The 144,179-nt window shown below is 43.8% G+C and overlaps 3 protein-coding genes across 4 annotated transcripts; 1 reads left to right on the top strand and 2 right to left on the bottom strand.

The window, feature by feature from the left end:
- Positions 1-9,452: 9,452 nt before the first annotated feature.
- On the bottom strand, positions 9,453-12,528 carry LOC120916820 (early endosome antigen 1-like). The gene is made up of 2 exons (XM_040327762.1): positions 11,296-12,528; positions 9,453-10,539 (listed from the first exon to the last, which is right to left on the bottom strand). The coding sequence occupies exons 1-2, from the start codon at positions 11,493-11,495 to the stop codon at positions 9,453-9,455; spliced, it is 1,287 nt and encodes a 428-aa protein (XP_040183696.1). The 5' UTR covers positions 11,496-12,528.
- A 48,946-nt stretch (positions 12,529-61,474) lies between these two features.
- C11H11orf68 (chromosome 11 C11orf68 homolog) lies at positions 61,475-80,253 on the bottom strand. 2 transcript variants are annotated; one of them, XM_040328865.1, is made up of 2 exons: positions 80,165-80,253; positions 61,475-62,384 (listed from the first exon to the last, which is right to left on the bottom strand). In XM_040328865.1, the coding sequence occupies exons 1-2, from the start codon at positions 80,185-80,187 to the stop codon at positions 61,649-61,651; spliced, it is 759 nt and encodes a 252-aa protein (XP_040184799.1). In that variant the 5' UTR covers positions 80,188-80,253; the 3' UTR covers positions 61,475-61,648. The 2 variants fall into 2 exon arrangements, with proteins under 2 accessions (XP_040184799.1, XP_040184800.1); XM_040328866.1 differs by having other exon boundaries at positions 80,124-80,249.
- Positions 80,254-80,554: 301 nt separating this feature from the next.
- On the top strand, positions 80,555-120,054 carry DRAP1 (DR1 associated protein 1). Its single transcript, XM_040328864.1, has 7 exons — positions 80,555-80,724; positions 100,325-100,397; positions 106,905-106,998; positions 111,220-111,339; positions 111,490-111,580; positions 111,676-111,767; positions 119,763-120,054. Exons 1-7 carry the CDS (start codon positions 80,683-80,685, stop codon positions 119,896-119,898), a joined length of 648 nt encoding a protein of 215 aa, XP_040184798.1. The 5' UTR covers positions 80,555-80,682; the 3' UTR covers positions 119,899-120,054.
- The last annotated feature ends 24,125 nt before the right edge of the window (positions 120,055-144,179 follow it).

The raw sequence follows: 144,179 nt of genomic DNA, 5'->3' as shown, positions 1-144,179 counted from the left end.
GAGCACTGACACCAACACCCAGAAAGAGAACATTGACACCAGCACCCAGATACAGAGCACTGACACCAACACCCAGATAGAGGGACTGACACCAGCACCCAGATACAGAACACTGACACCAGCACCCAGATAGAGGGACTGACACCAGCACCCAGATAGAGGGACTGACACCAGCACCCAGATAGAGGGACTGACACCAGCACCCAGATAGAGGGACTGACACCAGCACCCAGATAGAGGAACTGACACCAGCACCCAGATAGAGGGACTGACACCAGCACCCAGATAGAGAACACTGACACCAGCACCCAGATAGAGAACACTGACACCAGCACCCAGATAGAGAACACTGACACCAGCACCCAGATAGAGAACACTGACACCAGCACCCAGATAGAGAACACTGACACCAGCACCCAGATAGAGAACACTGACACCAGCAACCAGATAGAGGGACTGCCACCAGCACCCAGATAGAGGGACTGACACCAGCACCCAGATAGAGAACACTGACACCAGCACAGAGCTAGAGGGACTGACACCAGCACCGAGATAGAGAGACTGACACCAGCACAGAGCTAGAGGGACTGACACCAGCACAGAGCTAGAGAACACTGACACCAGCACCCAGAAAGAGGGACTGACACCAGCACCCAGAAAGAGGGACTGACACCAGCACCCAGAAAGAGGGACTGACACCAGCACCCAGAAAGAGGGACTGACACCAGCACCCAGAAAGAGGGACTGACACCAGCACCCAGAAAGAGGGACTGACACCAGCACCCAGAAAGAGGGACTGACACCAGCACCCAGATAGAGGGACTTACACCAGCACCCAGATAGAGGGACTTACACCAGCACCCAGATAGAGGGACTGACACCAACACCCAGATAGAGGGACTGACACCAGCACCCAGATAGAGAACACTGACACCAGCACAGAGCTAGAGGGACTGACACCAGCACAGAGCTAGAGAACACTGACACCAGCACCCAGATAGAGGGACCGACACCATCACCCAGATAGAGGGACTGACACCAGCACCCAGATAGAGAACACTGACACCGGCACCCAGATAGAGGGACTGACTCCAGCACCCAGATAGAGGGACTGACACCAGCACCCAGATAGAGAACACTGACACCAGCACCCAGATAGAGGGACTGACACCAGCACCCAGATAGAGAACACTGACACCAGCACCGAGATACAGAGCACTATCTGGGTGCTGGTGACAGTGTTCTATCGCGGTGCTGGTGCCAGTGAGGGAGGTAGCCAATCAGCAGGCAGTGCCAGCATAGGATGCAGAGCGCCCCTGGCCCACCACAACCGAGCATCAGCACTGGACTGGGTTGGGACCTCCCGACCCCCAGTGGTGCCCTGCATAGGTGGGGGTAAGGGCAGGGTGGAGGGGTCAGGGGCTGTCAAGCACAGGTTGGCACACTGGCACATAACTGAGCTGCCCTGAGTGTGGCACTGATGATCAGGAGGAAGGGGGATGGGGCAGAGGTGGATATAAAGACCAATGGCTGAGGGATGCTGGAGGAGCAGGGGTGGGGGCTGGCTCTCTCTGATGATGGTGGTAGCTGGCTGCAGGAGGTTGTGGCATGACACCTCTTTTCTCCTACCTCCCATCGGCTTCATACAGCCCTGGTGAGGCTTCCTCCCCGGCGGGGCCCTCCTCCCCTCTGCTTACCAGATGCTGTGCGCCTCCTCCGGGTGTGCGGGGATTGCGTCCCCAGAGTAGCGGGAATCACTCACTGTATTAACATTTTGCTGCTGAAATGAGTCTCCTCACCTTCTTCTCCCCCGGACAACACAGCACTGGCCCCGCCTCCTCCCCAGGACACATACAGAGCCACGGCCCTGTCCTCTCTCCAGTCTCCACTGCCTGGCAATAGAGCTCACAGGCAGCAGCAACAATAACCCTCTGATCGTTGGTGCGCAGCGCTGCCGCAGCGGCATTGTTTCCAGCAGAGTCGGCTTTTCAATTAGACGAGGCCCCTGTCATCGCGGGGCCTTAGGCAATCGCCTAACATGCCTAATTAGAGAGCCGCCTCTGTCCTTTGGACTTGTATCTGGCTTTGGGTATCTGGAGTAGGTTTTGATTGGTGGTTCGCAGAATGCGATTGGGGTTATGGGCTTTTATTTTTTCGCATAGATATTGGGGGGCGTTGCCGTGAATACACTTATGTATTAGGCAGAGTGCCTTGAAAGTGATTCTGTCTTTTACTGGCAACCAATGAAGGGATCTCAGCGAAGGTGAGATTGATTCCCATGTTTTTCTCCAGTCACAAGTCAAGCGGCCGTATTTTGAACGACTTGCAGACGAATGATTTGTTATTTGGGGAGTCCTAGATAGAGGGCATTTGCGTAGTCAAGTCTGGAATTGATGATTGTTCCCACCACGACTGCAATGTCCTCTTTCGGGATAAAGGGGGTGAGTCTGCGTAGTAGGCGCAGCAGATGGTACGATCCGCTGACTACTGACCCTATTTGTGCATCCATTGTCATGTAGGAGTCGAAAATGACTCAGAGAGTTTTGACTTTGGTGCTAGGGGTGAGGATTTTACCCAGAATGGGCGGGGGAGTCCATGTTGACGCGGGGTGATTTTTCCGGTTAGCGCGAAACAGGAGAAGTTCTGTCTTCGAACCGTTGAGTTTAAGATACCTGTTTGTCATCCAGTTATCTATTAGAGTAAGGCATTTCTCTAGTCCAAGAGAATGATCCTTTTTGTTGCAGATGCGGAAATACAGTTGTGTGTCGTCTGCATAGGAGTGGTAAAGTAACTTCTGGTTACTGATGATTTCAAAGAGAGGGCGGAGATAGATATTAAACAATACGGGCGACAAGGGAGATCCCTGAGGAACTCCGCATGATACCGTACTTTTTCAGAAGTGAAAGATCCCAGTTTCACTATTTGTGATCGGTTTTCCAAGAAGGAGGAGAACCAGGGTAAAACACCTTCAGCGACTCCGGCTACTTCAGCTAGCCTAGCCAGTAGTAGTCCGTGGCCTACAGTGTCAAAAGCCGTGCTTAGGTCCAGCAGTATCAGGAGACTAGATTCTCCTTCGTCTGCGGCCTCTAGAACGTCATCCCATATTTTGAGCAGCGCCGTTTCTGTTCCTTGACCCGGACGAAAGCCTGATTGAAACGGGTCGAGTAATTTATGGGTGTCTAAATGCAGTTGCAGCTGTTGTACAACTACTTTCTCCATTACCTTGGAGAAAACATTTAGACCTGTTATGGGCCTCCGGTTGTTTGGGTCTTTGGGGCCAAGGGTGTTTTTTTTTTTAGAATTGGTTTTATTGTACCTTGTTTCAGCAAGGTGGGCACCATGCCCTCCTTGAATGATTGGTTTATGAGCTGCGTGATAGCTGGTGCCAGTATATCGGCACTTTCTTTCAGCAGTTTAGTGGGGATGATATCATTGGGTGCTGTGCTATTACGCAGAGTCCCGATGATATTTTTAGTGGCATCGATGGAAATGGGTTTTAGAGTGAATTTTGGTGATTGCGGCGGATTTAAGTGGGTATTTGATTTGTGATTTGGGGGGGAGTTGATGACGGTTCCATTTTGCTGAATACTTTCACGGATTTTTTTAATTTTATTAATGAAATAATCCGATAATTCATTGCAAAATTCTTGTGAATCAGAATTGGGGGCCTCTAAACAAGCAGGATTCATAGTCTGAGTAACCAGCTTGAAGAGTTCTCGGGGGCGGTTTAGGGCATTTGCGATCATGTTGGAGAAGTGATTTTTTTTGGCCGTGAAGATTTCTTTGTGATATTTCTTTGTTATTATCTTGTAAATGGTGAGGTTTTTATCTGAAGAGCATCTTTTCCACGCAGCTTCTACTCTTCTCCGCTCTTGCTTTAGCAACGTCAGCTGGTCATTAAACCAGCTGGAGTTGTTTTTCCGGATGCAAGTTTTGCGTTTTGGTGCTACTAAGTCAGCTGACTGTAGTAGCGCCTTGTTGATGGCGTCAAGTGTTTCTGTGGCTGTTTGTTTTTTGTTGGGTTGTTTTTATTTTGTTCCCTGGTGTTTTGAAGAGTTCCGAGTGGAGCTTCTTCTAAGATCTAGTCCAGTAAGTTGTCACCAGTTTTCTAGTTTTTTTTTGGGCTGGCGTTTTTGGTGATTGTGAATTTAATGGCATGGTGATCGGTCCATGGTTGCGGCTCATTTTTCAGGACGTCAATTTCCAAATCTTGTTTGAAAATGAGATTGAGCGTATGACCTGAGGCATGAGTGGGGCCTTGTATTAGTTGCTGCAGACCTAATCCTTCCAGATGGTCGATGCAGGCGTCGGCGACGGGGTCCAGCAAGGAGTTGGCCCAGAGGTTGACAAATAATTTCTGTCAACGATGTGAGAAGGTGCATTTTTGAACTTGGTGGTCTATAGCAAAGTAGCATATGGACCGTATCTTGGGGATTTGTTTGCAGCTGCAGAGTGAGGGTTTCCATGAATGGAAGAGAGTTTTGAAGGACTGGGTTGGTGATCGAGAGGTGAGTCTTGTGGATCACCGCCAGGCCCCCCCCTTTGCCCCACTTTGTTTTGCATAGTTTGCTGGCACCAATTCTGTTAGAATGGTGTTGCAGTCAGCTGTGAGCCAGCTTTCTGTGATGAAGAGGCAGTCTAGATCGTGTTGAAGGATGAAATCATAGACAAGAAGTCAGTGTTTTACTGCCGATCTTGTGTTGACCAAAGCGCATATTATACGTACCCCTGTGTTAAACTATGGGAGTCCTGGTTGTTTGTGCTGTGTCTGCAGCAGCCGAGAGCTGGGAGGACCCTGCCTGGCTGCTTTATCCTTGGGGAGAGCCGGCTCGTTTGAGAGCGTCCTGCTCGCACTGTCCCTGGGGTGAGCAGACTAAGGTGAGAGCGTCTGCTGCACCGCTGAATCTATATATCAAGAGTTCTGACTTTACTAGCTGCAAGCTTGTTATGGGTCAGTGATTGATAAAAATAATGAAAACTCCTGTCTTAACTCCTGTTTAAAACTCCTGTTTTTTAACTCAACCACTTTTGTTCAAAGAATCCACTTCTGTTCAGAAAATCCACAAGTGAGCCACCATCAGCTGGGAGCCACCCTTTCCATCTCCATTTACTTCTATCACTACTAACTGTCCTGTCACCTCACCATCATGCACATTCTCTCCTGTCCACTGCCCCTCCTCCAGTCTCACTGCCCCTCCTCCAGTCTCATTACCTCCCTCCTGTCCCACCGCCATACACTCCTCTCCTGCAAATACTACCCACCGCCATACACTTCTCTCCTGTACATACTACCCACTGCCATACACTCTGCACACCTCTCCTGTACATACTACTCACCACCATACACTCCGCACTTCTCTCCTGTACATACTACCCACCACAATACACGCCACACCCCTGGCGTAGTACTCACCACCATACACTCCGCACTCCTTTCCTGCAAATACTACCCACCAGCATACACTCCACACCCCTCTCCTGCACATACTACTCACCACCATACACTCCACACCCCTCTCCTGTACATACTACTCACCACCATACACTCTGCACTTCTCTCCTGCAAATACTACCCACTGCCATATACTCTGCAGTCCTCTCCTGCATATACCACCCACTGCCATACACTCCTCTCCTGTACATACTACCCACCGCTGTACATTGGGACACTCTGATGTAAGGGGGCTGCTGATGGGGCACTCTGATGTAAGGGGGCTGCTGATGGGGGCACTCTGATGTAAGGGGGCTGCTGATGGGGGCACTCTGATGTAAGGGGGCTGCTGATGGGGGCACTCTGATGTAAGGGGGCTGCTGATGGGGGCACTCTGATGTAAGGGGGCTGCTGATGGGGGCACTCTGATGTAAGGGGGCTGCTGATGGGGGCACTCTGATGTAAGGGGGCTGCTGATGGGGGCACTCTGATGTAAGGGGGCTGCTGATGGGGGCACTCTGATGTAAGGGGGCTGCTGATGGGGGCACTCTGATGTAAGGGGGCTGCTGATTGGACACTCTGATGTAAGGGGGCTGCTGATGGGGACACTCTGATGTAAGGGGGCTGCTGATGGGGACAATCATACAAAAAGGTATCAATTAAGTTGTTTGATGTCAATCAATCACTAAGACAATGACATATAGTCATGAAATCATAATAAATGGAATACATTGTCATTTCATTTGTGTCAATAATATATTGGCTCAGGTTGGCGGCAGCGCAGGCGCACATATATTTTATTCAGTAAGTGAATGCAATTATAATAATAATATATTTCATTCTATAAAATTAATTTTACATTACAATACCTTTTTTTTTAGTTTTTAATGGTTTATGTCTTGTCTTATGCCTCGTACACACGACCAGTTTTCCCGTCGGGAAAACTTCCATGACAGCTTTTGGCCATGAAAACTGCCCGTGTGTATGCTCCATGGCAGTTTTCCTGACGGGAAAACCGCTGGGAATCGCGGCAGGAAAAAAAGAGAGCCGGTTCTCTTTTTTTCCCCACCGGGATTCAAGGCGGTTTTTAACCCGGCAGTTTTCTTATGGCAAACACTGCGATGGAGCATACACACGGCCGTGATTCCCGGCCAGAGCTCTCACCGCAGTTTTCCAGACGGAAAAACCTCTGGTGTGTACAGGGGGAAAGTTACTGAGCAGGTTCTCGTTTTTTTTCCCCCTTTTTACCTCTGGGAATCCCGGTTGTGTGTACAGGGCTTTAGTGATCTTTTCACAAATACGGTGTAATTTTTTTTAAATAGCAGATAAAAATAAACATCTTTCTTCATTTTCTGACTGCTTGAATACATTTTTTGATGAAAAGTTGAAAACCACGGGCACTTGGGTACTAATCGTGATGCATCGCGGAATGGAATCGAATTGTGGACAGGATAATCGTAATCGAATTGAATCGTGAGACCAGTGAAGATGCGCACCCCTAATAGAAGAAGCCATAGAGCCCCTTCCAGCCTTGCAAATGTGGCCTGTGCATCCAAGTGGTAATGACCTCCGGTCATGAAAGGATTAAATAAAAGAGGAAGCAATTCAAATGTAAATATACCAAATTTTTATTGGGTGTTCTATGAAAGTATAATTATGGACCTAAACACATTTTTTTCCTTTTCCAACTATATATACTCTGATTAAACCAAGAGTCCTTTAGTAAAATCAATTGGCCAGAAGTGAAGATCTAGTGATCGTCTCGCCCATTCACTGACACACTTTTGACCAAGAGATTCCAAGCCTGCCCACCACGGCAAGGTAGACTCTTCTAGGGCAGGACCTACACTAAGCTACCCTACTGGATGCTAGTCATCCTTTTTCTAATGTTGGGTGTATGTTTGTAGTACGGCCTCATCCTATAATCTCTCCTTATTTGGTTGTGTGCGTGTGCATCTGTCTAAAGCATGGAGCGGTCAGTTTATGTACATCTGGACGTCCTCTGTTTGTGTAGGTCAGTGCATGCCAGTCATTGTATGTTGTCCAGTGTGTGTCAGTAAATAAATGTTTGTCCTGTTTTTATCTGGGCATGTGAGTGAGTGAGTAAGTTACTAACTTGTATAGCCCTGACAAATGCGAACCGAATCGCCTCAAGGCGCTTGTATCCAGAGTCGTGCTGATTCTTAAGAAGAGATGGGTCTTTAGTTTTTTTCCTAAAAGCCTGATGGTTTTCTTCCATGCGAATGGTCGTGGGTAGAGCATTCCAAAGCCGAGGTCCTTGGACTGAAAATCTACGTTCTCCCTTAGATTTGTAGCGGGCTGTGGGGATTTCAAGAAGGTTTTGGTTAGTTGATCGGAGCACCCGATTGGTGACGTAGGATTTAATTCTCTCGTTTAAGTATTGCAGAGCGCTTCCTTGTGCGCATTTGGGAGTGAGGCAGAGTGTCTTGAATGTGATCCGATCCTTTACGGCTAGCCAGTGGAGGGACCTCAAGACCGGGGCGATAGATTTCCACGTTTTTTTACCTGTTACCAGTCTGGCTGCCGTGTTCTGGATGACTTGTAGACGCGAAATCTGGTATTTGGGTAGTCCTAAGTAGAGGGAGTTTGCATAGTCGAGTCGGGAATTGATGATTGTACCAACCACTACTGCTTTATCCTCTTCCGGGATGAAGGGGATGAGTCTACGTAGCATGCGGAGAAGGTGGCCAAACTCATCTTGCCTTCTGGTAAAAAAAAAACGATTTGAGGATGAAGGAATCGCATGCTCTGTCCCATACCTCCCAACTTTTCAAAATGCAACCGCGGGACATTCATTCAATTTATTTTTCCATGCCATTAAAGTTGTTGAGGGGGGATGGGTTTTCGGTTCAACCGTCCCCACACCCCCCCCCCCTATTTTTACCGGGGCACGTAGCCAAACTCATCTTGCCTTCGGTCAAAAATTTCGGTCCTCCCGATTTGAGGATGAAGGAATTGCATGCTCTGTCCATTTGTGCCCTCCTACCCCCTTACTGTGCTCTCCTAACCCCCTGTTCTGTGACCTCCTAAAAAATGGTATTGGTGCATCCCTAACTGAATGTAAACAAAAGAATTGCCAGCAATAAAATTTGAAGATATATCAGCATGGGGTTCCCCCCAATCCATACTATGCCCATCAGGTCTGGTATGGATTCGAAGGAGAACCTCACGCCAAAATGTAAAAAATAATTATGTGGGTTCCACCAAAATGAATACCAGAGATTTATCAAAGCATGCAACCTGGCAGGCTAGGAAAGGGAGGGGCGAGCGAGCGCCCAGTCCCCCACCCCCAACCATACCAGGCCACATGTCCTCAACATGGAGGGTGCTTTGGGGTAGAGGGGCTCCCCTCCCCCTCCCCCAAAGCACCTTGTCCCCATGTTGATGCGGACAAGGCACTCTGGGGGAGGGGAGCCCCCTACTCCAAAGCACCCCCCCATGTTGAGGGCATGTGGCCTGGTATGGTTCAGGAGGTAGGCGGGAAAGGACGCTCACTCGTCCCCCTCCCCCCCTTTCCTGGACTACCAGGCTGCATACTCGGATAAAGGTCGGATTTTGGACCCCCAAACCATTATTTTAATTTTTATTTTGGCGTGTGGTTCCCCTTAAAATCCATACCAGACCTGATGGACATAGTATGGATTGGGGGGAACCCCATGCTGATTTATCTTAAAATTGTATTGCTGGCAATTCTTTGGTTTTCATTCAGATGTCAGCGGGAAACCTGCCGACAGCTGATGAGTCATTAGTTGTTAGGACACACAGGTCCCAGAAGACAGCAGGGACCAGTGACATCGCTCAGCACGAGTCGCGCATGCACAGCAGGGAACCAGCAAATGAAGCCGCTTCCCTTTCCGAAGATGGCGGCGGCATCCGACATTGCGGGCGCCCTGGACAGGTAAGTGTCCTTATTTTTAAAAAGTCAGCAGCTGCAGTATTTGTGGCTGCTGACTTTAAAAAAAATTTGGCGGGCATCCGCTTTAGTCTTGGTCTTCTTCCCTCACTTATTTTTTAGTTCTTTCATCTCTGCAAATTCCTCTTGCAAGTTCTTCTTGCTCACTGCGAGTTCTTTTTTCACTGGCAGTTCTTTTTTTTTTGTCTGTGCAGATTTCTCTTGCATCTTTGAACTGCGAGTTCTTGTTCCCTTACCACACCTTTTTTTAGTCGCTGATAGTTGTTCTTTCGTCACTGCGAGTTCTCCTTCCATGGCTGTGACTTTTTCTTCCATCTCCATGAGTGTTTCTAGATGATTTTTTTGTAGGCCTGACAATCTTTCTTTTGTCTCTGTAAGTTTTTTTTCCTTCACTGCCAGTTCATTTTTAGTTTCTGACAGTTCTCCTTGCGTCTCTGCAAGTTTTTCCCTCACTGACAGTTCTCCTTGTGTCTCTGCAAGTTTTTCTTGCATCTTTGCAAGTTGTTCTTCCCTCACTGGTTCCAGGTGGGTTTGGTCCTCCCTGACCGCCTCGGTATCAGCGGTCTCAGTGGAAGTGACTGGAGGGGTCTCCCATTGTGGTTGTTCGTCAACAGGGCCGCTGAAAAGCCAGGACAGCCAGCCCTGTTCTTCCCTAACTGTGAGTTGTTCTTTCCTCACTGCAAGTTCTTGAATCTCTGCAAATTTTTCTTGCATCTTTGAAAGTCGTTCTTCCCACACTGCGAGTTGTTCTTCCCTAATTGCAAGTTGTTTTTCCCTAACCGCGAGTTGTTCTTCTTTCCTCACTGTCAGTTCTTGCGTCTCTGCAAATTTTTCTTGCGTCTTTGCAAGTTGTTGTTCCCTAACTGCGAGTTCTTCTTTGCTCGCTGCGAGTCTTTGCGTCTCTGCAAGTTTTTCTTGCATCTTTGCAAGTTGTTCTTCCCTCGCTGCGAGTTGTTCTTTTTTCCTCACTGCGAGTTCTTGCACCTCTGCAAGTTTTTGTTTAGTAACTGAGAGTTCTTCTTCCATCGCTGAAACTTCTTCCGTCAATGTGTGTCTTTTTTCCTTTATTATGCACACTTCAGTCAGCTGTGTTTGCGTTTTGTTCTCAGTGATTCCTTTTTCCACATCTCTGCTTTGCTCCATCATGATGCGTCTTTTCTTGCAGTAACAAATTCTGTGGAGATAAAGAAAGAAATGTTATAAAAATGTTTCCATAAACCAGCAGAAATTTTCAGAATTAATAGCTGATGCCACTTAAATCTGTGTTTGATCGAAAACAAATAGTCACACGCCATCACCCCATTTGTTACTGTTACCAGCAGCCTCCGTTCATTCACCCCTCCCCCATAGAACAAAATGTTATGCCCCGTACACACAATCAAATTTTCCGACGGAATTCCCCTCAAGCTTGGCTTGAATACACACGGTCACACAAGTTTTGACTGTCAAGAACATGGCGACGTACAACACTACGATGAGCCGATAAAAGTAAGTTCAATGCTTCCGAGCATGCGTCAAATTGTTTCCGAGCATGCGTCAGAATTTTGCACGTCGGAATTGCCACAGACGATCTGAATTTTTCCGTCGAAAAGATAGAGAACCTGCTCTCAATCTTTTGCTGGCGGAAATTCCACCAGCAAAAGTCCGAAAGAACATACACGTGGTCGGAATTTCCGACCAAAAGCTCACATCGGACTTTTGCTGGCGGAAAATCCGATCATGTGTATGGGGCATAAGAGGTGCATTATGACCAGTGAGGGGCTTGTGCTGCTAAACCCCGGAAAATAAGTACAGAAAACACACCGCTTCGGTCTGATCAACTGCTCGCCTATAGGAAAAGTGGTAAATATTGGGAGGGGGAGGGCTCATACAGTGGGTGATAGCATGAAGTGTAATGGAGAAAACCTATGAAGAATTTGCAATAACTTACATAACTATCGAAATGATGACGATGACTACTAGAAGACCGACTCCAGCTAAGATGAATGCTAATGGAAGGTAGCCATTTCTCTTCAGTTGATAGAAGGTCTTGGTGATAAGTTCAACACCTAAATCGATGAATACTAATCCTGTATCATAAGTACTGGTCTCTGTTGTTGTTGTTGTCATTGTCATTGTTGGAGACATCATGGGGACCTCCTCAGTGGAAGTGACTGAAGGGGTCTCTCTCTGTATCTCCACATTGCTTTGGTCCTCGCTGACCGTCTCGGTATAGGCGGTTTCAGTGGAAATTACTGGAGGGGTCTCCGTCTGTATTTGCAGGTTGCTTTGGTCCTCCCTGACCGTCTCGGTATCAGCGGTCTCAGGGGAAGTGACTGGAGGGGTCTCCCATTGTGGTTCTTGGTGTCTTTGGTCCTCCCTGACCGTCTCTGTATCAGCGGTCTCAGGGGAAGTGACTGGAGGGGTCTCCCATTGTGGTTCTTGGTGGCTTTGGTCCTCCCTGACCGTCTCGGTATCAGCGGTCTCAGGGGAAGTGACTGGAGGGGTCTCCCATTGTGTTTCCTGGTTGCTTTGGTCCTCCCTGACCGGCTCAGTATCAGCGGTCTCAGAGGAAGCGTATGAAGGGGTCCCCCTTTGTGTTTCCAGGTTTCTTTGTTGCTTCCTGACCGTCTTGGTATTAGCGGTCTCAGTGGAAGCGACTGAAGGAATCTTCCATTGTGTTTTCAGGTTTGTTTGGTGCTTCTTGAATGTCTCGGTATCAGCGGTCTCTGTGGACGTGGGATCTGATGAAATAAAAACAAAGGAAATTAATTTAATTGTCCAAATAATGAGCTATAATGTTCAACAAACCAGTTTACATTCATGACTATAAATCCATTCCAAATGTCCCTCTGCCCCCATCAAAACTGTCCCCAGCAAACTGCTCCTATCAAATTTGCCCCTATTAAACTGCCCAATCAAAATGTTCCCAATCATATTCCTCTACTGTAAATAAGTGTGTGTGTCCCCTCCCCCGGGCTCTGTATGTAATCAGAGCTGAGATTCTCCAGCCCCCCATCGCCCATCACTGTGAATAAGAAGTTTTGTGTAACAATGGCAACAAAAGCCTGGCTGCCCTTTTCAAACATGGTGCCGGATGTGCATCGCGTCATTTCTGGTTCACAGAAAAAAAACGCGGCGCCCCATTGATGACACACATGATCTCCCAGGAGGCATTGCAAACCGGAAATGATGGCGAGAGGAGGAGGAGGAGGAAGGGAAAAAACAAAAATACTCAATTTACACAGAAAGTGCTGGAAAAAAAAGTATCCAATTTGTTTCCAGTGCACAGATTAGTGAGGGGTGAGGAGGAGGAGGAGTTATAAAAGTGGGTGGAGCTCTGCTTTAAATGTAATATCATTGTATAGTGTGAGAAGTGATGATGAGATACAATACATCACATTGTAATCACCAGATGTCTCCTGTGTGGGGGGATTTCTGGGTATAAGATTTCGTATTGTGTGGGGAAAAAACTGGCAGGGAAAGGGTTAAACAAATTACCCAGAAGCCCACAAGTCCCTCTGAGCTGGACCTGCCCAGCCTGGTCCTGGTCCCACCCCCACAGTAGACCCCCCCATGGTAGATCCCCACCACAGTAGACCCCCCCGTAGAATGAACAATAAACCAAAAGCTGTAACACTCACCAGTCACATGAATGATGACCACCTTGAATGGCTGATACGGGACGTTGTCCATGATGAATCTGCCCTCGTAGGTTCCGCTGTCTCTATACCGGATCGTGTCGATGATAATAGAACAATCCACATAATCCTTCTGCAGGTTTTTCACATCTTCGTACATTAGAGGGGTGTAGAGACCTCCTGCGTCCGGAGTCATTCCCCACTCCAACTTAACACTGCTTGCACCAGATAGAAGATCGGTGCGGACCTTACACGGGATCGCTACATTAGAGCCAACTGTAGCATCCATACGGGTGTACGCTGGCCGGGCGTGAGAATATTCTACACCCAGAGCCAGAAGAAGGCAGAAAACGGCAAGCGTTTTCCAAAGGCTCATTTTTCCAAAATTTGTCACGAAAAGATATATAGAAATGTGACAAGGAAATGAATATATTATTATTATTATTCGCTTATCTAATCAGATAGAGCTGAATAAATCGCTTCTAAATCGAATGAGAATTCTCAGAGCAGTCAGAACACTTCTGATCTTCTCAGAGTCTTGATCTCAAATGACAGATCCTCTCTGCGAGTTCTTTATAAAGGCTCAGATGATGATGTCACAAAGTCACAGACAGTGGCAGATATGTCACCATGGCAACAACAGCCGTTACACAACACAGCTCAGATAGGTCGCCATGGCAACAGAACATTCCAGCTCACTTGACCTAACTGTCACTTTGTTTATTAACCCCTTAGTGACTGAATCAGTGTATGTGTGTGTATATATATATATTCTCCAGGAGGTAAAAAAATATATATATAATTTACAAATATATATATATATATATATATATATATATATATATATATATATATATATATATATATATATATATACACATTATATATTATTTACATTTTTTTTACCTCCTGGAGATAGAGATATATATCTACAGGAGGTAAAAAAAAAAAAAAAAAAAATATATATATATATATATATATATATATATATATATATATATATATATAATATGATATTTTTTTTTACCTCCTGAAGATAGATAGCTATCGATCTATCTTCAGGAGGTAAATAAATATATTATTATTATTTTTTTTACCTTCTGGAGATATAGATAGATAGATAGATAGATAGGTGTATTATATGGATATATGGGGGGTGTATCATATGTATATATGGGGGGGGGGTGTATTATATGTATATATGGGGGGTGTATTATATGTATATATGGGGGGGGGGTGTATTATATGTGTATATATATATATATATATATATATATATGGGGGGGGTGTATTATATGGATATATGGGGGGTGTATTATATGTATATATGGGGGGGGAGGGGTGTATTATATGTATATATGGGGGGGGGGGTGTATTATATGTATATATGGGGGGTGTATTATATGTATATATATGGGGGGGGGTGTATTATATGTATATATGGGGGGTGTATTATATGTATATATGGGGGGGGAGGGGTGTATTATATGTATATATGGGGGGGGGTATTATATGTATATATGGGGGGGGTGTATTATATGTATATATGGGGGGTGTATTATATGTATATATATATAGGGGGGTGTATTATATGTATATATATATATAGGGGGGTGTATTATATGTATATATGGGGGGGGGAGGGGTGTATTATATGTATATATGGGGGGTGTATTATATGTATATATGAGGGGGTGTATTATATGTATATATATGGGGGGTGTATTATATGGATATATGGGGGGTGTATTATATGTATATATGGGGGGGGGAGGGGTGTATTATATGTATATATATGGGGGGGGAGTATTATATGTATATATTTGGGGGGGAGTACTATATGTATATTTGGGGGGGGTGTATTATATGTATATATATATGGGGGGGGGGAGTATTATATGTATATATATATGGGGGGTGTATTATATGTATATATATGGGGGGTGTATTATATGTATATATATGGGGGGTGTATTATATGGATATATGGGGGGGTGTATTATATGGATATATGGGGGGGGGTGTATTATATGTATATATATGGGGGGGTGTATTATATGTATATATGGGGGGTGTTTTATATGTATATATGGGGGGGTTGTATTATATGTATATATGGGGGGGGTGTATTATATGTATATATGGGGGGTGTATTATATGTATATATGGGGGGGGGGTGTATTATATGTATGTAGCACCCTCTTCTATAGGTAGAGTTGATACCTTTTCTTCAAGTTAATCCCGAAAACTTTAGCGGCGCACAACAATTATTATTATAGAATAAGCTATACATAGATTTTGCAATTAAATAACATTTCTAATCATATGAAGTTAATAACAAGAGTTCCTCTTTACATCTAAATCCCCGGAGTTCCCTTACACTGTAAGGGGGGACTCTACAGACTCTGATAAGGGAGAACTCTGGGGACTCTGACATAAGGGATGCTCTGAGAACCCTGATTTACCTTAGTGTACTCACTCAGAGACAGAAGAGGTAAGTGGGAGTCTTCAGTCACAGACAGGGATGGATGGTGAGCTCACTCACCCCTTGGCAGTCAGTACCTCTCATCCAGATGTATCTGAAGCTGCTGGACTTCAAATTTCCGGCCCCCACTTTACTTTTCTGAGGCACAGCACTGGGGATTGGAAGGTGGGCAGACACAGAGGGGTAGGGGCAGGAGGAAGAGGAACAGATCGAGCCCTCTCTCCTCTCCTGTCTGTATGTGGGGGGGTTGTTAGTGTTGGCTTTAGGCAGTGTGAAAGAGAGTGTTACAGACACTCTCAGGTTAGACAACTGCAGCCATCAACCCTGCTGGGAAGCCATAGTCTAGTCTGAATAATGTGTCCGGGTTTCAGGCAGTTTGAAACCCGGACACATGATTCCAAAACCGAACTGTCCGGGTGAATCCTGGACAGGTGGCAACCCTAACCATAGGTAGGTGCTAGATGTGTAGTGTTTGAGGCTCTGTCGTGCAGGTAAATTTAGGCAGGCCTGTGCTGAAAGCTATGCCTGTTTGTTTTTGATCTGTTGGCAGGGAGTGGTTAGTGTATGTAGCAGTGGGTGTGACTTATATGTATAATTAGGGGGTATGAGGGGTGTATTATATGTATATATATATATATATAGGGCAGGGGTTGACAAATTTGCTTGGAATCTAGGAGCCAGCTAAAAAAGTTAGGAGCCAGAAAACGCGCCCCGTCGCGACGAGCTTGCGCGCAGAAGCGAACACATATATGAGCAGCGACCGCATATGTAAACGGTGTTCAAACCACACATGTAAGGTATCGCCGCGATTGGTGGAGCGAGAGCAATAATTCTAGCCCTAGACCTCCTCTAACTCAAAACATGCAACCTGTAGATTTTTTTAAACGTCGCCTATGGAGATTTTAAAGGGTAAAAGTTTGACGCCATTCCACGAGCGGACGTAATTTTGAAGCGTGACATGTTCGGTATCAATTTACTCTACGTAACAATATCTTTCATAATATAAAAAAAAATGGGGATAATTTTACTGTTGTCTTATTTTTTAATTAAAAAAAGTGTAATTTTTTCCCCAAAAAAGTGCGCTTGCAAGACCGCTGCGCAAATACGGCATGACAGAAAGTATTGCAACAATCGCCATTTTATTCTCTAGGGTGTTAGGATAAAAAATATATATAATGTTTGGGGGTTCTAGCTAGAGGGAAGAAGATGGCAGTGAAAATATTGAAAAATTACATTAGAATTGCTGTTTAACTTGTAATGCTTAACTTGTAATACCAACGGCCACCACCAGATGGCGCCAGCTTACACATCTGGTGGTAATAACTTGTAATACCAACGGCTCACCACCAGATGGTGCCAGCTCACCAAAAAAAAAAAAAAAAATTTTTTTTTTTTTTGCCCCCCCTTCCAAGCCAAGTCGCCAGGACCCTATTTCTAGTCGCCATGGCGACCTGGCGCCCGGGATTTGTCGACCCCTGAATTAAGCAGGTAATGGAGTCAATTCTAAGTGTGGTATTTGCATTTGGAATGCATTGCTGTGAACCTAGATCATGTGTTCCAAGGAGCTGTCCATGCAAGTGAAACAGGTCCTTGTAAGGCTTCAAAAACTAAGCAAATCCATCAGAGATGGCAGCAACATCAGGAGTGGCCAAAGCAACAGGTTTGTACATTCTTCGGAAAGAACGCACTGGTGAGCTCCGCAACATAAAAAGGCCTGGATGTCCACGGAAGACAACAGTGGTGGATGATCGCAGGATCCTCTCTATGGTAAAGAAAACCCATTTACAACATCCAGACAAGTGAAGGACACTCTCTCCAGGAGGTGGGCGTATCATTGCCAAAGTCTACAATCAAGAGAAGACTTTACAAGAGAAAATACAGAGGCCCAGATTCAAGAAGCACTTGCGCGGGAGCAAGTGTGATTTGCACCGCGCAAGTACTGATTTGCTCCCAGGCAAATTTGCGGCTGATTCTGTAAACCAGTTAAGCCTGAAATTCTGACTTTTTCCCACGCACGCAGCCTCGCTGCTCCGGCGCAATTATTGCGCAATTTTGCGCGGGGTGTAACTTGCGCCTTCATGGAATTCCCTCAGCGAATATGCAAATTAGGTACTGCCGATGATTCAGAAACATGCGCGTGTGATGCGCATCTTGCGCTGGAAGCACGCAAGCTTTTTTCCCCGGGCAAACTTGCTCCTGCTAAAAGCAGGGGCAAGTTAGCAAAAGATGGCCAAATGTCATCTGCAGGAGCGCGCAACTTCAGCAGCACCTAGTCAGACGAGCTGAACAAGCAGAGCACCCACATTTTCGGGACCTCACATCTGTGCAACAACATGCCAGGGGCAGCTATGGTTCTTGATATTTTATTGACTGAGCCGACTCGTAGGAGGGCACGGGAGAGGATTTACAGAGGGCGCTACAACCTTTTTGAGATGAGTGATAATGAGGTGTATCGCATGTTTTGCTTCAGCCCTGAAGTCATCCTTGAGTTGGTAACAATCCTGCAGGATGACATCAGCAGCCCGACCCATCGGGGACAGGCAGTGCAGCCACTGGTGAAGGTTGTGGCAACCCTTCATTTTTTGGCAAGTGGCTCATTTCAGCGCACAGGTGGAGTGGTGGCGGGGATGTCCCAATCCAGCATGAGCAGGTGTGTGCACCAAGTGATCCCTGCAATACTCAGACGCATGGGCACACAATTTATCAAACCAACCATGGCTGACCTGCGGCAGAAGGCAATCAGTGATTTTTATGAAATAGCCAGATTCCCACGCACTGTGGGTGCACTAGATTGTACCCATGTGGCACTACGCCCCCCCTGGCTCCTCGAGCATATCTACTGCAACAGGAAGCATTGGCATTCGATAAATGTGCAGGTGATTGTGGATGCACATGGCCTCATATGGCATGTCCGTGCCAAACACCCAGGGTCAAGCCATGACAGTTTTATTTCCTGACACAGCCCCATCCCAACCGAGTTTGACCAGAACATGTATGGAGACAGCTGGCTGATTGGTGAGTGACATGGGTGTCAGGTATGACTGCCCCCCCCCCATGATGCAGACATCACAAGGGGCACATGCACGACTAACATCCTCCTGTCTTTTCCCTTCCAGGTGACTCTGCATATGCCCTGGGACCTCACATGATGACCCCATTTCGTAACCCTCAAACACCAGGAGAGGAAAGATTTAACGAAGCCCATGCACGTACACGTGCGGTGGTGGAGCGCACATTTGGCATCCTTAAATCTCGATTCAGATGTCTGGATAAATCAGGGGGGACCCTGTTGTATTCACCCAACTTTGTGTGCCAAATCGTCGGGGCATGTTGTATTCTCCACAATTTTGCTGAGAGAAGGGGCATGCACATTGAGCTACGCAATGACCTTACCCCCGAACCATGCACCCCCCCCCCCAATAAACACTACCGGAGGGAAGAGCAATCCAGAATGGTCTTGTGGAACGTCTCTTTGCACATTAAACACACCCTGATCTTGTCACAAGTATAATGCATGTATGCACACCACTGTAGTCCCTAGCACACACACGACACATGCACCCCAAATTGGATTAGACCCAACAATACCCCATGGTATTAGGGAGCAGCAACGCCGCGTCAAGGCTCCAATTATGTTGCTGTCCATTCATACACCTTTCACATGGCAGAGGGTGACACCCCTTTTCCAGCAGGAGTGCCACCCCCCCCCCCATTCACACACCAGTCACACTGTAGTATACACTCCTCACCGTGTGTAGGGACTACAAATAAATATAAAAGCTCATATTCTGAGCATATATAAAAAAAAAAAAAAACTCATATTCTGAGCATATAATAATTGTACAAATTATATCATTTTTTTGATTTCTTCTTTGGGCCAAGGGTGCCCCGGCTCTGGCTCCTCAATCTCCGTGGTGCGGAGGAGGCATGGGGTGGGGATGGAGGGAGGGGAGGAGCATCAACCCCTACTTCCAGACTCCTCGCAGGTGGTGGCTGCATGCCCTCCATGGCGTTGGCCAGGCGGGCGAGGATGGTGTTGGTCTGGGCCAATATCCGCATTTGGCGGGTGGTGGTGTTCCGATGATGACGGCGGGTAACTCTCCCCTCCTCCCGCACTGCAGCGGTGTTGGCCTGCACAGCAGCGGTGTTGGCCTCCACCGCAGCTGCCATCCTGCTTAATAAAGCGGGGGCGTTCTCCTGAGCCACCAAGCAGGTGACTATGGCCTTGGAGTTGCCACTTATTTCCGCCAGGCTCTGTGAGACATGTTTGTCCCGGTCTGCATGCAGGGTGAGGGCATGCTGCAGAGGTGGAGGTGGATGCCATGCTGTCCGCCAGACGTCGAACATCTCCCACCATGGCCCCTATATGGCGGGTCTGCAGGGCCTGCTCCTCCAGCAGACCGTCACGGAGGCTGGAGGATATGGACAGAGGGAGAAGGGGAGGGCACGGACAGAGGGAGAAGGGGAGGGGTCCACAATGGAGGGGCTTGCCCTGGAGGGGCTTGCCCTGGAGGGGGATGACGTGCTGGGCGGGGGGGTGGTGGGTTGATCAGGGATGGTGGTATCCTCCTGGAGGGAGCCAGAGTCCTCCTGGATGAGGAAAAAGGAATCCTCCTCCAAAACCACTTCCTCAACCATACTTGGCCCCGGTAGGATCTCCTCCTGGACCAGCATTGCCATAATGTCCATGGGGCCTGACTGGACCCCTGGCTCAGGTATGGATGGCGTGGGTCGCCCCGCAGCCGAAGACGGCCCCTCATCACCACCTGTGGATGACACCAAAACTAAAGATTTTGCTGGTGCAACACACTTCTCACATGTTCACTTCTACCCCCTCCCATGATGCACAGCAGATATGAAACAAAAATAATAGTTCCATCTTCACTTCTACCCACAAATATGTTCACTTCTACCCCCTCCCATGATGCACAGCAGATATGAAACAAAAATAACTTACCAGTCCCCAAGTTCCCAACAGTGGAGTCGTACCCTGCAAGTCCCTCCACCTGCTCCTGCACAAAAGTTTGGGCAATAAGCTCCTCCTCATGATTTAGGCGGATCTTACATCGTGGTCCACCTCCTGTGCCACCGGTATGTTTTCGGATAAGAGCCAGTTTATCCCGGACCCTGCGCCTCATGTCATTAAGTTTTTTCTGGATGTCATCCCAGGTACGCTCTTCATTACCCAGGGCATTGATGTCCAGGGCTATGGCTTCATATATAGCCCTCCTTTGGGCAACGGTGGTGTTTGCCCGCTGGGCACCATATAGAAGCTCTTTATGTTGCTGGAGTGCAGCAAGATGGCCAAATGTCATCTGCAGGAGCGCGCAACTTCAGCAGCACCTAGTCAGACGAGCTGAACAAGCAGAGCACCCACATTTTCGGGACCTCACATCTGTGCAACAACATGCCAGGGGCAGCTATGGTTCTTGATATTTTATTGACTGAGCCGACTCGTAGGAGGGCACGGGAGAGGATTTACAGAGGGCGCTACAACCTTTTTGAGATGAGTGATAATGAGGTGTATCGCATGTTTTGCTTCAGCCCTGAAGTCATCCTTGAGTTGGTAACAATCCTGCAGGATGACATCAGCAGCCCGACCCATCGGGGACAGGCAGTGCAGCCACTGGTGAAGGTTGTGGCAACCCTTCATTTTTTGGCAAGTGGCTCATTTCAGCGCACAGGTGGAGTGGTGGCGGGGATGTCCCAATCCAGCATGAGCAGGTGTGTGCACCAAGTGATCCCTGCAATACTCAGACGCATGGGCACACAATTTATCAAACCAACCATGGCTGACCTGCGGCAGAAGGCAATCAGTGATTTTTATGAAATAGCCAGATTCCCACGCACTGTGGGTGCACTAGATTGTACCCATGTGGCACTACGCCCCCCCTGGCTCCTCGAGCATATCTACTGCAACAGGAAGCATTGGCATTCGATAAATGTGCAGGTGATTGTGGATGCACATGGCCTCATATGGCATGTCCGTGCCAAACACCCAGGGTCAAGCCATGACAGTTTTATTTCCTGACACAGCCCCATCCCAACCGAGTTTGACCAGAACATGTATGGAGACAGCTGGCTGATTGGTGAGTGACATGGGTGTCAGGTATGACTGCCCCCCCCCCATGATGCAGACATCACAAGGGGCACATGCACGACTAACATCCTCCTGTCTTTTCCCTTCCAGGTGACTCTGCATATGCCCTGGGACCTCACATGATGACCCCATTTCGTAACCCTCAAACACCAGGAGAGGAAAGATTTAACGAAGCCCATGCACGTACACGTGCGGTGGTGGAGCGCACATTTGGCATCCTTAAATCTCGATTCAGATGTCTGGATAAATCAGGGGGGACCCTGTTGTATTCACCCAACTTTGTGTGCCAAATCGTCGGGGCATGTTGTATTCTCCACAATTTTGCTGAGAGAAGGGGCATGCACATTGAGCTACGCAATGACCTTACCCCCGAACCATGCAACCCCCCCCCCAATAAACACTACCGGAGGGAAGAGCAATCCAGAATGGTCTTGTGGAACGTCTCTTTGCACATTAAACACACCCTGATCTTGTCACAAGTATAATGCATGTATGCACACCACTGTAGTCCCTAGCACACACACGACACATGCACCCCAAATTGGATTAGACCCAACAATACCCCATGGTATTAGGGAGCAGCAACGCCGCGTCAAGGCTCCAATTATGTTGCTGTCCATTCATACACCTTTCACATGGCAGAGGGTGACACCCCTTTTCCAGCAGGAGTGCCACCCCCCCCCCCATTCACACACCAGTCACACTGTAGTATACACTCCTCACCGTGTGTAGGGACTACAAATAAATATAAAAGCTCATATTCTGAGCATATATAAAAAAAAAAAAAACTCATATTCTGAGCATATAATAATTGTACAAATTATATCATTTTTTTGATTTCTTCTTTGGGCCAAGGGTGCCCCGGCTCTGGCTCCTCAATCTCCGTGGTGCGGAGGAGGCATGGGGTGGGGATGGAGGGAGGGGAGGAGCATCAACCCCTACTTCCAGACTCCTCGCAGGTGGTGGCTGCATGCCCTCCATGGCGTTGGCCAGGCGGGCGAGGATGGTGTTGGTCTGGGCCAATATCCGCATTTGGCGGGTGGTGGTGTTCCGATGATGACGGCGGGTAACTCTCCCCTCCTCCCGCACTGCAGCGGTGTTGGCCTGCACAGCAGCGGTGTTGGCCTCCACCGCAGCTGCCATCCTGCTTAATAAAGCGGGGGCGTTCTCCTGAGCCACCAAGCAGGTGACTATGGCCTTGGAGTTGCCACTTATTTCCGCCAGGCTCTGTGAGACATGTTTGTCCCGGTCTGCATGCAGGGTGAGGGCATGCTGCAGAGGTGGAGGTGGATGCCATGCTGTCCGCCAGACGTCGAACATCTCCCACCATGGCCCCTATATGGCGGGTCTGCAGGGCCTGCTCCTCCAGCAGACCGTCACGGAGGCTGGAGGATATGGACAGAGGGAGAAGGGGAGGGCACGGACAGAGGGAGAAGGGGAGGGGTCCACAATGGAGGGGCTTGCCCTGGAGGGGCTTGCCCTGGAGGGGGATGACGTGCTGGGCGGGGGGGTGGTGGGTTGATCAGGGATGGTGGTATCCTCCTGGAGGGAGCCAGAGTCCTCCTGGATGAGGAAAAAGGAATCCTCCTCCAAAACCACTTCCTCAACCATACTTGGCCCCGGTAGGATCTCCTCCTGGACCAGCATTGCCATAATGTCCATGGGGCCTGACTGGACCCCTGGCTCAGGTATGGATGGCGTGGGTCGCCCCGCAGCCGAAGACGGCCCCTCATCACCACCTGTGGATGACACCAAAACTAAAGATTTTGCTGGTGCAACACACTTCTCACATGTTCACTTCTACCCCCTCCCATGATGCACAGCAGATATGAAACAAAAATAATAGTTCCATCTTCACTTCTACCCACAAATATGTTCACTTCTACCCCCTCCCATGATGCACAGCAGATATGAAACAAAAATAACTTACCAGTCCCCAAGTTCCCAACAGTGGAGTCGTACCCTGCAAGTCCCTCCACCTGCTCCTGCACAAAAGTTTGGGCAATAAGCTCCTCCTCATGATTTAGGCGGATCTTACATCGTGGTCCACCTCCTGTGCCACCGGTATGTTTTCGGATAAGAGCCAGTTTATCCCGGACCCTGCGCCTCATGTCATTAAGTTTTTTCTGGATGTCATCCCAGGTACGCTCTTCATTACCCAGGGCATTGATGTCCAGGGCTATGGCTTCATATATAGCCCTCCTTTGGGCAACGGTGGTGTTTGCCCGCTGGGCACCATATAGAAGCTCTTTATGTTGCTGGAGTGCAGCAATTAAGATGTCCATCTCCGCAGCCACAAAGTTTGCCTTCCTTTTTTTAGTTCCTTTGGGAGGTGCCATCTCTTCAAAATGGGCTGAATTTCCTTGCTCAGGGGGGGTTGGAAAAAGCAGGATGAGATTCAGCAAAGAACCTGCGCAAGTCTGCTCCTATTTATTTTCTCAGTGCAAGCAGCTGAGCAGGATTTGCCCTGAAAGTATGCTAGGCGCAGTTTGACGCATGCGCAGACGGCAGCGCTCTAACTGCGCATGCGTGCGCCCGGCGCAAACCTCTGCTGAGCCGAAAAATGCTCATTTACATAGGGGCACACCCACTTTCACTTGCGCGGCCTTGCGCCCTCAGCTTTGCCTTAAACAGGAGCAAATTAAATGAACAAACGATTCCTGAATCAGGTGGCAATTTGGCTAAATTGCCCCAGCGCAGAGAAATTCAGCTGAGCAGCTCATGTGTAAGTAATGGGCAAATCTACCTGAATCTGAGCCAGAGTGTTCACCACAAGGTGCAAAACATTCAGAAGCCTGAAGAATAAAAGGCAGATTAGACTTTGCCAAAAAAAACATCTAAAAAAAGCCAGACCAGTTCTGATAAAGCATTCTTTGGATGGATGAAACTAAGATTAATCTGTACTAGAATGATGTGGAAAAAGTGTGGAGAAGGCTTGGAACAGCTCATAATCCAAAGCACATGACGTCATGTGTAAAACATGGTGGAGGCAGTGTGGATGGTAGGGGCATGCGTGGCTTCCAGTGGCACGGGGTCATTGGTGTTTATTGATGTGACAGAAGCAGCCAGATTAATTCTGCAATGTTTAGAGATATACTGTCAGCCCAGAATCAGCCAAATGCAGCAAAGTTGATTGGACGGCGCTTCACAGTACAGATGGACAATGATCCAAAATACACTGCAAAAGCAAACCAGGAGCTTTTGAAGGAAAATAAGTGGCCGAGTCAATCAACTGATCTCAACCCAATTGATCATGCATTTTAATTTGCTGAGGGCAAAACTAAAGGCAGAAAGACCCACAAAGAACATCTGAATACAGCTGCAGTTAGTGCCTGGCAAAGCATCAGAAAGGAGGAAACCCAGTCTTTGGTAATGTCCATGGGTTCCAGACTCCAGGCAGTTATTGCCAGTAAAGGATTCTGGAAAAAATATTTAAAAAATTACATTTTATTTATTCAATTACATTTGAGCCCATGAAAATGGGGGGGGGGGGGGGGGGCTGTGTATAAAAATGGCTGCATTTCCAAAGTCTGTACTTGATATTTATGTTCAATCCCTTGAATTATAAATGAAAGTCTGCACTTCACATTTACTTGGATTGTTTCCTTTTATTGTATTCTGGTGGCATACAGACCCAAAAGTATGAAAATGGCGCCCGTTTCCAAATATATATGGACCTAACTGTAAGTTGCCCTTTTATGAGGTGTAATATCCCAGACATGTTAGTGTATTTAAACACTTTTTATATATATTGCAGCTTACCATTTCTTGAATGTGGTGGCTGCATTCATTTTCTTTTTTCAGGTATTTTTCCTTAAAGGGAATGTTTTTTTTTTTTTTTTATCTTAATAGCTTCCTTTACCTTAATGCAGTGCTGTTTTCATGTCCTTATTGTTCGTTTTTGCTCTCAAGTTGCTGTAATTCGCTGATCTCCACACTTCCTGGTTGTCTGTTTCCTGATAACCACAGTGCTGGGAGCTTTTTCTCTGTGGTCACTAACTTCAAGGAGGTGTGATTACTGTGTGTCTAAAACCCTAGTTTCGTTTTCCAAACCATCACTGCCCTGTATGGCTCTGTGGCCCTGTATGCTCTATACAGCAGAGAGGCAGGAAACAACATGCAAAAACGAAACTAGAAACTACAGGTACATTATATAATAGATTTTTATCTATTTTTAATCGTTTTTAACAGGAATCCGTTAACTATTATGTCTCTATACTCTGTAAACAGTCATTTCAGCATACATTTTTTTTTTTATTTACAACTCCTTTCATTTTCCACCTGTTGATTTAACAAGTAACACATTTTCTGTCCTAGAAAAATACCTCAGCCCTGTACACACGATCGGTTTGTCCGATGAAAACAGACCGATGGACTTTTTTCATTGTACAAACCGATCGTGTGTGGGCCCCATCGGTTTGTTTTCCATCAGTGAAAAAAATAGAACATGTTTTAAATTTTTCCTATGGATAAAAAAACTCCCCCAAAAAAATAATCGTCAGTGTGGAAGTCCATCGGTCAAAAATCCACGCATGCTCTGAATCAAGTCGACGCATGCACGGAAGCATTGAACTTTGTTTTTCTCAGCACGTCGTAGTGTTTTACGTCACTGCGTTTGGACACGGTCAAATTTTTGACCGAGGGTGTGTAGGCAAGACTGATGAAAGTCGGCTTCATCGGATATCCGACGAAAAAACCCATCGGATTAGATTCCATCAGATATCCGATCGTCTGTACAGGTCTTAACCCTCACTATATCGGGACAGCCGACACCAACGCTCTCTCCTCTACTCCATAACATAGATAGTGGGGTTCTGTAGTCCTGAGAGAGCACTAAGAACAATAGTAACTGATTACCTTCTGTGCTTTCTGCCTCTGGGAACTGTTCTCTGCTGACTGGATTTCTGGCAAGATCAACATATATTTATTTTTGCACTTTTATGTATATATAAAAAAAAATGTATCTTAATGGTAGATTTTAACAGACCAAAATGGACCAAATAAGAGAAGTTAAGTTGTTGCTGAATACATACAGTAATACCTTGGATTGCGGTTAACTAGAGTTTTGCAATACGAGCTATTATTCTTTTTCAATTCTGAGTTGGTTTGCGAGTGCTGTCTCGAAAACTAGCAGGATTCAAGCCTCTGCGGTGAGCAGTACTGTATTAGGGCCAGAGATGCGGGGGCACCGGTGACATTAGGAGCCTCTCCGAGTGTCTCCGGTGCCCCCCCCCCCCCCGACCTGTGGCCACATGCGGTAGTGTATACCATAGAAGTCACTGTGGAACGAATTATCTGAGTTTTCATTGACTTCTATGGGGAAATTCTCTTTGATATACAAGCATTCTTCTGGAACGAATTACACTCATAATACAAGGTTCCACTGTACTTTTTAATATATCTTTTACATCCTTGTGGGTGCTGACTTTTTTCAGATGGTGGGATGTAGTCCATGAAGTGGCGACCAGTTGGGCGTTCCGGGTTGACAACGCCAGCAGCATAACGTTTAGCTCTATTCAGCCGTTGGTGGTTCAGAAAGATCAGTTTGGCAACCCTTTCTGTCTCAAAGGGGAGATGTCAGGGGTCTGTTAAGACCCCTAATATCTCACCAAAGACCCCCCAACAGGGCTGATAAAAAAGAAAAAAAATTGCAATAAAAAAAAAAAATGAATTTAAAAAAATAATAAAAATGTAAATAAAAAAACACGCTGAAAATCCACCCTGCTAAAAAAATAGAAGAAAGCACTGTAAAAAAAATTGTAAAAAAAAAAAATACTGTCACATGACAAAAGAAAAAGTATCGGTAATATGTATCGGCGAGTACTTTGGGGGGGGGGGGGGGGTGGAGGAGAGTATCGGTACTTACACTTTCCCAGTGTTTAGGACAGAATTCCAAATGTAACCAGTTATCAAATCACTTGGCATGAAGGATTTTATGCCAAATTGCGCACTCTTTGATGCCACGTATTGTAGGCCATTAGACTTTCATCTATGCTGATGTCTCAATCTGGCACATGGCTCCTTTGGAAATTCTTCTGAATCATTTGATATAACTCCCAAATCTTTTTGAGTTTTGGTGCTGGATGAGTAGTTTCATCAAATTCATTGTTTTCATAATGCATATACTTCATTATAAGGAAAAATTTGTACTCTTACATGACCGTGCTAAAAAAAGAGTGGATAGTAATTTATTGGTTGTCCAATACCACTCCCTGAAAAATTATTAGGCCCAGAAATTTCCAAATGTCCTCTTTGGTCACTGGTTCCCACTTTCTGCTCCTTGAAAACTTCCAATGCGTAGCAGCTTGTTGCTCCTGGTACCAATTTTTGTCTCCGTAACTATTTTTTCAATAACCTCATCAGTCAAAAATAGTTGGCGGTATGCCAAGGGGTTGTCATCTTCAACATCCACTTTGATACCAGGTGCTCCAGTAAATGGGAATCTTGGGGCCGCTGCGTGATCCGTACCGCAGTCAATAGAGCACCAAGTCCGCACATCACTGAGCTCTGTGGCAGGATCATCGCTGAAATCACTCTGTGTCTGATGACAAGTTTCCCACAAATCATCATCACTCAATTCTGCAGGTGATACTGTATCGCTGTCACTGTTTTCTGGCAGGTCATAAACTGCTTTTGAGGCATGCTTTTTGGATGCCATGGTTGTTCTCCAGTTTCCAGGCAGAAAGTACAGTAAAAATGCAGGCAAGGTCACTGGATATAGCACTGGGGGGGGGCAAACTGAGGTCAAATTATTTGATACAGTAATGTAATCCAATAAGATTACAATGTATTGAGTGTGTTGTGTTTTACACCTTTTGAACTTGCCGCCGAGAATACCGCCAAGGAGGTTACAGCAGTCGTTTTTCCTAAATCATAACAGTCTTGCTAGAATGAATAAATAGTAATATAGGTATTTGATCAAAACTCCACACATTTGGTCACATTTGTCTCCAATAAAGGAGAAAATGTAAGTTCAGGGTTGTGGCACTTCCCCTTCCTGTGACTTTTTCCTAAGAGAAATTTAGGGGATGCCATTCCAGACTACCTTCAGTGCTTTGAATTAATTACTTAGGAACTTCTCTGACACGCATACATGTTCTAGTTTCATACTTGGGTATAGCAATAGATGACAACCCCCAGGTTTGTGACAAGAACAAAAGGGAGTCTGGAGCAGTGCTTTCTCCTTATTAAATTGGTATTTTAGATATCCTTTAACACTTTAACTGTTGCAGCCAGACTGTTAAAGCGGGGGTTCACCCTATTAAAAAAAAAATTTTTTTTTTTTTTTTATTATACCATTACATTCGGCATCGTAGCGCGAGCTACAGTATGCCGGTCTTACATTTTTTATCCCCGTACTCACCGTGCTATGGATCATTGAAGATTCCGGGGAATGGGCGTTCCTATGGTGAGAGAAGGTGATTGACGGCCGGCCCTGGCACGTCACGCTCCTCCGGAAATAGCCGAAATAGGCTTGGCTATTCACGGCGCCTGCGCATAGCCTGTGCGCAGGCGCCGTGAAGAGCCGAGACCTACTCCGGCTGTCTTCGGGGAGCGTGACGTGCCAGAGCCGGCCGTCAATCATCCTCCCTCTCCATAGGCACGCCCATTCCCCGCGGGAGTCGGAAACTTCAATGATCGATAGCACAGTGAGTACGGGGATTAAAAATTTAAGACCGGCATACCGTAGCTCGCGCTACGATGCCGAATGTAATGGTATAATGATGTCAAGGAGGGTGAACCACCGCTTTAAGTTTAACATGGCTTTATGTTCACAATTGGCATAAAGAATTTGTTTCAAATATTACTATTTATACTCGCCTAAGTGGATGCAGCATCGATCCGATGCTGCCTCTGTCCCCCACAGCTTTTAAGACTGAGAACCACTCACCTGCTACTCCTCCACATCCCTCGCCTTGTTGTGTCACTGCCGCATCACCAGCTGTCCCATTAAAGTGAATGGGACTGTTGATGAGCCAACAGCAGGTCAGAGGAGGATCCACTGCTTGACAGAGATGACAGTTGGTCTTTAACCACTTGGTCCCCATTCACATCTAGGCGTTTTGTCGCCTGTAGTGCGACGCCGCTGCCGCCAGAGGGATGAAAAGACATTGCCCTCTATGGAGATGGTTCACATCTCCACGCCGAACGCCTGCCGCCTGAAAAAAAAGGTCCCGGACCTTTTTTTCAGGCGGCTTTCGGCGTTCGTGAACCATCTCCATAGAGGGGCACATCTAGGCGGACAATCGCTGCGTTTTGTCGCCGCAAATCGCGGTACAAAACGCCGCTATTTGCCGCCGCAATTCGCGGGACAAAACGCCGCAAATTTGTCTGCCTAGATGTGAATGGAGCCTTAAAGTGGTAGTAAACTCTTTACTACCACTTTTACCTACAGGTAAGCCTATAATAAGGCTTACCTGTAGGTATAAAGAATATCTCCTAAACCTGTACGGTTTAGGAGATATTACCCTCGCAATGCGCCGCTGATTGCAGCGGCGCATGCGCAGCGGGGGATCCTCGGCTAAAGGGCCGGCAGCCGCCGGACCTTGCCAGAATGAAGTCTCCCACGCGCATGCGCGGGAGTGATGACATTGCTGCTCCAGCCAATCACAGCGCTGGAGCGGCGATACCCAGAAGACACGCCGAGGCAAGATGACATCTCGCTTAGCATGGACCAGGTAAGTTCTCTACACCTCGCTCCAAGGTATGTATTTCATAATGAGCTAGTATATGCGGTGCATACTAGCTCATTATGCCTTTTGCCTTGCAGGTGTAAAAAAAAAAAAATTATTGCGGGTATACAACCACTTTAAGACCCGGATCCAAAATGCAGGTAAAGGACCTGGCCAGTTTCTGCGATTCGGCACTGCGTAGATTTAACTGACAATTGCGCGGTCGTGCGAAGTGGCTCCCAAACAAAATTGGCGTCCTTTTTTTCCCCACAAATAGAGTGTTCTTTTGGTGGTATTTGATCACCTCTGCGGTTTTTATTTTTTGCGCAGAAAGTCATCAGAGACTCTGAATAGTAGAATGGTGAATGTAATTACAAAATGTGCTGATAAAACTAAAACCAGTGAGAATGTTATTCTGGTACATAACTGTAAAGGGTATTTAACCACTTAAGACCCGGACCAATATGCAGCTAAAGGACCAAAGGTGTTTTTACAATTTGGCACTGCGCTGCTTTAACTGGTAATTGCGCGGTCATGCAGTGTTGTACCGAAACGAAATTTGCGTCCTTTTCTTCCGACAAATAGAGCTTTCTTTTGATGGTATTTGATTGCCTCTGCGATTTATTTATTTTTTTGCGATATAAATGGAAAATATCAAAAATTTTGAAAAAATATATTTTCTACTTTTTTGTTATAAGAAAAATCAAATAAACTAAATTTTAGTCAAACATTTAGGCCAAAATGTATTCAGCCACATGTCTTTAGTAAAAAAAAATCACAATAAGCGTATATTTATTGGTTTTCGCAAAAGTTATAGCGTCAAAAAACTAGGGTACATTTTCTGGAATTTACACAGCTTTTAACCACTTCCCGACCGCCACATGTATATGTAAGTCCACAGAATGGCACGTACAGGCAAATGGGCGTACAGGTACGTCCTTGCCTTTCTGCGGGTCGGGGGTCCGATTGGGACCCCCCCGCTACATGCGGCGGTCGGATTCCCACAGGGAGCGATCAGGGGCGACGGTGCGTCTATTCGTTTATAGCCGCTCTGTCGCGATCGCTCCCCGGAGCTGAAGAACGGGTAGAGCTGTATGTAAACACGGCTTCCCTGTGCTTCACTGTGGCGGCGCATCGATCGAGTGATCCCTTTTATAGGGAGACTCGATCGATGACGTCAGTCCTACAGCCACACACCCCTACAGTTGTAAACACACACTAGGTGAACCCCAACTCCTACAGCGCCCCCTGTGGTTAACTCCACAATTTAAATGCATTTTTTGCTGTGAAAATTACAATGGTCCCAAAAATGTGTCAAAATTGTCCGAAGTGTCCGCCATAATGTCGCAGTCACGAAAAAAATCGCTGATCACCGCCAATAGTAGTAAAAAAAAAAAAATAATAAAAATGCAATAAAACTATCCCCTATTTTGTAAACGCTATAAATTTTGCTCAAACCAACCGATAAACGCTTATTGCGATTTTTTTTTTTTACCAAAAATAGGTAGAAGAATACGTATCGGCCTAAACTGAGGAAAAAAAATGTTATATATGTTTTTGGGGGATATTTATTACAGCAAAAAGTAAAAAATATTGCATTTTTTTCAAAATTGTCGCTTTATTTTTGTTTATAGCGCAAAAAATAAAAACCGCAGAGGTGATCAAATACCACCAAAAGAAAGCTCTATTTGTGGGGAAAAAAGGACGCCAATTTTGTTTGGGAGCCACGTCGCACGAACGCGCAATTGTCTGTTAAAGCGACGCAGTGCGGAATTGTAAAAACGCCTTTGGGCATTTAGCAGCATATTGGTCCGGGGCTTAAGTGGTTAATTTATGACTGCCTATCTCAATATCTCAATTCTTGAGGTGCTAAAATGGCAGGGCAGTACAAACCCCCCCCCCCCCCAAATGACCCCAATTTTGGAAAGTAGACACCCCAAGGAAACTGCTGAGAGGCATGTTGAGTCCATTGAATATTTTTTTTTTTTTTTGTCCCAATTGATTGAATAATGACAAAAAAATAAATAAAAATTTTACAAAAAGTTGTCACTAAATGATATATTGCTCACATATGCCATGGTTATATGTGGAATTACACCCCAAAATACATTCTGCTGCTTCTCCTGAGTACGGGGATACCACATGTGTGGGACTTTTTGGGAGCCTTTGCCGCATACGGAAACCAAGCACTGCCTTCAAGATTTCTAAGGGCATACATTTTTGATTTCACTCCTCACTACTTATCACAGTTTCGAAGGCCATAAAATGCCAAAATAGCATAAACCCCCCCAAATGACCCCATTTTGGAAAGTAGACACCCCAAGCTATTTGCTGAGAGGCATAGTGAGTATTTTACAGCTCTCATTTGTTTTTAAAAATTAAGAAAGAAAATAAAAATGTGTGTTTTTTTTTCCTTTTTAAAATTTTCAAAACTTTGTGAAGCGAGATCTGCAAAATACCCACCATACCTCTCAGCAAATAGCTTGGCGTGTCTACTTTCTAAAATGGGGTCATTTGGGGGGGGGGGGGGTTTTGTGCCATCTGCGCATTCCATGGCCTCCGAAACAGTCCTCTCAGCATTAGCCGCTAGGACTGTTTTTACATGAAAGCCGACCGCTGGCTGAAAAGAATGATACCAAGATGATGCCTAAACCCGCAGGCATCATTCTGGTATAACCATTCAAAGTCCAGCAACATACCAGTACGTTGATGGTTCTTGTTGGACATGTATTGTAATCTTTTTTTTCATGCAGCCTGTTGGCTGAACGAAAAACAGATTGATCGGTGGGTATGACCACCATTAGAATACCTCCCTTCATCCACCCACTTCTAATGATGGGCATACATGCACCATTTATATATGCCGAAGCATTGGGGCATCCTCCCGCAAAAAAAGTGCCGCGTACACACGGTCGGACTTTTCCATGGGCAAGCCTCCGTAGGAATGTCAACCGTATGTACGCGGCATTAGGAGCAAAATCTCTCCTCCGCCCCTAATGCTCCCAAGCTGTTAGCGATCGCAGGGATCAGGCCTGTCTCTGCGAACGCTGCAGTTATGTGTGTTGTGTTTTGTAAGTGACAGTGATCGATCGATACTGCACTTGGGTGGGGTGGGCTGGGCAGAGGGGCAAAACGCAGGTGCTAGCGGGTATCTGGGCTGATTCCGCTAACAATGTGTTTTTGGGTACCCTAAACTGCTGGGTACGCTAATATAGATCTGATCAGATCAGGTATCGATCCATTCAGATACTATACCACTAAGGGGGGTGTATGCTTTGCGCGTGGGTGTAAGCGGTACTGGCACTAACCTAACGCTGCCTGGGGCGACGCAGACCCTGACTGACGCTAAAATTTAATTGATATCACCCGCCGGGCGATCAGGGGGTTATTGGGTTATATACGGCGGGGGCCCTAATGCTATAAACCGAAAACTAACCAGCGTCAACCGTAACACTTATACGGTGATCACTGGTGAAAGGGTTAACTAGGGGGCAATCAGGGGGTTAAAACCTTTATTTAGTAAATTTATGGGGGCACCTAACGCTATAAAAACCTGGTGGCGAACCTCAAAAAATAACTAGCTACCTAGCGGCAACAGCGACACTAAAATAGCGAGCAGAAAAATGATTGCTTAGTGACACTGGCAATAGGGGGTAAAAGGGTTAACTAGGGGGTTAAAACCGTTGTTAGGTAATATACGGGGGTACCTGACGCTTTATAAAAACCTGGCGGCGAACCTAAATAACTAACTGGCTAACCAGTGGCACTTATACAGTGATCACTGGTGAAAGGGTTAACTCTAGGGGCAATAAGGGGTTAAAACCTTTATTTTGAAAATGTATGGGGGTACCCAACGCTATAAAAACCTGACGGCGAACCTCAAAAAATAACTAGCTACCTAGCGGCACCAGCGACACTAATACAGCGATCAGAAAACCGATCACTTAGTGACGCTGGCAATAGGGGGTGATCGAGGGGTTAAACCTTTATTAGGGGGGTAGGGGGCTACCCTGAACCTAAAGGGACCTAAGACTAACTGCCCTGCAACTTTTAACTGTCACAACTGACACTAAATGCAGTGATCAGTAAATAAATGATCACTGCAATCGGTGACAGGGGGCTGGGGGGGTTAAGTGTGCCTATGTGTCACTGGTCTGTTGGTGCAACTTACTTGTGATGTCTTCCCTCCTCTCGCCGGACGAAAAGACCGACAGGAGGAGGGATGACATCACTTCCTCTGCCTGTGTTTACATTACACAGGCAGAGGAAGCCCATCGGTGGAAGGGGATTGGCTGGGAGCGATCACTAGGGTGACCACATTTCCAAACTGCCATTCAGGGACACCCCCCCCCCCATTTTTTTACAGATTTTTGGGGCAGGGGCGTATGAAATCAGCGGGCCCATGTGCGAGATCAAAAGTGGGCCCTAGGCATCAAGAAAAACAACTGAGTGGTCGGGGCACAGAGTAGTCAGAGGGGCAGTGGGATGGATAGAGGCATACCTCCCAACTTTCTGAGATGGGAATGAAGGACACCTATTAGCAAAAATATGTAGGAGAATTATAAACAAAGAAAAACTGGTTAAACCCACAGGTGCTTTTTTACCACTACTATTCTTTTATATTGGCTCCTTGAGGGACAAACAAGGAGGAAAGAGGAACAGAGGGGCAGAGGGACAATGCTCTAAATGAGGGACAGTTCCTCCAAATCAGGAACAGCACAGGAGGGGGGGGGGAATGAAGAACAGCACAGGTGGGGGACTGGAGAACAGCACAGGTGGGGGACTGGAGAACAGCACAGGTGGGGGACTGGAGAACAGCACAGGTGGGGGACTGGAGAACAGCACAGGTGGGGGACTGGAGAACAGCACAGGTGGGGGACTGGAGAACAGCACAGGTGTGGGACTGGAGAACAGCACAGGTGGGGGACTGGAGAACAGCACAGGTGGGGGACTGGAGAACAGCACAGGTGGGGGACTGGAGAACAGCACAGGTGGGACCAGAGGACAGCACAGGAGGGGGGGGGGGACTGGAGAACAGCACAGGTGAGGGACTGGAGAACAGCACAGGTGGGGGACTGGAGAACAGCACAGGTGGGGGACTGGAGAACAGCACAGGTGGGACCAGAGGACAGCACAGGAGGGGGGGGGGACTGGAGAACAGCACAGGTGAGGGACTGGAGAACAGCACAGGTGGGGGACTGGAGAACAGCACAGGTGGGGGACTGGAGAACAGCACAGGTGGGACCAGAGGACAGCACAGGAGGGGGGGGGGACTGGAGAACAGCACAGGTGGGGGACTGGAGAACAGCACAGGTGGGGGACTGAAGAACAGCACAGGTGGGGGACTGAAGAACAGCACAGGTGGGGGACTGAAGAACAGCACAGGTGGGGGACTGAAGAACAGCACAGGTGGGGGACTGGAGAACAGCACAGGTGGGGGATTGGAGAGCAGCACAGGTGGGGGACTGGAGAACAGCACAGGTGGGACCAGAGGACAGCACAGGAGGGGGGGGGGGACTGGAGAACAGCACAGGTGGGGGACTGGAGAACAGCACAGGTGGGGGACTGAAGAACAGCACAGGTGGGGGACTGAAGAACAGCACAGGTGGGGGACTGGAGAACAGCACAGGTGGGGGACTGGAGAACAGCACAGGTGGGGGACTGGAGAACAGCACAGGTGGGGGACTGGAGAACAGCACAGGTGGGGGACTGGAGAACAGCACAGGTGGGGGATTGGAGAGCAGCACAGGTGGGGGACTGGAGAACAGCACAGGTGGGACCAGAGGACAGCACAGGAGGGGGGGGGGGGACTGGAGAACAGCACAGGTGGGGGACTGGAGAACAGCACAGGTGGGGGACTGGAGAACAGCACAGGTGGGGGACTGGAGAACAGCACAGGTGGGGGACTGGAGAACAGCACAGGTGGGGGACTGGAGAACAGCACAGGTGGGGGACTGGAGAACAGCACAGGTGTGGGACTGGAGAACAGCACAGGTGGGACCAGAGGACAGCACAGGAGGGGGGGGGGGCTGAAGAACAGCACAGGAGGGGGGGGGGACTGAAGAACAGCACAGGAGGGGGGGGGGCTGAAGAACAGCACAGGTGGGACCAGAGGACAGCAGGGGGTTGGAGAATGGGGGGTGAGGTGGGAGAGAGCAGAGAAGTTACTGGGGAAGATCACAGAGGGGCCAGGAGAGTGTTGAGGGACCTGTGGGCATCAGAAGGAAACTGGATAAGAGGGGTGGCATATAGAGGAACTGATGCCCCCCATGTTCTTCTTGCAGCCACTGAATGCCCGCTTTTCCTCCTTTACCTCCTGCAGGCATTCAGTGGCTGCAAGAAGAACATGGGGGGCATCAGTTCCTCTATATGCCGCCCCTCTTATCCAGGTTTAGAGGGAAGCTGCATGGACCCCCTGGAGTATGAGGCTGGGTTGCAATGGCGCCCCCTGTAGTTACACCGCCGCAGTGGAGTAACTAAAACATTTCTGTCAGTTTGAAGGAGCAATGAATGGAATGCTGGCAGGATTCTGAGGTTGTGATTGTCGCTGATGAGCCACTACTGAGAGGATTGCTTGATATACAGAGGGGGTAACAAGACTAGAAGGTGAAAAGGTGGCAGAACATGAAAGGCTGAGGGGGGAGGAGGGGGAAGGGGGGGGGGCAGTGAGAGGCAAACAAGTAGTGGGAGAGAAGAGACATGGAGCAGATGGACAGGACAGGGTGTGAGGAGTTATCATGTGTGCAGGAAACATCTTCAGCTCTGAGGGGTTCATGCTGGGCCCTGTAGTTCTTCACTTTTGGGGGGGGGAGTCACATCACCAAAAGTGAAGGATTACAAGTCCCAGCATGAACCCTGCCCTGATGTCTAAGGATGTTTCCTCCTTCCATCCAGGGTGTAATGTGTCAGTGTCCCCTCCTGCCGACCCTTATCTGCTTATACTCAGCCTGGAGCAAGCCTCTGAGTGCACTGTGCAGACACACACTCCAGCTTCTTACTGAACTCTGACTGCGGGGGAGAGCCGACAGGATTATAACACCGATGGATCTTCAATGCTGGTCAGTGCTTTGCAATGTTACTTGCCTTAGTTGTACACTGCAGTCTGTCTCAGAGTCTGATGTTTCTTCTGGCTGCCGGCTGGACTCCAGAGCATAAACGAGGAGGTGGGTGGAGCTGAACAGAAGGCGCGGAGGAGGAAGTTAAACTCTCCTCCGCTGTCATAGGTCTCTGCCTCTCTCCTGCTCTGACGTCACTGGTTGCTACACGCCAAGCGGGAGGCAGCCAGGTAGCAACCAGTTTGGGCACTGAGCCAGCGGTGGTGTATAGGGGTCTCACTCTCTGTCAGCTAGGGGTCCACCACAGGCTGAGACAGAGAGGATGTATGCAAAGACTATTTTAGGGGGCATTAGGTCTGCCCAGGCCAATTCCGGGACTCTGTATTGTCCCGTAATGAGTGTGGCCGGGACACGGGACGCAAGCATTAATTAAGGGACAATCCCGGGCAATCCGGGACACGTGGTCACCCTAGCGATCACGAGGGGGTGGCCAAAAACGAACAGCCACCCCCTCATCCCGGATCGCTGCCACAGCAAACCGGACCGCCGCAAGTACCGGTGGGGGGGGGTCCCGATTGGACTGCGACCCACGTCTAGGCAGGCACGTACAGGTACGTTGATGTGCCTGTCCGTGCCATTCTGCCGACGTATATCTACTTGCGGCGGTCGTTAAGTGGTTAAAGAAATTTGCTAATTTTTGTAGCTGTATATTTTACCTGCTTTTTTAGGCATTTAGGTAAAGTCCCCATTTAGGAGGTTTCAATGTATGTCCTATTGTGATCAGAGAATTGAAGTGAAGGAAAGTCTGTCCAGTGGGAGACACAGGCAGCAGGAAAATTTGACAGAGGCTCTTAAATTTTTCCCATTTCACTTCTATGATTTATCATATCCTCCATCCACCAAAGAGAGGGCCCAGGTCCTTTTTTAGTAACCCTACCTCGCACTACCATCCACCCTCCCATGAAAGGATGGTGCGTTTATAGGTTGTGGTTTCAGGTTTTTTTTTATTTTTTTTATCCTGGACTCAAATTGTTTTATACGATCATCTCCTGTGGACATGTAATACGTACACTGTTTTTTTTTGGGGGGGGGGGGGCTGGATCTGTGGAAAAAGCTACAGCCACAGCTTCTGGTGCACTGTCTGGCCCTGGGCAAGCTCAGCAGTATGATGTATGAATATCGTAAGACTTTCTCATGACCGGTGAACTTAACCGCTTGAGGCCCATGCTATAGCCAAATGATGGCTTCAGCACGGACCTGAAAATCCAAGAGGACGTCATTTGACGTCCTCCCCTTTGCTCGTTCTCCGCGCGCAGCGGGGAAATTCTGTGCTGCCCGTGTCCCTTGGACACAGCCAATTACAGATCGCAGTGAACAGCCAATCAGAGTGGCCGTTTGCTATGCGATCTGTGCGGCCAATGAGAAATGATCTCAAATGTAAACATATGAGATCATCTCTCATTGGCGCCTCTCCCTCCTCACACAGAGACAGCGTGTGAGGAGGGAGAAGATCTATGAGTGTTACACAAGACTACAGTTCCATCTCAGTGCCCATAGGGATCTGTGACCACTTGTGCTAATCTGCGCAGTGCCCACCTGTGCCACCTCATCAGTGCCCACCTGTGCCGCCAATCAGTGCCCACCTGTGCCGCCTCATCTGTGCCAATTAGTGCCCACCTGTGCCGCCAATTAGTGCCCACCTGTGCTGCAAATTAGTGCCCACCTGTGCTGCAAATTAGTGCCCATAGGGATCTGTGTCCACCTGTGCTAATCTGCACAGTGCCCACCTGTGCCACCTCATCTGTGCCAATTAGTGCCCACCTGTGCTGCCAATTAGTGCCCACCTGTGCCACCTCATCAGTGCCGCCAATCAGTGCCCACCTGTTCCCCCATATCTGTGCCACCTCAGTGCCCATCTCTGCTGCCTCATCAGTGCACAGCTGTGCAATTAGTTGGATGTGCAATTTATGCTCCTAAAACCCCTGATGGCGCTCCCTGCATGTTGGGCCTCTGTATGTGGCCAGGCAGTGAAAAAGTCTCACACATGGGGTATTGTTCTACTCAGGAGGAGTAGCAGAATGTATTTTGGGGTGTCATTTGTGGTATGCACATGCCATGTGAGAGAAATAAGCTATTACAATGACAATTTTGAGAACATTTTTAAATAAAAAATAAAAATCTTAATTTTGCAGAGTATTGTGGAAAAAAATTACAACTTCAAATAACTCACCATGCCTCTTACTAAATACCTTGGAATGTCTACTTTCCAAAAAGGGTTATTTGGGGGGCATTTGTACTTTCCTGGCTTTTTAGGGTCTCAAGAAATGAGATAGGCCTGTGTGATCAGATGTGATAATTTGTTATGATTTGCACTATAGCTTGTAGACTCAAACTTTCACACAGACCAAATAATTTCCAAAAATTTGGGGTTATTTTTTTCAAAGACATGTAGCAGTATAAAGTGTGGCCAAAATTTATGAAGAAAAATTAATAATTTGCAAAATGTTATCACAAACTAAGAAAACTTTTTTTTTTTTCAAAATTTTCGGTCTTTTTTCATTAATAGCGCAAAAAATAAAAAACCCAGAGGTGATCAAATACCACCAAAAGAAAAATCTATTTGTATGAAAAAAAAAAACAAAAAAAATCATTTGGGTACAGTGTTGCATGACTGAGTAATTGTCATTCAAAGTGTGAGAGTGCTGAAAGCTGAAAATTGCTCTGGGCAGGAGGGGTGTTTAAGTGCCCAGTAAGCAAGTGGTTAAAGTCCATAAAAGAACAAAACGCGGCACCCTCTAAGCGTAGTATGAGATTTATTAAAAACACAAATAAGACAACAATTCTTATGAGGGATGTACTCACAAGACTGTAGGGGAAACAGGCAAAAGGAAATAGGATGTCATCTGTGGCTGGCTTCCGGGGTACATGAACTCCGCTGGTGAAGATGACGCTGGGTGAACATATGCTCAGGACTCACTGTTTGAAGGAGACACGGTGAGCGATTCCAGGGCTGGTACAGGTACGGCGTCTTTGGTGATCCAGCGCTGGTGGAGCAGGGAGATGTGGAGACGCCATGGAGCAGGGAGATGTGGAGACGCCATGGAGCAGGGAGATGTGGAGACGTGTCTAAAATGTGCCAGGATCCAAATCTCTTTCCCTAATATTGACTTATTCATACTACATTCCAATTTAACCCAGCTTTTCTCTTTATTTTTTTTTACCCAATCAACCACCCGTGCCATATGAATAGCCCTGTAATATGTGTTAATGTCCGGTACCCCTAGACCTCCGTGTGCCTTATCTCTTGTTAATATTGCCATACTTATGCACGTTTTTTTATTCTGCCATATAAACCTACCTAATCGCTTTTTTAATGTTTTGAAGTATGCTTCCGGGAAGTGAGATCGGTAGCAGTTGTGTTTTATATAAAATCTTGAGGAGGGTTAGCATTTTAAAACGGTTTATTCTCCCTAACATAGATCTCTGTCTAGATGCGATTTTATTTCAATCCGTTTTAATCTCATTCAATAGTGGGATGTAATTATGTTGGTAAATTGACTCAGGTGATGATGTTATATTGACTACTAAATATTTTAACTCTGTGTCTCTATAGATAAATGGGAAGTCTTGTTTGTAGCTACATTCCTCCTGTGCTTTGACGCTTATGTTAAGTATTTCCGATTTTAAGGGATTCATTTTGAAATTTGATACCTCCCCATATGTTTTGAGAGTTTTTAATAAATTAGGGAGAGTTATCGTTGGGTTCATTATGTAAAGCAGAATATCCTCGGCGTTCGCCGCAAGTTTGTGTTCCTCCTTCTATTTGTATCCCCATGATGTCAGGATTATTTCTAATCCCCACCAGCAATGGTTCTAGAGATAGGATAAACAGTAAGGGGGACAGGGGACACCCCTGTCCGGTCCCATTAAACATCTCAAATGGCCCTGATATTGTACCCTTTTTTTTTTTACTCTAGCGGTTGGGTGTTTGTAAAGAGCATTTATCCACCCCAACATCTTAGGTCCCACCCCATAAGCCTCTAATGTGTTCTGAAGAAATCCCCAGTCTACTCTGTCAAATGCTTTTTTAGCGTCTATTGACAGAAGTAGACCTGGGGATTTACTTTCTTTTATTTTCTGTATCAGTAGGAGCGTTCTAATGCTATTATCCCTACTTTCCCTGCCTGGGATAAAACCCACTTGATCGGTATGCACCAGATCCTTCATAATTGACTTCATTCTGCTGGCTAATATTTTAGCGAACAGCTTCACGTCGGCGTTCAGTAGGGAAATGGGTCTGTAACTGGAACACAGAAAGGGATCCTTGCCTTCCTTAGGGATTATCGTTATCGCGGCCTCCAATGCCTCGCGGCGAATCTCCCGATTAGTGCCGATACCATTCATATAGGAACACATCTTGGGGACCAAAATATCGCTAAACTTCTTTTAGTATGCGGTCGTCAGCCCATCCGGGCCTGGACTTTTCCCTGTGGGGGGACTCCTTTAAATTTTTCCGTATTTCCGCTTCCGTAATGGGGTCTTCTAGGGAACTAAACTTATCCACAGGTATTTTTTTTTTACCTATTTCTGTTAGTAGTTTTTTAGTATTATCTGACCGCCTTTTTACTTTATCTGGAGGGTCACTTTGGGTTATCGAGTACAGCTTCCCATAATATTCTTGGAATACTCTCACGATTTCAGGGGATGTGAACCCCATTGGTACCTCTTTCTTAAGTCTATAGAAGGCCGTTCTGTTTTCTTGTTCAATGAGATCTCTTAATGCCTCTCTTTTTAGAATGACAGTATGTTCAACTTGATGATCACCTGTTTGTTTATGACGCTGTTCGAGATCAAAGATTATTTTATGTAACTCATCACATTTCCTCCTGTTTTATTTTTTTTCGCTGTTCCTATTGCAATCAGTATTCCCCTAATACAGGGAGTGCAGAATTATTAGGCAAATTAGTATTTTGACCACATCATCCTCTTTATGCATGTTGTCTTACTCCAAGCTGTATAGGCTCAAAAGCCTACTACCAATTAAGCATATTAGGTGATGTGCATCTCTGTAATGAGAAGGGGTGTGGTCTAATGACATCAACACCCTATATCAGGTGTGCATAATTATTAGGCAACTTCCTTTCCTTTGGCAAAATGGGTCAAAAGAAGGACTTGACGGGCTCAGAAAAGTCAAAAATAGTGAGATATCTTGCAGAGGGATGCAGCACTCTTAAAATTGCAAAGCTTCTGAAGCGTGATCATCGAACAATCAAGCGTTTCATTCAAAATAGTCAACAGGGTCGCAAGAAGCGTGTGGAAAAACCAAGGCGCAAAATAACTGCCCATGAACTGAGAAAAGTCAAGCGTGCAGCTGCCAAGATGCCACTTGCCACCAGTTTGGCCATATTTCAGAGCTGCAACATCACTGGAGTGCCCAAAAACACAAGGTGTGCAATACTCAGAGACATGGCCAAGGTAAGAAAGGCTGAAAGACGACCACCACTGAACAAGACACACAAGCTGAAACGTCAAGACTGGGCCAAGAAATATCTCAAGACTGATTTTTCTAAGGTTTTATGGACTGATGAAATGAGAGTGAGTCTTGATGGGCCAGATGGATGGGCCCGTGGCTGGATTGGTAAAGGGCAGAGAGCTCCAGTCCGACTCAGACACCAGCAAGGTGGAGGTGGAGTATTGGTTTGGGCTGGTATCATCAAAGATGAGCTTGTGGGGCCTTTTCGGGTTGAGGATGGAGTCAAGCTCAACTCCCAGTCCTACTGCCAGTTTCTGGAAGACACCTTCTTCAAGCAGTGGTACAGGAAGAAGTCTGCATCCTTCAAGAAAAACATGATTTTCATGCAGGACAATGCTCCATCACACGCGTCCAAGTACTCCACAGCGTGGCTGGCAAGAAAGGGTATAAAAGAAGAAAAACTAATGACATGGCCTCCTTGTTCACCTGATCTGAACCCCATTGAGAACCTGTGGTCCATCATCAAATGTGAGATTTACAAGGATGGAAAACAGTACACCTCTATGAACAGTGTCTGGGAGGCTGTGGTTGCTGCTGCACGCAATGTTGATGGTGAACAGATCAAAACACTGACAGAATCCATGGATTGCAGGCTTTTGAGTGTCCATGCAAAGAAAGGTGGCTATATTGGTCACTGATTTGTTTTTGTTTTGTTTTTGAATGTCAGAAATGTATATTTGTGAATGTTGAGATGTTATATTGGTTTCACTGGTAAAAATAAATAATTGAAATGGGTATATATTTGTTTTTTGTTAAGTTGCCTAATAATTATGCACAGTAATAGTCACCTGCACACACAGATATCCCCCTAAAATAGCTAAAACTAAATACAAACTAAAAACTACTTCCAAAAATATTCAGCTTTGATATTAATGAGTTTTTTGGGTTCATTGAGAACATGGTTGTTGTTCAATAATAAAATTAATCCTCAAAAATACAACTTGCCTAATAATTCTGCACTCCCTGTATAGGCATTGTGAGCCTCCCATACTAATGATTCTGACATATGTTCTGAGCTGTTTGTTTTAAAATACAGCTCTATCTCCTCTTTAATCCTGTCTGTGACCTCTACATCTTGTGTTAGATCTTCATTAAGTCTCCAGATATTATTTCTTTTTTGAACTCCCTCTATTTTTAAGTTAATTGATACAGGGGCATGATCCGACAAGGTAACTATTCCTATATCAGAACTTGTCACTGCATCCAGTGATCTATGATCCACCAAAAATATGTTGATTCTTGAGTACGTCCCGTGTACAGCGGAGTGGAATGTATAGTCACGTATTTTCGGGTGTTGTATTCTCCAAACTTTCATCAATTAATGTTGGTGTAGTTTCTTTTTAAGTGATTTCCATTGTGCATTCCCAATCCGCTGCACACGTGACGTACAATCAACTTCTGGGTCCAAACAGAGATTTAAATCCCCGGCCATAATTACCCTGCCTTTCTTAAAATCCATAAACTTCTCGATTACTCCCTTAAGGAATTTTATTGAGTTTTTGTTTGGTCCATAGATATTCGCTATGGAATAGTCAACTTCGTTTATTTTGCCCCTGAGCAAAAGATAGAGCCCTTCTGGGTCTACTATTCTCTCCCCAGGGACAAATCTTACTTCCCTGGCGAAACCTATGGTGACTCCCTTCGCACATTTGGTCAGAGAGTCCCCATAGTACCATAGCGGGTAGTCGTGTGAGCAGATCTTAAGATTTGAATCCTGCGAGATATGCGTCTCTTGTAGTAATACTACATCCGCTTTGAGATATTTTAGTTCTCTCAGAATATTACCCCTTTTTATGGGGGGTGTTCAGCCCCCTTACATTATACAAAACTATTTTTAAAGTACCCATTTTGTCTACCGGGTAATCGCCCTCTCCCACCATTTTACTGTTTAATCCTAATTGGTTCATGTAATACTTTTCAGTGTAACGGCAGGTTTTCAATAGGCATTGGTACATTGCCACATCCAGTATCCTATTTCTTTTAAGTAGGAGAGAACCCCAAGCTGTACCTGCCCTCCCTCCCTTACCAATCCCTCCCCTACCAATCCCTCCCCCCATCCAGCCACCCAACTCACTTTCTGCCCCCCCCCCCCCCCCCCCCCCCCTCCCACTAACCATCCCTTTCCCCCACCCCCCTTCCAACTCAAAATGGGGGATTTCAGCTTTCCCAAGGCCCAATGATCCGTGGCCTTCCTTCTCCATCTGGCTCTACGGTTCACCCCCCCCGAGGTTGAGCTCTGAAAGTGGGTCTCCACCGGGACTGCTACCCTCCCCAAAATTGGTGGGGTAGAACCCCCATACCCCCCACCACTCCCCATTCATATTTCAATTCCCCCCCCCCCCGCCACCCTCACAAAAAAAAAACAATAATGTGGCACCCACATCAGTGGTGCACTTTTTTTTTTTTTAACTCTGTTTTCCCTCCTTCTTTCTACATTTGGAAAATACTTTATTTTTGTATATTTGTCTTGGGCCGGAATAGGCTATTTGTCTGTGAATTAAATATTGTACTTTATACCAAAGAAAAAACAAACAAAAAACATAACCTTACCTCACCATCCTAATTGTAGTGCACTTGCCAGAAGGCAATATAACTCTCACATTGGTATCGTGTATGTTGCCAGAAATATCTTGTCGCAGCGAGCATAAGAAATACTCGAAATTTCGCCCCGACCTAGTCAAAACACTCACAACGTCACTTCCGGTTGCCATACAGCCACACACCGACAAGTTTCGTCATACCGACTTCATCCTGGGATTGGCTGTACAGCACGGCAACCTCATTTAGGTACTCCTACTTATGCAAATAGCAAAGATTCAATTACCAACCCACCTAATGTCCTCGTGGAGATGATATATCTAGCATTCGCCAAGTATAAACTCATATATTCTGCATATATAAGAATACAACTCAATAAAATGCATAATCCCAAATGTATTAAAATAGAGATTCATCATTACAATGAAAACTACTTAATTATAAATTAATATAACCTCATAATAATATATATAAGAAAAACATATATATTGCATAAATTAATTGATCATAATGACATCAAACTACTTTCAAAAATACATTTGACCAAATTACATAAATCAATAGTAAATATAAATTAAATACAGACACTACATTAAGAGCAATCAAATTAAATTAATACACTATATAGTTAAATAATAATAATAATAAAAGACATAAGTCCATCTAGTTCAACCTCTAGTCTGTTTATTTATAAAACAGTTTAGATCCAATTCTATATTCAAGCCATACGGTGTAAGACCTTTCATAAGAAATATACATTTTGTCTACTTCTGGGACAGATCCCTCAATCTATTAGAGCCCCTCCACGATGGGAACATACAGTCTATGCCACAGAACTGTATTAAGAATGGGTCCCTATTATGTTTTTCTCTAAAATGCAGATGCACGCTGTGCTTCTTAAACCCGTTCCTAATGTTAGATGTTCAGCTATACAGATCCTAAGTATTGTTTTGGTCCTATATAGAACAGGCCACACGGCACCATAATAGGTATACCACAGGTATTGTATTGCATGTGATGAACTCAGCTATTGCAAAGGATCTACCCTCCAGATTGGTAAAATGTATACAGCCCCTGTTACTTACTTTTACTGTCCTGCAAGTAATACAGTGGACCCTCGGATTGCGATTAACGAGTGTTACACAATACGAGCACTGTATTTTTAAAATTCCTGACTCTGCGAGTGTTGTCTCGCAAAACGTGCAGGATTCAAGCCACAGCGGCTTGCAGTACCATGTTTGGCCTGAGATGGTGGGGCGCCGGAGCCAAGCGGCGCTGATCGGTGCCGTTCAGAAATACTCGGAAATACTCAGTTCCCGAGCCTTTCCAAGGTTTGATGAGGTCAGCCGAGGTGTCCTTGGGCCCTGGGGGGGGGGGGGGGGCGCGCATCGGAGAGCCTTGGAAACACAAAATATTGGGGTACAAAATATTTCATGCCATTGACGCCAATGCGGAACAAATTATTTTTGTTTTCGTTGACTTCAATGGGGAAACTCACTGTGATATGCGAGTACTTTGGATAACGAGCATTCTCCTGGAATGGATTATGCTCGTAATCCGAGGTTCCACTGTACTTTTTTTGTCTATATGCATTTTTTGTTGTCCAGGGGTATCCAAAATCTTGACTACTTTGTCACCAAAATGAGGTGCTTTTTTTAATTTATATATATATATATATATATATATATATATATATATATATAATATGTCGATCTGGCAATAGAGGCTCCAAGAGCCTATCCATACATTCAATGGGGGTTATTTACGAAAAGGCAAATCCACTTTGCACGACGTGTGTATAGTGCAGTCGCTGTAAATCTGAGGGGTAGATCTAAAAAGAGGGGAAGCTCTCCTGATTTTATTATCCAATCTAAAATGCTGTGTGTTTTTTTTTTTACTTTCCTTGCATGTTCCCCTCAGATCTTAAGCGACTGCACTTCCAAGTGCACTTTCAGTGCAAAGTGGATTTGCCTTTAGTAAATAACCCCCACTCTGTCAGTGTCTTTTAAAAATGTACTCTACATCCCTATATTGACAATGGAAATCTGAGATAAATTCCCATAGTTGTGGATTACTATCATTCTTATCGGTAAGACATTGGCTCCTAGGAATTGCACCTATTTCACAAATGGTCCTTTCTAAAATATCACCATTGTATCCCTTTTGTACACATTTATCTTTTAACAAAATCCTCATGTTTATTACAATTATGCTTGACTCTCATTATTTGTCACAGCTAAATGTGCAGCGCTAATATGAACGGTCACTATAAATGGGGCTGTATATAGTGAAAAAAATGTGCATTAATTATTTACAGTTATAGTGACACATGATTAAATACATAAGTGAATAAACTAATTAAAATTCACAACGTGATGAAAAATTAAGTCCACAGATGACAACTGGGATGCAATATTAATCCAGGTAAGTGTACGACCTCCTTAGGACATCATTGGAAGGACAGGTGTAAAAAGTGAATAATGGGAGATAACCATAACCAACATTAAGAAGGCTTACTAGAGCTATTGGACTCAAAAAGGCATATGCTCAATCAGTCGTCAAGGTAGATAAGGACACCCATGTCTGCAAATACTGGCACGAGTGAATGGTGACCACACTTCGGATGGTTCCCAATAGAGAAGGAAAGGAGGTTGGCCGAATCTTTCCTATATGCTCACAAGATGCAACCAAAAATGAAACCGTGTTACACATAGTGTAAATCTGTATAACAAAGAGTATTAAAAAAAAAAAATTGTGAACCCTCCCATTTGAGCAGATAAAAAGCGCTTGTAAAACAGACTGAGGGGTAACGCAATAGCATCAGCAAGGCTCGTCCCGACACATTTAGTCTAAAGAGACATCATCTGGGGTATAGGCCTGCTGTGGTCATTGCGTTTAAATTGATATTGTACCCCAATACCAGCAAACCTGTGATTAATTAGCTGTGCGTATGTAATATTTGTAAAATAATATCCGTGCTTAGTGACAAATTAAACAAAAACAGCAGCTGAGAACGATAACCCAGATATTGGGCACTAAGTCAAATGTGAAAATATAAAGTGCAGCACTAAACATTCTATCAAAAATAATACATAAGTGAGTATAGCATGTAAAAACTACAAAGTGCAAATGCAGAAGTGGCTGTAACTAATATACAGTAATAATTTCATATGTGATCAACATAATACAAACATACACACATATTATAAAGTACAATGGCATATAAAGTGCCAAATAACAAATATTTGACCATGTGATACCCATCACCACAGTGAGCCTACCGGAAAACCGGCGACCACCCTTATTCGGGGGGGGAAGGGGGGGTCACAAAGCGCTTGTTTGATCAGAGATCCCATGAAAGGATATCCAGATATCCTGAGCGTCTCCCACCAGAAGCCTCCACATACCCCGGGCGAACATCAAACAAGATCAGATATCCCCAATCCCAGGAAGTGCAGGTATGCAAAGAAACAAAAATCTGCAATGGTACAGTATTGCCTCTTTTAAGTGTTTTTAATGGTAAGTATTGCAGTGCTGCATACAAGTATTCAGACTCAAAAATTAATCTGGAGGCGATCGCGCAGAGCGTGTGAGCGTGGCGTCCAAATTATCCTATCTGCTTTGTGACCCCCCTGAATAAGGGTGGTCGCTGGCTTTTCGGTAAGCCTTTTATGTCACTGTGGTGACGGGTATCACGTGGTCAAATATTTGATCCAGGCTCCATATCTCACGTGGGTTCTTTTTCATTCAATTCCAGCTACTAATGAACTTTCACATTTGTACTGCTGAAGGATTTATTTGCCACTTTATATGCCATTGCAATTTATCATATAATGTGTGTATTTTTGTATTATATTGATCACATATGAAATTATTACTGTATATTAATTACAGACACTTCTTCATTTGCACTTTATAGTTATTACGAGCTATACTCACTTAAAGGGGTTGTAAAATAAAAAAAAATTCCCATAGCTTTCTTTACCTTAGTGCAGTCCTCCTTCATTACCTCATCCTTCTATTTTGCTTTTAAATGTCCTTATTTCTTCTGACAAATGCTCACTTCCTGTTTTTCCTTCTGTAACTCAACACTGTAATGCAAGGCTTTCTTCCTGGTGTAGAGAAAGCCTCTTGAGGGGGCGAGCAGGAGTGTCAGGACGCCCACTAACACCGTGTACGCCGTGAACATAACGTACGACCAACCAGACACACGGCCAACGCACAATACGCCGGCTTGTGTTCCCTGGTGCAGACCTGTGCATGTCTGTTGCCGGGTTTCACCTCATTTATGGGGAATAACTTTACCCTGGACGTACAACTTACGCGCATCTCGCGTAGCATGCGCCGGGCACACCCACGTTCGTGAATCGGCGTATTTCCCTCATTTGCATGTTTGAATGGCTAATCAATGGGAGCAGCACCGCGCACCCACCCTACGCCGGCATGTGCAAGCTACGTCGGCGGGGTGTAGCCTGTTTTTTAGGCGCATGTTGGTTTGTGGGTCTGCCGCACACATACACCGGCGCACATTTGCACTTACGTCGGCGTAACGTGTTATACGTCGGCGCAAGTGCTTTGTGAATCTGGGCCATATAGTATATATATCTAGATATAGCTAGATCTATATAGATATAGCTAGATCTATATATATATATATCTCTTTTGTGGCCCCCAATGAACCCCAGAGTGCCGTTCAGGACACAGGGTGAGCTTAGGCGTGTTATTTGGATATATACTGTATTTATCAGCGTATAATACGCACCTTCACTTTAAGAAAGAACTGTGAAGAAAAATGAGGGCCAGTGCCCATCAATGCAGGCTAATCAGTGCCCATTTGCAGCCTCACCATTGCCATGAACGCAGCTTCAACATTGCATGAATGCAGCGTCACATGCGACATAAATTCAGCCTTACCATTGCCATCAGTGCAGCCTGATTGATGCCCATCTGCAGCCTCGGAGGGGACAGGGAGGGGGGGTGGGACGAGCACCAACAGATTACATACAGGAGAATCTCCCGTTTCCTCAACGGCCTCTTTAATACAAAGTTCCGCCTCTTGTGATAGGCAGAACAGTCGTCCAATGGCAGCGCAGAAGACAGGAAATTCTCACTGTATGTATTCGGTCGGCACTCGTCCCGTCCCCTCTGAGGCACATATACAGTGAGGAAAATAAGTATTTGAACACCCTGCTATTTTGCAAGTTCTCCCACTTGGAAATCATGGAGGGGTCTGAAATTGTCATCGTAGGTGCATGTCCACTGTGAGAGACATAATCCAAAAAAAAATTCCAGAAATCACAATTTATGATTTTTTAACTATTTATTTGTATGATACAGCTGCAAATAAGTATTTGAACACCTGTCTATCAGCTAGAATTCTGACCCTCAAAGACCTGTTAGTCTGCCTTTAACCACTTCCATACTGGGCACTTAAACACTCTCCTGACCAGACCAATTTTCAGCTTTCAGGGCTCTCACACTTTGAATGACAATTACTCAGTCATGCAACACTGTACCCAAATGATTTTTTTGTCCTTTTTTTCCCACAAATAGAGCTTTCTTTTGGTGGTATTTGATCACCTCTGTGTTTTTTATTTTTTGCGCTATTAATGAAAAAAGACCGAAAATTTCGAAAAAAAATGTTTTTTTCTTAGTTTCTGTGATAAAATTTTGCAAAATATTAATTTTTCTTCATAAATTTTGGCCACAATTTATACTGCTACATGTCTTTGATAAAAATAACCCAAATTTTTTGGAAATTATTTGGTCTGTGTGAAAGTTTTAGAGTCTACAAGCTATAGTGCAAATCATAATAAATTATCGCATCTGATCACACCTGATGTTTTGAAGGCCTATCTCATTTCTTGAGACCCTAACAAGCCAGGAAAGTACAAATGCCCCCCAAATAACCCCTTTTTGGAAAGTAGACATCCCAAGGTATTTAGTAAGAGGCATGGTGAGTTATTTGAAGTTGTAATTTTTTTCCCAAAACACTTTGCAAAATTAAGATTTTTATTTTTTATTTAAAAAATTTCTCAAAAGTGTCATTGTAATAGCTTATTTCTCTCACATGGCATGTGCATACCACAAATGACACCCCAAAATACATTCTGCTACTCCTCCTGAGTAAAACGATACCCCATGTGTGAGACTTTTCCACTGCCTGGCCACATACCGATGCCCAACCTGCAGGGAGCGCCATCAGGGGTTTTAGGAGCATAAATTGCACATCTAACTAGTTGACAACCTATTACAATTTAGAAGGCCCTGGAACACCAGGACAATGGAATTACCCACAAAATGACCCCATTTTGGAAAGCTAACACCCTAACGTATAATCTATGAGGCATAATGAGTCTTTTGAACGGTTCATTTTTTTCCAGAAGTTTTTGGAATATGTGGAAAAAAAATGAAAACGCATTTTTTTTACACAAAGTTGTCCATTGATAAGATATTTCCAACACATAGCATGTACATAGCAAAAATGACACCCCAAAATACATTCTGCTATTCCTCCTGAGTAAAACGATACCCCATGTGTGAGACTTTTTCACTGCCTGGCCACATACAGATGCCCAACATGCAGGGAGCGCCATCAGGGGTTTTAGGAGCATAAATTGCACATCTAACTAGTTGACAACCTATTACACGTTTGAAGGCCCTGGAACACCAGGACAATGGAATTACCCACAAAATGACCCCATTTTGGAAAGCTAACACCCCAACGTATAATCTATGAGGCATAATGAGTCTTTTGAACGGTTCATTTTTTTCCAGAAGTTTTTGGAATATGTGGAAAAAAAATGAAAACGCATTTTTTTTACACAAAGTTGTCCATTGATAAGATATTTCCAACACATAGCATGTACATAGCAAAAATGACACCCCAAAATACATTCTGCTATTCCTCCTGAGTAAAACGATACCCCATGTGTGAGACTTTTTCACTGCCTGGCCACATACAGATGCCCAACATGCAGGGAGCGCCATCAGGGGTTTTAGGAGCATAAATTGCACATCTAACTAGTTGACAACCTATTACAAGTTTGAAGGCCCTGGAACACCAGGACAATGGAATTACCCACAAAATGACCCCATTTTGGAAAGCTAACACCCCAACGTATAATCTATGAGGCATAATGAGTCTTTTGAACGGTTCATTTTTTTCCAGAATTTTTTGGAATATGTGGAAAAAAAAATGAAATCGCATATTTTTTACACAAAGTTGTCCATTGATAAGATTTTTCCAACACATAGCATGTACATAGCAAAAATGACACCCCAAAATACATTCTGCTACTCCTCCTGAGTAAAACGATACCCCATGTGTGAGACTTCTACACAGCCTGACCACATATAGAGATCCAACATGCAAGGAACACCGTCAGGTGTTCCAGAGACACATAGCATGCACATACCAAGAATTACACCCCAAAATACATTATGCTGAGCAAAGCGTAAACAAAAGATTACCTTGGTAATAGTAGCGCAGTTCTACACAGCAGGATAGCACTGGTCCAGGCAGCAGGCAGGGACTGGTCAGCAACGTCCAGGCAGGGATACTGCAGGTGGTCAGTTCATGCAACAGGCAGAGGCATGATGGCATAGGTCCTACAGGCAGCAGGAGGGCCTCGTTCAGAACAGAATGGGGACAGGGGTAGAGGCTTCTCCCACCCAAATCTCTTTGAAGCCTCCGGGCAACCAGACCCTAATCTAGCATGAGAAAACAAAAAAGTTTTCTTCATCCAGAAAAACTTTTCTGGCGCCCCTCACATATGTGAGACCCCTGTGTTGAATCCCACTAGTCCAGTAGCAGGGTACAAGATCAGTCCAAGAGGCAGGCAAAAGGCATGGTCAAACAGTCCGAGGTCAGTTCCAGATCAGGCAGAGGCAGTACAGAATCGTTAGGCAGAAGAATGGTCGAAAAACAGTCCAGGGTCAATTCCAAATCGGGCAGCGGTATTACAAAATCATTAGGCAGAAGGGTGGTCCAATAACAAGCCGGGGTCAGTTACAAAGCAGGCAGTGGCATAAGGGGTGAGAAGGCAGGAACGGAGGATTACGTTTACCATACTAAACTAATACTTTAGTTTAGTATGGTAACGTTTGAAACAGTCAATTATACAGAGGCCTGGTTGTGAAGGACACTCTGCACAATAATAAACTGTGTCCCGTCTGACTCCTACACTGGCACACACTCTACATTTTTTTTGAGCTCGTCTGCCTGATGCTGTGGGAGGGACCTTATCCGGGAAGTGCCGTTCGGAGAGCCGACTTAGGACATCTGATCGGATGTGTTGGGGCAGGTCGTCCGGGAATATCAGGGTAGTGGTAATTTCCTCCAGGTAGCCAAGGAAGGGTAGGGGGTTTTGGGTGGATTTGCGGTAAATAATATGGGAGTTGTAGACGGCCAAATGAAAAAAATAAATTGCTACTTTCTTGTACCAATGGTACATGCGTCTTGTGGGTAGATATGGTTCCATCATTTGATCATTTAGGTCGACTCCCCCCATGAACAAATTGTAGTCCTGAATGCAGGTGGGTTTTTGGATGGTGGTGCCACGCCTTCTGCGGGTTTCTACCAAGGAATCGTTGTGGATGGACGACAACATGTACACGTCTCTTCTGTCCCTCCACTTCACTGCCAGAACCTCCTTGTTGCGCAGACTCGCCGATTCCCCTTTCTTCAGCTTTGTATTCACAAGGCTTTGAGGAAAGCCTATCCGGTTCTTTCTGGCGGTGCCACATGCTGGCGTCTTCTTTCGGTGCAGGTTGTGGAACAGAGGAAGAGACGTGTAGAAATTGTCCACGTACAGGTGGTATCCTTTATCCAGGAGGGGGGTGATGAGTTGCCAGACAACTTTTGCACTTGATCCCAAGTAGTCTGGGCAATCGGGGGGATTCAGCTGGGTGTCCTTCCCTTCGTACACCAAAAAGGAATACAAGTACCCTGTGGCTCGTTCACATAACTTGTACATCTTCACCCCATAGCGGGCTCTTTTGCTTGGCATGAACTGTTTGATCTTAAGTCGGCCACAAAATTTTACTAGGGACTCGTCGACACAAATGTGTTGTTCCGGGGTATATATTTGGGGGAATAATTCTGAAAAATAATCTAATAAGGGGCGAATTTTGAAAAGCCTATCAAAATTTGGGTCATTTCGGGGAAGGCACTGGGTGTTATCATTGAAGTGGAGGAACCTCAGGATCATGAAATATCGGTTTCGGGGCATTGATGCAGAAAAGACGGGCATATGATAAATGGGGCGTTTGGACCAAAATGAATGTTTTTCGTTTTTTGGGTTGAGTCCCATACAAAAGGTGAGGCCTAAAAAAATTCTGAACTCCTCCACTGTTAGATCTCTCCAATTGTAGGGACGGGCATAGGACGATGTGGGGTTGTTGGTGATAAACTGTTGGGCATATAGGTTGCACTGGGCCACAACGCTAGAAAGCAGTTCCTCAGTAAAAAATAAATTGAAAAAATGTATTGGGGAAAAATTGTCCGTGTTTACCTGGACTCCTGGCTGGGCAGTAAAAGGGGGAATGTTGGCTTCTCCGGAATTTGGAGGAAGCCACAAGGGGTACTGAAGGGCATAGGGAAGGCTTGCATGGGTCCTTGGCCTTTGCTGCCGAGGTACTGCAGTGCTGGTGGATGGCACTTCGGTGCTGGTGGATGGCACGACGGGGCTGGTGGATGGCATGACGGGGCTGGTGGATGGCATGACGGGGCTGGTGGATGGCATGACGGGGCTGGTGGATGGCATGACGGGGCTGGTGGATGGCATGACGGTGCTGGTGGATGGCACTGCCTCACCAGAGCGCCTTCTTTTGGCGGGCTGATTATCTTCCCCCTCTGAGCCTGTATCGGTTCCACTGCTGTAGACTGGCTCGTAGTCTACATCCACATCCGAATCCAGCTGTGAATCGGAAGACGAGAGCTCCCCGTTGCTCTCGTCACTTGCGGCAATAATTGCAAATGCCTGCTCGGTGGAATAGAGACGCTTAGACATTGTTGCTGGCGACGGATGTGCACTGAGGCGACACAGATGGGCAGAGATGGGTACTGAGGTGGCAGAGATGGGTACTGAGGTGGCAGAGATGGGTACTGAGGTGGCAGAGATGGGGTGGAATAGATGTGCACTGATGAGGCGGCACAGATGTGCACTGATTGATTGCACAGATGTGCACTGATGAGACGGCACAGATGTGCGATGATTGATTGCACAGATGTGCACTGATGAGGCGGCACAGATGGCACTGATGAGGCGGCTCAGATGGCACTAATGTGGCGAAACAGGTGGGCACTGAGATGGGTACTGATGTGCACCGATGAGGCGGCACAGATGTGCACTGAGGTGGCACAGGTAGGCACTGATGAGGTGGCACAGGTAGGCACTGATGAGGTGGCACAGGTAGGCACTGATGAGGTGGCACAGGTAGGCACTGATGAGGTGGCACAGGTAGGCACTGATGAGGTGGCACAGGTGGGCACTGATGAGGTGGCAGGTGGGCACTTGGCAGAGGTGGGCACTTGGCAGAGGTGGGCACTTGGCACAGGTGGGCACTTGGCACAGGTGGGCACTTGGCACAGGTGGGCACTTGGCACAGGTGGGCACTTGTGGCACAGGTGGACACTGGTGGACACTGGTGGCACAGGTATCACTGGGCACTGATTGGGTACTGAGGTGGCAGGTGGGCACTTGGCACAGGTGGGCACTTGGCACAGGTGGGCACTTAGCACAGGTGGGCACTTAGCACAGGTGGGCACTGGGGGCACAGGTGGGCACTGGGGGCACAGGTGGACACTGGTGGCACAGATGGACACTGGTATCACTGGGCACTGATTGGGCACGTTTTTTTTTTTTTCACAGATGCTTTTTTTTACTCACTTTACTTTTACAGACAATCTCTCTCCTCACACGCGCTGTGTGTGTGAGGAGGGAGAGCCGGCAATGAGAGATGATCTCATATGTTTACATTTGAGATCATCTCTCATTGGCCACAGAATCGCGCTGTAAATAGCCGCTGTGATTGGCTATTTACCGCGATCTGTAATTGGCTGTGTCCAAGGGACACGGCCAGTACAGGAGTTCCCCGATGCGCGCTCGGGAGCGCGCGCGGGGAACGAGGAAAGGGGCGGCCGTAAAAACACGGCCTCCCAGGGATTCAGAGCCACCCGACGGCCGTACAAAGTCGTACAGCCGTCGGGAACTGGTTAAAATGTCCACCTCCACTCCATTTATTATCCTAAATTAGATGCACCTGTTTGAGGTCATTAGCTGCATAGACACCTGTCCACCCCATACAATCAGTAAGAATCCAACTACTAACATGGCCAAGACCAAAGAGCTGTCCAAAGACACTAGAGACAAAATTGTACACCTCCACAAGGCTGGAAAGGGCTACGGGGAAATTGCCAAGCAGCTTGGTGAAAAAAGGTCCACTGTTGGAGCAATCATTAGAAAATGGAAGAAGCTAAACATGACTGTCAATCTCCCTCGGACTGGGGCTCCATGCAAAATCTCACCTCGTGGGGTCTCAATGATCCTAAGAAAGGTGAGAAATCAGCCCAGGACTACAGGGGAGGAGCTGGTCAATGACCTGAAAAGAGCTGGGACCACTGTTTCCAAGGTTACTGTTGGTAATACACTAAGACGTCATGGTTTGAAATCATGCATGGCACGGAAGGTTCCCCTGCTTAAACCAGCACATGTCAAGGCCCATCTTAAGTTTGCCAATGACCATTTGGATGATCCAGAGGAGTCATGGGAGAAAGTCATGTGGTCAGATGAGACCAAAATAGAACTTTTTGGTCATAATTCCACTAACCGTGTTTGGAGGAAGAAGAATGATGAGTACCATCCCAAGAACACCATCCCTACTGTGAAGCATGGGGGTGGTAGCATCATGCTTTGGGGGTGTTTTTCTGCACATGGGACAGGGCGACTGCACTGTATTAAGGAGAGGATGACAGGGGCCATGTATTGCGATATTTTGGGCAACAACCTCCTTCCCTCAGTTAGAGCTTTGAAGATGGGTCAAGGCTGGGTCTTCCAACATGACAATGACCCGAAGCACGCAGCCAGGATAACCAAGGAGTGGCTCTGTAAGAAGCATATCAAGGTTCTGGCGTGGCCTAGCCAGTCTCCAGACCTAAACCCAATAGAGAATCTTTGGAGGGAGCTCAAACTCCGTGTTTCTCAGCGACAGCCCAGAAACCTGACTGATCTAGAGAAGATCTGTGTGGAGGAGTGGGCCAAAATCCCTCCTCCAGTGTGTGCAAACCTGGTGAAAAACTACAAGAAACGTTTGACCTCTGTAATTGCAAACAAAGGCTACTGTACCAAATATTAACATTGATTTTCTCAGGTGTTCAAATACTTATTTGCAGCTGTATCATACAAATAAATAGTTAAAAAAATCATACATTGTGATTTCTGGATTTTTTTTTTTTGATTATGTCTCTCACAGTGGACATGCACCTACGATGACAATTTCAGACCCCTCCATGATTTCCAAGTGGGAGAACTTGCAAAATAGCAGGGTGTTCAAATACTTATTTTCCTCACTGTATATATATATATATATATATATATATATACACATAAATATGGGTATATAGCTTTTGTGGCCCCTGCAGCGCTTGGAGATTTGTCAGGGGCCACAAAAGATATATGTAGCCAAATTTCCAGTGGGGCCGTTTGAAACTGGAAGGCAGGCCGCACTTTGGACATGCCTGGGTTAGACAATCCAGAATGCACTGTCCCAGAAATGGCTGCTCTTGGTGGATTCCAATAGGGATTTTAAATTGGATATCGTTGAATGTTAATTCTTCTAATATACATATTTATGAATGTATTGAATTTGTCCAATTTTTTTTGGAGGGGCGAATTTAAGGCATTTGTCCAAAATCATTTGTTCCTCCAAATTGAACTCTTTGTGGCTAAGGTTGAAAACACCTTGGCCAGTTATGTTCTCCTTGTTTTTCCTTTTTTCCTTTTACTTCTCCTCCCCTTCGGGTGCCTCTCTTGGGTCTTTACCTCTTTTTCTCCCTTGAGAATCTTCGTGAAAAAAACTGATTTCCTTGGGAATTAGGGTTAGGTTGATTATACCCATGTTTGTTTATTGTACGGTTCCTGATCAAATCCATTGGGATGGAGCAACTGATTCCCCCCCCCCACTATTACCTCTTATTAGTGTCCACCTGCGATATGCGATATAGGAGGAGTCCTTGGGGCAGATTCATATACAATGGTGCAGTTTGCACCGGCGTGGTGCATCATTTTTAGACTACACCGGTCCAGCGCGGAGAGGCAGTTAGGTGATTCAAGAAACTTTTTTTGTCTACGATGCCCCAGCGGGGCGGATTTTAGACGGCGTAAGGCGGGGTAAGGCCAACTGGGAGTCACCCTATGCTAATGAAGTGCCGACCGTGGCGCAGGGGTCACGCCGGGGCGCATCTTAGACCGCACATGCTCAGTGACATCCAGGGGTAAATGCCCCAATCTGCACATGCTCAGAACTGCGCCCCGACGTGATCCCTGAGCTACGCCGACCCACTACCAAAGCCCAGTCCATGAATCAGCCCAGACTTCCGCCCTGCAGGTGCAAATGTACTGAAGCTTTTTTTTTCTAAGCTAGGTCGTTTGCATTGTGGTGGGGCAGTTATGGCTGATGAGGAATCCTCAGGTGGGCGGATGACCAATTTCAGCCCAGAGGAGAGGGCTGTAATTATTGAGGGCCTCTCCCAACATGGGGACCGCCTCTATGTGTTGTCCAGCAAGTGTTGTTGCTCAGTTTGTTTGTAACGCTGCTGCTTTAGCTGCTCTCCAGCTGACCTCTGCAAGTTTGGTGCAAAGTTACCCCTGCTTTTATGAGGGGTAACTTTGCACGGGAAATTTCAGCTCCGCTCACCGGGAGTAGCCTGCGCCGGACAAGCTTAAGTTGATGAATCGGCCCAAAAACCTAATTTGCATATTTAAAACAAAAAAACCATGGCCACGCCAGATCGGACCAGCGTAAATCTGCACCAACACCGCGCCGGCGTGGAAAGGTTACACCGAGGCGATGAAGTCTATTTGGAGGCGTAATCTGGTTCTCTGGGTAAGGTGCAGCGATCCGCCGGCGCAAATCTGCACTTACGTCGTGCATCTACCAAAAAAAACGGTGTAAGTGCTTTATGAATCTGGCCCCTTTAGTTCTCCCATATAGAGAAGTGTTTTTCTCCCATGGTTCAGAGAATCGGGATCTTTCATTCTATGAATAGCGTAGGACCCACTGATTATTATAGGGTACTTTGATGCAGTAAGTGGGCTTAAGCACCATATAGCCATATGGTGTGACTAAATATTCAGGTGTTTTAAAAAGCCTTGCACGAATTAAAGTGGAGTTCTGCCAAATAAATAATAATAATAATTATAAGTCAGCAGCTACAAATACTGCAGCTTGTGACTTTTAAAAATAAGGACACTTACCTGTCCAGGTCACCCGCGATGTATTCGCCCAAAGCCGATCTGTCCCCTCGGCTGCGGGTGGAGGCGCCAGCATTGCTAGTAAGGGAATCAGGAAGTGCAGCCTTGCTGCTTCGCAGACTGGTTCCCTACTGCGCGAGTTGCGCATTCTTAGTGGTCTTTGCTGCCTTCTGGGACCTGTGTGTCTCCCAGAAGACAGCAGGGGGGGACAGAGGAGGGGCAGGACGTGGTGTAGATCGCCGCAGATAATGCAGTGATCTTTTACTGGAAGTGGGAGCAAATATCTGTATTAGACAGGTATCTGTCCCCCCCCCCCTCTAAAAAGGTGCCAAATGTGGGGGGGGGAGGAATCCGGACAGTGAAAGTTCCATTTTTGGGTGGAACTCCACCTTCAATTACATTTTTGTATACATGCGCTGTAATATTTTGTTCTGTTTGTATGATCTTATGGCTGCACTATCTTTATTGCATTTTTTAGGGTGTGCCCCCTCCCCCAAGCATTTGTTTATCTATTGTACAGATCCTGACCAGATCACTTGAGATGGAGCACCCCATCCCCCCGCCATTACCTTTTTTTTAGTGTCCACCTGCGATATAGTTCTCACATAAAGAGGAGTGTATTTCTCCCATGGTTCAGAGAGGCAGGATCTTTCATTCTATAAATAGCGTAAAACCCAACGATAGTACTTTGATGCAGTAAGTGGTATTAAGTATCATATAGCCATACGATGTGACTAAATCCCCATATTTTTCGAAAATGTTCTTCAGGTGTTTTGAATAGCCTTGCAGGAGTTAAATTTCATTTTGTATGTGTGCGCTGTAATATTTTGTTCTTTTGGTTTCGATTCAGGTGCGAATTCAGGCAAAAATTCAGACTTGATTCGCACCTGAATCTGTGAACAAGGACTTACCGGACCCCATGCTGTGAACCGCGGGCACAGCATATGTGAACCCAGCCTAACATCTTCTTGACTATTCCAAAAGTTTTCATACATGCTTTGTACCTTAATATTTTACAATAAAAATGTATTTAAAGCGGAGGTCCACCAATTTTTTTTTTTTTTTTTAAGTCAGCAGCTACAAATACTGCAGCTGCTGACTTTTAAAATAAGGACACCTACCTGTCCGGCGCGCCCTCAATGTTGGCATCTGAGGTTGAGCCGTCCCTCGGATGCTGCCGTCCGCCATCTTCGGTAAAGGAATCGGGAAGTGAAGCCTTGCGGCTTCACTTCCTGGTTCCCTACTGCGCAGGCATGACTCTCGCTGCGCAATGGCACTGGTCTCTGCTGTCTACAGCGGGGGGAAGGGGGCGCCGGATGTGGCGTAAACTGCAGCAGATCTGCGGGGATCTATGCCCGGAAGTGGGTGCAAATACCCATCTTAGACAGGTATCTGCTCCCCCCTGAAAGGTGCCAAATGTGACACCGGAGGGGGAGGAATCCGGACAGCGGAAGTTCCATTTTTGTGTGGACCTCCGCTTTAAATTGAAATAGTCCAACTTTGGGATTGATTACTTTTTGTTAGTCTTTCCAACCTTTATGGCTATTGGGGTGTGGATGAGTTTAGTGAGATTTTTTTTCTTTCTTTTTAATACATAAACAACTTAACTATTCCTATATATAATGAGCTCAATGATGTACACATATTATTTATTGTAAGCACATATACATTTAAAGCAAATGACACAGTCAGGTATTTCAATGTAGTTTGGTCCTTAGAACACAAGAATGACCAAACAATCCACACAAATTATGAATAAATCGATGTTATGCTTGTTTTTATTGTAAATTGGGTAAGAGTTTCACTTTATGTCACTTCTATGTTCGTTATTTTGTTAGTAACTCTGGATCTCCGCGGAATGCACTCCAGATCATATCGACTTTCAAAAATGGTGGGACATATCTGCCACTGGTTCTTTCTATAAATGCCTAGGCAAGTGTATACATCTGGCTTGTAAGTTAGTAGGCATTTCACACCTGAGCTGCGAATGACAGCATCTGTTTGCATGATGCTTTCCTCATCTGTAAAGTCACATGTATACACACATATAACATGTTTGCTATCTGGCTGATGAGGACTTACTTTTGCTACACTAAGGCGACCTTCCATCACTGCAGTGGCTATTCCACGCCATGCATGATCAACTTTAAAGCCTGTGTCTAAATGCATCAGCCATTTTCCAGATATTACACCATAATTAAGCGCCAATTCTCGCACAAGTTCATAGTTGATTTTTCGTCCTGTACTCTGAAGCTGGTCCCAGGCATCCTGAAGTTCTTTTCCACCTTCAATCTGTGGACAATAACCAGGGCCATACACAGCCAACCAACCCACTTGTCCAGATCCTTCCTCAGGATTACCAAAACGAGAGACCCTGGAAGGACGATACGTTTCTAGCCACTCTTCAAACTCAGCCCGTGGAGTCTTTCTTGCATCAAAAATTATCCAGGGGTCCATATCAGCAGCCATTGCTTCTGCAGCATGGTCTTCTGATCCTTTTGACCACCTTTCTCCCTCATCGCAATCTGCCATTTTTGTACAGCTACCATGACAAAAACAGAAATACTGTTATTTTTACTATATGTTTAACTTTATTTCATAAACATGCCTAGTGAACTGGGAAACACATGTTATCGATCTGGGGAATGTATCTTTATCGTGCCGCTATTTATGGAGTTGTGAAGACATACATTGTTTTTGTTGGGTGGTTTAAAAATGAAAGCACTTTTGCCTTCACTGGATTGACATATCCATGAATTAGAATAAGTATAGACTTGGGCTTTTTTTCAACCTTGATGATTAAAGGAATACACCAACAAGAGAAGGAAATCTAAATGAAGTTGAAAAGCACACTTGAGAATAGGTTGTGGTGTAACCACAGAAAAGGCACACTCTCTCAGCCAGAATCATTACAATATTATTATGCAAATTACATGTTATTGTTTCTCTTATAAAATTGGAAAGCAATTCACAAAGAATCTTTTATGATGTTAATATAAATTATGCCAAAGTATGGTTAGTAAGTTAATAAAAAACACAGTGAGATGTTCTGCAACCCATATCACATCAAAATTACCCAAACAGCAAAGACTGTTCAAATTTTGGCTGGTTGGTGCAGCAGTAACCCGACTAGATTCAAACTTTGTATGGGCAGGCTGATTGTACCCAAGTAGATCAATTGATCAACTTAGGTACAACCAGCATGTTGAATTTTTTCATGCAATTATTGCCAGCGACTAGCAATAATCACTGTGTATTCTCCCAGCAGTAGCTCCCTGGGAGGGATTCCCCTATCAACACTATGTTGATAGGGGAATTGAGCGATTGTGGCCGGTTTAAGATTCAGTTATCACAACTGAAGTACAAAACTCCTACCAAGACATTAGTACATTAAATAAACAGTGTGTGGTGGACATGGTACAAAATGGTAATTACTGACCATTGTGTATTGAACACAATGTAATCACAAACAATAATAAAGCTAAACTGGAAGCATAATTTTTTTTATAATAAAAGATATAAAACAAAAAACATTGTACCTTCTAACTGTGCCAAATCCTCCTTTATTTGTGCTTCACAGAATCCCCCTCCAAGACACTCAAGCTCACATTTGGAGGGTTTCAGCAACAGCAAAATGCTGCCAGTTGAGAAAATAGTGGGCGGAACTAGGTGCAGCCAGGTGCTAATTGACAAGCTACAGCCTATAGGAGAATGGCAACCCTGCTCTTAAAGGGGTTGTAAAGGTACATTTTTCCCCCCCTAAATAGCTTCCTTTACCTTTGTGTAGTCCTCCTTCACTTACCTCACCCTTAGATTTTGCTTTTAAATGTTCTTATTTCTTCTGAGAAATCCTCACTTCCTGTTCTTCTGTCTGTAACTCCACACCGTAATGCGAGGCTTCCTCCCTGGTGTGGAGAAAGCCTCTTGAGGGGGAAGGGGACGAGCAGGAGTGTCAGGACGCCCACTAACACACAGCTCCTTTCTCTATCTGCAAAGTAGATAGTGTCCTGACACTCCTGCTTGCCCCCTCAAGAGGCTTTCTCCACACCAACAGAAAGAAGAACAGGAAGTGAGGATTTCTCAGAAGAAATAAAGACATTTAAAAGTAAAATCGAAGGATGAGGTAAGTGAAGGAGGACTGCACTAAGGTAAAGGAAGCTATTTAGGGAAAACATTTTTTACCTTTACAACCCCTTTTAATTCAGAAGCAGTGCAGCATTGTTGCCACACCATCACAGGAAGCTGTATAAGGTGGACAATGACAGGCTCAACAGGTATTTTTGAGATTTTGTAGGGGAACTAAGAAAACCGTATATGCAGATACACCTGCAGCACATTTTTTTTTTTTTTAGATAGGAAGCCATAGTTCTACTTTAATATACAGTATACAAGACACTGCAATGTCACCCAGCCAACCAAGGAAGGCCATCTACCCTTACTGTCAGACTATATCCAGAGGGTAGACACCAAAGGCATCTAAAAGGGTTAGCCATGGCTACAGGTGGCTGAAGCTTTAAGAGGTCCAAGATTCTGGGTGTTCTCCTTTGTTCTCACTATGGCTAGCAGGTATACAACTCCCTGTGACATACAGGATAAACTCTGCCCTTGTCACCATAGTAGAATAAATAATGGCAGCACACAGATATAAAATTATTTGAACTTTAGTTTCCTTTTTAATTTAATTTCATTAACTATGCCAGCATCTCTCTGCCCAAAGACAGAAGTGGACCTACTGCTTGATAAACAGTCATGACCACTGTCAAACTGGTACTGTGAGGCAGTAGTGTTCATCACTAAGCCACTGTGCCACCTTCTCCATAAATAAATATATCTTTGCTGAATGATATTACCCTGGTGGGGGATATGCTTACAAGTAAGTATTGTAGTATTCTGGGAGATCTGCCCGATACATTTAAATCTGCTACTTTACGAAGACCATTTAAACAGTCAAAGCCTATCTGGTGGATATGTGGTTGATTTAGGTATGTCCAAGTCTGGGTATGTATTGGTGATTGCCGTTTGCGCAAATAAAAAAAGTAGTAATATCATGTGTGTTCGGTTATATGTGAAGGGTGAGGGATCAAAATAGATTTTACAAAGCAGTTAAAAAAAAAGGATTTGCAATACCAAAGGGTCAAGCATCGTCCTTGCTGTAATACATACAGTGTAGTTCTTGTTCTGCACTTTTATTGTTATTTTGCTGTTACATATGGTTTTCATATCTTGATAAAAGGTTTTATTGTCATTGAATAATAGTTTCTTATTTATTGTAAAAAGGACAATGCGCCTCACAACCCCCTAGCTTTATGAGAATATTTAAAGCTAAATATTTTTTTCCCCCATTTTGTTTTAAATGGATGGGGATTAAAACCACTTTTTAAAACACATTTTTTTTTTTATCTATATCTCATTAGAAAGAAAACGTTACTTTCTATGACTCAACAAAAAGTGAGAGGATATCATTCCAATGTTAGGGAAATTTCCTAACACAACTGTCATGGGAACAAGTGTCTCCATTGGAACCTTTTCCCTCTATTGCCGTTCTGGTGGCAACAGCAAGACTGGAGACACTGGCGATTAGAGAGATTCTCCCCCTAATTGAGACACAAACAGCAATAGTTTTAACTCATCACCACTCGATCCAAATCTAAAAATGTTTTGTCTTTTAGTTTAATATGAACAAAGGAAATAAAAAATGCTCTTTAAAAAAAAAAAAAAAAAAAATTACACAAATTGGATTATACTACAACCGTTTGAACAAGCTAAAAAAAATTGCGGCAGTTGCATGCAACAAGATTGATTTTGGAGCATGTACAATTGTATGACTAAAATCTCCCAAGAACTCGCTTCCAATGTCTGTCATGTGTTTCAATGGAGCCAATGATCGCTTGTGCTTTTAGCTCCACATGACTAAAAATCGCCCTTGTGTACCCTAAATTCAATACTTCTGTAGAGTGATTATTGGCTCCAGACCTTTGCCTTAAGAATATTGGAATATTTTGAGATGGCTTCACACTACACGTAACAATGTCCATGAAAACATATCTGTACAGATAGTTAATTAAAAAGTATAGTAAGACTGATATTCTTCAAGACTGAATTGACCCATTGCGAATATTATGGAATAAGTGGTCACATTAATATTATTAAATATATTCCTAAGCAAAAACTTTTAAAAATCTACCCGTGTTTGTGGTGATATCTAGGGTGCCAGTGTGACCTGGTGTTGTAGTTTAAGAAACCACCTCAATGATCTTTTGTTACCTAAAATGGAAAATTGTACCAAATACTTACCGTCATTTTCCTTTCCTGATGCCAATACATGGATCTCTGATCCTATGAATATAAGGTCTTGTAGGGCTTATGTATGAGCAGATCTGTGTTCAGTTCCTGGCCAATGTATTATTTTGCATTAATGTGACATCTTGCCTCACTTAAAATAACTTTCCTGATACCAACATGGCAGCATACATATGATATAGCTCCACCCCTATATCCACCCACAGTACCTGTCCAAAGCTATAAAAGTATGACTAAGAGCAACCACCCCATGCTCCATAAAAATATCAAGATCAAAAAAGGGAGGGTTTGTATGCTGCCATGGATTGGCATCAGAAAAGGAAAATTACGGTAAGTAATTTTTTACAATTTTCCATTTTCACACCAACATGGCAGCATACATATTATAAATAGTGAGCTAAACAGGGATGGCTAGAATGTATAATCAAACTTTTATTACAATTGACATGGAAGCCTGGCCCATCATCCCATTTATGTACAAGCCCTTGGATTTTCCCTTTAGCGCCTGAGCCAGGTGCAATGTTCCAACCAGCCTGCTACTTTGCAGTTGTTTCCATAGGCAAATGCTCAAATTTAGAGATCGAAAAATGGGGAAGGTTGCTTTCAGTAAACCTTGTATAGATTTGGACAGGTCCTGTGGGTGGATATAGAGGCTGAGCTAGATCATATGTATGCTGCCAAGTTGGCGTCAGGAAAGTTGTTTTAAGTGAGGCAAGAGGTCACAGCAATACAAAATAATACATTGGCCAGGAACTGATCACAGGTCTGCTCATACACAAGCCCTACCAGATCTTATATTCATATGATCAGAGATCAAATAGTATGCAAAACAATCCATATGGTTGTTAGGTATACTGTAGTATTGTAGTAGCTACCTGGAAAGAAAGGGAGATATAGTAGTTAGAGCAGGGCAGAGCGCTGTGTGTTGTTTGAGCACAATACATTTTTTTTATTTGGGGAGATAACCAGTGGGTGGAAAAAAAGGATTTTTGTACTCACCGTAAAATCCATTTCTCTGAGTTCATAGACGGACACAGCCTTCATTGACCTTAGGTTATGCTTCTTCCTACCAGGAGATTTAGCATAAAACTCCTGGTAGGAAGAAGCATAACCCTAAGGTCAATGAAGGCTGTGTCCGTCTATGAACGAAAGAGAAAAAAGGATTTTTGTACTCACCGTAAAATCCATTTCTCTGAGTTCATAGACGGACACAGCCTTCATTGACCTTAGGGTTATGCTTCTTCCTACCAGGAGATTTAGGCTAAATCTCCTGGTAGGAAGAAGCATAACCTAAGGTCAATGAAGGCTGTGTCCGTCTATGAACGAAAGAGAAATGTGTGCGTTTTGAGACAGGTTATAATATTTCTTGTTTATGCTCACTTTAAACACACAAAAAAATTCTGCAAAAGGTACAGAGATTGGACTGCTGAGGGATGGTTTTGTTTCCGATTGTTTGGGGCATCCGGAAAAAACTTGTCTGGAGAAGAAAAGGTGAGCGGTACCATTAGTTCTGTGTCATGCCAACAGTAAAGCATCCCGAGATCATTCATGTGTGGGGCTGCTTCTCAGCCAAGCGAGTGGGCTCACTCACAATTTTGCCTAAGAACGCAGCCATGAATAAAAATGGTACAAAAACATCCTCTGATAGTGTAATGATTCAAGAGGGGGGAGGGGTTGGTTAAAGAAACTGGGGAAGGAGTAGAAAAGAGAGAAGAAGAAAGGAGAAAAGAAAAAAATAGGAAGAAAGAAAGAAAGAAAAGAAAAAGAAAAAAAGGAGGGGGACGTAGGGGGAGAGAGAAGAGAATTAAAGTGGAAACACAAGGATAGCACTCACATGGGCCACATCTGTAATAATATTAAGGAAGAAACAATATCAAGCAAGTGGACATTGATGGTCAGACTTTAAGGCCAAGGAAGTATGGTTTTGTAAAAAAATATAATTTAATAGCATATAAATAAATTAAACAGAATATACATAAAATAAATAAGTTCAAGAAAAATTATCACAAATTCATCAACAGTAGATGACCACTGTACATTCCTCCGAAGTCGCCAACGCACGTTTCGCCGTGGGGCTTCTTCAGGGCGAGGATGAGGAATATAGAGTTAGCAGAGAGATAGAAACTTATCTGCAATGATACAGTGTGGCATATTAGTCAAACAAAAATATTAATCAAGATACAGAATTAAAATAAAATGAAAAAGTGTCATAGTGTGTATTTACATGGCTGGGGGTCCCTCGATGGGTGCATCCACGGGGCATATAAGATAGAGACGGAAATATACCGAGTCGGGAAGTAAGCTTTAGGTACAAGCTTCCAAGTATCGAAAATCTGGTTGACAAAAATATATATGTATATATATAGTAGTATTTCAACATAATATATATGAATTCTTATTTTAGCTGCTATCAACGCGCAGACACAGAATAGAAAATTATAATAACGATAGAGTAGATAATAGTAAAGATGAAGGATAAGACAGAACACTAAGAACCTACATATGTGTATATGCATGCACAAGCCTAATTGCACATACATGCACGCACACACATGAGAGAAAGAGAGGAAAAAGAAAAAAGAAAAAATAAATAAAAATAAAAAGAGATAATGAAGTGAATATGTTAATTATAGTAAGTAATAAGGGGGAAAAGAAATCATGTGAACAAATGCATTGGATATAGTTGCTACATAGTTACTGCAGTCTTAATAAAAAGACGAGACCAAACGGCCACCATAATCACCTTAGGTGAGTCAAAAGAGTCAAGACTGCAAGTCCAAGAGGTGGAAGATATGTACCACAGGAAAAGTTGATACTCGGACTGTAATAGTAAAAAAGTATATATAACAAAAAAAGCTATTAAACAGCCTTTAAGGACTAGCATTTATGATGGAAATAAGGAGTTAATCAAAAAATCCCAGGTTACCTATTTTTATGAAGTCCTGAGCACACTGGGACAGCAGATGGCAGTATAACAGCAATGTGGAGGGGCTTACATAAAGAAACCCTTTCTGTAGCAGCCTTTGTATGGGGCTTTTATTACAGGCCTGTTGAAATGAAACAATATGTCTATTCAAGGGTCATTCTTGAATGTGGTAAAATTAAAAGAACAAGTTTGGAGCAGAGGAAGTGACTTACCCTATAACTGATTGCAATGCGTCTGTGTCCCAGGGTGTACACGAGGTAACACAGCGCCATTGCATGAGCATCAGGTTTATATAGGCTGTGGGATCACATGGACGTATGACGTGATGACGTCATAGATACGCGCCGTTTCGATAGTGCGGCGCATAAATAAAAATCCCATTGAGGCGGACTATTATGGCAAATCGCCCAAAACGGCCCACAAAGATCCAGGGCACAAATCAAGAATTCCAATGCCCAGACAGAAAACGCACAGGAATAGCCATCGCGGCGCAAACACCCAATGAATATTAGGCACTCAGTGGTGAATTAAGATTTTTAGCATGGCTTAACTGTGATGGTTAATATTAATGCTAGGGCTGCCACCTAGCGGTTATAATGGGGAAATCATCCCTAGTAGTAAACTAGATGAAAAAAGCCCCGTTAATGATCCATTGGATATAGTATATAGTAGTATGTTTAGTGTCACTAGTGTGAATGAAGAGACGGTGCACATGATATTTATAAATAGGAAAAGAAAACAAAAAAGGAGAAAAGGGAAAAGAAAAATGGAAACTGTATCTGCACATAGAAAGCAGCACATGTCAATTATCAAAAATGTTGACCAATACCACTGTCAACCAGATATCAAATAGGAGAGCCTGCAAGTTAGATGGTTATGTTATGAAGGGAATTAACCCTCACAGACCGACCGAGGGGTTAATTCCCTTCATAACATAACCATCTAACTTGCAGGCTCTCCTATTTGATATCTGGTTGACAGTGGTATTGGTCAACATTTTTGATAATTGACATGTGCTGCTTTCTATGTGCAGATACAGTTTCCATTTTTCTTTTCCCTTTTCTCCTTTTTTGTTTTCTTTTCCTATTTATAAATATCATGTGCACCGTCTCTTCATTCACACTAGTGACACTAAACATACTACTATATACTATATCCAATGGATCATTAACGGGGCTTTTTTCATCTAGTTTACTACTAGGGATGATTTCCCCATTATAACCGCTAGGTGGCAGCCCTAGCATTAATATTAACCATCACAGTTAAGCCATGCTAAAAATCTTAATTCACCACTGAGTGCCTAATATTCATTGGGTGTTTGCGCCGCGATGGCTATTCCTGTGCGTTTTCTGTCTGGGCATTGGAATTCTTGATTTGTGCCCTGGATCTTTGTGGGCCGTTTTGGGCGATTTGCCATAATAGTCCGCCTCAATGGGATTTTTATTTATGCGCCGCACTATCGAAACGGCGCGTATCTATGACGTCATCACGTCATACGTCCATGTGATCCCACAGCCTATATAAACCTGATGCTCATGCAATGGCGCTGTGTTACCTCGTGTACACCCTGGGACACAGACGCATTGCAATCAGTTATAGGGTAAGTCACTTCCTCTGCTCCAAACTTGTTCTTTTAATTTTACCACATTCAAGAATGACCCTTGAATAGACATATTGTTTCATTTCAACAGGCCTGTAATAAAAGCCCCATACAAAGGCTGCTACAGAAAGGGTTTCTTTATGTAAGCCCCTCCACATTGCTGTTATACTGCCATCTGCTGTCCCAGTGTGCTCAGGACTTCATAAAAATAGGTAACCTGGGATTTTTTGATTAACTCCTTATTTCCATCATAAATGCTAGTCCTTAAAGGCTGTTTAATAGCTTTTTTTGTTATATATACTTTTTTACTATTACAGTCCGAGTATCAACTTTTCCTGTGGTACATATCTTCCACCTCTTGGACTTGCAGTCTTGACTCTTTTGACTCACCTAAGGTGATTATGGTGGCCGTTTGGTCTCGTCTTTTTATTAAGACTGCAGTAACTATGTAGCAACTATATCCAATGCATTTGTTCACATGATTTCTTTTCCCCCTTATTACTTACTATAATTAACATATTCACTTCATTATCTCTTTTTATTTTTATTTATTTTTTCTTTTTTCTTTTTCCTCTCTTTCTCTCATGTGTGTGCGTGCATGTATGTGCAATTAGGCTTGTGCATGCATATACACATATGTAGGTTCTTAGTGTTCTGTCTTATCCTTCATCTTTACTATTATCTACTCTATCGTTATTATAATTTTCTATTCTGTGTCTGCGCGTTGATAGCAGCTAAAATAAGAATTCATATATATTATGTTGAAATACTACTATATATATACATATATATTTTTGTCAACCAGATTTTCGATACTTGGAAGCTTGTACCTAAAGCTTACTTCCCGACTCGGTATATTTCCGTCTCTATCTTATATGCCCCGTGGATGCACCCATCGAGGGACCCCCAGCCATGTAAATACACACTATGACACTTTTTCATTTTATTTTAATTCTGTATCTTGATTAATATTTTTGTTTGACTAATATGCCACACTGTATCATTGCAGATAAGTTTCTATCTCTCTGCTAACTCTATATTCCTCATCCTCGCCCTGAAGAAGCCCCACGGCGAAACGTGCGTTGGCGACTTCGGAGGAATGTACAGTGGTCATCTACTGTTGATGAATTTGTGATAATTTTTCTTGAACTTATTTATTTTATGTATATTCTGTTTAATTTATTTATATGCTATTAAATTATATTTTTTTACAAAACCATACTTCCTTGGCCTTAAAGTCTGACCATCAATGTCCACTTGCTTGATATTGTTTCTTCCTTAATCCTCTGATAGTGATAACTACGTGGCTTAGGAAACAAAACAGTGACATTTTGGGTCCATGGCCAGGAAACTCCCCAGACCTCAATTGTAATGCTTGGAAACTACTGTGCCACCAGTATATGTGCACATTTTAGGTTAAGTATATGCAATTTTTATAAAAAAAAAATTGCACTATATACGGAGTACACTTTTGAGTTGCAAACTAATGCTGGCCAAAGGATTGCAGAGGGTGGAGATAAATTGAGGAACATCTGGGTGCTGGAGTGAGTAAAGTCATTGCTTATGTCAGGGGTAGGCAACCTCGGCCCTCCAGCTGTGGTGAAACTACAAATTCCATCATGCCTCTGCCTCTAGGAATCATGCCTGTGATTGCCAGGGTCTTGCAATGTCTCATAAAACTTGTAGTTTCAAAACAGCTGGAGGGCCGAAGTTGCCTACCCCCGGCATGTGACACCGTGGTACTTTTGCAAGCATCGAACACCCTTAGCAGCTCTGCAATCAATACACCTGTACTTGTACTCTGGACTTGGAGAGCGGATGGAGTGCAGTAAATAACCCCCCCCCCCTCTATTCCTGGGGTCTCCAAACTATCTAAACAAAGGGCCAGTTTACTGTCGTTCTGACTTTATGGGGGCCGGACTGTCGCTAGTGGGAGTAAACAATGCCTCATCATTGGTTTTCGTGGAAGGAATAGTGCCCTATTAATATCGGTGGGAGGAACAGAACCCCATCCTTGGTGTCAGTGGAAGGAATAGTGCCCCATCCTTGGTGTCTGTTATGGATGCAATAGTGCCCCAAGGGCCGAATAGAGGCAAGCAAAGGGCCACATCCGGCCCCAGTTTGAAGACCACTGCTTTATTCCCCTCTTCCACTCTCTGCTTTTTTCCCTCACAACTTTCCTTACTTTTCTCATATACTTTGATTACTTATGAGGTTATATTGCCTCTTAAAAAGTACAAACCAAGAGGAATGACAGTCTTGAGTTTCATGTACATTACACACTATGTCTGATGTATATTGCCTTGACCGATTATTAGGACTGTCATTCTCTCTTAAATAACTTATAAAAAAATAAAAAAACAGACACCACTGAATAAAAAGAAGGGTCCTGGTCTCAAAACAATCTTACGAGTCAACACTGATCTCTGAAAAACCCTTCTGGCTGAGGTGATGGCCACAAGAAAGGCTACCTTACAGAGTAGCGACTTTCAAGGAGATGTCACAAATAGGTTTAAAAAGAGGTCTTTGGAACATTAACAATACTAGATTTACATCCCATGGAGGCCCAAAGTCCCATACACACTATTAGATTTTCTGCAGATTTTTGTCTTCAGCTTTACTAAAACCATGTAGTGCAAGGGCCTGCCTGGTTGCATACAAATTGGAACTCTTAAGGTTTGACCTCATATTACTGTATATGGTTTTGGTAAATCTGAAGACAAAAATCTGCAGAAAATCTAATAGTGTGTATGGGGTCTAACAGGGGAGGCAATGTGTGTAACCCCTTGTTTAAAATCAGTTTGTTAAAAAAAAAAAAAAAAAAAAAAAAAATGTTCTGGATTAGTATGGTACTAAGCAAAAGGGATTAACTTGAAAAAGAATTCCATTCATCTCAGCACTCACATACGACTCTGCAGGGAAGACCAATGTCGGGATTAAACATGCCGAACTTGATTCTGCAGATTCAGCAATTTCTCCTGAGGCAGGACCTTGACCTGAAAGGTATCCAGGAGAAGGCCCAAGTACCCCAAGTAATACAATGGAACCAGAGATGACTTTTTTTTTTCCGATGGTCAATCAGGATTCATCCATGGTACTCCAAGGTCCACACTGTGATTAACACATTGGATACAAAGGCCAGTACAAGGTCTGTTTTTGCTATAAACATGTGCTAGTGGTTGTAACCCAAGAAATTGCTGATGACCCAGAAAGATAGAAATTAGTAAAAATACATACTTTATGTTGATGGATTCCAGGAAGTTTTACAAAGAATGGTGGCAATAACTGTCCGAACCGACCCAATCCAAAACTTTGAGAATGTAAGGCTCGATTCACACCTATGCATGTTGCTTTTGAGCGTTTTTGTTGTGCTTGCTGCGTTTTTTTACGTGCGTTTTGCATTTTTTTTGGTTTTGTTTTTAGCCAGTAATTTTTTTGTCTTACATTTCCTTTAACAACCAGCTATAAACAGGTTAAACAAAAAAAAAACGCAAATCGTGGCAAAATCGCGGTACTTGCGTTTTGGATGCAGGTCCATTGAATTCTATTGCATGCAAAACGCTGCTTTTTGCATGAAAAAAATCCCTGACCCTTTCCAAAAACGCAGAGGCACAAAAAAGCATTGATGTGAACATGTTCCATGCATTTCTGCAAAATGCATCAAAAAAAGCATTGTGAACCATTAAATCCAAGATCAGAGGAATATTGCTGATGAGTTTCAGAACTGTAAACAGGTTTGAGAAAAAAACTTGAAGCCTTTCCATTGGGGCAACATGGTGATAACCCTATGAATCAACAATCCAGGTCCAACCAGAGGTCCAGTGGCAGTGACTTTTTAATAAAAGAATAAAGAGGTGTACCACTCACAATGCATCGAGATACCCAAGTATCTATTTACAGCACCCTTTTAAGTGCAACAGATCCAGTATTGTCCTCCTCCCACCGCTGATCTCTCCAGGTCCCATCCTGCACCACCATCTTCATTGTTTATGTCACAGGGAGCTGGCTGTCTCTTCCCAAGGTAAGTGATGCACACGTCTGGCTATCCACATGCAGTAAAAGAGAACATGACTTATCAGTAGAGCTGCACGATTAATCGTCAAGAATCGTTATCGCGATCTTTTTCCCGTTACGATTCTTGACACAGAGTTTCACGATCTTTGACATGAAAATAATTTTCTCTCTGCACTCAGCCAAAAGTCAAAGTCTGGGCAATCTGCCAAGTTTTGAAAACATTCTTTATCAGTGGAAAGTTAAGTCTAAACATTGTATCACTTTTGACTTTTACATCAAAGGCATAAACTTTTGTATGTAAATTAGGAACGTTTAACCACTTAAACACCAAACCTTTTTCTGACAGCTCTTTTCAAGTTAAAGCGGAGGTTCACCCTAAAACAATTATATACCATTCCATCCAGCATACTGCCGACATGTACAGTATGCTGTTTTTTTTCCCGCTGTACATACCGTTTTATACTTTTTTCTTTTCTGACTCCCCGCGGGGAATAGGCGTTCCTATGAAGAGACGTAGATTGACGTGCGGATAGGGCACGTCACACGTTCTGAAAATAGCCAAACTGGGACTCTGCTATATACGGCGCCTGCGCAGTCAGCTCTACACGGCTCCTAGTCTGTGCGCAGGCGCCGTATAGAGCCGAGTCCCAGTCCGGCTATTTTCGGAACACGGGACGCGCCTTATCCGCACGTCAATTATCTACGCCTCTTCATCTGAACGCCTATTCCCCGCGGGAGTCAGAAAAGAAGTATAAAACGGTATGTACAGCGTAAAAAATAAAATCTTACTGTACATGTCGGCAGTATGCTGGATGGAATGGTATATAATTGTTTTAGGGTAAACCTCCACTTTAAAATCATTATTTTTTTTTGCTAGAAAATTACTTAGAACCCCCAAACATTATATAATTTTTTTGTAGAGACCCTAGAGAATAAAATGGCGGTTGTTGCAATATTTTATGTTGCACTGTATTTGCGCAGCAGTCTTTTTGAATGCAATTTTTTTGGAAAAAAATTACTTTAATGAATTAAAAAAAAAAATAGCCAGTAAAGTTAGCCCATTTTTTTTTTTTTTTTTGTATAAATGTAAAAGATTTTACGCCGTGAGAATCGTGATCTTCATTCTAAGCCAAAAAATCTTGATTCTCATTTTGGCCGGAATCGTGCAGCTCTACTTATCAGACCAGGTAACTTTCTTCCATTGCTCGGAGGTCCTATTCTGATGCTCATGTGCCCATTGTAGGCCCGTTTGGCTGTCAGCATTAACACCCTGACTAGTCTGCGGCTACACAGCCCCGTACACAACAAACTGGGATGCCCATATTTTTTCTGCTTTCAACACATTAACTTCAAGGACATGTTTACTTGTTGCCTATGTAGCGCCCTACTCCTGATGACCAGTCGCTATGTTAAATTTAGTGGGTGTCTGAGCTGATAATTAGCTCAGACTTTGTTAATTAAAGCTAAATCAGCCTCTGTTCCGGCTTTGGCTGTGCTTGGATGGATTTCCCTTTGTTTGCGTTTAGGTGGCGTTACCACCACAGGCCAATGTTGTAACTCAAGCAGGTCAGGGTGTATTGGGTGTCTTTCTCCGGGAACAGCCCAGTGGGAGTGGTCTCCCCACTGGGCATGCTGGGGAAGGATACTTAATGGGCAGACGCCATTTTTCGGGGGTCCCTTTTCGCCTCGTGGCCCTCCTGGCGCAAGGTTTGTGCTGTACGATTTTAGGCCTCTGGGCCATGCTGGTCCGAGGCTGAGTTCCTGCCAGGTAGGCCCAATTGTCCTGACTGGGGCCTACGCTTTAAAGGTGATCCTGTGCTGTCTATCCTGAGGGAAGAACCCGCTCAATGGAAGAAACCAGGGGAGGACCTGTCTCGAAAAGGACCGAGCAGAAGGCTGGTAGTCTACTAAACCTTACAGTGTGACGGGTTGGCTTAAAGGCTCTAAGACTGTAAGGCTGAATATCCGGGTACCAAATCCTGTGGCAGAGGATTCCGGAATCGTTCATTTATGTTTGCAACCAGTCTGTGGCAGAGACTGAAACTATTTGTGTTCGTGCTTCATTCCGGCTGCTAGGCCAGGTGAGAGGGGCTTATCCGGGTGAGCAATACCCACTTGAGAGGAAGTGGTGAGTGACCTTTTTGGAACTTAGAAGTTTTCCCCAGTGATCTGTCTTGTGCGCCTGAACCTTCCCCTGATCCTTCATCCTTCTACTTTATAAAATAAAACCAAACAGCTAAAGGTTTTACAACTTGTGTGGACATTGGAGTTCTTTACAGACTTTCTTCCCCCAGACAACGAATGTTGAGGTAACGTGCAAGGCCCAAATCTAATCCAGCAGCTCCTACAGGGGTAGTGCTACACCTAAAATATCCCACTGACCTTTAGATGCCAATCAATGTTATTCCCTTTACCTGTCTGCCATCATCAAGTTATGCCTGATTGGTGGCTCCGATTGGCGATACTCCCCCATTCAGGGCTCAATCACAGCTGCTGGCTCTCTGTATAGCCATCTTTTCCCTGTTTATACTTACAATCCAGGCACTCCAGCAAGGACTTTTGATTTAATAGAAATGCTGAAAGAATGCAAAACTAAAAACGTGTTGTGGTCCCGTCATGTTCTGATCACACCTGTGCTGGTACAGTAGTCATTTCAGTGGGCTGCCCTACGCATAATAATTGCACAAAAGAAGCGTGAGCACTTTTTTAAAATTAAATCTCACCATAGCACATCACTTTGTTACCATGCATTTTCACATAAGTTTAGCAAGTTGTGTTGGGGTGCCAGTAACAATTATTGGCACTGCAGTATATCTGCAAAGGATGCGTGATTTTGTTGTATTCCTGCATCACACACGTGTTAACGCGGCTTTATATGAAATTGATTAATGAAAAGCTCCAGAAATGTGGTAAAAACACATGCGTTTTTCCAGCAAAGCAGTGTGAAAGCAGCCTTTCAAGCGCAACAGATCCAGTATTGTCCTCTCACCCTGCACCACCAACCATCTTCATCATATATGTCATAGGGAGGTGGGTGTCTTCCTCTGGTTCCTGTAGCCTGTCCCCCCCCCCCCAATGACGCACACAGTGGGAGATCTGGCATCTCTTTACATGAGTCTAAGTAATGCCTTACAAGATATCTAATGTCAGTATTCCAGAAAGCAGCAAGAGGAGAGGAAAACAACTACTACTAGTCTAGTAGAAAATGGCGAAAAGGCGGTAAGGCCAGATTTTTGAAAAATTATAGACAGCTTGATTTTTTATTAATTTTTTAAATATGGGGGGGGGGGGGTAGAGGTTTCAGCAAACTTTATGCATCAGACTTGATCATATCTCCCAACTTTTTGAGATGACAACAAGGGACGCCTATTAGCAAATGTATGTAGGAATGGGCCGCACCACTTGCCACGCCCTTTTAAAGAAGAATTATACAAACAAAATTAGTTAAAGTGATACTAAAGGTTCAAATTAAAATATAAATAAAAATAACAGACATATCATACTTACCTCCACTGTGCAGCTCGACGGTTCCTTCCCGCATCAGATAACCTCCTAGGAAAAGTGCTCTCCCGGGTGGTTACCTTGCGGGCGCACTTCCGTGTCCAGCATTCGGCGTCCATAGCTGCTGAATGTAGGACTCTGCCCCGCCCTCTGGCACAACTGGATTTGATTGACAGCAACGGGAGCCAATGACTGCGCTGCTATCAATCAAGAGCCGAGAACCCCGGGCAGAGTTCATAGGATGCATTAAGGTGAAATCCACAAATGCTTTTTTTTATACCTTTATATTGGCTTTTGACATTTACAACTGCAGCAACTTTGGATGAAAGGTTTAGCACTGTGAAAAGCTATTTGATAGATAAATAGTGCATTTTATATGCAACTATATAGATCAGACCAAAAAGAGGGACAAATGAGGAGTGAGGAGGAAGGAGGAAGGAGGGACAGAGGAACATTGCTCCAAATCAGGGACAGTTGGGAGCTATGGACTAGATTAACCACTTCAATACTGGCCCATAGTCATATGACGTCCACAGAGGGGATCTCCCATCCTGGGTGGACGTCATATGACGTCCTGGGCTTTGTGGGGGGATATCTGAATGATGCCTGCAGCTGCAGACATCATTCAGATATCATTCTTTAGTGCTGGCGAATTCTGTGCACCATAAGAACGATCCGCTTGATCGTTCTTATAGGCGGCGGGAGGGGACATCCCCCCCCCTCCCACCGCCATCCGGTGCTTCTCCAGGCTCTCCCGTGCCATCGGGGGCCTGGAGACAGAATCGTCCGGCACAGGCTAGTAAGCATAGAGATGACTGGTGACCAGATGGTCACCAGTCCTCTCTATGACCGTCGGAGGTCATAGGAAGTAAACAAAGCTGCGATTGCGGCTAGTAAGCAACAATAATCATGAGATCTCATGCTTTCTAGCCTGGAGGAGAGATGTGGGGTCTTATTGACCCCGCATCTCTCCATAAAGAGGACCTGTCACACACATTTCCTATTACTAGGGATGTTTACATTCCTTGTAATAGGAATAAAAGTGGTAAAAAAAAAAAAAAAGTGTAAAAAAAATAATAATAATAATAAAAAAAAAATTAAAGCGCCCCTGTCCCCTGGTAGCTCGCTCGCAGAAGCAAACGCACATGTAAGTCCCGCCCACATATGTAAACGCCGTTCAAACCACATATGTGAGGTATCGCCGCGTGCGTTAGAGTGCCAGCAACAATTCTCGCACCAGACCTCCTCTGTAACTCTAAACTGGAAACCTGTAGAAAATTTCAAAGCGTCGCCTATGGAGATTTTTACATACCGAAGTTTGGCGCCATTCCATGAGTGTGCGCAATTTTAAAGCGTGACATGTTAGGTATCTATTTACTCTGTGTAACATAATCTTTCATATTTTACAAAAAAAATTGGGCTAACTTTACTGTTTTGTTATTTTTTAATTCATGAAACCATTTTTTTTCCAAAAAAAAGGCGTTAAAAAAATTATTGCGCAAATACCGTGCAAGCTAAAATGTTGCAATGACCGTTGTTTTATTCCCTAGGGTGTCTGCTAAAAAAAAAAAAACATATATAATGTTTGGGGGTTCTGCGTAATTTTCTAGCAAAAGAATTACGATTTGTACATGTAAGAGAGAAGTGCCAGAATAGGCCTGGTATTGAAGTGGTTAAAAAAGGACAGCTGACTAGGAAAGAGGGACAGGTGGCCTTGGCTCCAAATAAGGGCCACATATGAGCTATGGGGGTGCAGTACAGAGTGCCCAGCACTGTGCCAGGTGACACAAGTAACACAGAGAGACAACAACAAAGCAAAAAGCAGGTAAATAACACAGGAGAGAAGTGCTGGAAATGTAATGGGAAATGCTATATGGGGTAAAAAGAGCACATTTCTGGACACAGCACAAGCTACTAGGAAACAAAAGATCGTCCATTACCCGGAGCATATATCCCAAACACAGCTACACAGGCGGCTTACTGCAGGAGAGGCTCCGTTGTCATATCTGCAAGCTCAGACTTCCAGTAGTAGGCCCCGTTACCTAGGCGACAGCAGCCATATTCGAGCGACTGTAGGGGAGGGGGGGGGGGTTGTGTAAATGGAAAACTTTATTAACAAGAGCGGAGAACACAGTACAATAGCACCAGGCTTCGCATTCCTCTAGAATGCTGCTTGAAAGCAAACATGTACATTAGCACCACCCAACTTCTACAATACAGGCTACACCTTCTGCCCCCTGTAAATCATACTTTTCTAACGTTTATGTCAAAGCGGAAACACACCACGAGGAATCGGAAGCGCTTCACAGTATAACTTTATTGTCCACGCACATTCACCCTACAATGCACTAGGAAGTGTTTTTTTTTTTTAAACAACAGGATGAACTTTATTAAACACCATTTTGCGGACAAATCCTGATAGTCCTCCCGGCAGTTGTGGTCAGTGAATTGTTCTTCGCCTTTGCTTTCCTCGGTGTTCGGGATTCCTATCGGTGGACGATGCCGAGCAAAAAGAAGAAGTACAACGCGCGTTTCCCGCCGGTAGGTTTGAGGCCTGTGGTGGGTTTAGAGCCCGGCCTTCCTTCATCAGGTTTTCGGGTCTCGCAATCCCGGAAATGCTGCGCTCGGGCACCCGGTGCAGTGTTGTTTGGCTGGTTCGTGTGTCTGTAGGGCGAGTGTTAGTGTTTTGTGGATTGTAGGGGCTAATTCTCCGCATGCCCCCCTTTAACGGGGTCATGACTCGTAGCTGCCCCCCACCCATGCCTTGCACTGGTTCCATACCATGGTGCTCTCTGCTATCATTCCATTGCTGTACACACATTTCCAGGGACACTGTGTTGTTGTAGTGACGTGTCTGTCTGCTGTACATGATCCTCTCTATGGACACCTAGGGGTAATGCAGGGTAGGACTGGAGGGGGCATCTGTACCCCCACAGGGCATAACCCACCCACCTAATATTGGGTAGCCCCCAAAACAGCTCATCAAGGCATGGACCCCACTAGACCTCTGAAGGTATGCTGTAGTTAGTATCTGGCACCAAGCTGTTAGATCCTTCCTGTGGAACTAAACCCATCAATTTAACAGTTTCAAAACGAAAACGTTCTATTTCTGGCATGCTGGGATCGCTAGCGGTCACATTGGGTTGTGCCCTCATCCGAACTGTCAAACCATCAGATAGGGATGCGTTTTGTAGCTGATCACATGTGCAGCACCATGGCAGTTGAAGATTAAACAGAGGCAAGGATGGCCGCTTCCATGGCTAAAAATAAATACAAGGGTTTAGTTCCGCTTTAATCCCAGCTTCAATGGATCAGACTTGATTTTTCAGCACATCCCACAGATGCTTGATGCCTTGCGATCTGGAGAATTTGGAGGCCAAGTCAACACTTCAAACTCGTGTTCCTCAAGCCATTTTTGCAGTGTGTCAGGGCGTATTATCCTGCTAAAAGATGGCACCCAATCAGGGAATACTGTTTCCATGAAGGGGTGTAGTTGCTCAGCCACAATGTTTAGGTAGGCGGTACGTGTCAAAGTAACACCAGCGTGAATGGCAGGACCCGCGATTTCTCAGCAGAACATTGCCCAAAGCATCGCACTCCTCTGCTGGCTTGCCTTCTTCCCATACTGCAATTTGGTGCCATCTATTCCCCAGGTAAACAATGCACATGTGTGCGGCTGTCCACATGATGTGAAAGAGAACATGACTCATCAGACCAGGTCACCTTCTTCCATTGCTCTGTGGTTTTATTCTGATGCTCATGTGCCCATTTTTGGCTGTGGACACGTGTTGGCATTAGGGATGAGCTCCGGTGTGTTCGCACACTCCACATGCAGAGCCCGCCAGGAAGTCGGCACGGCGCTGCGCTAATCACAGGCAGGGAGACCTTGTCCCGATGCTCGGCTGCAGAGATCGGAAATGTCTCACTGCCTGTGATTGGCGCAGTGCCGACTTCCTGGCGGGCTCTGCAGTGGAGTGTGCGAACACACCGGAGCTCATCCCTAATTTGCATAAACACTCTGACCAGTCTGCGGCTACACAGCCATTACACAACAAACTGGGGTGTAATTTTTTCTGCTTTCAACACACAAATGTCAGGGACAACATGTTTACTTGTTACCCAAAATATCCCACTGACCTTCAGATGCCATTGTAACAAGATAATCAATGTTATTCCCTTTACCTGTCAGTGGTCATAAAGTTATGGCTGATTGGTGTAAGTCAGGGCTCGACAAATCCCGGTCGCCATGGCGACTTTTTTTTTTGTGAGCTGGTGGTGAGCCGTTGGTATTACAAGTTAAGCATTACAAGTTAAACAGCAATTCTAATGTAATTTTTCACTATTTTTCACTGCCATCTTCTTCCCTCTAATTAGAACCCCCAAACATTATATATATATTTTTTATCCTAACACCCTAGAGAATAAAATGGCGACCGTTGCAATACTTTCTGTCATGCCGTATTTGCGCAGCGGTCTTACAAGCACACTTTTGTAGCAAAAAATTACACTTTTTTTATTAAAAAATAAGACAACAGTAGAGTTATCCCCATTTTTTTTTTTTTAATATTATGAAAGATAATGTTACGCCGAGTAAATTCATACCCAACATGTCACGCTTCAAAATTGCGTCCGCTCATGGAATGCCGACAAACTTTTACCCTTTAAAATCTTCATAGGCGACGTTTAAAAAAATCTACAGGTTGCATGTTTTGAGTTACAGAGGAGATCTAGGGCTAGAATTATTGCTCTCGCTCTACCAATCGCGGCGATACCTCACATGTGTGGTTTGAACACCGTTTACATATGCGGGCGCTGCTCACGTATGTGTTCGCTTCTGCACGCAAGCTCGTCGGGACGGGGTGCGTTTTCTGTCTCCTAACTTTTTTAGCTGGCTCCTAGATTCCAAGCACATTTGTCAAACCCTGGTGTAAGTTTGGGTTGGTTGGCTTTGATTGCTGATACTCCTCCCATTCAGATCTCTGTCACAGCTGCTGGCTCTCTGTTTAGCCATCTACTCCTTGTTTAGACTTCCAATCCCAGCACTCCAACATGGACTTCTGATTCCATAGAAATGCTGGAAGAATGCGCAACTAAAATGTGCTGTGGTCATTGGGCTGCTCTACACACAACAATTGCACAAAAGAAGCATAAACACTTAAAAAAAATGATGTGCTAGTATGCCTTCACATTAAACTTCCCTGAAAACAAAGCTCTTCCAGTGCTGAGAAGTCAGCGTTACACGTGCTCCCGTCTTCACCCGTCTTGCTTCTGGGTTTGCGGACTCCGGCTCTGTGACTGGTCGGAGCCGCGATGATGTCACTCCCACGCATGCGCGCTGGAGCTGCCATTCACAGCACGGGGCTCTCGGCGCACGGCCGTTTCTTCAAAACGCAGTAGCTGCATATAAACAAAATATCTCCTAAATGGTGCAAGTTTAGGAGATATTTACACTACTCATAAGGAAGCCCTATTATAGATGAAATCAAAAGATTGAAGTTTAATTTTTCACTTTAACAATTCATAGCACTGCAGCATGTCTGCAAGCAAAGGATGCATGGTTTTGTTGTGTTCCTGCATTGCACAAGTGAACATGTTTTTCTGAGCTTTTTTTTTTTTTGTAGAAGTGTATTATAAGCCTTTTACAGCTTCAGGCATTTTTGTTTAGCCTATGGAAAGCACTAGGGGGAGGAGAGAGAGGAAATTAGGAGTGGAGAGCTGCTATTTGTGCGTTTTACGAGCTTTTTTCTGTTCAAGTCAGACGTTTCTATTAATATCTATGGGGCCAAAAACACTTGTAATCTGCCAAGAAGAAGCTTGTGTACTTTTTTAAGCTTCAGGCGACAGAATGCTCATATGTAAACAGGGGCCATTGAAATGAATGGAATTTTGCTTGTTGGAGCTTCAGAGCTAAGCGTTTTACAATCTGAAAATCGCTCAGCTGTGAACAGGGCCCAATTGAAGCTGAATGATGAGGATCAGGGATGAGTTCAAGTGTGTTTGGATCCTTGGCTGAACTTGTGTGTGCTGCGGGGCAGGCCTTGGTCACTTATGATTGAGACACAGTGATGGCTGAGGCGGGTTCATATTAGGATCCCAACACACCTGACCTTATCCCTGGAGAGGACTATTTTGTGATGGCGGCATGATGTTTTATTTTGGCGAGCCCATACAATTTTGACAGACGTGCAGTCATCTAATTCATCTGGTAAAGCAGGGTTCGACAAATTCCGGGCGCCAGGTTGCCGTTGCGCCTAGAATTATCGACCTGGCGCCCAGGGCAGCAGAGCTGGGGTATCCTGTGTGCGTCGGGCGCCCCCCCACCCGCGATGGCCGCTAATTGAGGCCGCGGCTTTGCAGCCTATGCTTCCTAGGGGACTGGAGCGAGCGGGGGGCGGGCCGCCCCCGGGTGACACCCACTGGGGGGATGTCAGGCTGGCGGCGCCCCTCCTGCGACTGAAGACAGTGCCGCGGGTTTAGGCAGCACGGATCGGTCATGACCTGTACCTGTAGAGTCTGAGGTAGTGGCTTTGCGGAAGGTATTGCGAGCTGCATCCGAGCCAGTCGGCACACCCGGGACCCGGCGCAACCATCACATTCTGTCCTCTCTGTGGTCGCGGCTCTGATCAGTCTCTGCAGTGGCTTTCATAGCCGAGCAGAGAGTGAAGCCGCCTCCCCTCCTCCGTTATGTCTACATAGTGCTGTGCATGCAGGAGGAGGGCGGCTTCACTCTCTGCTCGGCTATGACAGCGGCTGCCAAGACTTATCAGAGCCAAGAGTCCGCGCGACCACGGAGAGAATGGAATCATCATGGCGCCGGATCCCGGGTGTGCCGACTGGCTCAGGTGCGGCTCACATTAACCTCCCCCTGCAAAGCCACTACCTCAGAGGCGTACCCCCCCCCGTGACTGGAGCGATGACAGTGCTGAGCGCCGCGGTACAAGAGGAGGGGGGGTTGCGGGGTGACACTGCGGCACCATCCATCCCTCCTCTCTGTTTGTGTGTACAGAGGGGGAGGGGACCTTCTGTATATGAGCCGTGACCGTTGCTGCGCTGATCTGAGGTACTGAATGGGGAGGGGGTTTGCACTGAGGGGGGAGGTGTTTGCACTGGGGGGTTGCACTGATGGGGGGGGGGTTGTACTAAGGGGGGGTTTGCACTGAGGGAAGGTGTTTGCACTGGGGGTTGCACTGAGAGGGGGGGGGGGGGGGTTTGCACTGAGGGGTCCAGAGGTGCAGGGTGCTGTGTAATGTAAAGGGGCCCAGAGGTGCAGGGTGCTGTGTAATGTAAAGGGGCCCAGAGGTGCAGGGTGCTGTGTAATGTAAAGGGGCCCAGAGGTGCAGGGTGCTGTAAAATGCAAAGGGGTCTAGATGTGCTGTGTAATGTAAAGGGGTCCATAGGTACAAGCGCTGTGTAATGTAAAGGGATCCAGAGTTGCAGGGTGCTGTGTAATGTAAAGGGGTCCATAGTGCTGTAAAATGCAAAGGGGTCTAGAGGTGCTGTGCAATGTAAAGGGGTCCAGGGGTGTTCGCTTCTGCGCGTGAGCTTGGCAGGACGGGGGTGCGTTTTCTGGCTCCTAACTTTTTTAGCTGGCTCCTAGACTCCAAGCAAATTTGTCAAACCCTGTGGTAAAGTACCTACCGTATTTATTCGAGTATAACGCGCAAAATTTTATACCCAAAAAAAAGTTCAAAGTTTGGGTGCGCGTTATACTCGAGGACTTTTTTCCCCCCCCGCCGCTACCGAAGCCACAAACGCCGCTACAACGTTAATCACGCGGCGCGGGGGAACATTAGACAGCTTTCGTTTGAATAGCTGTTTTCCCTGCCGCGCGTAGACACTCCCCCTTGGACGGACCGGTCCAATCGCGAACGAGGGGGAGTGTCTATGCGTGGCAGGGAAAACAGCTGTTCAAACGAACGCTGTCTGTAATGTTCCCGCGCGCCGCGTGATTAAAGGTAAGGGGGCCTGGCTGGACATACGGGGGCCTGGCTGGACATACGGGGGCCTGGCTGGACATACAGGGGGCACGGCTGGACATACAGGGGGCACGGCTGGACATACAGGGGGCACGGCTGGACATACAGGGGGCACGGCTGGACATACAGGGGGCACGGCTGGACATACAGGGGGCACGGCTGGACATACAGGGGGCACGGCTGGACATACAGGGGGCACGGCTGGACATACAGGGGGCACGGCTGGACATACAGGGGGCACGGCTGGACATACAGGGGGCACGGCTGGACATACAGGGGGCACGGCTGGACATACAGGGGGCACGGCTGGACATACAGGGGGCACGGCTGGACATACAGGGGGCACGGCTGGACATACAGGGGGCACGGCTGGACATACAGGGGGCACGGCTGGACATACAGGGGGCACGGCTGGACATACAGGGGGCACGGCTGGACATACAGGGGGCACGGCTGGACATACAGGGGGCACGGCTGGACATACAGGGGGCACGGCTGGACATACAGGGGGCACGGCTGGACATAAATGATTTTTGGCAATTACAATGATTTTATACCGATTTTTAATTGAAAATTAGGGGTGCGCGTTATACACGGGTGCGCGTTATACTCGAATAAATACGGTATTTAAATGTCATCACTTACAAACCTTTATTTTTAGCAAGTGTGTGTGTGTGTGTGTGTGTGTGTAAAGGTTATGTCCTTTTTAAAAAAAAAAAAATTCCTTTTACCACCGTCATTATACTGCGGCAGGTTGGCTCTCCTGGGCGAATCACCGTAGGTGTAAGTCGGCCGCTTTATCAGTGATATGGGGCGCGCGCGTGCCGCCAGAACGGGGATCTGTCAATATAAACTGACATATGCCCATTCTGACAGGGGAGGAGAGACAGATCTACTGTCCCTAGTGATCTCTCTCCTCCACAGTTAGAAACACCTCCTAGGGAACACATTTAACCCCCTTGATCGCCCCTAGTGTTAACCCCTTCCCTGTCAGTGACATTTACACAGTAATCGGTGCATTTCCATATCTCTAATCGCTGTATAAATGTCACTGGTCCCAAAAATGTGTCAAGTGTCCGATCTGTCCGCCGCAATGCCACAGTCCTGCTAAAAATCACAGATCGCCACCATTACTAGTTAAATAAATAATAAAAAATGCATTAAATCTATCCCCTAATTTGTAGAAGCTATAACTTTTGCGCAAAGTGAATATACGCTTATTGCGTATATTTTTTTTTTTTTACCAAAAATATGTAGAATACATATTGGCCTAAACTGATGAGATTTTGTTTTGTTTTTTTTACAATTTTTGGGGGATATTTATTATAGCAAAAAGCAAAAAATGTTTTATTTTTTTTTGTTTATAGCGCAAAAAATTAAAACTGCAGAGGTGATCAAATACCACCAAAAGAAAGCTCTATTTGTGGGGAAAAAGGACATACGTTTTGTTTGGGTACAGTGTAGCATGACACAATTGTCAGTTAAAGCAACGCAGTGCCGTATCGCAAAACAAATGGCCTGGTCATTAAGGGGGCAAATCCTTTTGGGCCTTAATTGGTTAAAGGGCAACTCCACTTTTGTGGGAAAAATGGCAAAAAAAATACACAGTGAATCCTTGGTTTGCAAGCATAATTCATTCCAGAAGCATGCTTGTAATCCAAAGCACTCTTATACCAAAGCGAATTTCCCCATAGGAAATAATGGAAACTTGGTTCGTTCCACAATCATTTATTCATATAAAAATGATTACAGCAAAAAAAAAAAAAAACACTACAGTATAAAGTGTACTATAAACATAAAACAAATAAAACTGCACTTCAAAATACAGTACTGTACAGTAGTAGGAAAACTGTACTGGTAAAGCCGCTGGTGTGCAGTATACAGCTCTGTTTGTGGCCAGAGGTTGGTGCTTATCTGTTAAGTGCTGGTTCACACCAGACGCAGTTCCGTGCGTTTCTTTTCTGCACTAAAAATGCATACACAGTATTTTCCATGTATTCCAATGCTTCTAGTTCACACCATGCAGTCAGTTTCCGGTGCAGAAACTGACCGGAAACTGACTGCATGGTGTGAACTAGCACTTAAAGCCGATCTGTATACAGTACTAATGTTCAGTAAAGCTGCTGGTGTTACCAAAAAATTTAAATAAAAGTCGAATTCACAATTTATTAAAGTTATATGGGCCAAAGGTAGATGCAAAGTAAAGCTTGCAACATTACAGCGCCCAAAAATGGAGGCAGGGCTGGCACTGCCAGATGTGTACTTGTATTATCTGGCAGGACAAATAAGACATTTGCGTAACTGGTTTATCCAGGAAGAAAGCCTGGGAGCAGACAAGCACCTGTTAAATATCCTCCAGGCTGAGAATGTACTAGAGGCAAGGCATACACAATTACCAAGGGTTAAGGTCCCCATGCTCTCCTTGCTATGGTCAATATGGCGTGAGGCTAAAAAATTAACAAACTTCGGGGATATCCCAGCGGAACTACTATATATACTCGAGTAAAAGCCGACCCGGATATCAGCCGAGGCACCTAATTTTACCACAAAAAACTGGGAAAACTTATTGACTCAAGTATAAGCCTAGAGTGTCCATCTTCATGTTTCACTGTGTCCATGTTTCACTGTGTCCATGTTTCACTGTGTCCATGTTTCACTGTGTCCATGTTTCACTGTGTCCATGTTTCACTGTGTCCATGTTTCACTGTGTCCATGTTTCACTGTGTCCATGCCTCAACTGACATTTAACATGGGAGTCTATGGAAGGGTTGCCCGGCTTTGAAAAATCGGTGCTCCCCAGCCGTAGGTCCCCTGGACAACAAACTTTGCACACTTGTAGTGGAGAAATGGGGCTACATGTGTGCCAAGTCCAGGGGACCTACGACCGGCCAGTACCGGGTCACCAGAGAAATTACAGTTTAACATGGGAGTCTATGGAAGGGGTGCCCGGCTTTGAAAAATTGGTGCTCCCCGGCCGTAGGTCCCCTGGACAACAAACTTTGCACACTTGTAGAGTGGGGCTGCATGTGTGCTGTCCGGGAGATCAGGTGCAAAAAGGTGACTCAAGTATAAGCCGAGGGGGGCATTTTCAGCACAAAAAAAATGTGCTGAAAAACTCGGCTTATACTCGAGTATATACCAGGGCTGTGGAGTCGGTAGATAAATGTTCCGACTCCTCAGTTTTATGTACTTCCGACTCCGACTCCTCTGTATTAATATGCGAATGTATTTTATACATTCCTTGAGTGAAAGAAACGCAACCTACCACAGGAATACAGTCTACTGTATTGCACAGTTTAAGCAAAAGACAAACACAATGAAAACAATCAAGTGACTGGATAGTAGCAGCAGGCATAAACATCAGGAACAGGATCTTTACCAGTTCAAAAATACAAACCACATTATTTGGTTGTTTTAGAACAAAAACAAAGCTTATCTATAATGAACCAAAAACAAAATCTGCAAAACCTAGAAATGGTTTATACTAATCTTGAAATGTAGTTATAGGCTTAGCAAATGCAAATCAATTCAATGTAGAGTTCTAAGGAAGAGAATTGCCTCTGCCAGATCCTCTTTCATAGAGGCTCTTAAGTCCGACTTTATTATTTTTAGGGCTGAAAATAATCTTTCGACACTGACTTGGGTGGGTGGCATTGCAGTAACTATTCTGGCCACATCACTAACTATCTCTGGATAAACAAGGATGGCTTCTTCAACAGTAAGTTTTGATGAGCGATCATACTTTTCAACTTCTTTTAGTGCTTTATAAAACTCCTGTTGGAATTTTTTTATTTGGACACTTACTGGTTGTCTAACATGCGTTCCCTGTAAAAGCAGAACACAACACTATGGAAAGTATAAGTATTGCAGCTCCTAATTGTGCGTTGCGTGCCATATAGTGAAGCACATGAAAAGCATGCTTCTTCACGGTCACTTAACGTGTTCGTTTTGCGGTTACGTGAGGCATTGCATGCATTGGTCTTTATTCTTACAGTAGAGAAGTCATTAATTATAACTTTTTGTGAATTGGGACATTTAAACTTGATTTTTTTTTTTTTTTTTATTCCAATCTAAATTTAGTAGGAGTCTGAGTCGGTGCATTGTTTTCCGACTCCGACTCCAGGTACCCAAAATTTCCTCCGACTCCGACTCCACAGCCCTGGTATATACGGTGGAATAATCCTGTTTGAAGAATTAAATATACTAGAAGATAACACATTTTGGAAGCAAAAATGGATAGTAGCTCTGGAACAGGTATACCAAAGTGGGAATATATGTTAATTTCATTATTTAAAAACACAATACAATCTAGTAGAAAAAAAAATGTTTTTATAAATTTTTACAGCTAAGGCATGCGCAGGGCTCGACAAATCCCGGTCGCCATGGCGACTAGAAAGTGTCCTGGCGACTTGGCTTGGAAGGTGGGCAAAACATTTTTTTTGTGAGCTGGCGCCATCTGGTGGTGAGCTGTTGGTATTACAAGTTATTACCACCAGATGTGAGCTGGCGCCATCTGGTGGTGGCCGTTGGTATTACAAGTTAAGCATTACAAGTTAAAGCGGGGGTTCACCCTATTAAAAAAAAAAATTTTTTTTTTTTTTACTACCATTACATTCGGCATCGTAGCGCGAGCTACAGTATGCCGGTCTTAAATTTTTAATCCCCGTACTCACTGTGCTATGGATCATTGAAGATTCCGGGGAATGGGCGTTCCTATGGTGAGAGAAGGTGATTGACGGCCGGCCCTGGCACGTCACGCTTCTCCGGAAATAGCCGAAATAGGCTTGGCTCTTCACGGCGCCTGCGCATAGCCTGTGCGCAGGCGCCGTGAAGAGCCGAGACCTACTCCGGCTGTCTTCGGGGAGCGTGACGTGCCAGAGCCGGCCGTCAATCATCCTCCCTCTCCATAGGCACGCCCATTCCCCGCGGGAGTCAGAATCTTCAATGATCCATAGCACAGTGAGTACGGGGATTAAAAATTTAAGACCGGCATACTGTAGCTCGCGCTACGATGCCGAATTTAATGCTATAATCATGTTAAGGAGGGTGAACCACCACTTTAAACAGCAATTCTAATGTCATTTTTCACCATTTTTCAATGCCATATACTTACCTCTAATTGGAACCCCCAAACATTATATATATTTTTTATCCTAACACCCTAGAGAATAAAATGGCGATCGTTGCAATACTTTCTGTCACGCCGTATTTGCGCAGCGGTCTTACAAGCGCACTTTTTTGGGAATAAAATTACACTTTTTTTTAATTAAAAAAATAAGACAACAGTAAAGTTATCCCCATTTTTTTTTAATATTATGAAAGATAATGTTACGCCGAGTAAATTCATACCCAACATGTCACGCTTCAAAATTGCGTCCGCTCGTGGAATGCCGACAAACTTTTACCCTTTTAAAATCTTCATAGGCGACGTTTAAAAAGATCTACAGGTTGCATGTTTTGAGTTACAGAGGAGGTCTAGGGCTAGAATTATTGCTCTCGCTCTACCAATCGTGGCGATACCTCGCTTGTGTGGTTTGAACACCGTTTACATATGCAGGCGCTGCTCACGTATGTGTTCGCTTCTGCGCGCAAGCTCGTCGGGACGGGGTGCGTTTTCTGGCTCCTAACTTTTTTAGCTGGCTCCTAGATTCCAAGCAAATTTGTCAACCCCTGGGCATGCTTTATGCGCCTAATTTGGCAGTAAAAGTATTAATATATCTACGTTACCCCTTATAGGAATACTGAGAACCAAGGGGATTGGTATTAAAGGGGTTGTAAAGGAAAACATTTTTTTTCATAATAAGCATCCTTTACCTGCAGACATTCCTCTTTTCACTTCCTCATTGTTCGTTTTTGCTCAGAAGTTGCTCTATTTCTTCTCTGTTCTGTTCACTTCCTGCTTGTCTGATTATTACTCACCACCATGAAGGGAGGCTTTACTGCGGTGGTCAGTGACGTGCTCACCCCCTCCTGGGAACTACATCTGTGCGACAGGACACTCTCTACGTGTTAGAGACTTGAAGGAGGTGTGAATTACTGGGCATGCCGCAATGCATACTGGGAAATGTAGTTCTTACATGAACGAGCGCCACAAACCAGGAAGTGAATGAGAGAACAGAAACTAGAACGCCGGAGGTGATCTAGATGAAGGAATTTAATAGGTATTTACTCATTTTTTAACAGAATCATTACACTATTCTGTCTACCTTGCAGACATTAATTTTAGGCAAAATTGTTTTTTTCCTTTACAACTCTTTTAACCACTTGCTTACTGTGCATACCCCCTTCCTGCCCAGGCGAAATTTCAGCTTCCGGCACTGCGTCGCTTTAACTGACAATTGCGCGGTTGTGCGACGTGGCTCCAACAAAATTGATGTCCTTTTTTTCCCACAATTAGAGCTTTCTTTTGGTGGTATTTGATTGCCTCTGCGGTTTTTATTTTTTGGGCTATAAACAAAAAAAGAGCGTAAATTTTGAAAAAAAACCCCACAATATTCTTAACTTTTTGCTATAATAAATATCCCATTTAAAAAAATAAAATAAATTCTCAATTAAGGCCGCTGTATAGTGTTTATTTTTGTGAAAGTCAGTTAACAACACGTATCAAATGTTGTAAACATACATATATATGAGACCTTAATTTCAGTGACACCAAGTGACTCAGTGTGATCCGTGAAAAAATAATCAGAACGAAGCAGTCCTCTATTGTGATCACACACAAATAACAGTCCAAAAGTGTAGAAAAAACTGCAAGGTTGAAATAAGGAGCCCCACATGGATGTGACCCTCTCTGTGAAATGATAGAGACACCACCAACGATGTAAGGGGGAGGCTTACCAGATGGTGTTGACTTGGTGAGGTTTATACCACCCAAGTCAAAACAGGCATTCTGATTTATTTATTTTTTTTTTTTTCACGGATCACACTTGGTCACTTGGTGTCACTGAAAATAAGATTTCATATATATGTATGTTTACAACATTTGATGTGTGTTGTTAACTGACTTTTTCACAAAAATAAGCGCTACACTTTTTCATATTCACCAATTTTGTTTCCGTAATTGAATTTAAAAAGTAAAACTCATATATTTAATATATAGATACACGCAGTGTGATATCAAAACATTTATTTATTTTTAATTTTGATTATTATGGCTTACAACAAGTAAAAACACAAAATCCTGTTTCTTAGAAAATTTGAATATTACATAAGATAAAAAAAAAAGGATTTTTAATACAGAAATGTTGCCTTACTAAAAAGTATGACCATGGAGTGGCGTACCAACTCGGGGGCAGGCCGGGGGGCTCAGGCAGCACAGCGGTGCTGTCACAGGAATGAATAGAGGATAGGTCCTGCTGGAGTTAATTTTCTAAGCTAACCAGCAGGTGGTTGGTTGCTAGTTAATCCTAGCAACCAATCATTTGCTTGTTATTATGAAAAATTTACTTCAGCAGTTCCCACGCTCTGTTCAGCGCTGCTGTCTCCCCCTCTGCATGAGAAAGGCAGGAAAGGGCAGAGCTGGGGGGGTCTGTGTAATATGCAGGGGGTCCAGAGCTGTGGGGGGGCTGTATATCGTGCAGTGGTACGCAGCTGCGGTGGGGCTGTGTAATGTAAAGGGGTCCATAGATGCAGGGGACTGTGTAATATGAAGGGTTCAAGAGCTGCAGGGGGGGGGCTTTCTGTGTAATGCAAAGGGGGCCAGGGGTACAGGGTGCTGTGTAATGTAAAGGGGTCCAGAGGTGTAGGGGAAAGTGTAATGTAAAGTGGGGCCAGAGGGGCAGTTGTGGAAAGGTGGTACATAGTAGTGACAAAGAAATATTGTGGGATGCAGGGGGCACAGTGGGGTTTCCTTCTTCCTTTTTTTTTTTTTTTTTTTTTTTTTTTTTTTTTACATTTTAGAGTTGGGGGGGGGGGGGGTGCCTGATGCTCTAGGTATGCCCCTGTGTCCATGTACAGTATAGAATGCACTCTATACTTGGTTGGGGCTCCTTTTGCATGAATTACTGCATCAATGCAGCGTGGCATAGACAATCAGCGTGTGGCATTGCTGAGGTGTTATGGAAGCCCGGGTAGCTTTGATAGCGGCTTTCAGCTTGTCTGCCTTGTTGGGTCTGGTGTCTCTCATCTTCCTCTTGACAATACCCCACAGATTCTCTATGGGGTTTGGGTCAGGCGAGTTTGCTGGCCAATCAAGCACAGTGATAACATGATCATTAAACAAGGTTTTGGTACTTTTGGCAGTGTGGGCAGGTGCCAAGTCCTGCTGAAAAATGAAATTGGCATCTCCATAAAGCTGGTCAGCAGAGGGAAGCATGAAGTGCTCTAGAATCCTGGCAGACGGCTGCGCTGACTTTGGACTTGATGAAACGCAGTGGACCAACACCAGCAGATGACATGGCTCCCCAAATCATCACTGACTGTGGAAACTTCGTATTGGACCCCATACAACTTGTATTCTGTGCCTCTCCACTCTTCCCCCCCAGACTCTGGGACCTTGATTACCAAATGAAATGCAAAACTTTCCGAAGTCAGTGATGTTTTGGGGAGCCATATCATCTAGTGGTGTTGGTCCACTGTGTAGAAAATCTGTGGAGTATTGTTAAGAGGAAGATAAGAGACATCAGACTCTACAATGTAGATGAGCTGAAGGCCGCTATTAAAGTAGTCTGGGCTCCCATAAAACATCAGCAGTGCCACAGGCTGATCACTTTCATTCCACGCCGCATTGATGCAGTAATTAATGCAAATGGAGCCTGACCAAGTATTAAGTACATACTATACTGAACATGGACATACTTTTCAGTAAGCCAACATTTCTGTATTAAAAATCCTTTTTTTGTATTAAAAATTCCATGGGGCATGCATTAACGGCAACTGCACCACACATTAGGTAATGCCCCAAATGTCAGAGTTGGAGAAATAATTCTATGGTCATAATTTTTATGTTTAACACCAGACTGAGGCCTGATTCACACCTTTGCAGATTGCAGGTGCATTTTGCATTTTTCAATACATGTTTTTGATCCATTGAAGTCTATGGAACCAAAAACCAGCACAGATGTGAACTTGTCTCGTAGAAAACCATGTTAAATGGACTGTAGTGTTTCTGCCAAACTGAAAACGCACAAAAAAATGCATAGGTGTGAACCAAGCCTAATGACTTGTAAAGCTTGGTAAAGTAAAAGTCTGCTCAAAACTTAACTAATGTCACTCTGGTCCGGTCAGATGCTGGGCTTCAGTAGAGAGGGACAGCCAAAAATGTATAAAAGGCATTGCAGCCGTCACTGCTCTCTTTTCTGAAGCTGGCTGCTGGGAAGTTCATATGACCGGACAGTAGCTCCCTTAGATTCAGGGCTGGTGTAAGAATTTTTGACATCCTAGGCAAAACCTAATTTTGCCGCCCCAATGGCTCCGCCCCTGACTCTACTCCCCTTTGTCCTACCCGTGTGACAGGAGACGGTGCTATACAGGAAGCATCTGCTCTGCTTCCTCTAATGCAAGCTCCATTCTTCACACTGATGCTCTGGGATAGCGAGTCGGGAACCTGCAATCTGGGCTTGCCGACCCACCATCTCAGAGCAGGAGGTAGTGAGCCACATCGGATGGCCAGCAGTTGGGCACACCTGCTCTAAGGAATGCACTGTGTGTAAGACAGAGCTGGCTTTACTGGGACAATCACCAGAGAGTCTCTGAGAGATACAGACAGGTCGGTCACTGATGATCATAAAGGAGCGCAGCAGCAGGGGATGTTTGCTTTCGTTCTGTTGGGAGACCCGGGACATGTCTTCCAGGCTCCAGTGCAATGCTGTGCCTCCAATTACACTATCAGTCGGACGGAGCGGCTGCCTGAGACTGAGTTACATGCTGCAGCCTGCAGAGCATGCAGATGCATAGGGAAACCAGCCGCTGGGCGCCCTAGGCGGCTGCCTAGTTTCCCTAGTGGAAGCACCAGCCCTGCTTAGATTCAGTAAGTATTCACATCTTTCTTTTACAGGCTAGTTTGTATACAGCTTAGAATGGGGGTGGTAACAGGTTTAAGCTTAGTTAGGGTTAGACTGGACTTCCACTTATAGGAAGCCCTCACTGACCTCTGTTGTTGCAGGCACTGTGAACCAATTCATACTCAAAATGAAAGCAGAAGCATTGAAGTTGTTTTCTCAACAGCTTAGCTTGCCTTTTCGCAAATTAGAAAAGTGAGGTCTTTTATTTCTCTGAATGTAAATAAGAGGTAATGTTTTAAATTATCCAAGTCGTAGTATAGTTGGTAGTAGTAGTAAGGTCATTCTCAAGAACATACCAGAGTGAGATAAATAGCTTTCAGGTCATCATTTATTGTAAATTATTAAACAGTATTTTTTTAACCCCTTCCTGCCTGCCCTGGCATCCCCTTTAATAATTAACCCCCAGGTGGATAGGAAGGATAAGTGAACACTGTGATTGGCTGTCACATTGATCACATGATTGGAAGCCTGCTCCGTTGGCTACGATGCTGTTTTTGGCAGCTCTGTCTTTGTGCTTGGAGCATGCAGAGAGCATCCAGCCTTCTGCCTTTTGTATTCAAAGCGTGTAATAATAGGTACGTGGACTTCCACAGATGGCTAACGTCTGGACACAGGGAAATGGGTTCTTCTTGAGAGGTGGTTTCAGTCTTCTGATATTACTTGCCCGATATGGACCTCCTGGCTTCCTGAGTCAACTGCTAACTGGACAAGTTTGTCTCTAGGTCCATACATTTTGTTATAGTGGCGGATCCTCTGGTGATGCTCTTGTTCACACCTCTGGATTGCGAATCTAAAGTAAGTATAAGGAGGCTTGGGGGGCAGTTTCTCTCACAAGATTTAAAAAAAAAAGTTGACCATTAGAACCACAACTGTCTTGCCATTCACCCTGTATCCAATTAGGCAGACCCTTGCACTACATAGTTATGGTAGATCTAAAAGAGATTGTATAATGAGCTTTACAGAACCCAGAACACACTTAGCCAGATTCAAGTAGGGCGCCGCATATTTAAGGCGGCGTAGCGTATCGTATTTACGCTACGCCGCCTTAAGTCAGAGAGGCAATACTGTAGTCACAAAGTACTTGCCTCCTAACTTACGACGGCGTAGCGTAAATGGGGCCGGCGTAAGCGTGCCTAATTCAAATGAGGATGAGGGGGCGTGTTTTATGTTAATGGAATGTGACCCGACGTGATTGACGTTTTTTACGAACGGCGCATGCGCCGTCCGTGTACATATCCCAGTGTGCATTGCTCCAAAGTACGCCGCAAGGACGTATTGGTTTCGACGTGAACGTAAATTACGTCCAGCCCTATTCACGGACGACTTGCGCAAACAACGTAAAATTTTCAAATTTCGACGCAGGAATGACGGCCATGCTTAACATTGACTAGGCCAGCTATTTGATGGAATAACTTTACGCCGGAAAACGCCTTGCGTAAACGGCGTATCTTTACTGCGACAGGCGCACGTACGTTCGTGAATCGGCGTATCTAGGCATTTACATATTCTACGCCGAACTCAACGGAAGCGCCACCTAGCGGCCAGCCTAAATATTGCACCCTAAGATACGACGGCGCAGGCTGTCGTATCTTAGCTAGGTTTAAGTGATCTCAGTTTGAGAATACACTTAAACTTACGACGGCGCAGATTCAGAGTTACGTCGGCGTATCTACTGATACGCCGGCGTAAACCCTGCTCAGGATTAGCAAGCATTCACGAGAGGAGAATACACAGAATAAGAATGGAGGAAGCTGTGCCAATCAATGAACGCAAAGAAAAGGATTATACATAGAGTTCAAAAGTCTTAGTTTATGTTTTGCTGGAATTCAAGACTCCAGGCACAGCGATCAGCTGCATTTGTACAGTGCTTTTAGCTGCGGTTGCGTTTAGCCACGGCGCGATATTGAACGGGGATCCAACTTGGATCCCCGCCAATACCAAGCACTGTCTGGTATGAATCTTGAGGAAGAACTCCATGCCAAATTTCAAATACAAAAACCAGCATGGGTTCCCCCTCCAAGAGCATGCCAGGCCCTTGGGTCTGCTATGGATTTTAAGGGGAACCCCCGTACGCCGAAAAAACTGCGTGGGGATACTAGACCCATATCTGAGCAGCAGCTCGGGCGGTCAGGAATGGGGTTGGGGACGAGCAAGCACCCCCCCCCATTAACCATGCTAGGCCGCATGCCCTCAACATGGGGAGGTAGGTGCTTTGGGGCGCCCTGCGGCCCCCCTACCCAAAAGCACCCTGTCCCCATGTTGATGAGGACAGGGCCTCTTCCCGACAACCCTGGCCGTTGGTTGTCAGGGTCTGCGGGCGGGGAGCTTATCGGAATCCGGGAGCCCCCTTTAATATAGGGGCCGCCAGACCCCGGCCCCCCACCCTAGGTGAATGAGTAAGGGGTACATCGTACCCCTACCCATTCACCTGGCGGAAAACAAATGTAAAAAAACACAGTAATTTATTAGTCAGCTTCGGGGGCCGTTCTGCCGGCCCCCCCCCTCTTCTTTAGCTCGTTTACGAGGGGGGTCCCGGCTTCACCACCGTCTGGTTCTCTTCCGGGGGGGGGGGGGGTCCCCGCTCTCTTCTTTAGCTCTTTTACGAGCGGGAGGCCCTGGCTTCTGTCGCCTTCTGCCTTCTCTTCTTCGATGTTGACACGTCGCTTCCTCCCACTGTAATGCAGTGTGCGCGGCTCGCACCGCTTTATATAGGCCTCTTATGACGTCAAAGTCCCATCATGCTCCGGGCGGGGTCACCAAGTGATATCCGCCCCCTTATGTCGTCGCCACCCGTAGCATGATGGGACTGTGACGTCATAAGATGCCTATATAAAGCGGTGTGAGCCGCGCACACGGCATTACAGCGGGAGGAAGCGACGTGTCAACATCGAAGTAAAGAAGAAGGTGACAGAAGCCCGGGCCCCTCCCGCTCGTAAAAGAGCTAAAGAAGAGAGCAGGGGCCCCTGGGGGTAGAGAACCAGACGGCGGTGAATTACCGGGACCCCGCCCCCCCCCAGCAGAAGACGTTGAAGAAGCTGGGGACGGGGCCTCGTAAAAGAGCTAAAGAAGAAAGCGCCCCACCCCCCCCGCAGAAGACGTTGAAGAAGCCTGGGCCCCCCTCGTAAAAGAGCTAAAGAAGAGAGGGGGGCGGCAGAACGCCCCCGGAGCTGACTAATAAATTACTTTAAAAACCCTGTGTAGTGTGTGTTTGTTTTTTTTTTTGTTTTTTTCTTTACATTTTTTTTTTCGCCAGGTGAATGGGTAGGGGTACGATGTACCCCATACTCATTCACCTAGGGTGGGGGGCCGGGATCTGGAGGCCCCCTTATTAAATTGGGCTCCCGGATTCCGATAAGCTCCCCGCCCGCAGACCCCGAAAACCAACAGCCAGGGTTGTCGGGAAGAGGCCCTGTCCTTATTAACATGGGGACAGGGTGCCTTGGTGTGGGGGGGCCGCAGGGTGCCCCAAAGCACCTACCTCCCCATGTTGATGAGGACAGGGCCTCTTCCCGACAACCTTAGCCTGGCACGGTTAAGGAGGGGGCGCTCGCTCGTCCCCACCCCCTTTCCTGACCGGCCGAGCTGCTGCTCGAATACGGGTCTGGTATGGATTTTGGGGGACCCCCACGCTGTTTTTTCGGCAAACGGGGGTTATGCTCTTGGAGGGGAAACCAATGCCGTTTTTTTAATTTGAAATTTGGCGTGGAGTTCCCCCTCAAGATCCATACCAAACGCAGCTGACACAGTGCACTGCGGTTATGTGCCGATAGCTGCGGGACATCGCAGCTGGACGCATTCAGTTCTATTATTTTCCTATCCGCACAAAACCGCGGGCAACAAAACCACAGGTAACCGTAGTGTGTAAAGGGTGTCATAGGAAAGCATTGTGTGCTTCTAGCTGCGGTAAAATCCGCAGCTAAAAGCACCATTCTATCCGTCCGTGTGGAAGGGGCCTTAAAGCTTCTGATAGACTGGCCTGCATGTCAGTTTCTCCTGTAGCCAGGTGTATAACCCTCGCTTGCATATTATAAATAAAGCTGTGTCCCTCATTGGGATCTAAAAAAAATTATAATTTACAGTATGTACAAAAATCTTCTTTTTTTTTTTGCCTCTGATTGTAGGTTTGTTTTGTCATTGCCATGATATACTGTTTTTGATTTGCAGGCACGAATTAAGAAGATTATGCAAACGGATGAAGAAATAGGCAAAGTTGCTGCTGCTGTTCCTGTCATAATTTGTATCCTTTTAATATGCATGACCTGTATTAATAAGCAATATATTTTGAAGGTTTGCAGTTTAAGGCAGTTTAAGAATGTATAGCTCACACCATTGTGTTCAGTTCTAGTCCAGAAAAAAAAAAAGTAGAACCTGCTGCGTTTTTTCTTCACTGAACTGTACTGGAACACAGTAAAAAAACATCAAAACTGCACCAAAATGCATGTCTTTAATTGAGTTGAAGATAAAAAAAAAAAGGGGGAAAAGCGCAGCACATTAAAAAATATACATACAGACTGCATTTCTATGGGGTAAACTGGCCCTTAATCCAGGTAGGTGTCAGGGTATATTTGATCCGGGGGAAATTTCCTTTAGGCAACTCTCTGGAAGACCGGGGCTGTAGGTCGGCATGTCGCTCAGATCGGTTTAATGTGCGGGGAGGAACGCGCCATCCAGTTTATAAGTTATAGAAATTTTTATTATTTTTTTTTTTTTTTTAGCAGAAAGCCCAACACATTTTCAAGGGGTTCTGAATGTTTCCCTTTATCAGGTCTGAAAACATTATGTAAAACATGAGGTACATTTCTGATATGCTTTACTTTTGGGTTCATTTTCAAAAATATCAAATTCAGACATAGATAATGATGAAAACGGTATAATTTGCAGTTGTGCCAAAAAGCACAGTAATGGATACACTTTATTTGAATAATAGTGAATGTAATAAAGGTCTAAGGCTGACCATGCATTTTATATAATTTTTCTTCTACAATTTTCCTTTAGATTTACCAAAACCATATAATATGAGGTCAAAGCTAAACACTTTTAATTTGTATGCAATTAGGCAGGCCCCTGCACTACAGTACATAGTTGAACGTAAATCTAAAGGAAATTGAACAAGAAAATTTGTATAGTCCATGGCCAGCTTAGGGCTTCATACAAGCGCCATGTAATATGCAGAGCCCGTGTAAGGAGTCTCATTGAACCCACAGCTGCCACATACAGCTCAGCTTAATGAGATGAATTTAGAAAATGTGGCTGTATGCGGTTACGAGCCTGGGGTTGTGTAAAGCGCCCACACGCGCTCGGACGTATGCTTCAAATGCAGAGTGTGTTCATTTGGAACATATGTTCATGTGGGTGCTTTATGGAACCCCTGCCTCATAACTGCGTACAATTGCATTTTCTAATTTATCTCAATGGATGTGCATCAGCTGCCAGTACTGGGAGAGTGAATATGCAGACTCTGCACACTGTACAGCACCATGTGCAGGAAGCCTGAAAGTAAAAAGCACTGTATATCAGTGGACATGTCAGATGAACGATAGTAAAAGAACAATGATTGGGGAGAGGACATTGAGTAAAATGTAAAGTGATTGTAAAGCACTATCTTTTTAAAAAAAATTAAAATAATAAACTTGTTCTACTTACCTGCTCTGGTATTGCATAGAGCGGCCTCAAACCTTCTCTTCTGGGGTCGCCTACTGACATTTTCACCTCCTCCTCTTCTGGTTACTCTACCATAAGAAGCTGCTTTCTATGGGGGCGCACCTGTGGGCTCCCTCTCGAGCCAGGCTGTGTGTGTCTCAACCCTTCCCTTGCTCCCTAATCGCAGAATTAGATAAGTCTTGTGAGGAGAGGACTCGGTTGCGCTCAGGCACAGCACTTAATCGAGATCCAACTCTGGTAAGTATAAAGGGAGGAGAGGGGCCGATAGAACCAACGGGACATTTTTTACCTTATTATAGGGTGCATTAAAGGAGAAGTTCATCTTTCATAACACGTTCCATCCATATTTGGAATGTAACATGTTATGAATGCGTCGGCCCCCACACCTCCCCAAGCCAGCTAGCGGGGGGGGGGGGGTTCTGCTCCACCTGCAACCTGACAAAATAAAAAACGGGGGCCGTGCAGGGCTCCACCCACCCGACCGCGCTCTGTGAATGGAAAGCTACGAGGTTCAGCAGCCTTTGCGGGTGTCGGCTTTTAGTTTTCAATGAACTACCATGGCGCTGTGAGTGCTGTGGTAGTTCATTCATTATTCCTGTCAGCATTTATCGGCTTCCTCGTACGAGGAAGCGGATACGCTGAGGGGTCTGCAGGAGACATGCATTTTTTATTTTTATTTTTTTAACCTACAAAGAAAGTGCATTTTTTTTTCTGTAAAGGTCAACGTATCCTTTTAAGGTAAAAAAAAGTTCTGCCTCCTAGAACCACATGGGTAACAGGAGTATGTAGGAAAAGTCTGCTCCAGTCTCTGGCAAACAAGCAAACTGTTCTTTTACAATCTTTTTTTGCCTTGTCCTTTTATTTTCCTCTGCATTCTTTACTTTCTCTTTTTATGTGATTACTTTCACCTTCATCAGTATAAAGTGTACCTATTTTCATCTTGGCTCTATCCCCACTACTTAACCTTGCATTTCATCTGCAACTTCATATGCATTGACTTTAATCTCATTGATGCTATCTACTCGAATTGCATCCTTTCACATGCCTCAGCTTTGTATACAGTCATGGGCAAAAATATTGGCACCCCTGCATTTCTGTCAGATAAAGCACAACTTTGCCCAGAACATTTTTGCAATTATAAATGTTTAGGCATTTGTATGCTTATTTCTTTTGTTTGTATTGGTATGACACAAAAAAGTGGAGAAACAAAGAGCCAAATCTGACATATTCCACGCAGAACTGGACCGGACAAAATTATTGGCACCCTCAATTTAATATTTGGTAGTTCACCCCCTTGGAAAAAATAAATGAAAACGATCGCTTCCTGTAACCATCAATGAGTTTCTTACACTTCGCTACTGGAGTTTTGGCCCACTCTTCTTTGGCTAACTGCTCCAGGTCTCTCAGATTGGAAGGATTCCTTTTCCCAACTGCTGTTTTGAGATCTGTCCACAGGTGCTCTATGGGATTTAGATTTGGACTCATTGCTGGTAAGTTCAGTACTCTCCAGCGCTTTGTCTTAATCCGTTTTTGGGTGTTTTAGGTCATTATCCTGCTAGAAGACCCATGACCTCTGACGGATACCCAACTTTCTGACACTGGGCCCTACATTGCACCCCAGAATTCTTTGGTAGTCTTCAAATTTCATAATGCCATGCACATGGTCAAGACATCCCAGTTCCTGAAGCAGCAAAGCAACCCCAAAACATCAGTCAACCTCCACCATTTTTGACTGCAGGGACTGTATTATTTTCGTTATAGGCCTCATTTCTTTTTCTGAAAACAATAGGACAGGCTTTATCAAAAAGCTGTAATTTTGTTTTGTCTATCCACAGCACATTCTTCCAAAAGGATTTGGCTTTTTTATGTTTTATGTGTCAGCAGTGGGGTCCTCCTAGGTCTCCTACCATAGCATCCCTTTTCATTCAGGTGGCGACTTAAAGTGCGAGTTGACACAGTTGTGCCCTGTGCCTGAAGGTCAGCTTGAATTCATCTGGGAGTTGATTGAGGTTCTTTATCCACCATTCGAACAATCCTTTGTTGCAATCTTGATCAATATTTCTCTATCGTCCACGTCCTGGGAGATTAGCTACAGTGCCATAGGCTGTAAAAGTCTTGCTAATGTTGCGCACACTGGACACAGGAACATTAAGGTCTCTGGAGATGGACTTGTAACTTTGAGGTTGTCCATGCTTTTTCTCAATTTTTGTTCTCAAATCCTCAGACAATTCTTTGCTACTTTTTTCTCTTCACCATGCTCTGTGTGGCACACAAACATACAACAGGTCAATTTTTCACCATTTTAACTGGTTGCCGGTGTGATATCTACAGTATATTTTCAGCACCTGTTAATTGATACCGTTGAGTTTAATTACAGGCGCATCACAAACTTGGAATGCAATTATTTCTAACAATTTTGAGAAGGTGCCAATTTTGTCAATTACATTTTTGGAGTTTTGCATGGAATGTGTCAAATTTGACTTTGTTTCTCCAATTTTTTTATCATACCAATACAAACAAAAGAAATAAACATGAAAATGCCTAAACATTTGTAATTGCAACAATTTTCTGGGTGAAGTGGTGCATTATCTGACAAATGTAGGGGTGCCAAAATGTTTGGCATTGACTGTATTTTAAAACAACAATGATACTCAAGTGCTGATACTGATTAAACCCCAAAATTTGAGAAATTTATATACGTAAATTGGGAGCAGCTGCTCCCAATTCAAGTGTTTTGACGCCATATAAATGGATAACAAATGGTGTGCTAAATCCCTAATTTTAAACTTAATAGTAAACTCCAATATATACACAATATTGACCAGTTATATAAATATTTATGTGAAAAAGTCCACATGCATAAATAAATGTGAATAATTGATTCAAAATTTTTGACAAAACGTGATTATCAAATCACTCTGTTATCTGTGACACTCTCTGCAGGACCACTCTGCCATTGCGGCGCTTTACAGAGATCGGGGTCGCACCATGTCCTAGCAACACAGCGCAGCCGCGATCACTACGCTGCGTGCCCTGGGGGTGAGCAAGAGAAGTCGTTCTGGGAAGCTGTCGTATGACGTCCACCCAGAATGAGAGCCGCACCGCCCAGCCTTTATTTGACAGTGGGCGGGCGGCAAGTGGTTAAACGGATGCACTCACATTTTGATAGTCAAAGCCGGGGAAGATACTTCCGGTGCCTCATATCCGAGGAAGTGCATCTGTTTAAGATTTTTATTTAAAGGAATTCAATTGCGCGATGATGATCTTTTATTTGCTTTGAGAAACTGAACCTGGAGAAATAGAATTATTAGCTGAAGTCATTTCCTGCTCTGGCTGACTTTTTTTTTGGGATTATCACTGAAAACGTTATTAGACCCAAGGCGGTCTTCCTTTGAGGTGAGCAGGCATTACACAAAGAGGTATTGGTGATCATCTTTAGCACATATATCCTGCAGAGAGTATCGCAGATAATGGAGTGATTTTGATAATCGCGTTTTGTCAACAATCGAGAATCAATCTTCACATTTATTTATGCATGTGGACTTTTTGCACATAAATATCTGTATAACTGGTCATTATTGTATTCGCATATATATTGGAGTTAGATTTGTGATTTAGCGCACTATTAATTATTAGTCATTGACTGTAGTTTTACTTTGTATTTACCTCGTCACTGTCACTATTTATCCATATTGGGGCGCTAGTTTGGTAACAATAATGTACCTCCTAATGATGTGTGTCTCGCTTGTGGTTGTTGCTTCAGTCCTGAAAAATGTTTGATTAATGAACGTCCTGAAAGTGTTGGAAGTATTATGATGTGTTTTTTTAATGAAGGTTTTATTAGCATTTGTCTCTCTGTTGTCCAGTTGGGGGAGGAGGAGTGGGGTTGAATGTAATCTGGATTCCCTTCCAGTTTTGATGGAGGTCCTTCCTTCTGGCTAGCAGACAGCGAAGACCTTTGAGAAGGGACAAGCAGGGAGCAAATTAACAGAACAAAGGTTCCAGAAACTTTTTGTTGTAAAAGAGAACAACAGCCTGAATCAAATCTTAGGTGTGCCTGTTTCCACCCACTCCTTGCAGCATTCTTGAGATGTTGCTGTCACACGTGAGGCCTATAGAAGCAGAATGAAAATGTAAAATGCTGTAATTTTATTCAATTACTTTCACACAGTTGTTCTATTGTCTTCCACTGTTATACAAGTGGGTTGCAGTATAGATGGGATCTGTCATCATTGTCTTTAAATGATGCTTGTGATGGCTAGAAGTGGTTTGGCACTGCAATTTAGTGATGACAATTTATTTTCTAAGTATTTTGTATCTTAAATCCCATTTGAAGCCTCAGTTTTTTTGTGTTTTTTGTGTTTTACTGCCCAGTGCTCCAATCAACAACCACATCTCAGGAAATGTTGGACCGCTGGAGACCCCCTGTGTGAGAGCAGCAGTCCAGCTCTCCAGTATGCTGCTGGCAAGTAGCTTTTACAAATCAAAAATACATACACCTGGTAAACATAATTTAAAAAATACCATATCCTTTTATATGTTATTTAGCCTAGCTACATAACAAGTAAAAAAAACTAAGGCTTTAATTGGGCTTTAACTACTTACATTGTATAGTTGAATATTTTTTCAGGAGGGAAGGATGGGTTTTCTCAGATAAGCACATCCTCCTTCCTGCATGTCCGAGCTAAGGGCAGATTGGTTCCCGGAAGTAAATGCTACATCCTCTGTCCTTCCTCAAAATGCTAGGGGGTGTTTTCTCTCAGTAATTTTTTGGCAAAATAAAGAATGGAGACTTGGATGGATGGCGGAGTTTGCTTTGAATGTTACAAATAAATTAAATGGCATTTTTGGTGTGGTGCTTGGATGCAGTGTATCTCCACTTTAAGCAATTTTATAGGCATGTTGCAGATTTTAATGTGTACAGGAAAAAAAAGATCTAGAGAGGAGCTGGTTAAAGCAGACCCTTTTTCATGTGGATTCAGCAAGCTTGCCCTTGCAAGTTATTTGTATCTTGGAAGAAGGTTCACTCTTTAAATGGTATTTTTAAATACTGGTTGACTTGTACTCCTTGACACAGTCCTAGCTCGTGCACTAGAGTTGTTCCTGGAGTCACTCTTAAAGAAGGCCTGTCAGGTAACACAGTCTCGAAGTGCCAAGACCATGACTACATCACACCTGTAAGTTGTGTGTGTGTGTGTGTGTGTGTGTGTTTGCGTGTAATAAAAATCCAAAGGGGGTATAGGCCTCACTGATCTACACTACTATAGAGCCTGCCTTCTTACAAGGATAGTGGATTGGAACACCCATGCATCTACAAAACAATGGGTTACACTGGAAGAATCCCTCTCCTCTTTCCCCCTACCGATGGGGCAAATTTGTGAATAATGGTCGTGAGACTGTACCATCCTGCCCCTGCCTGTCGTACCTTAGATCTACCCCCAACCACTAACAACATCCACCAAATAACACTAGACACTCGGCAACCTAAACTACAACCCCCACACTATCCAAATAAACCTAGCTATCCAAATCCATCGGTTTCAGGAAGCTAGCTCAACACACGCCAGATTCAATACCATTAGGAGTCAGATTTTTCTATAGAAACAGGCTTTATAGGCCTAAACAACACAAAGCTCCTGTATATTCTATAATCTATACAACTTCCAATATTTACAAACCGACTCTGCTCTACATTCTACCCACATTAGGTTAAAATGTTTATGCATTGTTATGACTATGGAACTCGAATGTTTCTTCACGCTGATGGGCCCATGTAACTTTTATGTACCTATTCTTGTATCTTTGAATACTTCTAATGAAATAATATGGTAAAAAAATGATTTATATATATAATATATATATATGCGCAAAGGAATTAACTGGTTTTCTGCAGTAATTTGCAATAAAATGTGATCTAATCCTCATCTAAGTCACAACAATAGACCAATACAATGGGGTTTATTTACTAAAACTGGGGAGTGCAAAATCTGGTGCAGCTCTGCATAGAAACCAATCGGCTTCCAGGTTTTTTGGTCAAAACCCAATAGAACAAGCTGAAGTTAGAAGCTTATTGGCTACCATGCACAGCTGCACCAGATTTTGCACTCTCCAGTTTTCGTAAATCAACCCCACAGTGCTTAATCTGGTAACGCACAAACAATTCCAGTTTCTTGTGTCTTTATTGAACACGCCCATTAAAAATTCACTACAGTGCTGGAGGAAAAAGTATGTGAATCCATAGACTAATTACTAACAAAAGCTAATTGGAGTCATTAATTTGCTCAAATGGAGTCCAGCTAATGAAATTAATTTGGATGTGTGGTTTAGAGCTACTTTGAAAGATACTCACATTTTAAGATTGCTGTTCATAAGAAGCATCAGCTGATGTGAACCATGCCTCGCAAAAAGGAGCTCTCTGAAGAGATATGATCCGCCGTAGTTGATCTGCATAAGGCTGGAAAGTGATGCAAAGCAATCTCAGTGCTTGGGCATCCATCAGTGGACAGTTAGACAAATTGTCTATAAATCGAGACAGTTTAGTACTGTGGCTACTCTTCCTAGAAGTGGGCTCTGAGCATAGATGATACCCAAGGCACATTGTAGGGTCATCAATGAGGTAAAGAAAAACCCATGAGTAACAGCTAAAGACATGAAGACCTCATTGGAATTGGCAAATACCCCTGTTCATGAGTCTACCATACGTAAGTCTTTGGGCAGGTGGGGTGTCCATGGCAGCAACACTACAGAGGAAGCCACTGCTCTCTAAAACAAAACATTGCTGCTCGTTGAAGTTTGCCAAAGAGCATCATGGCAAACCACAACGCTACTGAGAAAATGTATGGCCCAGAAAGGGCACAACTTGCCAACATCAATACATCGTCCCACCGGTGAAGTATGGTGGAGAAAACATCACTATTTGGCCTTTGTGTCTCTGCCTCTGTGCCCAGACCACTTACCATCATCGAGGGGAAAATTGATTCCCAAATTTACCAAAATATCCTACAGGATAATGTCAGTGCGGCGAAGCTTGGTAGACCTTTGGTGATGTAGCGGGACAATGACCCTAAGCATTGAAGTAAATCCACCACAGGCAGAAAAAAGAAAATGTGCCATTTGGAGTGGCCCAAACTTTAATGCCATAGAGATGCTGTCAAATGACTTCAAGAGTCTTTCACACCCACCAGACATCCTACAAATATGATGTGAAGCGGTTCTGTAAAGCGGAATGGTACAAGAAATTCCTCCTGAACGTTGTGCATGTTTGATCCAGAGCTACTGAAAGTGCATGCTTGAAGTCATTGCTGCCAAAGGAGGTTCAACCAGATATTAAAGCAGAACTTTACCCAAAACAACTTGACAAAATTATTATTTTTTTATGAGCAAGGAACATACATTCCACAATTTTAATTCTGCTACCAAAATTAGTGTGTGTTGTTGTAAATTGCCTCCACCATTGCCCCTGTTGTTTTTTTCCTGCTGGAGGCTGCCATTTTTACTGAAGCCCTAAGCAGCTGTAAAATTTTAGGCTGTCAGCAGATCGGCCTCTAGTGGCTCTGATTTTCGTCAAAGTGACAAAAAGTAGAAAGCAACTGAGCATGTGCATAGCAGGGTGAGACCATGTATTACTGGATTTTAAACAGCGCTTTTTATGTTTTCCATAGCTATACCTGCAAAAGTAGCCAGTCGGAAGTGATCTTTAGTCAGAAAATTCCATTTACTGTCTTCCCTTTTCCTCCAGCACTGTGAATGTGTGTGTCCGTGTGATCATATATTTTACTTTTTTACTAAAGAGGCTGTGTAAATTCTGTACATTCCAGGTCGCTGTCCTCCATATTATTTAAGTAAACCTGTTATGAGAAGGGACATGGAAATAGCCAGTGCTGAACTTTCTGAAAATACTGGATGTCATGCTGACTCTCTTCAATACATTGACCTGCATCATGTATGCGGATAGGAATTTCTGACATTTCTTCATTTATCTTGTTTGCTTGTTGTGGGTTAGTGGTTCTGAAAGTCCAAAGCCAGTAGGTCAGCATGCCAGGTATCAGAAGGAGGTCAGTAGTTGCAGTCTCTGCATTTGCTGTATTGTAGGTTTACTCTTAACATTCTCTATTTGACTGATCAGCTGTCCAAATAATGCTGAATGCTTTGTTAAATATGTATTCATTCAGATGGTGACATGAAAACACAGAAACATGTTCATCTACTCCTAAAGTGTAACGTAAAGAAATCATATGCTGCCTTGGCAAAATACATATACAGCTCCTGCCAAATTACTGATTTATCTGCCTTTCAAATTTTAGATTGACAAGATCTGTCACTGTTTTTATATACAGATTTACTATTTTATACAGGAATCGTGAGAGAATTGGAGATGAGAAGCGGATGTATTATTTTGCCTGTGACATCTGTTTGGCTAGTCTATGTATTATACAATATTTTAGCAGCTAAAATTACCTATAGTTCGAAACAATCAATTATGCTATAATTATGCTTGTTTTTCAAACAGACATATCAATGGTCTGTTTAGGATGTGGAGATTAGATAAATGGCTGCATGGGACAATAATCAACCAAAATGTTAAATAAAAACAATAATTTCACCATTTGTGTCCCATTTTGGAGATTTCCACTTATTGTCCCATAGCCATACAGGACGTGAGAGGATATCCCTACAAATTATTGGAATCCCTTGGGGAGGGGGGGGGGGGCAGGTCACCAGAACTAATGATTTCCCCTCTCTTCCTCTTCTGGGGACAACCCAAAATGTGGGCTCTTCTTTACTTTTCTATTTCGATTTTTCTGCCTCTTAAATAAAATTGACATGATCCGTCGGTAATTTTTATATACAAATTTTCTGTTTTATACAGAACTCATGATGGCCTTGGAGATAAGCAGCATATTTTGTATTTTGCCCGTGACATCTGTTTGGCTAGTCAATGTATTTATATGATATTTTAGCAGCTAAAATCCTTGCCCTGGCTAGGTTCACACATATGCAGTTAGTGCAGCTCATGTTTGTGTGGGTTCAGCAAGCTATTCATTTAAATGGGCTGCTGTACCTGCAGGAAATATGTCCTTGAAAATATTTATAACCGCAGCTGCATGGAAATTGCATGGTGCTTTTGCTCCAAGTGATTTCCCGCACTCGCACCCACTGCGTTTTCAGATGCATGGGGGTGTATCCTTCAGATATTCAAGGCTGGTAATTATGGCTACTATACTTGTCAATGCAATTCATTTTTTTTCTTGGAATAATTGTACACTATGCAGCAATGCTTGCCATAAGTTAAGACATATGCGACCCCCCCCCCCCCCCCCCCAGTGCATACAGCTTGGCTACCGCTGACATATATATCGCTCTACTTTTTTTTTTTTTTTTTTTTCTGTCTTTCACAGGAAACAGTGTATAGAACTTGAACAGCAGTTTGATTTCTTAAAGGATCTTGTTGCAACAGTCCCAGATATGCAGGGTGAGACAGAAGACAATCACACAGAAGGGGAGAGAGTATCACGGAGGTAGGATGTTTACACCTTCATTTCCTACTTTTACTGTACAAATTGCTAACATTTTTGTGGTAATTGGTCATTGTTTTTTGAGTCTTCCTATGCTTTATGAGCATACTTTGAGCATCACAAAAAAAATTATTTTATTTTATGTTCCCCAAGGGGCCGGAAACCTGGAAGCAGCCGAAAGAATGGAGGTACAAATATGAAGGGAAAAGACAAAAAGCAATCTGAAACAGATTCAGAGCAAGAGGTAGGGCTTTCTTTTTAGTAGAATCTGCTAGTGGTCTCATTTGTTTTTGTATTTTGCTTAATTATTGAATATTATTTGATACTGTATGTTAACAGGATGATTCTGAAGGCACAGATACAGAAGGTGAAGAAGAAGAAATGTGTATGACTCCAACTGCAAATATGCAATCACATGCAACATTTCAAAGGTAAATTCCTGTGTCTTTTTCAGATTTGACCTAATTAAAGATAATTTATCTTTCATGCGGGAACCGTGAAGTTCAATTCAAGTGTGCAGCTTTTGGGGGGGGTGGGGGGTTTGGTGCTGTAATACGGTGGTCATCAACCCTGTTCTCAGGGCCCACTAACAGGCCAGATTTTATGTATTAATTTGGTTCTTGTTTCCCTGCCCATTAAAGATGAACTCCAGGTAAAAACAATATTGGGGCCTTATTTTAGGTATCCGTAAAAAAAACTCTAATGATGTGTGTTCCACTTGTGGCTATTGCTTCCCTCCTGAATTAGGTTCATATGCCCCCTGACATGTAAGTGCTGAACTTCCACAAAGGCTGTCAGAACTTGTAGTTTCCCTATTCACAGAACACTGCTTTTTTTTCTAGTTTGTAAAAACCAGTGGGGAAGATCTGGGGTCTGTGCATTTGTAACATGTGACACTAGGCAACATACCAGTAATCAACTGGAAAGCGATGACGGGGCGTGACCAGTATGTGAAATGGAGCAGCTGTGTCTTAGGAAGGCTCAGATCATCCTGTCTCTATCCTGCAGTGTGGGAGTGTCTGGAGCAGCTGTTGCCACTTGCTGCCTGTGTGACAACACTCGCCCACCTTTCTGATTCATGCTGCTGCCAGCCAAGTGCCGATCTTGCATCCCAAGGTCAGTGAAGAGCCCTGTGTACTCCCAGCCTCGTGGCTCCGCCATCTTGCCTTCCCCCCCCCTCATATTCCACGTGCACTGGCACCGCTTCTGCAACACAGTTTGTATCCCATAGTAGCCCAGACGTGACTGTCTCCCATAGCAGCTCTGAACCTCTGCCAGCAGCTTCATCTTCTGACTCCACCAACAGTGATCCTGCAAGCCATAGCCTCCTTTAAAACATCTCTCATGGAGCGCATAGGTTATTAGACCACAGAGTGCAACTTAATCCCCCATGATCTCGACAAATTTCGTACCCGCCTAACTAAAGCTGAGGGGCAGGTTTCGGAAGTTGAAGTTACCACACATGCCCATGCGACCACTATAGAAGAATTACAGTACCAGGTTCAGTGGCTTTCAGATCAGGCCGAGGACGCTGAGAACTGCTTGCGGAGAAATGTGAGGATAGTGGGTCCTCGGAGGGTGCCGAGGTCACTTACCGTTACATTTTCACTAAGTAGTTTTTTAAGGACCTTCTGAATTTGACATTGGTTTCTTTGGCTTATGTAGTTGAACAGGTGCATCAAGTTCCCACGGGCCCCAGTCGCCCTGGTGCCAATCGTATCCTGTTTTTAGTAAGGTTCTTAAACTATCGAGACCAAGATTGCATCTTGACCACAGCTCGGAAAAAGCCACAACTCCGGTTTGAGAACACCATGGTTATGCTGCTTTCAGACTACTACGTGTAGATCCAGCGCCGTTGGAGAACCTTGCAGGATGTGCGCAGATGTCTTTGCAATAAGGGTTACACCTACAGCATGCTTTATGCCAGTAAGCTCCGAATAGTCTGAAGGATCTACGATATTCTTCGAAACCCCAGGCAATTCAGAGAGCCCTGGTTTTTCGATATTTGAAGTGTTACAAACCACACCTCGTTTTCTTACAGGGAACTCCTCTCACAGGCAGCAAATTACATGCATTACACAAGTCATGGATTCAGAGCCTCTTACTCAGTGTATACGAGAGGTGTCGCTATTTTGATCAGCAAATTATTCTTTTGCGCTGTTCAGTCGGTTACAGACCCGATGGGCAGATATGCATCTGTGGTATTAACAAAGATGGTACTCCCGCGCTATCACAAAGAATATCCCGCTCTAGCCTGGATTTTATGCCTTGCTAAAGTTTTTAAATGTGAGTAAAAGCTAGCTGTTTTTATAATAAAATATTTTGAGAAACTATATAACACTATTGGAGCACTTTTGTTTACATACCACCACGGAGGTGACTAGGATGAACCCCGGGTTTCCGTTTAAGGCAATATTGCCGTATATTCTGTCCCAATATTCTGTCCCAAGAGCAGTATCTGTTACAGAGAGATTCCCAAAGAGAAGTTGAGGCCCAAGGATTGCCCATGAGTTATTTAATGCTGTTAACCTTCATCAGTAAAATGAGAGGCCTGTGAGCACCAAGGTGTCGTATACACTATAAGAAGAGACACCATCACCTTTATTCACTAGCTGTGGTATTGCTTATTAGGGGAGTCGCTTATCTGTTTGTCAGTTTATATATCCCCCCCCCATTTGACCACCCTATTTGACAAGGTGTTGGTTTGACATTCCCATTGAACCATCATCTGTGGTGACCTTAACTCTGTGTTAGAACTTCTGCTGGATGCTGTGGGCCCTCAAATCGTATGCGATGCCTTTTTAAAGCCTCCTTGAGAGGTCAATATATTTCCTTGATAAAGCACCGTTGGGAGTACCTCCAATACTGTTCTTCAGTACCTGGAAGGCTCCTTGAGAGCATCGGAACAGGCCTTGGTACAGGATCCCTCCTGGGACTGAATGACTCAGATTAGTCAGTTTCACAGGTGTGTTCTGCTGCATCGGACTGATTTGATCCATTGTTCCTCCTTTAAAACTTTGGAAACTGCTCTTTGAGGGGGTTGATAAAAATGGAAAGTTGATTGTGAACCTGTCTGCAAGTAGCTTTCCTGGTACAACTGTCCCTTGTATTAAATATTTGCCACCCCCACTCCACCCTATAATACCTCTGACATGCATGCCTGATTACAACAATTGCCACTTACCACTCATTGCCAGACTGATAGGAATTTTCTAGATGCCCCCATCACGTTGGAGGAGCTACAGACTGCCATTATGTCTTTCCCTGCTGGGAAAAACCCTGGCCCTGATGGACTACTATCCAAATGGTACAAATTGTATATGGAAGGAATTTCCCCGCTTTTTTAATCTAAATCCCCCTATACCAAGGCACTCTCCAGCCTCCATGTGGTTCTTCTCTTCAAACCAGACAAGGCTCTCTTTAAACTGTGGCTTCTATCAGCCAATCTCACTTCACAATATGGACCTCAAAATCCTAACAAAGGTCCTTGCCACACGCCTATCCACGATTATGGGAATGCTGGTGGATGCTGATCAAACAGGATTTATCCCACATAAGTCCACGGATATTAATATTCATTGCCTTTTTGCAAATCTTCAGGCTCTGCATTCTAATCCAGGTATGCAAGTGGTGGTGGCCCTCAACATAGAGAATACTTTTGATTCAGTGGATTGGACCAACATGTTGGCTGTGCTGGAGTGTATGGGGTTTGGCCCCTCCTTTTTGCATTACTGCTGCTTTTCAGGTCCATCCTCAGGTGAGAGGGATTATGCTCCACGATTTAGAAAAAAAAGTAGCTTTATACACTAATATGCTCCTTCTTCTGCAAGATCAAGCTGGGTATTTTAATGGCCCGTTCTAATTTTATTAGCCAAGTTTGCCATTTTCTCTGGGCTATGGATTAACTGAAACATATCCCAGATACTTCTGCTTGACCCATTCCCGCAGGCTGAGCATGTGCATGTGACTAATGTCCTTGCAGCTTTCATTCCACTTATCTTTACCCCATCATTGGGGTTGGCAAAATCCAAATTTGAACTCTGGAAGTCCTTACCCCTAATGCTCATTAGACAGATTTATTTGATTACAATGAAGTTTTTTTCTGTACATTCCCGGCAATGCTCCAATGTCGACCCCACTTACATTATTTAAACAATTTGATGCATATGTCTCCTCCTTCCGAAAAAATCAGCCTCTCAGACTTTGTCTTGTGGCCCTGAAGCAACCAATTTCCATGAGGGGCCTTCATTTTCTGTCTGGGCAACTGGTTCAAGCCCATAATTGGCTCATGCTGGATAAAGTAAATGCTTCAGTGGCGTTAAGGCTGAAGTTCTGGGCTCCTATGAAGCTTTGCAATCCCTTTACAGAGATTCAAGAGCTCCTTTTATTCTCTAACTCGCACCATGAGAGCTACGATTCGGGCATGGCATCGGACAGGGGTCTTGCATCCTACAACGTCCTGTGTTGGTCTCCGCATTGCCCACTGTGGAATAATTGGATTCTTCCCCAGCTGTTTAGAGTTCCTGAGCCGGTCATATGGGCATCAAAAGGCATTAAGAAGCTAGGGGGATATGGTCATTAAGGGCTTTCTTCCACCATTGTCGGACTTGCAGGCTAAATACTCCTTACCCAACTGGTATTTTTTCATTACAACTACATCATGCCTACACTTTCCAGTTAGTTGGCAGTCATTACCCTTAGGGAAACTGATCTGGAGTCACTGCTCTGATTCTATTCCTAAGACCCACTCAGTATTTTACCAGCCTGCACGTCTGCCTTTTCCTGAAAACCTGACTAAGTGCAGGAAATTACAGACGATCGATGTTCCTGACCTGGACAGTGATGATTGGTACGATGTCTGGAATTATTCCTTTTTAGTACCCTATCTCCGTAAAGCTGTGTCTGGTATAAATCTTTAGGGGGAACTATACGCAAAATGTTAAACAAAAATAAAAAAAAATGTCATGGGTTCCCCCTCCAAAAGCATACCACGCTCTTCGGTCTGGTATGGATTTTAAGGGGAACCCCCACAACGAAAAAAAAATGACATGGGATCCCCCTTCCCCAAAATCCATACCATCCCCTTATCTGAGCACACAGCTCGGCAGGTTCAGAAAAGGGGGAGGTGGAGCGCCCTGCCCTCATGAACTATACCAGGCTGCATGCCCTCAACATGGGGGATGGATGCTTTGGGGTAGGGGGGCCCTGCGCCCTGACCCCTAATCACCTTGTCCCCATGTTGATGAGGACAGGGGCCTCTTCCCGACAACCCTGGCCGTTGGTTGTTGGTCTGTGGGCAGGGCTTATCGGAATCTGGAAGCCCCCTTTAACAAGGTGTTCCCAGATCCCGGCCCCCCACCCTATGTGAATGTGAATCGGGAACATTTGTACCCCTAGCCATTCACTTAAAAAAAAAAAAAAGTGTCAAAAATAAAACGCATTACACATGTTTTTAAAGTAATTTTATTAAGGCAGCTCCAGCGTCTCTTCTCCCCTCTTCGGCTCTTCTGCCTCCTCCTCTGATGTCTTCTGCCTCTTCTGGTTCTTCTACCCTTTCTGGGTCTTCTAGCCCTCTCCGGTTCTTCTCCCTCTGTCTGCTGTTTTCTGCCGGGTCTTCTCGGCTATCTTCTTTTTTTTGCTGGGTCTTCTTCGCTGTCTTCTCCCTCTGTTCTTCTTACGATGTTGACTCAACGCTCTCTCCCTCTCTAATGCTGCATGTGCGGTGTGCCACTACTTATATTTGCATGGGGGGTCACCGGGTGATGTCACCTGGAGGCCCTGCCCCTTATGACGTCACCACCCCATCATGCCCCAGGCAGTGGCATCATAAGGAGCGGGGTCTTGGGATGGAGGATGAACCCATGGCCGTTTTTTTGTTTTTTTTCTGCCGTGGAGTTACCCTTCAAGATCAGCCGAGCATAAGCCAAAGTCGGATCAGTTAAGACGGCGACCGGACTTTGATCCGACTTCAGTGATATTCAATGGGCTGAAGTAGGATCAAAGTCGGACCAAAGTAGTGCAGGGACTACTTTGAAGTAATCCTAATATGAATGATTGTCAGTTAAAATCATGGGGAACGACATGTCGTGCGACTTTGCAGTGCCAAGTCATAGGACAAGTCGTACAAGTGTGAAAGGGGGCCTAAAAGGTAAACTGATTCAATTGAAAATCGTTCACATGCATTCATTTGATGCCGGATATGGTGCGGAAATTTGGGGCTACTGGTTGCCCAGTTTGCTGGCACTGTTCCAACCCACATGTAGACTTTATTCACATCTTTTGGAGCTGCCCCATAGTTGCTGCCTTTTGGACGCAAGTCATCAAATTTATCTCTATGGTGATGGCCATTTCGGTGCCCAGCGAGTTGAGTCTGCTTGCTGGGTCTCGTAGAGCCCTTAGCCCCCACAAGGTCACAAAAGTGCTTTTGAGTGTGTTATATTATGCTAAAAAATGTATAGTTTTGCACTAGAATTCGCAGAATCCCCCTTCCCTGCAGCAGTGGAAATCTCTGGCTAATTCGGTGCTTCTCCTGTAAAAGGCTTCCTACAGTGTTATGCCCTGTACACACGATCGGTTCGTCTGATGAAAATGGACCGATGGACCGCTTTCATCGGACGAACCGATCGTGTGTGGGCCCCATCGGGGCAGTCAGGAACTCCACATACTTTGCAGAGATCATTTTTACACCTTCTGGGACCCTAAAGGGGCCGACCAGCTCTCTTCCCATATTTCCAGCCCAAACATGACTCCACCACCGCCTTGCTGACGTTGCAGCCTTGTTGGAACAGGGTGGCCATCCACTACTCCATCCATCTGGACCATCCAGGGTTGCACGCCACTAATCAGTGAACAGGACTGTTAAAGTGGAGTGGACACTGGCAAACCATCTGCCTTCTCAGCAGGGATCAGCGGTAGCCCGCCCCCTCATGTGTAAGGGGCCTAAGGGAGGAAACGGGAGCTAATGAATGATTGAGTCCTTTATTAGTTCCTGTGATTGCAGCACAGACAGGGCAACAGTTATAAGGTTCTTTTAACCCTTTCACTACCCCTTCATACACATCCAAACTCCCGCTTGCCTCTCCGTGACCTGTATAGTAACCCTTCACCTCCCTTATGCACAACTCCATTTTTTCCCACTGTATGTGACCTGTACATTAACCCATTCATTTTCTCCTCCTTCCTCTAGTTATGATCTGTATGTGTTAGATTTAGTGCACCTTTACCAAGCTCCTTGTTTTAACCAGTTCAGTACTGGGTACTTTCACCCTTTTCCTGCCCAGGCCAATTATCAACTTTCAGTCCTGTCGCACTGTGAATGACAATTGCGCCGTCCTACAACACAGTTTAAAAAAATGTAGGGACAGATGGTACTTTCTTTTGGTGGTATTTAAGCATCGCTGTTTTATTTTTTAGTTTTTGCTAAACAAGTTAAATTAATTTTGGGGGCAAAAAATGTCTTCTAAAATTTTGCAAATAGGTAATTTCTCTTTTTCACTGATGGGTGCTGATGAGGCTGCATTGATTATCGGTGTAAACTATGTGCTGACAGGCTTGCTTGTTGACAGCTCTTCTATCCTCTCGCAGACAAAGCGTCTGTTAACATGTGATTGACTGATTGGACACAACTGATCACATGGTAAAGTACTGCAATTGGCCCTTTACCACGATCTGTGATCAGCTGTGCCGGAAGGACACAACAGTCACAGAACGTGTTAGGTGCGTGCCACAGGGGGCAGGGTTCAGGGAAGATGTCTATAGACACCCTTCCAGAACTGGACGACCACGCTATAGCTGTATTTTGCCTATAGCATGGTCGGGAAATGGTTAAATGCTTTTCCCAACATGTTTCTTCATTTCCAAAAAGTGGGATGCTTACTTTCCGAAATGGGGCAATTTTGGGGGTGCACATAATGTCCTGCCATTTATATTTTAACAGGGTTCAGAGGAAACCTTGTTTTTCCCCAAAATGTTTGGTCTTTTTTTCTTCTTTTTTTTTTTTTTTTTTAAAGTATCCCAGTGCTAAAGACTGAAAAATTGTCTGGTAATGAAGGGGTATGACAGGCAGTTAAACACTCAGAATGGCTGTTTTACTTTACAAGTTTCCAATGCAATTTAGACAAGGAAAGAACTATAAATATGTGTGTGCTGTGGTGCTACCTGGCATTTGCAGATAAGCAGTTTATAAAAACAAATCGATGTGTAGCAGATAAAGATTAAGGTTCTTTATTTTTTATTTTAATGTGAAACTCTGGTGTGTATATACACTTTAACATTTAAAAAAAAAAGCTTTATTTGATAAAATGTTTTGTATTTTAGTTGCTTTTTTGTTTGTCTCCATCACTCTATTATGTACAGATTTGTAAGTCTTTCACTCAAAGCTGTTATATTGACCACCACATATTTTTTTTATTTTTTTTATCTCTTAGTCCCCCTCCGGCTCCATCGTTCGTACAGTTTCATTCTGTTCCAGTCATGCCCCAAGCAGCTTCTGCTTTGCCCCCTATGCCAGCTCCGTTGCTGTCCACTGGTTGTGAGGAGGAGGAGGAAGATTATGACTCGTAGCCTCTGGCCAGATCCATTTAATTCCGTTTTCATTTATTTGCTTCTTTGCTTTTGTTTTATTTTGGTTTTTAAACTAGGCCCAAGGGCCCTGGGGGGAGGGGGGGTGATATTGGAAAATGTGTTCTTAAATTTATTAAAAAAGGATGTGGAGGAAAATGTATGTTGTTTTTATTTATACAGATCTCAAATGCAGCTGTAAATGTATTTTATTTTTTCTGCTGCCCTTTATGTGATAATCCACAATGCATTTTACTGTTGGGTGTTACTGTTTACCCTTTGCTGTGATAGTACAATGATTGACATGTTAGAGTGCCACTTATTCAGAGACCTCTTTTTATTTGCATTTCTTTTAACTACAGGACTCACATTTATTACATTGTTTTCACTATGAAAGCCTAACTCCAGATTTGATTGAACCAAGCTAGGCCAAACAAACTATTTTCTTCACTAACAGGTGGGCTTGCTGTCGGCGCTGTAAAAACTGTATGTAGAATCAGCTATATACAGTATACAGCGCTGTGTTCTAACAATGGGCCAAAGACTTCCCATCCCAATCCTAGAACAAAATCGGATAAGCGCTGCTCAGCCATTGACGGAAAGCTTTGTATTTTCTTAGTGAATATCAGATTAGCTAAGGTGGAGGGCATGACATCATCCACCCACCCCTCCACCTCTGCCAATCAAGAGGAGCCCTGTATTCATTCCTTTTTTTTTTTTTATTACAACTTCAAAAAACTGCCATGCCTCGTACTAAATACCTTGGACTGTCTACTTTCCAAAAATCGGTAATTTGGGAGGTATTTGTACTGTTCTGGCATTTTTGGGCCTCAAGAAATGAGCTGTCAGTACATCAGGATTGATAAATTCTGATGTATACCATAGTTTGTGTACTCTATAACTTTCATTCAGATTGAATTAATAAACACTGATTTGGGTTTATTTCACTAAAGAAATGTAGTCAATTACATTTTGGTCTAAAGTTCTGAACAACAATTATTTGTTTGCAAAATTTTATAACAAATGAAGAAACACTTTTTTTTTAATTTGCAGTCTTTTTTTGTTTATCAAAAAATAAAAAAAACCCAGTGGTGATTAAATGCCACCAAAAAATAAGCTCTAGTTGTGTGAACAAATTTATAAAACTTTAGCTTGGGTACAGTGTTGCATGACCACACAGTTGTCATTCAAATTGCAACAGCGCCAATGGCTGAAAATTGGCCTGGGTAGAAAGGGGGTAAAAGTGCCCTGTATTGAAATGGTTAATACTTGTAGCCAAAATGAATTTTAGCTTAGATTATTTAAGCTGAAAATTGTATTTGAGTTTGAGATGGTCTCAGATGTATACAGGCTTTTAGAAGTAAGAAGTCAGAAGTTTTTTCACATTTAAATCGGAGGTGTTTTAATGCTTTACCATCCTATGCAAAAAAAAAATAATACAAATTGCCTTGAAGATAGCCTCTTTGGATGTGGATACTGATCGTTTTCTGTAAGGAAGAGGTACAGTTGAAACGACTGAATCTAGTTTCCCAAACAGAAGAAACCATGGCGCTAAACAACAATAAACATATAAGTTAGGTGGAATGATAAGACAAGGCATCTTGGCTCATTGCTTCCACATACCATAGGTAAGGATAGTATTAAAGCGGAGTTCCACCTAAAAATGGAACTTCCGCTTAACCCACTCCTCGCCCCCTTACATGCCACATTTGGCATGTAATTTTCTTGGGGGGGGGGGGGAGGAGTGGGGGCTTCAGGAGAAGGGGACTTCCTGTCCCACTTCCGCCGAGGGGCTGGAAAGGCTATTAGCTTAATCGCCTTCTTGCAGCCCCTCCCTGTAGGCGAGCGCCTGTCCAATCGGACGGCGCCGCTCGCAAAGTGCTGTTTGCGCATGCGCAGTGTGTCCCCGGCCGTGAAGCCAAAAGCTGTCACTGCCGGGTGCCCACACTAGGAATGAAGAGGGGGAGCGAGGAGCGGAGCCCCGGCCGGCGCGTCGCTGGAGCTGTGGAGCAGGTAAGTGTCTGTTTATTAACCACTTACCCCCCGGACCATATTGCTGCCCAAAGACCAGAGTACTTTTTGCGATTCGGGACTGCGTCGCTTTAACAGACGATTGCGCGGTCGTGCGACGTGGCTCCCAAACAAAATTGGCGTCCTTTTTTTCCCACAAATAGAGCTTTCTTTTGGTGGTATTTGATCACCTCTGCGTTTTTTATTTTTTGCGCTATAAACAAAAATAGAACGACAATTTTGAAAAAAATTAATATTTTTTACTTTTTGCTGTAATATCCCCCAAAAATATATAAAAAAAATTTTTTCCTCAGTTTAGGCCGATACGTATTCTTCTACATATTTTTCGTAAAAAAAAATCGCAATAAGCGTTTATTGATTGGTTTGCGCAAAAGTTATAGCGTTTACAAAATAGGGGGTATTTTTATGACATTTTTATTATTTTTTTTTACTAGTAATGGCGGCGATCAGCGATTTTTTTTTTTCGGTATTGCGACATTATGGCGGACACTTCGGACATTTTTGACACATTTTTGGGACCATTGGCATTTTTATAGCGATCAGTGCTATAAAAATGCATTAGATTACTATAAAAATGCCACTGGCAGTGAAGGGGTTAACACTAGGGGGCGGGGAAGGGGTTAAGTATGCCTGGGTGTGTTCTTACTGTGGGGGGGGGGTGGCCTTACTAGGGGAAACACTGATCTTCTGTTCATACATTGTATGAACAGAAAATCAGCATTTCCCCTGCTGACAGGAACGAGAGCTGTGTGTTTACACACACAGCTCCCGTTCCCCGCTCTGTACCGAGCGATCGCGTGTGCCCGGCGGCGATCGCGCCCGCCGGGCACACGCACGGGAGTCGGGGGCGAGCGGGGGGCGCCCCTAGTGGCGGAAAAAAGGCAGGACGTCATATTACGTGGTCTCTCCTAGGAGAGCCACCTTGTGGACGTATTATGACGGTGCGGCGACGGCAAGTGGTTAAAAGCCAGCAGCTACACTTTTTGTAGCTGCTGACTTTTAATAAACTTAAAAAAAGGCTGGAACTCCCCTTTAAGAAAGATCAACATTGTCCCTTAAAGGCCAAAAGACTTACCAGCAGACATGGGAGAAATACATTTTACATCCAAGAACCCCTCATTGTAATGAGGAAAGGCTAAAGCCTTTGTGAGCCAGATATTACTCCAAATAGTTTAGAATGTGAGAACTTCTGTCATCGGTTCTGTTTTGTGGGTTCCTCTTTCCATTGCTGTGTAAAAAGATATCCTGTACTTCTCCATTAAGACTTACTGAAGAACAGTATAAAAAGCCCTCAGGCTTTAGACAGCACCCTAGGTGCCAACACATTTGTTTGTTAGGGAAATGAACCCGTGGAGTGATGGCCCCAAAGAATGAAATTTGTAGTAACTGACCAAGTCCTTAGCGCTAAAGACCTTTCTGTGATTGCGTTGGCCCAAGCAAGAAAGAATGTTCCTTACTTGAATGTGACAGAAAAACATTCTGGTTGAGGTCTTGATTGTTCCAACACCAATGATGCAATGTTGTTCCAACACCAATGATGCAATGTAATGGCAGCTAGAACTAATGACTGAAAACACATTATTTAGCCATTTCACATGTTAGTTATTCAGTAGATACCAAGAGCCTTGGACTGCCTTGGTCATCTAAACCATTTTGTAGCGTGGTTAGTGTAGCCAGTCCTGGACTGTGTTGGAAAGAACCCTTTCAAGGCTTACATTTGCGCACACCCATGAAACTGTAAAAAGCTACAGTACCTAAAATTAACCTTAGATGATGCGTTAAAAGCCGTTACAGGTCATCCATTTAGAGCAGGGATATGCATTTAGCGGACCTCCAGCTGTTGCAAAACTAAGTCCCATCATGCCTCTGGGTGACATGCTTGTGGATGTCAGTGTCTTTCTATGCCTCATGGGACTTGTAGTTCTGCAACAGCTGGAGGTCCGCTAATTGCATATCCCTGATTTAGAGTAACTCCATTTATTTTTGCGAGAAAAATAAAAATATATTCCCCTCTGGGTGATCTTTGTACATTGTGGGGATTTTAACAAACTTTGTTGCAGATTCCTACCTTTTGTTATTCTGAAGACATAGCAGTTTGTGTCCATGTAGAAAGTGAATCTGTATGGTAGTGGTTTTATAATTATTAGTTAGCTGCTGCACCTGCATGGCTCTAATAAGGAAAGTTGCAGGGTCTGATTTTTCTTTTGAGAGTATAACACTGAAAATGTTTTTGTTGCAGGGTATGCTCAAAATCTGATTTTGTTTCTTGGTGCAGACTTCTGGGGGGGGCAGCGGGTGCTGTTATGTACACCATCTGTGTAGAGAATTCCTCCAGTTAGCCACATTGCATTTTACAGAAAATTACAGTGCTGCAGATTGGGAAGGAAAGGTCATTTTTAATAACATTCTATCACAATATGACTTGTGTCGCAATTGTTTATGATTTTATTATTTTTTCCCATGTGCTCTTGCATTCATGTGTACATGGGGTCTTTGCAGGTGCATTTGTATTCATTGGACCTAAATTTTATTTTATCAAATTTTAAGTTTTGAAAGTGTATTTTTTTTTTTTTTTTTTAGTCCACTCTATTATAGCATAGTGACACAGTGAGTGTTTTTAAGGAGACGTTGGGAGTCTATTAGACCACCTAATGTCTCTTCTGCACTCTTGAAGCTAATCGAGTACAGAGAAAGGTCAACTGAATCCAAATCTTCTCGATCTACTTCTGCAGTAGGTGCTCTTAGAGTCTCTGAGCCTGACTCCCACTCGGCCTTCTGAATGAAAATGCGCCCGACTTCTACAAATAAGGGGCTTATTATATATCATTACGGGTCATCCAGAGAATTCTCCTTTAACCACTTAAGGACCGCCCACTATATATGTCGACAGAAGGACACGCTCGCGACCCGGTCTAAAGCTCCGTGACCGTGGGACCCACGGACCTGATCGCTGTGGGTGTCCCACGATCGGGTCACAGGAGCTGAAGAACGGGGAGAGGTGAGTGTTTGTAAACAAACCTTCCCCGTTCTTCTCTGTGGCAGTGTCGGTGATCGTCTGTTCCCTGATGTAGGGAACGACGATCACTGACATCACACATCCAGCCCGCCCCCCTACAGTAAGAAACGCACATTAGGTCACACTTAACCCCCTACAGCGCCCCTAGTGGTTAACCCCTTAACTGCCATTGTAATTTTCACAGTAATCAGTGCATTTTTATAGCACTCTTCGCTGTGAAAATGACAAAGGTCCCAAAAATGTGTCAAGTGTCCGCCGTTATGTCGCAGTCACGAAAAAAAATCGCTGATTGCCACCATTTGTAGTAAAAAAAAAAATAATAATAAAAATGCCATAAAACTATCCCCTATATATTTTATTTTTTTTTACCAAAAATGGGTAGAAGAATACGTATCGGCCTAAACTGAGGAAAAATAATTATCTTATATCTTTTTTGGGAAAATTTATTATAGTAAAAAATAGTTTTTTTTTCAAAATGTTGCTCTGTTTATAGCGCAAAAAAATAAGGTGATCAAATACCAAAAGAAAGCTCTATTTGTGGGAAAAAAAGGACGCCAACTTTGTTTGGGAGCCACGTCGCACGACCGCGCAATTGTCAGTTAAAGCGACGCAGTTCCGAATCGCAAAAAGGGCAAGGTCCTTAACCTGCATAATGGTCTGGGTCTTAACCGGTTAAGCTCACAGGCTAATCCCTTGCCTCTGATGCCCTCTTTAGTTGCTTCTTATTATCTCCCTAGCGCTACTGCAGTCTCCCAGAACTCCTCTTACACTTGGACCCCTTGCTCTAGTCGATATGTTAACTCGTGTTCTGAAGCTGTGTCCCATCGGAGCCTTTACTCCCTTCCCATTGAAGAGTCCCTGTTCTAAAGACATTAAAAGTCCCTTGTGGTACATGGTACCTTTCACTGTCCCTTGTCAACAAGACTGTCCCTACTTTGTTAAGCACTTGTATCCTTAGTGTGTCCAGGACACACCTGCTACTTCTCAGGCCTCGTACACACGACCGAGGAACTCGACGTGCCAAACACATCGAGTTCCTCGGCGAGTTCAGTGTGGAAGCCGCCGAGGAGCTCGGCGGGCCGACTTTCCTCATTGAACAACGAGGAAATAGAGAACATGTTCTCTTTTCGGCTCGACGGGTTCCTCGCTGAAAAGTGTACACACGACCGAGTTTCTCGGCAGAATCCAGCTCTGACCGAGTTTCTGGCTGAATTCTGCCGAGAAACTCGGTCGTGTGTACGGGGCCTCAGAGCATCAGAATCCTCTCCTAGCATCTCCACTATAGGATGGTCAGGCAACTTCTTGTAGAGAGAGTCAACCTTATGGATTCTTGTAATCGGCAGCTTCCTGAAGGGCCTAAATCTTGCTTTGCTGTGTCCCAGCATTGGCAGCTACTTGTCACCAGTGGGAAAGGTGGTTCAGCTTGAAGAATATGTTACTCCATCATTTCAAATTCCTGATATGTGTCTGTTGTACCAGAATCCTGTTCTCTTTGTATTGCTTCCTTTGTGTGAAATATCTGGTGCCCATGCTTTGCTATTTCAAACTGAGCATGTTGGGCATGAGAGCACATCTTGGAGACCAGCCTGCCTGCCCTCCAGTAATCAGACTTGGACACCATTTAGATGTTGCAGTGCCTTGCCTGTGGGAAGAAGTAGGAGCCTCCCTGGCCCCTATGCTGGATGATGCTGAAACTATTATGCTGCATACACACGACCATTTTTAATGGTCTAGAAAAACATTTTTTCAACCCGATTCTTGTCAAGCCTGCTTTGCCTACACACGATCGTGAAAAAAAAATGCTCTAGCAAAGCGCGGTGACATACAACACGTACGACGGCACTATAAAGAGGAAGTTCCATTCGCTGCTTTTGCTGATTTCGTGTTAGTAAAAGTTTGGTTCAGGCTTTTCAGTCTGTTACAGCGTGACGAATGTGCTATCTCCATTACGAATGCTAGTTTTACCAGAACGAGCGCTCCCGTCTCATAACTTGCTTTTGAGCATGCACGTTTTTTTCACGTCGTTAAAGCCCACACATGACCGTTTTACACGACATGAAAAACGTCGCGAAAAAATAGAGCATGTTCTAAATTTTTAATGCCCATTTTTCACGTCATGAAAAATGCTCTGGAGTCGGCACACAATCATTTTTAATGACCGGAAAAAAAATGTAATTTCTCACGTCATGAAAAACGGTCATGTGTACGCGGCATTAGCCTTGCTTGCACTGACCTTCCTAAAGATGATCCCTTGGAAACTAGCTCTTAATAAGCAACTTTTGCACTAAGCAAAGAGGTTTGCACTTCTATGCAACAGACAAAGATCATTGCTGGCGGGCCCTGTGCCTCTCTGGATTATCAGCAAGCAGAACACCCTACAGTGCCTTGAAAAAGTATTCACACCCCTTGAAATTTTTCCACATTTTGTCATGTTGCAACCAAAATGTAAATGTATTTTATTGGGATTTTATGTGATGGACCCACACAAAGTGGCACATAATTGTGAAGTGGAAGGAAAATTATAAATTATTTTTTTACAAATAAATTAGGGCTGTGCAAATTAACTTTTAATTAATCGATTAATCTTTAATTTTTTTGATCAATTAAAATTCTTTTTTTTTTTTCATTCAAATTTAAGTTTATTTTCAATAAAATAAATACATACATTTGTATTAAATTAGCAAGAAATAAGTCAATAGCACGCAGAAATATAATAATTTAAATACATTTCAATTCATAATAATCATTCCTGTCTTATTAACTGCCACTTATATCTATCCATCCTATATGCTCTACACCATGTGGTGAAAGTAAGGCAGTTCACATAAGCTAAATTAAAAGACTATTTCAAAGTAATACTTTAAACTTGAAAGAGAAACAGAATATTTTCATATATCAAGGAATTCCTAGGTCTAGCGTTATCACACAATAAGTTATATAAGGGATAAAACTAATTGAGTGTACCAGATTAAATTACTTAGAATAATTAAAGGATAAGATATCCAGAGTGCATCAACCTCTCCGACACCCCTAACGGGAACTTTCTGTGTCCAAGAGGTTGAGCAAAACCTCAAATCCTCCCTCCCTTCCTCCAATAACTATTACTGGAACTCTCCGATAACCGAAAACAAATTTTCGGAATCCCCATCAAATCTAATTATTTCAAAGGTTTGGTAGAATCCTTCAATTACTTAAACATAAACTTATCTTTTCAAAATAAAACAAACTGAGGACCAAAAATCTTAAGGATTCTATCCCCAGAGATAAAATAATGAGATAAAACCTAAGAAGAATCAGAAGAAAAAAAGAAAGAGTGACAAAAGACAAGAGAGGAAGTGAAAAAAGAAAGCCAGAAGAAAATCAGGAGAGATAGAAAATTAGCCTGCCTGCCATCTACCAGCATCGTCCAAAAGACACTGATGTCATCAAAACCTTCACGGAGTATAAGTTATCCCCATGTATTCCAACCAAGGTTCCCAGATTTCATAGAAAAGAGTAGACTTATCCAACATGGAGCAGACCCTTTTCTCTTGTTCCATAATCCATGTGACCTTTCTTTTCATATATAGGATGGAAACATTAGTCTTTTTCCATGCAGCTGCGAGTGTAATCCTGGCACCCGTCATAATATATAAGATGAGTTTTCTGGTAACCTTAGAAGTTAGAGGTAACATTCCGTTAAGTAAAGCAATAGTAGGAGATTGATGCAGGTTACAGCTTGTGACTCGTCTGATTATATTGAACACCTTATTCCAGTAACCCCGAATTTTGGGACATTCCCACCAAATATGTATCATAGACCGCAATCCATGGCAGCCTCTGAAACATAGGGGAGAAGTTGTCGGATACATAGAGGTCAGTTTGACGGGAACTAAATACCATCTAGTGTAAATTTTTATGTTCGCTTCTATAAGAGAGACATTCACATAACCTTTAATGGATCTGGTATAATTCTTATACCAGTCCGACAAATCCCATTCGTTATTAAGTTCCTTTTCCCATGCCAGCATATGCGGCAATTTGGTGTCATTAGTAGCAAGTGAATTATATATAATTGAAATATTCCCCTTCCTGGACAAACCCTGATCACATTTACTTTCATAGGGTGTCAAAAGTCCAGATATCGAGTCGTTATCCCATAGGCTTTGAGCGTAGTCATGTAGTTGAGAAAATCTTAGTTTTTCTGAAACAGGAAGGTCTAGCTTGTCAATAAAATGTTGCTCGGGGAGGGGACCCGAACTAGAAAAGAAGCGTCCTATACGATACAACCCCTTATCATGCCACCATTTAAAGGAATCTTTATCAATTTTAGAAGTAAAGAATGGGTCTATGAAAATATTCGATAAAGGCCTACCTTTAGAGATTAGAGAGGGATTGTTTTTAAGTGAATCCCATAAAACTAAAGTTTGAGATAGAGTCGGAGATAATATAGAAGGCCTTTTCTTGGTATGACTCCACATTAAATCCTCTATCGTTAGATTCGGAATCGCCTGTTCTTCGATGTCTATCCAATCAGGACGTTCATTTTTAAGAAAAATTTCTGATAATTGCGCTAATCTCGCTGATTGGTAGTACCATATCAAATTAGGCACACCTAGACCGCCTTGTTCAGATAAGTTATAGAGAGTGCGAGATGGAAGGCGTGGACCCTTGTTGTTCCATATAAACTTGGTAATTTTGCCTTGAAAGGATTTTAGTTGACTTTTGATTATCGGTATAGGTAATGATCGAAAGAGATACAAAAGCCTAGGGAGAAGAGTCATCTTGACCGAATTAATTCTACCAATCCAACCTATATTCTGAGTACCCCAGTCTTTCAGATCCTTCTCAAGTTTTCTATACATAGGGGGATAGTTGGCTAGATATAAATTCTGAATATTGGGGGTCAAATTAATGCCTAGGTATTTAATATAAGAGGCGTCCCATTTGAATCTATAACGTTCTTTCAGTAGAGAAACAGTGGACTCAGTAAGTGAAACATTGAGGGCCCTGGATTTGGCTATGTTTACAGCAAGACCTGAAACCAGAGAAAATTCGTCCATAAGAGAGTATACTTCGGGCAGGGATGTTTCTGGTGCAGTCAAAAAAAGTAAAAGGTCGTCTGCAAATAAGGCGCACTTATGTTCCTTTTTGGCACATCGAACACCCCTGATATTTGCATTTTCACGAATAGCTATAGCCAGGGATTCAATCACAATTGCAAATATCAGGGGAGATAAAGGGCATCCCTGCCTTGTACCTCTACGGATCTCGATAGATTCTGAAAAAATACCTTGAAAGCGTACTTTAGCTTCAGGGGAATAGTAAAGTGCAGACAGGATACCCAGAAATTTAGCGCCAAACCCCCAATGGTTCATCACCTTGAACATAAAAGGCCAAGACACTGAGTCAAATGCTTTCTGAAGATCTATGGAAAGAAGCATACCCTTCTGACCAGTATCACCAGACCATCCTGAGTTCAGTATAGAAATCAGATCAATAGCTCTCCTAACCTGATCCGGACCTTGCCTCCCAGTAATGAAGCCAACTTGATCTTTACTAACATATTGACCAATGAAAGAAGATAACCTATTGGCCATTATTTTAGTAAGTATCTTAAGATCGTTATTGATAAGAGATATCGGTCTATAGTTCTCCACCAGGCTATGATCCTTTTCTGGCTTAGGGATCACCGATATATAAGCCAAATTGAGTTGTCTTTCTATAGGATCTCCCTCGGTCATGTGGTTGAAAAATCTCACCAAATAGGGCGTTAAAATGCTTGAAAATGTTTTGTAATATGAACTCGAAAATCCATCAGGTCCCGGGGCTTTATCTAATTTTAGGTGTTTAATCACTGTCGATACTTCCTCAATTGAAATGGGAGCCTCCATCACCTCTGTATGTATTTCAGACAATTTAGGAAGATTCAGATTGCTAAGAAAATCATCTATCCTCTCTGAAGAAGAATCCTCAGTAGAGGTATAAAGCTTAGAATAAAAGTCATGGAAGGCCTCCATTATTCTCCTAGGGTTTAGGGAGAATGAACCGTCAATCATCTTTATTTTAGGGAGAGTTCTTGATTGAAATCTAGGTGACAATTTATGTGCTAGCATTGGACCTATTTTATCTTTAAATTTATAGAAATTAGCTCCAGTCCATTTTATATCTTCCCCCGCCTTAGTCGTAAGTACCAGGTTCAGAGCAGATCTGGCCGCATCAAGTGCCTGAGTAGGAAAGTTATGAGGATCAGTTTTATGTTTTCTACACAGGTCTAAATAGTTGATTTCCAGTCTTTTTATTTCTAGGTTCTTCTGTTTTTTGAGGTTAGCGGCCAATTGTATTATTTTGCCCCTGATAGAAGCCTTGTGAGCAGCCCACAAAGTTTCAGGGGATATATCATCTGTATCATTGTGTTCAAAATATTCTAGAAGGGATTGCTCAATATCCTTCATTAGGACAGGATGTTTCAAAATAGATCTATTAAGTGTCCAATGAGATACTTTAGGAGAAGTATCCTCTCTCCTTAGTGACAAAAGAACTATATTAGATTTAATGGCTGCCGGGACGTGATGGTTTGATATCAATATATGATCTATACGAGAGTAAGACTGGTGGGGGTTAGAATAGTGAGTATAGTCTTTAGTTCTTGGGTTTAATTCCCTCCAGATATCAGTCAGTCTGTTTTGATGTAAAATACGTGCTACTTGTAAACTAATTTTAGTCGGTCTGATGACCTTATCGGCTTTAGATTTGGATTTGTCCAATCCAATGTCGAAAGCCAGGTTAGAGTCTCCTCCCATAACAATAATTCCCTCCATAAATGGACGGAGGGTATCAAGCATCTGAGTGAAAAATCGCTTTTGACCTCTGTTAGGAGCATAATAAGAAACAAATGTGTACATTTTTTCGTCAAGAGTACCTTTTATCAAGATAAACCTACCTTCCGGGTCTCCATATTCCTTGATCAAGTTAAAATTACAGTATCTAGAGAACAAAACGGCCACACCTTTAGTTTTGTTTTCCGCTTTAGCTAGAAAAAATAATGGATAGTGAGCATGCATAAAAGTGGGGTTGTATCGTTTAGGGAAGTGGGTTTCTTGAAGGAAAACCACATCTACATGAAGAGATTTGTAAACTTGAAGAGCTTTGCGTCTCTTAATAGGAGAATTCAACCCCTGAGTGTTGTGAGTGACAACACTAAGGGGTTTAGATACATCATTTGATCCAGCCATAAGTCTTGTCTACTACTATGGTTAGGCAGGACCGCAAGGATATCATCTGTAACACCGTTATTACGAGCAATGGCAGGCAGGCTAAAGAGAAGAAGAGGGCGAGAAGGAAAAAAGGGAAACAGAAAGAAGAGGCAAAAAGACAAGAATAAAAAAACATACTGCACAACAAGTCACTAAATCGTGCAAGGTCAAATCGTGACCCAGAATGGGGGAAGAGAAAGAGTCTCCTTCCCTCATTCAAACGAAAAACATTAGCATAGTCCCTTAAATGGACTATATTCTTACCCATTGGGTCGACAAAGTGTCGCTCCAAGAGGTAAGTTGAGGTCCAATACCTCACCGTCGTCAGTCGTCGACAGATTAAACTTTACATCATAAAAACTTTTTCAAGAACAATGGCATTCAATTAATAGGGACCATAAAAAATAAAAAATAAATAAGGAGAGAGGGGTAAAAAAAGAAAGGGGGAAAACCATACTATATATGTATTATATTATATATTTCAGAAATGAAGAAGTAACCTCCTCCGTATTAAATAGTAAAAATAAGAGGGGAAAAAAAAAAAAAAATTTCCCTTCTCCCTTTTCCCTCTCTCCTAAAAAAATAAAAAAAAATAATCTCGGACACTGTGTGACATAAAAAAAATCCTGAGAGATACTTCCTGGGTAAGACTATTCAATATTCAGGTGATGGAGTGTTTTCCAACTTTTCTGTATTTGACCTTGTTCCAAGGATTCAGATTTGGACTAGTAGGTGTGGTCCTCTTGCCTGATGGTAGTTGAGGTGAAGTAGTGTCCATAGCTGGTTTAAGAGAGATAATTTTTAGATCAATTAGAAGTTTTTCACCCTCGCGGAGATTATGTATCACATGGTGTCTGCCATTGTGATTGAACTTTAAGGCGAAGGGAAAGGCCCATTTGTATTTGATGTCATTGTCCATGAGGGCCGACAATAACGGTTTCATCGCTCTTCTTCTCTGGATGGTGTATGGAGAAATGTCAGAAAATATTTGTATTGTAGCACCATGGTATTGGAGATTCTCCTGTTGTCTAGATCTTTTCATAACGTCCTCCTTGGTGGAGAAATAATGAGGCTTGACCACCACATCTCTGGGTAAACCATCTCTTCTTAGTGGACCCAATGATCTATGAGCCCTGTCTAATTCCATTTTTGGAGTAGGTATAGATGGTAGAAGGATTTTTATAATGTCCTGTATTGCTGAGTGGACATCCACAATGGATTCAGGAAGACCCCTGACCCTAAAATTCTCCCTTCTTGACCTGTTTTCTAAATCATCAATCTTATCCTGAGCAGCCTCCAGTTGATCTTGCAAGAAATGCATATGGCTATCATGTTGTTCAGTTTTCGAAACGTTAGCATCTAACTTATGTTCTATAGAATCAATCCTGTTGCCAAGACAATGAAAGTCAGCCCTGATATCGTTAGTGATTTTCTCGGCAGTAAGAGCTAAACCCCTTTCCATCATTTCAGATATTTTGTTATACAGTTCAGCAACATTGAAAGAAGCTTCCGGAACATGTTCAGTATTTGCAGTTACCTGTTTAGGATCCTGAGAGACGGACTCAATAGGAATCATGTGGTCAGCCATTGTAGTTGTGAGAGCTCCCCCAATTGTAGAAGGATATAAATTTAGAAGCTTTGCTGAACCCAGAGAAGGAGGTGATGAGGTGGGAAGTAGAAGTGACGAGACTTGTCCGTCGAACTCAGTATCTCCAACAGATGTCTGAGGGCTTGTAGAAGGAGGGGAGTCTATATCATAAAGAGACTCTTTGATGATTCTATTTTTGTTTTTTTTTACTTTGTTTCCCCCTATATGAAGTGTTAAAATAAATATCTGACAACAGTATTCAAATATCAATGTATTGCGAAATCTGCAGTGTACTCCTATACCAGCTCCCTTAGGTAGAACTCTCTTACCACAATTATCAGTCAGCAGAAGTTAATCTTGCGAACAGCCTAAACCCAGCTTAGAGTACATAAGTAAAGGAAAAGACCATCTTTATGGGAATGCCATAAATTTCATACCATTCAGATATCCTATTAATGTATAGAGAGTCAAATCTGCTTCTTTTGTCGACAGACTTCGGACGGTGTGTAAGAATACCTCAGTGAATTCCCATTACAGGGATAATCATAGTATAATCCGACGGTGTATATGACAGCCACTGAGAACTGTATCCAGTCGGTAGCCTGCCTTTGATATCAGCGGACAGTTTCCTAGTGCAGTCAGGTGGTCAGGGCATATGAATAAATAATCCAGTTTAGAAAGAAATAATAGCACAAAATATTAAAAAAAAAAATATATATATAAGAGAAAAAAAAAAACACTATAAAGTTGTCAGAAATTCATATTGACATTGACAGTCCTGTTCCTTTAATCTTCACAAAACCGAGGTATTATGGTCCATTTGTATAGTGAAATGTTATGGTGTCCAGACAACTAGATTTAATAAGATACTGTCAGTGCCCTGTAAGCGAATAGCTGGGTAATGGTTTTATGCTGTAATAAACGTGTATACCACAAGATGGCGTTGTTACCTCAATGGAAGAGTTTCACAGTGCATCACAACCAGGCAATTCCTGCATTCAGGTAGCTAGATAGTAATAAAGCAATTCAGTAAGGGAAAGATTACCCGTTAGGTATCAAATATTGATAATATCAATAATAGACCGGGTCTTAAATCCTGCACTGTAGTGTGTTAACATGAATCACATAAATTGCAAACAGTTACATGAGACTTCTGAGGAGAAGGTGTTTCAAGAAACTATCAGGCCCTTGTAAATATATTGCTGGATTATGAGCCTCTGTCCCCACACTGAGCTGCAGTCTCCTGAGGTAAATTATATGAGGACAGCGGTCAAGTACATTAATTATCACCTCAGTTTATGTATTTCTAGCACTTGGAGATCCTAAAATGGTTTCGGATTCCTATTATATAACATATAATTATCTCTTGTCCGTGCAGAGTCTACAAAAGAGGGATGTCACATAGCCTCCTCATAGCATATCCATATACCTCCCGTCCTGGCCTCTGACACCCTTTCAACTGTTACATATAACCATCAAAGGGTATTATGCCATAAAATAAAGAAATGGCCTATCCACCTTGAAGGATGTAGGGGAAGCAGTATTGAGCCCTGAGGAGAAAGGGGTATATGAGAGTTGAGGCAGTGGGTGAAGCAAGATGGCCGCCAGGCCTCCGGAGGTAGGCCGAGACCACGGGCCTTGAGTGACTGAGGGAGGTGAGGGAGTGTCGCCTGTCACTTCCGACGCCTATAGCAGTGTATCCCGGGTGGACGGAGGGGTGGATGCAGCTTAATGGGCTCAGCGATCCGTACTCGAGTCCGGGGCTGTCTGATAATCTGTAGGCCTCAAAATGGCGATGACGCCACTGTATGAAGAGGAGGCCCCGGGTCACAGCAATGGATGAGTTCGTATCGAAACTCCTCAAGAAAGGTATTTTATAGATCAGGTAAAGTCGCTGATACAGGATGGGGTGTTTTTGTAATTAAAACGGTAATACCGGTAACCGATGGCTCCAGATTACAATCTGCTAGACAGAGCTCGTCCAGAAAGCGTCCATCACCATCCTCGTCCGGCCACGCCCCCCCACCAATTCAATTAAAATTCTTTTGATTGGTACTCGCCTCTCCGCCGGCTTCTGGGCCTTCAGGGAGTTCCGTCGGAGATCCAGTAACGTCACGGACACCGGCGGGGCTTGCCGTGTCCATCTGAAGGGCTCCTTTGCTGTGCCTTCATATCTGAATGCCGGCGGGACCTTACTATCTGCCACACGCAAGGGCTGTTACACTTCCCTCTATCAACCTGGGATTCTACAACCATTCACTGGGAGTTGTGATAGTTCCCTTCATGGGACATGTACATGCCGACGGACTGATGTTAACCTCTCCTTATCTGGATTCAGCAGTGGTATCGTTGTACACATTTTTATACCAGTATCATACTTAGGTACATGTTTTTATGACTGCTTCTGGTACCGTTTGGTATTACTCACAGCATTTTTACAGTTTATGTAGCTACATCGATTTTTATCTCCAGTGCAATATTTATTTGGTTACCTACTTGAAGAAGACTATAAAAGTTTTAATGCTTTTCCCATCGAGCGCTGCCTTTGTGTGTTTTTTGTATCCTATCCATTTTTCCAGTGGTTGGTAGCTGCACTGGGAATCAGCCTGCAAGATCAGCTAAAAGTAGTTGGATCTGTATGTGCGTTATAATTAATCAAAATTAGTCGATTAATCGATTTAAAAAAAAACTATTATTCGAACAGAAAAATTTTGATCAGTAACAGCCCTAAAATAAATATCTGAAAAGTTTGGCGTTCATTTGTATTCAGCCCCCCCCCCGGAGTCGATACTTTGTCGAACCACCATTCGCTGCAGTTACAGTTGCAAGTCTTTTTGGGTATGTCTCTACCAGTTTTGCACATCTAGAGTGAATGTTTTGCTCATTCTTCTTTGCAAAATAGCTCAAGCTCTGTCAGATTGGATGGAGATTGTCTGAACAGCAATTTTCAAGTAGATTTAGGTCTGGACTTTGACTTTGGCCATTTTAACACATGAATATGCTTTGATCCAAACCATTCCATTGTAGCCCTGGCTGTATGTTTAGGGTCGTTGTCCTGCTGGAAGACGAATCTCCACTCCAATCTCAAGTCTTTTGCAGATTCTAACAGGTTTTCATCTAAGATTGCCCTGTATTTGGCTCCATCCATCTTTCCATCAACTCTGACCAGCTTTCCTGTACTTGCTGAAGAAAATAATCCCCACAACATGATGCTGCCACCACCATGTTTCATGGTGGGGATAGTGTGTTCAGGGTAATGTGCAGTGTTCGTTTTTCAACACAGATTCTTCCACCTCAGCTGTGGATCTCTACAGCTCCTCCAGAGTTGCCCTTGCCCTCTTGCCTGCTTCTCTGAAAAATGCTGTCCATGCCCGGCCTGTCAGTTTAGGTAGACCTTGGTAGGTTTGCAGTTGCGCCATACTCTTTCAATAGAAAATATTTGGATGATGGATTGAACAGTGCTCCGTGAGAAGTTCAAAGCTTGGGATATTTATTTTATAATCAAACCCTGCTTTAAACTTCTCCAAGACTTTATCCCTGACCTGTCTGGTGTGTTCCTTCGCCTTCGTGATGCTGTTTGTTCACTTAAGCCTTGTACACACGATCGGATTTCTGATGGAATAAAATCCGATGAAGCTGACTTTCATCAGTCTTGCATACACACTATCAGACTAAATTCCGACCGTGCCAAAACGCAGTGACGTAAACCACTACGAGGAGCCGAAAAAAATAAAGTTCAATACTTCCAAGCATTCATCGACTTGATTCTGAGCATGCGAGAATTTTTCTCCGATAGAGTTCCACACAGATGATTGGTATTTCCTATCTTTTTTTTTTTATCCATAGGAAAAAATGTAAAACATGTTCTATTTTTTTACCCTGATGGAAAAAAGGCCGATGGGGCCCACACACAATCGGTCTATTGAGGAAGGTCCTCCGGATACCGTTAATAACCCAAATATCACAACAATTATAATCCATCCAAATAGCCTATATTGACTTCACTTAATTAGGAGGGTACTCCATCCACCAAAAAGTATAAGAAAAACCGAGGAGCTGATAAAAACTTCAGGAAATTAGTATACTATTAACATCTGGGCATACACAAAAATAATATGTGATAATGGGGGAATTAATGCGCAAACCACCATAAAATTTAAATAAACCATTAATAATAAGTGGCTGCCGCAACTAATAAGTGTTCACATACTCAACAGATATGATAGGCAAGGGGGTGTATATGGCGCTTGCTGAATAATTAATAAATGGTCCATATATATATATATATATATATATATATATATATATATATAAAAATGAAAGCTAGTATAAATGTATGAGAATAAATATAAATACAATAATGTGAATCCAAAAAATGCTGTGAAAAATCCAATGTGAAAAACAAATGGTGCAAAAATACTGTCACCAATAACGCTGATGCCAGTACTGTGATTTAAAATATCCCAATAAGTAAAATTCCTTGAGTGAAAAAAATGTCCCAAATAAATTGAATATCTTGAGTGAAAAAATATAAATATCAATCTCCAAAAGAATAAATAGATGTATCCAGGCAAAAAAAAATAAAACATATACATATACATATATATATATATATATATATATATATATATATATATATATATATATATATATATATATATATATATATATATATATATATATATATATATATAAAATGATGTGTAAAAAATTTATAAATATGCTAAATAGTACAGTCCTTCATGCAAAAAGAAGTAAAAGTGCAAATATGAGTCCTTGTGCAATGTGAATGCAATCTAGAATAGTGCAGAAAAAAACCACAGTCCTCAATCCACAAAGTGCAGGTGCTCCACTCCTAGTGAACCTGTTTCCCCCAGCCTCTCACCTTGGCCATCTTATAATAAAGCTTCTCTAATCCCACAACGGCAGTAGCTCTCTGATGTCCAATCTAGCCTTCACCGTAGATCTTAATAGCAACTTTCATGGACTGAATGAAGAGTTTGTGATCTGGCCTGGGAAGAGCTCTGGTAACTGCTGGACTGGACAGTGATCGATGCAGTGTGATGAACTTAGCACTTTTAGTTCTAGTTTTAGTTTGCACTTTTACTTCTTTTTACATGAAGGACTGTACTATTTAGCATATTTTAAAATGTTATACACATTTTATTTATATAATTTTTTTTTTTTTTTTTTGCCTGGATACATCTATTTATTCTTTTGGAGATTGATATTTATATTTTTTAACTCAAGATATTCAATTTATTTGGGACATTTTTTTCACTCAAAGAATTTTACTTATTAGGATTATTTTAATCACAGTATTGGCAGCAGTGTTATTGGTGACAGTATTTTTGCACTGTTTGTTTTTCACAGCATTTTTTGGATTCACATTATTGTATTTTTATTTATTCTCATACATTTATACTAGCTTTCATTTATATATATATATATATATATATATATATATATATATATATATATATATATATATATATATATGGACTATTTATTAATTATTTATCAAGCACAATATACACCCCCTTGCCTATCACAAAAATATGTTTATTACTCAAATCAAAGAGGTAAAACGTTTTGACAACACAGTGTGAGTGTGTGTCATCAACTTATATTGCTAAAAATACTTTCCCTTGGTAATAAACTACCATGACCTTTAGGTACTAAGAAAAAAATGTGCCTTTAGGGTTAGTTGACAAAGGAGGCAGGGCCTCCGAAATACATTGTACTCGCCCCCTCTCCCTGCGCGGTTCATTGAGGATGACTATTAGATGCCGTCGCTGTTCCATCTTCATGGTGGGTCCAGCTCCAAGGGTCTGACATCTGCTACGTTTCAGCAAACTCTGTGTTCCATCTACACATACAATGTCTTCCCTCCACGATCAAGCAGCAACTTTTGTACTTGAATGCAACTTTGGATATTTGTTTTACAATAAATGTTCCAATGTATTGTAATAACCACCTGCCCATCGTCCACCCGCAATGTGCTGCGGACGAGCGCCAGCTCCAGGCAAAGCGATATAACCGTACATTGCTCGTTACCTCCACGTTTGGAGCATGCATTGGCACGCATGCCCCGCTGCCGTTCATTGCAGGGGCAATTTGTTAGTGGGCCCCAGTTAAAAATATATATATATATCTCGGGGACCCTGCTGATCTTCTGCAGCCAATGGAGAAGGAGCAAGAGAACAGAGAGACACAGAGTGTAAAGGCAATGCATTTTACACACACAAAACTTATAGATAGGTATATTGAAGTCTTTGAGTGCCCTCATTAACCCTTTGATCACTCGTCACTTCATCAGATAGCATCAGGGTCAGCTAGCATTAGATTGCCCGTACATTAACGCACTTACGCTATAGGCTGCTGATCACTGCAATTACTAGTATAGTGTTTGTACTAATCAATATATTGGTCACAAACAGAACTATACTAGTGCCTCCTTAGTATAGTGTCCCCAAAAAAGTGTTAGCAGGATCAGCCCAGTTCGCTGCCACCAAGTTTACAGTTACAATTTTTATAAATTACCAACAAAAAAAATATATATATATATAAAAAATTGACTTTTTTTTAAAAAAGTCACAAATTGTTGTGTTAATGTTTTGTGTTGCTTTGTTTTGTTAACCAATGTTATTTGCTTTGCAGGAACACCGATCTGTTTATTCTGACAGCAGCAGGGTGTTCTTTCAGAATACAGTAAATAGGCCAGTAATTGCAGCGCTGCTGAAGATTTTTCATCCGCAGTTTAAAAAAAAAAAAAATGTACATGCCCAAGCATGAGGGGTCTTGGGTGGGCAATGGTTGGATCACTCCTGTACTGTGGCATATAATTGTTTCACTTTTTTTGGCAGAGATTTCTTTATTCACATTGATTGATGTAAATGGAGGAATCTGTTTGGGTCACTTTTTTAATTTAGCCAACAGGCTGCATGGAGAAAAAAAAGGAGCAATATATATATATATATATATATATGCCCAACAAGGACCAGCGATGTACTGGAGGCATTATCCGGTATTGTTTTTTCAGCAGGCGATCAGATTTCTTGTGAAAGCAATCCTAGTGGCTGCTGGATTGCTTTCACAAGCAGCAGGAAGGGCACATCTACCCCCTGCCTCCTTCTACGGTTTCCTGGGGCTCTCCGTCCTACCAGGGAACTCATGATTGCAGCCAGCAGAACCACTGAGCTGATTGGAGACCAGAATGGTTTTAATCATCTCTATAAGAGCATTTCATTACTTTGGTTTCACCGGTTATAAACAGCACCATTTTTAAATTGGGAAAGCATCTGATCACATCGATCTTGGTGTGATCAGATGCTTTAAGGGCAGAGGAGAGATCTAGAGGGGATAGATCCCAGATTTCTCAGAAAAGAGTGCCTGTTGCTACGATAGAGGATATTGTGATAAGGGGTGAAAACTCTGCGCCAAGTAAATAAATATAGAGTAGTAAATAAAATAAGCTGCTCCCCTCAAAGAGTGAATGCTTTTAGTGATATGGGTAAAAGATGACCTGGTCACGCTACGTACGTCATTTCCGGCCCTGCTGTTTGTTGGTTCCTGTGAGGTGGGAGGCGGTGGGAGCACGGCAGATCCCCAGACTACCGATTAGAGCCAGCAGCCCCAGTGCCGGGATAGGCACTTTTAAATGTGAGTAGCCATTTGGCTAAGTTTTATCTTTGCTCATTTTTTAATAAACGAAATTACGCTATGGATGTTTCCATTGTTATTTCATATCTGGTTTGAGACCTTTAACCCCCCTGACGGTAAACCCGAGCGTGACTCGGGGTTGGTTTTACATGTTAGGATCGGCAAACCCGAGTCACGCTCGGGCTGGACGGGCTTACCTTTCGCTGGATCCACAGGCTTGGTTTACTCACCTTGTCCCTGGATCCAGCGATGCCACCCGCTGTGTGAGAGAGCGGGACCTCCTCGCTCGATTCACAGTCTCCGTGTGCCGCCGATCTCCGTTACGACGCACGGGGACGGAGAACGGCGCCAAATTCAAAAAAGTAAACAAACACATTACATACAGTATACTGTAATCTTATAGATTACAGTACTGTATGTAAAAAATACACACCCCCCTTGTCCCTAGTGGTCTGCCCAGTGTCCTACATGTACTTTTATATAATAAAAAATGTAATTTCTGCCTAAAAACTGTAGATTGTCCAAAAGTGTCCCTTTATGTCAAAAATGGTTTTAGATCAGCTAGAAAACAGCGATAATAAATTATAATCACTTGCAGAAATGTGCGATAGCGATTTGCAGGGAAATTCGTCATAAAAAAAATAAAATAATGACAGCGACAATTCTGCAACTGCAAATTTCAGTGATTTTGAGTTGATTACATTATTGAATAATTTTTATTATAATTATATTATTATTATTTGTTATAATTATTTATAATTATTTATTATATTATAATTTATAATTTTGTTTTAAGAAAAAAAATCATACCCGGGATGCCTACAAGACTCTTGCTTGGTCAGATTTAAGTGAGTTATTTCTAAAAATTACAGGCCTACAGTATAAAACGCCAATTTCCTTGCAAAATAAATGTACCGCTTTTGGTACGTAATTCCAGACAGAATCATACCGCCAGGGAGGTTAAGGAGGAAGTCGCATAATATCTCCATTTCAGCCTATGTGAGCAGGCATTATCCTGCATAAGCTCTCATTGACTCTCTTTTTGAGTAAAGGAGTCAATGTGCTCTGGTAAGCAGATTACTTATCCAGTCACTGTGGGTGTTTATTCAAGTTTGGTGAAGGATCACTCCTCTATCAGTATATCACAGCAAGCACTGAATGGATGTTTGGTGTTTTATGGACTTTGATTTATTATCTTTATATTTTTTTGTGCTTAAAGGAACACTAAAGGTTTGTTTTTTATTAGATCAATTGATTGCTGTAAGCTAGAGCATTTAAATATCACTTACCTCGTTTTTCCTTTTGACCTCCAAAATACAGTAATCCAGGTTTGAAAATGCCATTTCCTGTCTCTCCTCTTCTTGCTTTCCACCAGCATCTGAGCTGTTTTGCATGGTGGAAAGCAGAATGTGCTCACCCCCTCCCTATGACTACAGCCCTGCGTGAAGATGCTCTCTTATCCCTCACAGGCATGGAGGCTAAGCCTAATGGGAACTGTAGTTCCCATTAGTCCGTGATGTAGCAAGAATGAATGCGCACCGCAAACCAGGAAGTCAGTAAGAATAACGATTCAGGAGTGCTGGAGGTGAATAAAACAGCTCGATTTCAACAGGTATCAAACTAGTTATAATGCAAAACATTACTTTTTACTTTATCAGCTACTGTCAGACTTTAATTTAAGAGGAAAATATTTTTGTCTTTACAACCCCTTTAAGATTGGGACTGAATATTATTTGCACTAATTGATATTTCACAATATTTTTTAATCATATGTTGTTTGATAATGTTTTGTGCACATTTGTTTATTTGATAAAGATTAGTGACTTCAGGAGTGCAGTCCTATGATTTTCATTGTTATTTTGATAGAGGATATTGACAATCCATGTGATAACAACGAAAGCACTCCCATCCCTGCGCACAAAGGCAAAAGCAAGCATCATTCCCGTGTGGGTATGTAAACAGTGATTGCACCATGCATGTGAGGTATCGCATCAGATTGAGGGCAGTAATTTTAGCACTAGAGCTCCTGTGTAAATCTAAAGTGGTAACCTGTAAAGGCTTTTTAAAGCATCACCTATGGATATTAACCACTAGCCGACCAGCCACCGTCATTATACGGCGGCAGGTCGGCTCTCCTGGGCGAGAGCCCGTAGCTATACGTCCTATCGTATAGCCGCCACTAGGGGGCGCGTGCGTGCCGCCGGAGGCGCGCGCGCGCGCCCCCCGCTCGCCCCCGACTCCCGTGCGTGTGCCCGGCGGGCGCGATCGCCGCCGGGCACACGCGATCGCTCGTTACAGAGCGGGGACCGGGAGCTGTGTGTGTAAACACACAGCTCTCGGTCCTGTCAGCGGGGGAAATGCTGATTTTCTGTTCATACAATGTATGAACAGAAGATCAGTGTTTCCCCTAGTGAGGCCACCCCCCCCCCACAGTAAGAACACACAAGGGACATACTTAACCCCTTCCCCGCCCCCTAGTGTTAACCCCTTCACTGCCAGTGGCATTTTTATAGTAATCTAATGCATTTTTATAGCACTGATCGCTATAAAAATGCCAATGGTCCCAAAAATTTGTCAAAAGTGTCCGAAGTGTCCGCCATAATGTCGCAGTAACGAAAAAAAATCGCTGATCACCGCCATTACTAGTAAAAAAAATATATTAATAAAAATGCCATAAAAATACCCCCTATTTTGTAAACGCTATAACTTTTGCGCAAACCAATCAATAAACGCTTATTGCGATTTTTTTTAC

The sequence above is a fragment of the Rana temporaria genome, chromosome 11 (genome assembly GCF_905171775.1).
Source record: "Rana temporaria chromosome 11, aRanTem1.1, whole genome shotgun sequence".
Taxonomy (NCBI): domain Eukaryota; kingdom Metazoa; phylum Chordata; class Amphibia; order Anura; family Ranidae; genus Rana; species Rana temporaria.
The sequence above is the reverse complement of the archived record's forward strand: the minus strand, read 5'-3'. Positions and strand labels throughout refer to the sequence as shown.

Bases quoted from the DNA above. Each gene is read 5' to 3' on its own strand.
- LOC120916820 (XM_040327762.1), bottom strand. From the start codon at position 11,495: ATGATGTCTCCAACAATGACAATGACAACAACAACAACAGAGACCAGT. The intron at 10,540-11,295 runs GTAAGTTATTGC...TTATCTCCACAG, and splicing joins GTCATCATTTCGATAGTTAT to AATTTGTTACTGCAAGAAAA.
- DRAP1 (XM_040328864.1), top strand. From the start codon at position 80,683: ATGCCGAGCAAAAAGAAGAAGTACAACGCGCGTTTCCCGCCG. The intron at 80,725-100,324 runs GTAGGTTTGAGG...TTTGATTTGCAG, and splicing joins ACAACGCGCGTTTCCCGCCG to GCACGAATTAAGAAGATTAT. The intron at 111,768-119,762 runs GTAAATTCCTGT...TTTATCTCTTAG, and splicing joins TCACATGCAACATTTCAAAG to TCCCCCTCCGGCTCCATCGT.
- C11H11orf68 (XM_040328865.1), bottom strand. From the start codon at position 80,187: ATGACAACGGAGCCTCTCCTGCA. The intron at 62,385-80,164 runs GTAAGCCGCCTG...TTGTCATGGTAG, and splicing joins ACAACGGAGCCTCTCCTGCA to CTGTACAAAAATGGCAGATT.